Here is a 144,179-nt window from a genome sequence, read left to right as displayed (position 1 = left end):
GAATGAGATGGAGGACATTTAAAACAAAGAGCCAAGCAAAATCCTAGGAGGATTTTTTTTGCAAATATTCCTGGTGCTAAAAAGGAGGTCTCTGTTTAGGGTCAAAAACCATTCGTGAAGTGCCTTGAAAATGTTCTGCTTTCTCTCACATAGGTTTTCACTCTTTCCCTTCCATTCTGTGTTTCTATTGAGCAATATCTCCTATGTAGGATGATACACTAAACTATTCCCTTGCCTTTTCCCATATGCAAACATAATGCAGACTTTATACAATGTGTACTTCTAGCATTGCTTTTTAATTTTTTTTACTGCCGTACTTAAAGTTCCATTTTACTTTGGAACTGCCGTTATCATTGTTCTCTTTTCCCTGAACTTTCTATCTGAAGCGTTTCGCAACTGAGAACTGTCATGTTCCAGGTCTGGGAGTTATGCATAGGTCTTGCCTTGTCCTTTCCAACCTGGCTATCCAATGAGAAACCAAACTCCTTGCAGATTTTTTAACCCATTGCAAGATCAGGCTTCATGGATAGAGAGAAAAAAAAAAATGCCTCTATGAACAACCTGCCACCCACTGACTGAGCTTTGCCGAGTTAAGGCATTTGCTACAAAGTGCTGCCTTCAGAAGGACTGGTTTTAATTAAATGTTTACTTCCTATCTTTGTCTTTTAGATTACTTATCCATGTATTTGTTCTTTTCACAGATCATCTCTGTGTTTCATTTCAGGTTCATACGTTGTCTATTACTCTAATTACCAGTAGTAAAATAAGCAGCTAGAGTTATGTCTTTTTGAGGGATTTTAAAGTCATAGCACATTATCGCATCCTCAGACACAAGAGAAGGTCCTTTCCTAAACTTTGCCTGGGCTGGTTCACTAAAACCTTAATCTTCAGATGTTGTCCCTTAATCCAAAATAATCTTCTGTTGACTTGGAGAAGGAAATAGCAGTTGCATTCCATTATTTTTCCTTTTTTTTTCTTCCAGTTTTTCTGAGAAAATTTATCAATAAAAAACAGCTAAATGAAGACAAACCCTCAAATATATTTCTTCATTCATTAATTTCAGTATAGTCAATTCTTCATTAAGACCCATCACGGGGGGAAAGTTCATAAGAACTTTCAGTCTGTTGGTGTAGTAAATATTTTAAAGAAATAGGCATGTTTCTCTTTATATGTTAATATTCTCAGGTCAAATAGTTTATCCATGACATTTTCATCCTTGTCACAACACTATGTTCTCTACTTTTAAGGGCTGATAAGTGATTTCACTACTGAGAGGTGTCCAAATCTGGAAACAGTTTTTGCACATCATTTGAGAGGATTGAACTCCTTCTGCATTGTCATGCAGAAGTGCTTGAGTTATGCTACGCAGAGCTGGGCTGGTCAGAAGATAACCCTTGATATTATGGTGCATGCTTTGCTGGCAATTGTACAGCAATTTCCATGTTGTCACGGTGCTTCTCACACTTCAGAGTGATTCTGCTGAAAGACTGTTATCTTTGATCTGTCACAACTCTGCCTTCAATGGCATGTATTTTTAGACTCTGTAGAAGTCCACCATTGACAATTTTCTCCTTTTTTTCTGAGTGGAACTTCTCACATGCCATTTACCCTCCTCCATCTCTATAAGCTTTACTGGATTGTTCCTTCTCCACTGAGAGGAATATACTGCTCACGTGCACTCTTTCTCCTGCTCATGTTTGTATTGCCTGGAAAAGACCAATTTTCCCTAACTGCATCATGCTATGCACTATAAATCACATTTGTGTCCCATTTAAAACATAAACCACAACAGACACAGAAGAACAAAAGAAACCATGCCACTCTTTTGACAAAACTCCCACACACTGATAATTAGAAGCACATAAAACCATACACAGGCTAGGAGAGCTTGAGCGGCTGTCATGCCTCATGCTGTCTGTCTCAGCCTCCTCCACTTTCAATTCTGCCACAAAATAGCCTGGAACAGTAAAAAGGGCAGGAGACGATTAACATAAACAATCTGTGAAACAATGGAAATTAAAATAATAGTAAAGATTGCCTGACAAGTGTGCTTCCATGACAAACTGAGAAATCTTAACTTTCATTAAATATCTGAACTTCTCCAAGTGGTATCTGAGACACTATAAAGGGAAAAATTCATTTTAGAAGACATCTTTAATACAAGTTGTTGAAAACCTTTTAAATAACTTACCATATAGGCAATGCAGATCACAGTTCCTGGTTGTGCGTTTGTTTTTATTCTGCAGTTAGACTTACTGGCTCTACAGACTTGAATCATAATCCTGCAAATTTGCGTCTAGAGATGTTGTCACTAGACTTAACAGAACAGGTGGATTAGGAACTGGCTGGATGGCAGAGCTCAAGAGGGTGGTGATCAGTGGTGCAGAGTCTAGTTGGAGGCCTGTAGCTAACGGGGTCCCCCAGGGGTCAGTCCTTGGTCCAGTCCTGTTCAATTTATTCATCAATGACCTGGATGAAGGCACAGAGTGCTCCCTCAGCAAGTTTGCTGATGACGCGAAACTGGGAGGAGTAGCTGATAGCCCAGAGGGCTGCGCTGCCATCCAGAGGGACATGGACACACTGGACAACTGGGCGGTGAAAAACCTCATGCAATTCAACAAGGCCAAGTGCAAGGTCCTGCACCTGGGGAGGAATAACCCCAGACACCAGTACAGGCTGGGGACTGACTTTCTGGAGAGCAGCTCTGCAGAGAAAGACCTGGGTGTCATGGTGGATGATAAGTTGACCATGAGGCAGCAGTATGCCCTCGTGGCCAAGAAGGCCAAGAGGATCCTGGGGTGCATTAAGAAGAGCGTCTCCAGCAGGTCGAGGGAGGTGATCCTGCCCCTCTACTCAGCCCTAGTGAGGCCACATCTGGAGGTGTCCAGTTCTGGGCTCCACAGAGCAAAAGGGATGCGGAGCTGCTGGAGAGAGTCCAGTGCAGGGCCACAAGGATGATCAGGGGCCTGGAACATCTGCCCTATGAGGAGAGGCTGAGGGAGCTGGGCCTGTTCAGCCTGGAGAAGAGAAGGCTGAGAGGGGACCTGATCAGTGTCTATAAGTTCCTCAAGGGAGGGAGTGCAGAGGACGGTGATGGTCTCTTTTCAGTGGTGGCCACGGATAGGACTAGAGGAAATGGCCGGAAACTGAAGCACCAAAAGTTCCACAGGAACTTAAGCAAAAATTTCTTAACAGTGAGGGTGACAGAACACTGGAACAGGCTGCCCAGAGAGGTTGTGGAGTCTCCTTCTCTGGAGATCTTCCAAACCTGCTTGGACGCAGTCCTGTGCCATGTGCTCTAGGTGACCCTGCGTGTGCAGGGGGGTTGGACTAGATGATCTCTAGAGGTCCCTTCCAACCCTAAGCATTCTATGATTCTATGATTCTATGATATACGCCTTGCCCCATTAAGCAGTTTAAACATCTAAGGAATGGACCGAGGATATTGGTAAAGTGTGGGAAGATAAATTATGGCAAGATTTACCTGAAAAAAAATAGATCAAAGGCAAAGCTCAATGGGAAATCCATGGCTCTTTACTGTTAGGGTGACAGAGCCCTGGAACAGGCTGCCCAGAGAGGTTGTGGAGTCTCCTTCTCTGGAGATCTTCCAAACCCACCCAAATGCCACCCTGTGCCACGTGCTCTGGGTGACCCTGCATGTGCAGGGGGGTTGGACTAGATGGTTGGACTAGAGGTCCCTGCCAACCTCAACCGTTCTGTGATTCTGTGGTTGTGATTCCCACAATAAAGTCACACACTAGATGGCAGTACTTATTTCACAACAGGAGTCAATCCAGCTTGCAGAATCAGGCCCTTATCCTCGACACAGTGCACTAAGAGTAGTACATGAAAATGAGGTGAAGAGCCTCACTGACTACAGCAAGGTAATGAAGAATATTTGTTATAATATAAAAAATGATGACCTTTGAGCAGTTTCATTTCTCAACTCATTTTGGTACAATTCTTCTTTTACATTAAATCCAATTTTCTTGTATTAATTTCTACCTTTTATTCAGATAAATAAGATTTGATAGGGTATAACCATCCCTAAAATAAAAGATCATAGAATCATAGAATCATAGAATGCTTAGGGTTGGAAGGGACCTCTAGAGATCATCTAGTCCAACCCCCCTGCATACGCAGGGACACCTAAAGCACGTGGCGCAGGACTGCATCCAAGCGGGTTTTGAAGATCTCCAGAGAAGGAGACTCCACAACCTCTCTGGGCAGCCTGTTCCAGTGCTCTGTCACCCTCAGATGGGTTATTTATTATACTTAATGGGTTATTTATTATATTTATTATAAGATGGGTTATTTATTATACAAAAAACAATTAATTTTCTTCTTTTAGATCTGCTGTAAGTATCTCACATATGGATATTTGGTCCTAATCCCCTATGCTAATATTTTACAGATGTTTTATCCAAAGTGAAGGAGATGCATATGGGGAAGGAACTTATTCAAATAAAATCACATGAGCTTCGTGCTTCCAGACCATCCTGCCATATTGACAGATGCTATCACTTGCTCACTTTGAGCAGTGCCAGCCTTTAGTAGCTCCTAGTTTGCCCAGGACTAAAGTATCTACTGAATACAAATGAATGACTCAGAATCTAGTGATCATATGAGTAATTACTTCCAGGACAGATTTACTCCTCATATATGCTAGTCAGAAGCAATCAACAAGAACAATTACTTAGTTTAAGAGCCTAAATTAGTGCCTGGGTTCAAGTGGTTTGACAGCAAGATGAAAGTTAATTAGCTCTGTTTGCTAAATTTTTAAATGCTAGTGAAAAAGACCTTCTCATCTTGAGGTAATTAAATTGCCTTTTGGCTATTCATGCTGTTCATGACTGCAAGTCTGAAAGGGCTTGTTATGTCCCAAGAAAACAAACCAGCCTTATAAAACCCTGGAATATCCTACTGCCAAGCCACCAGGAAATTCAAACAACTCTTTGTTCAGAAATAAAAATGATAACCAAAAATGAAATAAATAAATAAATAAATAAACCTCATTTGGATATAGAGTTTTAGGAAAGAGAAACCTGGAAATATCTGTTATCCAAAAAAAAAAAAAAAAAATCAAACCTTGGAGTGGAGACTGAGAGCGAAAGGATGAAAATATCCAGTGACTGTGTGTTTATTTTCCTGTGTTATTTTGGTTAACACTCATCCTTATCCTCCACCAAAAAAAAAAAAAAGTGCTAAAATTCAGTTTGTGCATTGATTTTGCAATCTGAAATAATAAGACATTAAGAAATCTTTTTCTCTAAAGTTTTCACTTTTTTAAATGCTTCAAAATGCATGCATATATCTTTAGCTTGCTAAAAATAAGCATGATCGGAAGAGTAAATATTGAGCTGTCTAAAAAAGAAAAAGATATTTATATTTTAACACCAATACTGCTGAAGTCATCATGAATTCTGACACTAACTTCAATAGACTATTAAATATCTTTTCCAATAGTACCTTCTGTTCACACTGTTTTTACTTCCAAAGCTTAGCAAATTGAAGATTTTGAAGAGATGTTATACAGAATGTTGCTCATTATTTTTCAGATTTTTGAAGTATAGATTAAATGGTTGTTTCATCTAATTTTAAAATTTTATTTCCAATAAAACAGAAAAACACGTGAAATCAATATGCCTTTGAGAGACTAATCTGAGTTTTCAAATTATATGTTATCTGATATTGGCTAAAAATTAAACAGAAAATAAAAGTTATACTAAAAATTTTAAATAACTTTCTGATTTAACTTATAAGAAAATGAGGAAATAAGAAAATATATTTATTAAGAACTCTGTGGGGCAGAAGAACAAAACTAAGGAAAGAAAAAGTAGAAACATCTTTGTTCTTTTTTTTCCTTATCTGTTTCAGTTGGAGAAGGGCATGAGAGCTAAAAATCAATTTTTTTTTGTTGAATTTCTTTAATATTGCAAATATTCATCACAATTCCAAACATTTTGGGAAAAAAAAATCAAACTTACCTTGCTTGCTATTATTTCCCCTGAGCCAAGAGTGATATTTTCATTTTATGTATTTAATTATAAGTTTTTTAACACTGGTATCTTATTTTTCTGTGGTTATTTTTGAACTCTGAATTAATTATGAGAATTAAATTACCTTGGTAAATAAGCATTATGGTATCTACTGCAGCTTATGATAATGCTGTTCTCAGACAAAGCATGAATGCACGCAGGAGAGAATTTTCGGTGACAAATCTTGGTAGCTCCATATAAGCCATTGCCAAATTACAATGTTGCTTTCATATTTTTTTTCTACTTTTTCCTTTAAAAAATCCTTGTCATTACGTGGATGCCAGTGAAAGTGGCTGACTTCAAAATCCTTGTAAATGGACAAATTTGCTCAGCTCCTCAAAGAAATAGTTTCACTGGCAACAGAAAACAAATCCTCCCCAATTCATTAGAGTTCTTACATATTTTGAAAAGAGAAAACCATAAATGGTTTTCCGTGGGGAGTGAATTAGAGACTTTACTTGGGCATTAAGAAATAGTCATTTTAAATGGTCTTATAATAATCCCTATGCATAATACCTGATGTGAATTAATTTATTTGTGGATTTTTTTCCAAAATTCCCAACTGGCCTGGATCTTTCCATACTTTACTTAACACAATGAGATTCAGAGTCCTAGCCCAAGAAAAGGTGTCTTGGAAGTTCTGGTCTATCAATCGCACACATTTTTTTTTTACTGAAAAAAGAAAAAAAAAAGCCATCCAAACTACCCGTAAAGCAGATACGTTTAACCATTAAAAGTGTTCACCAAAAGTCCCCATATGTACACAGAGCACACATTTACTATATTCAAGCTAGGAACTGGTCTGAAAATAGTGATGCTATATTGATTTTTTTTGTATAACTTCCATTTAAATTTAATAAGAAACTTAGCTGGGATATTTGGACCTATGCTTTTTTAATAACTATTTTGGAGACAGAAGGAAAGAGGAAGATTTTGCATGTTTTGCTTTAAAATGATGGGAAAGAAAGAGGATTAAAATGCTTAAGGAACTGGAGATCATATACACTTAAAAACCAGAACCACTCATTTTTGGCTCACTGCCAGGAAGAAAAACCTAGTGAGACATCTTGAAGCCTTTAAAATTGTAATTTTCAACTCTGAGGAATTCTTCTTATATTATCCATGTTAAAAAAAAAAAATAAAAAGGAGCATAGGTCCTTTTTCTCTATACATTTCCAAAGCACAGTTAAACTGTATACTGTAGATGTTATTTTTAGTTTGCCTGGTACTGTATTCTAGGTACTTAATGTATGGGTCACAGAGAGTTCAGTAGTAGACATACTCTGTTTTACTGTATGGGTAGAGTGTGTCCTACCAAGACCTTTTACTCACAGAAACAGACACTAGAACTTACCCGGACATCTCAAAGTGCTGGGTTATTTTTAATTTGTAGCACGTCCCTTAGGAAGGCTTTTGCTGTCTCTGTTTTGTTTGCTTTTTTTGTAAGCTGTGAAGCCATGCTGGCTAGGAATTAATTAGCAAAATTTCCCAAGTCATACGTAATTGACCTCTGGAAATGAAGTTAAGAATACTGGTCCAGCAGAGAACCCATACATCAGGACTGCTTCAGTTTAAGTGTTTCTCACCCTTCACAAGCACAAAGACCACATGAGGCGATGGAAAGCCTCTGCACATGTTCCATAGCCCTGCCAAATTATTCAGCTGAAAACTTGGTAATTATATGTAACTATTTTTGGCCGTTTAAGCAAAGGCCTCATGCAAACACTCAAAATTTCATTGTTCACCAGCCTAGATTACCAATGACACATCCTCTTCACCAGAATTTTCATTCTCCTTTGTACTCTCTACTTTGGCAAGGTAAATCATCTTTTGCAATTTCTCTCTTGATCAAAGCTGCAGTAGCCACAACAGAGAAATTAGGATGACTGCATGGTATAACTGCTGCTCCCTGACCCCAGATATGCACCGTGTAGCTGGTATCTCCTGTCCGCCTATGCTCTCTGTGATCTTCGTTCTTCAGCATTAGAATCACTGTGATTAGAGCTCTCCAGCTGCCGCATGGATTATAAAAAGCATTAACAACTGCTCCATTTCAAGTGCCATGTCCTTTGAAAACAGCCCAATCATTCCATCTAGGCAGGATTAAGAGCCAATCACAAGTAAGCCAAGCAAATGGCAGCCAAAACATAAATCATCATTACATGCTGGCAGCTGGCTGCAACTACATGACAACTATTCACAAACAGGATGCTTGGTGCCCTTTTATGTGGATCTTGTGTTCTTTGCACATGTTTGTTCCACATGAATTGTTCCCTTGGAAATACAGGGCAAGACCTAAGGTGCTGAGAGAATAATAAAATACCTCATTGTCTTCTGCTGTCTTTTATTCTTGGACAAAAGACTCTTTTATTCATGGACAAAAGAAGATTTCAGAGCTGATGCGAGGATAGATAAGCAAAATCTGCAATTTGTCCTTCAGACATGACACACAAAACATATATGTACTCAGGCTTTTTCCATTGACATAAAGAAATTCTAAACTGCAAAATTACACTAACTGTGATCTGTCTCCCCAAGACTTCTAGAGAACCACACAGTCTTAATACCTCCTCACGAGTGTTTGCAGGTCTTGAGGTAGATTGCTGCACATCACAGTCCCTTTGGTCTGGAAAACATAAAAAACATCAGTGAGAATCTAGGGTCATATTTATAAAGGTTCCTTTCCTCTCAGAATGAACCCACTAGTGTAATCGGACACATGGAGACCATCTTCCTTTTCAGAAAAATGATTGTATGTTTTAAATGACTCCAAAAAAAAATCCCACTTAGGAATTCAAAAAGATTTAGTGACTTCAGTGGCAGTGTAGGGTTTTTTTTTTTTTACATATTTGTTTTACTGTCTTTTCAGTACTTCTAATTACTTTTCATATAAAAGTCAAGAATACCATTATTTTAGTCACATGCAAACATCAAAATGTTTAATTACACCACAATGAAAAAGCAAATGGAAACTCCACTAGCTTACAAATACATGAATTTTCCCCAATCTTTGGAGGATGATGTGTGAAATGATTCCATGCCAAATAATATTCTTTATGGAATTATCTCAGTTAATCCAAGGCAAAGACCCAGTATCCACTAATTGTGAGGGATATTAGATCAGACCTCAAAAATCAACAGTATAATAGCCAAGTAACTCACCCTTTTTTCTTTACTGTATATTTGGACTTTGCAGCATGGGAATTACTTTTCAAAAGTATAATCATTGCAAACTCTCTCTAAGCAATTCCAGCATTTGCCATTCAGTTGTTCTGATGCTCAGACTTAGAGGTCAGTACCCTATCTGTAATTGTTGTAAATACCAGATGTTTCAGAGACAGGTGTAAGAATTTTCCCATAAGCAGGTGTTGAATAATCATCTGTCATGCTGGTTTTCATCTTGAATTCTAATCTTCAGTAATGGTTTATGCATCAAAACCTGATCTCAATTCCTTTAAAAATGTGTTAGCTTTAGCAGGTGTAACTCTGAAATTCCTTGTGTGAATGTCCAGGATTTTTCAGATCTTCCTGAGTGCTTTTTCTCATTGACTTTCTCTGGGAAAGAGTTGCATAGACCTTCTGGTTATTGTTGAAGTCTAGGAAGGTTCTCCAAAACACAAAAATGTCTTACTGTGCTGCTCCTCTCTATATAATCCTCATCTGGCAAGACCAAGAAATACTTATATTTTCAGCCAGAAAAGACAATGGCAATGAACATAATTTTTCTACTAGTTCATGTATGTTTTTTGAAAACGACAAAGCCTATATGATTCTGTGAGACAGGGGTTGCTTTTTGCATAGGAATGAGCATCCATCTTATCTTCTTTGGATTTCTTCATGTAAACAATAAAGACCTCCCCAATATTCTTGTTTTTTTTTTTTTTAAATGCAGTGTTGGAATATTAATCCACTGATTTCTTGCTGCGCATTTCAGCCATATATTATATCCAACAGACCAAATTAAAAAACCTGAACACTAGACTCACTAATATAGATTGTCAGAATTGTCAGCAGTTTCATATCCTGATAACATATTAAGTAATATGAGAGTTGCTAATTATTCTCAAGATGGAACCTATTAAAAATACCAGAAAGCTAAACCAGAGGAGGGTGCTTTCTATTAAATTCCCAGCAGGAGTGAAAAGTCTATGAATCCAATTAAGTGACCTCATAATTTCTGCTTGAAACCAAGGCCTTGCAGGGCCTCTACAAATATTTTGTCCTGAAATAATTTGTTAGATTAATGTGATTATTTTAACAGAGAATTGCTTGATATTCTGCTAATAGGGATCCTTTTATGCCAGTAAGTTTATTTGCCTTCTTAGAAGGAATAAATCAACTGTAGTACTTTTATATCTGTATAACTGAATACACAGTAGTAACTTTTATGTGTCAGTAAGTGTCAGTAAGACAAAGGCAGAAGTGTCAGTACAACAAAGTAACTTAAAACAAGCGTCCGAGAAAGACTGGCTGAGGGTCACATATCCTTCATAAAACTTCAGAGAAAGATGGTGTCTTTTGGCTTAGGCCAGAGCTTGCAAGAGATATTGCTTGCTCACGAGTATATTTAAACCCACCAAAGCCAAAAGACTTTAAAACACATGCTAAATATTAGACTAAGTTTAAGCACCATTTCTGAAGACAAATGTTTTCCTGAAGCAGGGCCGTAGACAGGCTGAGAATGTCTTTTTGTGGCCCAGTGTCCCATGTTGGTTGCTGTAAGTGTGGCCCTCAGGAACTGGAAATGGATATTCCATACTATGATTCAACTTCCAAGCTTTTTTCAATTTGTCCTTTCCAATTCCAGGAATGGGTGGTCCCAGTTGGCATTTCCCCAGTGTTAAATAAGGTAAAGGTGTGTTGAATAACAAGCCTCAGGAAGACATTACTATTATATTTACTTGTGTGGCTTGTAAAAGTAGTTTTCTTACCAGCAGCAACAGCAGTAGTAAGTAACTGGAATTGCTTTATTTCAGAGGATGATGGCAAAGGCAAAGAAAGCAGCCTTTGCTGTGCAAAGGAGAGGAGTTCTATGAAATAACAGGAAACAGAATAACTTACTCTCAAATAAGAAATGCAGTTTAACAAAAATCCTAATTTTTAAGTCTTTCAGGAATCTTTCTCCTACAGATAATTTCCCCTGCCCCAGAATTTCCCCTGCCCCAAATATGATCTACCAGGATACTGTCTTAGGTCTGCTCTCCAGTACTGCTCCAGCAACAGAGAGGACTAATGCACATTACAGAGAAGGACTAAGTAGCTTCCTTCAATTGTAAGTGCAACTTATCAGCTTTAACCACAGTCCTTTCTGCACCACAGAATGAGCAGCTGCCCTTAGCAATGCTGCTTATATATTTTTCCTATGGTGGAGAAACTACTGAAAAATAGGTTTTAAAGAATCAAAGAATTACAGAATGAATAAGGTTGGAAGGGATTTTTGGAGATCACCTTGTCCAACCCTCTAGAAAGGAAAGTTTTGAAGCCTCCTTCAGCATGAGGTCTCATTTTAGTGTACAAGAATAAAAGTCATCCATAAAGGATGCTTTGGAGGAAAAAAAATGAAGATGTGAATGGAAACTATGGAAAAAGGTATGTCATTTTTCGAGGTAGAAAAAGTCAAGGTAGACACACTGTCCACACCCCTTTGGCTTTTTAATATAATGCCATTATGTGGAAGTAATGTGAAGGTTTCCATTTAATGGTGTCTACTCCCCTTCCTACTGGTACAAGCTTTTGCGATGCTCCCTCTCTAAAATAACATTAATTTATTTTCTGTAACATTCCTGTCATAAGACTGTAGTAAACAACTATTTCCATCTGTTCTGGAAAAAGAATTATTAAGGATTTGCCAGCAGTGGAAGTGAGTGTGGATGCAACCCAACACAAACCCAACCCAGCCCAAGCACTAGTCTTAATATCAATAATTAGAGGGGCAATGGACATAAGAAAGACTACAGAATACAAACTAAGACCCTGAATATAAATGATCCAGAACTGGGGAACAGATGAGCAAAAATATTGTTCCAAATTTAGTGACTTGATCTCATCTCTATGTGGACTGAAACTGGGCCCATGACTGCACTCCCTTGCTAAGTGGGAACAGAGCTGTGCCACAGCTCTGTGTCTGGTTTCAGAATAAGAGAATTCATTGTTGCAGTCTCGATAACTTAAATATTAAATACAGATTGAGCTAGTAAATTCAGGGTCTGAGTTTTGAGCAATACGGGAGGTATATGAATGCAACACTGAGTCAGGCCTCAGGCTCTCTTGCTGTTTAGCCAAAGCTGTAAGTTTGCCTAGTATGCATTTCCAGATTCTATATATAATGGTTCTCTCGCCTCCAAATATTGCTTGTTCTGAAAACTTCGCCCCTGAGCTTGATTCTTTCCGTCTTTTCCTCTAAATTGTTTCTTTTTTCTTTTCTCCTCTTTCTTCCTTTTTCATTTCTTTTCTTTCTTTTTTCCCTGTTCTGCCCTTTGATTTGTTCTTCTCCATATAGTCTCTTTATTGCTCATTCTTTTTTCCTCTTTACTATTTTTCTCTTCTATTACCACTGATTGACTGGCCATAACGGTGTGGGAAATGGCTGGAAATAAATCAGTAATCTGGCAAATGGCATAAAATGAGTGAGCCCTCATTATCTGAAACATGATTAATCCCTACATTTCCTTTCATATTCATGGCAGAACAGGTGGTCAGCATCTTTAGGAATCAGCCAGAGATTCCTTCTCTCTACATCTTATATCTACTGACCTCATAAAGTGTGCTAATAATAAGAGCAAGAATGGCAGGGGGCAGGAAGAACAGCTCTGAGTATAAGTTCAAGCAAGAAATCAGGCTTCGTACCTTGGTCACTGAAACTCTACTTACAGGTACAGGCACTTACAGGTGGAAGAGTCTAGTCAAAGTCATTACAAATGATGATTAGAAATTATAAGAAATGAGCATTTGATTCACTCTTCCACTAAAGTAGATCTAAAGATAGAAAAAGCAAAAGGATTAATTAATTTTTAGGGGTATATTTCAGGAAAAAAAAAAAGTATTGACAAATAACAAAGTGTCTCATTATTTTTTCCTTATGCTTACCTCTGAAAATCCTCTATATTGTTTTGTTTGCCGTAGCACCCACACATACATTTTCCTGTTTACTTGGACCTCTAGTAGACTTGAAATATTAGTTTGGTGGCATCAGTTTCCTTTTTTAACTCTATCTGTGCTCTCAATGGCTGGACATGGGCATGGGTCACACAGCCACAACATGGCACAGGTGCCTATGGCACAGAAAGGTGAGCTGAGCAAACTCTCCCATGCCTATTATAATGAGTCAAGATATGTCACAAATTAACTTTTAGTCACAGCTCAGGCATTTCCCTGTAAAGCCACAGATTCACCCCAGAGTCAGTGCTAAGCCATGCAGGCTCCTCACTCCCGGCTCCATACAAGCATGTCTTTTGCATCAGGACTTCCAAAAAGATCCTCAAAGTCTTCTTTAAAGCAGCCCACCACAGTGGCTGCTATCTGGAAAAGAGTGTCTCAAGGGCCTCTAGATAAACTAGATTGCCGGTGAGATTCTAAAATGCCGCTTTTTACTGAACATCTAAAGCATTGAATCATATGCACTATTTTTCCATTGACAGCTCATATTTAATCTGTTTCCACTATTCATCTGAAAACAACCAAGTCTCGTCTTGCACCAGTTTGCTACTGCATACAGACAACTTTTATTTCTCATTAACACAAAAGCAATTGTATGTGTTTTTCGTATAATGATCGCTAAAGTCACTGTAAGTGATGTGATACAAAATGTCGTTTGCGCTTACCAGATGAAGCTCTAGCAAGCTTAAAATAACAGCGCAGAAGAAGGTTTGGCTGCTAATTTAGACAGAATGTAAGGTCTTTGCGAATGCCTGTACTGGACGTTTCACTGGAAAACTGTAAAAAGTACATTCCACATGGCTTCCAAAAAAATCCCACAACATCTACAAACAGAGAAATTGGGATGCTTTTAGAAATCAACTTCGAAATTCTTCCTTTGTCTGTCTCCCTGGAAGTTGCGTTCCATGATTAGCGCTAGAAAACACAGAAACTAAAATTGCCTGACATAAATAGAAGTACTTTTCTATCATTCCAGAAGGTATTTTATCAAATCATAGCTTGTTCATAGTTTTACAAAAAATACAATGTCCTAGAACATGTCCTTTCACAAACAGAGCAATGGATTTGTGATCAGGAAGGGAGAAATGGTGAACTCGCAGATTAGGTCTTCAGGAAGGCCAGGATGCCTTACCAGCCATAGGACTGACTGGGGTGCACAGTATTGGCACAGAGAGGCACTATTCCTGCAAAATCCTTTGTTTCTGCAAGACAGGCAGTCGTGTGTCATAAGACCAGCTGTATTGGCTCAGCTATGCTAGCTGGAAGAGTGAACTACTCCTGGATACCCAGGTTTTCTTCTGATGGAATCTAGAACACGATTGAAATATAGCTACTTGTATCCTGGGTTGAATCGGTATGGATGCAAGTATACCTGGAGGAATCCTAAAATTTGAAGTACTGCTAAGCATACCATACCAATTATCTCCTTTTGAAGATTTTCTTCTTCTTAGTGGAGGTTTAGATGACGATAAATAATTACTAACTTCAATTTTATGCCTTTCATGAGTCTATATGTAGATTATCTATGTTATCTGCAATATAAAGAGTGAAAGTGAGAAAGAGTTTTTTATACATGGTTATTTACTTCATAAACAATGTGCATAATTCCGGTTATTGTTCATGGTGATTGTGTACATAGTACAGTACCACAAACAAAATATAATTCTTCAGTGGTGAAAAAATGGTGCTGGTATACCACAGCCTATGATTTGCTAAATTCTGGAAATCATACAGCTATTGTAACTCCAGTATGCGTAGAGAAACTTTTTTTCACTGAACAAACAGCTACATTTAACTTCAGTGCAAATTCATAAAATTGCATGTTAAAAAAAAATTACTGCAGTGCTTTTCACAGTACAAAGCAATAGAGAATTTGACTAAATAACTAAAACATGACAACCTCACATATACTGTCTATACTGGAGAACAGTACCTATATTTAGGAAACCATAAAAAGATCAAAATCAGGCTACCTTCATTCTGAAAAGAACATATTCCAGACACAAACACTAACAGAGCCATCAAGTCTTCTAATTCAAATAAACTAGCACCTATTGTATTATATAAATCACTGGTATGAACACGTGTTAAAACTAAATACAGACGAACGCACTACAATAATTTTTTCCAAGTGCAACTCTTGGAATCATATAAGTCACTGTGGTTTCCAAGAAGACAAATGGCCTGGAAAATGAAAAATAAATTAGTTCTGTGACTAATTGGAGTCAGAGAGTGTAGGTCAGACTTGGTTCTGCAGTTGACCCTGGTGACCAGTAAAAGTCCAGCTTGCCTCATAGTACAACTTTCTGTATTTAGGAGTTGTTTACAGTAGAGAAACACTGAAAGTGTGCATTAGAAAACTTCCTCTAACAAATCTAAACCACATGCCAGTTCATAGGTAAGTAATAAACTTATGAGGGGCCATGTTGACAGTTTCAAAGCATTTTGGTAGGACCCTGCAACTTAAGATTGGAAACATTATAATAAACATCTCTGCTTTTAAAATTTTGCTGTTTGTCCTAAGATGCCTGAAAAATGTATCAAATTCAGAAAGGGTTTTGTCTCCCCCAGTCTTTCTTGTAATGCAAGTAAAAATATAATTCAACTTTGAGTGAATTTTGCCTCAGGTATAAACCTCATCCAACTATGTTAAGGTCAAGAGAGTACCACTGGTGAAATACTGCAAAAAGCTATTTCAGAATCAGGCCTCTTATTTTTCACACAGAGAACAATATGATATTAATTTAGTCCATTGGCTTAGACTTGTAATGTCTGAGATTTTCATTGTGTTGTTCAAAGTATTTTGTTGCCTTCAAAAGTGTTAAAGCTGTTTATACAACACATCTGTTTCCTTGCATCATGTAATCATTGAACACAAACTCTGTTTATAAAACACCACACATACAACAGGTTATAAAATTCCTCAGAGCTCTGATGAGCGTGAAACTCTGTAACCAGAGAAAAGTCAGGCTTTTCATGCACACAGCAATATTATTATTTTAATCTGCTTGTAGCCACAATAGAAAAAAAAATTCCAGCAGAAAAGTTTTACTTAATTAATTAGGATCAAATCTTTCACTGCTCCCCCAAACCCCAAGCAAACAGATGTTGTGAGAGATGGACGAGCAGACTTGGAAGGAAGGGAAGCCTCCAACATCATTCAGCAACCTGATTCATAATCTCCAGTAGGAGCAGATGCCGTCCAGACTGTATGACAGAGAGATGGGAAGCTGCACAGCGACTGAGCTGGCATCACTTTTCTTGGTGCAGAAGGATGTGGCGGGCTTACCCAAGCTATCGTATAGGCTGGGGTCTTCTTGGCTTTGGGGGCAGGTCTGTGCTTGTCTTGCCAGCTGTATGTGCAGTTTGGGATTTCTCACTGTTCTTCTAATCTTTTGTCAAGTCCATTTTTTTCCTTCACACCTTGCAAAACCTCTCTGCACTTCCCCACTTTTCCCATTTCAGATTCAAGAGAGAGTAAGATCTTGTCTTTCCTATCAGCCTGCGGAAGGCATGGTCACCTCAGAATGTCCCAAGTTGTGGGTTGTTTAAGAGAATTGTAGAAGCACTTTTTACAAGCTGCCATTACTCCCAAAATTAATCTATAACAGGGTGAATCTGCTGGTCTCACCACCCAAAAATTCTCAAAGCATTGTGGCATTTTGAAATCAATCATATCATGAAAATAGCCTTCCAGAAATTGTCTCCTGAAGTGCTGGAGGCTGGAATGTTTCCATGACTAATATATTCCATGTCTGTTTAATCTATTTTAATTTCATTGATTTCAATTTTCCCTTCCATTGTTGAGCATGCCACTGCCAGTGCTTAACTGAGTGCTTCTGTCCTTGTTTGCCTATAGTTTTTGAATGTCAAAAGCCAAGAAACATTTACTGCCTGGCCACAGGCTAAGGTAGCATTTAACCTCCTCTGTGAATTCTGGTAGTATCCTTATCTATTCAATAACCCACAAGTTCTTAAAAAAAATCAGCATAAAATATTTTTATTTTTTGGACGCTACCATGGGCAGAACACTCCTCCTCTGTAAATTTGTGGCAATACTATCAAATGATAAAAGGCCTATAAATTTTTCTCATACTTCATAAATTAATTTCCTAATTTATCTAAACAAAGATTCTGGGAAATATATGCACTAAGAGTTTTTGTTTGTTCCTTAACAGTAACATGAAAGATGCAGAGGATCATGCAACAGAGTCACAAACCTCATATCTGTGGATCAAAGATAATCCAGTGCTTTTTAGTGAGAAAAGTTTCTTACAAGTCTTTCAAGTTTCCACCAGAAAACCAGGCATTGTTTATTTAGAGAAGCCCATGAAGGACCTACCAAAACCCAGCATATTTGTAGCACAAATATGCATGAAATTAAAGGGCACATTTACCCAGCATGAGTTTTGGAAGAAACAGCATGAATTTGCACCCAAAGAGATGTCAAGACAATTGGTAAATTGACAGGGAAATAGTGTGGGTTAGCCATCTACAAAGAAGCTCCTATTTGCACAGTAGTTAGTCAAAAGACCTCACAAAATGTCGAGTGGTATGGCAGAGATGAAACAGGCAGGAACTGCGCTGCATTCATTGATATACTGCGCTCCATATGATTTGCTTTGCAATTGTTATCTATGGATAAAATCATGAATGGAGAGTCCACAGAGGGAAAAGCAAGTCCCATGTCCAGCTGCAGAGAACAGGAGCCCTGGGGCTGCAGGAAGGGCTGTCCAGCCTGGCTATTCTCAGAACCAAATGCACACATTTGACACACTGCCAGACCCCAAAGTCCTGCCCACGTCCAGGCTTTGAAAATTCCTGCCCTTGCTTCCCGGGGTCCCCTTGGGATGCAGATGGAGGATATTACAGCAGGCAGGAGAGACCTGTCCAGCCAAGAGTTGCAAGGAGACCTCACCCAGAAAATCCACTCTTGGATCAGTTCAGGAAAACACAACAGCTACCCTTCTCTTTTTCTGCACTCGGCACTCAGAAAAGAAAATGCTTATAGCATATTCTTTAATAAATAACTCTGCCTTCACTAGGTCCCAGAAGAAAAAGACCTAATAAGAAAGAAAAACCTTTTTTTTCATTTTCCTAGATCCTGCTTGAGCTTCTATTACAAGACTTGAATTTCTCCCCAGAGAAGTCACCACCACAGTGGTGAAAAATACTGATTTAGAACAGTTCTCTCAGCTTACACTGGTAACTCTACTAGTGTGGATTAATAGATCTCACAGGTAATCTAAAAACCATACTGCTTTGGATAAAATTAAAATAGAATCTTTTGTAATAATAAAAAGGAATAGAATAAATAATGTTTGGTGAGCAAATGAAAAAGGCCTGAGGTGTCTTAATGTACCCACTATAGGTGATGATATTAAAACACTAACTTTAGCTTATGGTTAAGGAAAATAATACTCCTGTCATCAAATATTCTCCACTTACATTTTATTAATGTTATAAAATATTTTTTGACTAGCAGTTGATGAGATGTGAAAGGAAACCCTCTGACAAAATATGCCACATAAAAAGAGTTCAACTTGCACACTATTTTTTCTTTAGTTATTAAAACTAAAATTTCAATTTATGAATATCCCCAGAGGATAGGTTTCCAATATCAATTAACTGTGATAAAAAAGTAACTGAAATACATTGCCAATAAATTGTGCAAAGTTAATATAAGTATGGTAACTTAAAAAGCAGCAAGAAATAATATAATAGAAGGGAAATGAATAAGAATATGCCCGTGGATTTTGTGCCTTTTCTTCTTTGCACTGTGACCTCATCAGAGGTCATAAACTAAATTCTGGACTCATGCCAAAATAAAATTTATATAAGACAACCTGGGAGTTACGGGAGGATATATTTTCTTCTTGGTTAATGTCAGCCTATTGCCATAAGTAGCATAAGTAGTAGTTGGAAGCAGCATTTTCATCTGTGCTAGAATACGACCATAACGCTTATTCGCATCATGAAAAATCTCACACCACAAATCCAATTTGGAATACACGTTGGCCTTGCAGTGTTGGTCAAATGCTCTGCAGAGATGATGGCATTATGTCCTGCCAAAAGATCTCCTCAGGCTTCCAAAGGCTAGAATGCTCTTATTTGCTTGAATTTGATTTGATTTTGTTTCATTAAATTTACGCATATCCCTTAAATAAACATATATATTCCCAAGACACTAAAAGTAAGTATCCTTTAAAAATATTCCTTTATTTGTGATTCTTTAACCTGTCCTAAAAATAGTCTTAACGGCAGTACATAATCAAAAGGTAAGGCCAGTGTTTGGTGATCAGTAAATCCATGTTCTCATTTATTGCCACTAATATGGATATTCCCATGACAAAAGCAGTCAATATGTCAAGGGCTTAGTTCTAGTTATGGTTTCCTGTGTTATGTGAGCTCCTCTCATAAATTCTCTAGACTTTGCTTTCTACTTTGTAACATGGTGGTCATACAAATTTAGTAAAAATTTTTGAGGCACTTGGTATCACTAAAGTCTATTTAGCCCTCAACATGTTCATATTAAAGGTTCACAGTCAACAAAAAAATTAAATTTGCAGTTAACTTTAAGCCTTCTAACCTGACTTGTCCAATAATCTTATGACCCTATATTGAAATTCCACTGAAGCTGATGGTAAGATATATCCATTCAAATGCGAAAACTATTTGCATTTACTCTACTTTGTCTTTGAAAGTTGTCAGTCACATGTGAATGGGCAGATCATGCTGAAAGTTCTGCTGAGACTGTCACCAGAGCTGACCAAAACACAGCAATGATTTTCTGTGAATTTTTTTGTTGAAAGACGTTTCAAAACCTGTCAGTGAGATTCAGTTTTCAGTTAGGATTTGCATCACAGTATCTGCCAGTTAAATGAGTCTTGAGGACTGAGTTAAGTGCCAAGAACAGTGAACATCAGGTCCTCAACACTGGACTGCCCTCACTGACAAGGAGCTAAATTAGGAAATGAAAGGAGAGGCATTTCTGGACTTCATCTTCCTCAGGAGGCCACAGGTTAACATAGTACCTGCCTATACATTTTGTGAAATTAACCTTTTCCCAGTGTTAGGCAGCTTGAGTCAGATCAGGCTTTACTGTAAAAAAAAGGCAGTTCCTCATTTGGATGGATACAAAGGTATCTGAGATTTCAGTGCAAACTTTTCCGCTGTCTGGTTTGGAAAGATATTTCAGCACACATCTGCCAGCCCAGTGTCTGCACCACCACCACAACTGCAGCCACCGCCGCACTCCTCCTGGCCCAAGTAAGACTTACCTAACTTCAGAGAAGTATAAGCACTTCACCAGGAGAGTCTTTTTTATTTCTAAAAACTGTTATCCAATTCAGAAGCACAGATAATGTCTTCAAATATAGATCCAGAACCAAAATCCAGAACCAAGTCACAGAGAAGATCTTAATTCATATCACTGTTATCACAGATGTGTGAGAGGAGCTAGCTCAGCTCTGTCCCTTTGGCTACTGCCACAGTGACAGTTACGGTAACCTCAATTTGTACAGTAACTTACATTGCAACATATAGTACATGTTACTCCTTATTGGAAATCTTTGCTTTGGGCTGAAATCACTTTTGGGATAAGCAGCGACTGTAAAACTGACAAATAGCTAAAAATTGTTTAAAAGGAATTATTTTGATTTGTTCTTTTTATACCCTCCTATAATATTTGCTCATATTAAAACCAATAAACTAGGTCTCATCTCACAGTACATCTTTTAGCTATTTTTTTCTAAAAATAGGTTTTTTTCCTGTATATAATAGGAATGAATATGTACGAAACCCTGGATCCTTTCTAGAGCATGTTAAAATCAGCGCACTCTTTCCAAATATGTTTGCAGGAGGCAGGTATCTCAGATCATAGTGTCTTATTACATCTTGATCAGTATTTCCAAAGAAGAGTGAAGTTTTAACTCACCAATAGGAAGAAAGTTCCATTCACTCACAGAACTCCGACGAATGGGCACAACGTTTTTAAGTTCGTATTACCAACATTCTTCTGATGCTTGGCATAACCTGTCCTGTGTGAAATAGGCACCTGGTTACACAGCTCCTGCATTCAGTAAGGGACTGCACCTTCCCATTTCTATCATGCCTGATGGACATTGTTCAAATTTTTACTGCGTTCTTTCCACAGGAAAAAGGAAGTACTTTATTTATTCTGTGAAACTACCTTTAATATGGAAGCTATTAGTCCAATCCAATTTAGAATTTTGAAATTGAAAAAAAAATAGTAGATGATTTGACAATAAAGATTAATAATTTGAAATTCTGAAAAAAAAAATGAGTTACTTCTCTGCGTACTGAGTATAAAACTTAGGAAAACAGTTCCTGGAAACTCTCATGGCTGTTTATGTGTTTGGTCTAATTCTCCTGATACTGACAGTAAGATTTCCTAACTTAAAGCTACTAACAAAAGAGTTAAAAAAAAAAAATCTATCAAAAGATTGATATTATCCGGGTGTTCAGCTATCCTAGATATACCCTGTCTGCTGTAAATATCATTAGGAGACAGATTAGGGCATGTTATACAAAACTTTAGCAAAACACAAGGATAATGAAAAAAACATTGTTCGACTGAACTAGAATAAATTGCCAAACATGTGACCTCCAGCATGCCGGAGTGTCCATACAACCAGCAGCAGCCTTATAACATCTCATGCAGAGTCAAACACAATATTAGGTTCTTCTATCATAGGCACACTATTAACTGCTACTGTGATGCTATAAAAAAATCTGAATTGGTCACATAAAAATATACCTCACTTACTCCTTGAGGATACAGGGTCCTTAAAAGCTTGGTAAATTTCTTCAAGTTACAGGATGAATGCATTAAGCCTAACTTGCTGTATTACACAATTCTGATATGGAAAATAATAGCAATCAGTGATCTCCAGCAGCAGAAAACTAGTGCACACTCTCTAAAGATCTGGCCCTTGGGATCAAGTTCCCTTGCATCAAGTTTGGTTTATATAACATAACCACTGAGCCCTTTAAAAACAAAACAAAACAGAAAGTACGTCCGTTTTCAGGAACTACTATGAGAAAATGTAACCTCAGGGTTAGAGGCTACAATCATTCACAGGTGGGACTGTCTGGGGCGTTGTAAGTATTCAGAGGAGCATTTACAGAGAGCCAAAAGAAGCCACTGCATAACAGTTCAGGGGTGGCAGGGGGAGAGTTTTAACTAAGCAGTAAAATAGCTGCATCTGTTTGTAGTTATTGAGCTGTTGTGCTTTTTGCTTAGTAGGTCAACACACTGTCGTCTTATTAATTTGTGTCTGGGCCTATCACGCAAGGGCTGTTGCTTCACAGACGGTTTCAATCAGAGCAGGCAAACTAGCAAAATAGGACATCCTGATCAGAATTACTTTCTCAACCTCATTTTGAACTGTTGCTTTTTCAATCAGTCCTGGCATATTTCATTATAAGCTATGGTGGCCACCGACAGCACTAGAAGTAATGGCCACAAACTGAAGTACCAAAAGTTCCACAGGAACTTAAGGAAAAAATTCTTAACAGTGAGGGTGACAGAGCACTGGAACAGACTGCCCAGAGAGGTTGTGGAGTCTCCTTCTCTGGAGATCTTCAAAACCTGCTTGCACGCAGTCCTGTGCCACGTGCTCTAGGTGACCCTGCGTGTGCAGAGGGGTTGGACTAGATGACCTCTAGACGTCCCTTCCAATCTTAAGCATTCTGTGATTCTATTATCGTATGCACCTTTAATGGGACATACTTTTATGTAAGAAAAGTGGGCCTCTGTCACAGAATATAGCAGGATACAAACATGTTTAGAGAAGTCAAAAGTATCATGAGTCAAAACTATCTACTGTGCTTCTGAGAATGCCCTTTTTTATTATTCCATATCAAGAAATTCTATAAGAAATTCTAACAATATATACTTCAGGCCTCTCAGAGGACAAACTGCATGGCAAGCTGACTTTTCAGTACCCTGGACAAACTAGACAAAAAAAAATTAAAAATATATGTGAAGCAACCTCCTTCTCTCCCTGTCCCCCAAAAAAGCCTTTTCCTTTAAGTAAACTCTCTCTCTAAAAAATAAATCAAAAATTTTATTCCATGTTTTTAGTTTTCAAATTTTACAAGGAAATTACAAAACAAGTGTCTTTCCAAAAAGAAACCAAGACATTTCATTTGGAAAATGTTGAAATGAAATATGTAGCTTTTCCAGAAAAAAAGTAGCAATCTTTCATCCAAAATTATTTGCCAATTGTTTCATGAATTCCAAGTAGTTCCGAACAGAATTGATTTTATATGCCTCAGTGAATGAAATATCCATCAAAAAGTATTTTCTCAGCGACATCTTCTAGTTTTCAACATTTTCCTTTAGCTCTTTCAGGCAAAGTATTCTTCACATCTCATCAAGTGCTAGTGGAGATTAACTCCCTCTAAATTTCATCATTTTATATGACAGTTAAGCCAAAATAAAACTTATTTCTGAAAAAAATAGGTTTTCTTTCAAATAAATAAGATTTTTTTAGCAGCGATTTTTTTCAAATCATAAATAACCAGTTTTTAAATCCTAACACAGCAACTGTGCATATGCGTATGTCAGCCTGAAAATGAAACAAGAACATGAAGATGTATGAACATAAATAAATTGGCTTCTAGGTCCAGTTTTGCTGAAGTGTTTCTTTCAGTTGTTAAATAGTTAGCTGAACACTGAATCTTAAAAATATGAATGATGAATAGTAATGATGTGGAAATATGACAAGACATGCTTTGACTTTGTTGTACAATATTACATCACTCAATATGTGATTGTGATGCATTTCACTGAAGGCAATTTATACTATACTATCTGTACTAACGATTAGTCATTAAATGAGTGAATTATTTTTTAGCAATTTATAATGCAATATATTGAATGTTTATGTTTATTTGTGTATTTATGCATATTATGTTTATTTGTAGTGGAAGTAATAACGTCATGTAAATTTAAGATGTGGGAAAAATGTTTAAATACTCGTTTTTTTCTTAAATAGATGAAATTGGATTCAAACAGTTACACCTACATCATGTTCAGTTCCGTATTTTATGCCAGGCCATATAAGTGCTGCGCATCATTCCTCAGTGGCTCAGGAAGCAGCTGTACTGCAGACAAAGGTAACGGGACACTTAAGAAATGCCAAATCTCTCTTTTTCTCATAGTTCATGTCAGCAGGCAATCAAAATACATCAGGACAACTCCAAGGCTGCACTACTGGTGGTGGCTTGCTTGCTTGCTGCTGTGGATACTGTGGTTTCCTAATTGGCAAGTCTCAGTTGTTAGCTACTGTGGTTACATTTAATGATGCTGCCTTGGTTGCTTGCTACTGGGCAGCTTTGGTGCCTTCTCATTTTACTATGAAAAGTTCCTGCCTCTGCTGCACTTTTTCATTGCTGAGTTACTGAAAGGATACTGCTGTAGTCCAAATCTTGGGATTCCTTCTTAGACAAGGAAGGTGCTTTTTCTTGCTTGTTTTCCATGATTTGGAGTTTTCAGGATTCAACCTGACATCAATATCCTTTTGAGGGCTACAGCTGGAGCAGACAAGTTATAGATAAATAGATGGTATTTGAGAGTTTCAAAGGCACATATAAGTTAGGGTTAGTCACCCTGTTTTTCGGGAATTTCCTCAGAAAATGAGCACTGTCTAATTCTCTAAAGCGAAAGGAGTTTCACTATAACTGTTTCTGATTATGGTAACAACCCAGCTTACCAATGCAACCTATTTCATCCAATCTTTCTGAATGTTTGCCTCTTCAGAAAGGAATTTTCAGGCAACTAGTCTGAAACTATTCCACCAATTTGTGTGTTTCTGAGGTAGAAGTATGAAATACTCAAGGATTACAATCCTCAGGAACAGTTATTACATAAACCAATGCTCACTGTCTTCCTGGAGCCACCTTCTTCACAAGTACTTTTCATACAGATTTAGGAAGCTGTTCCTTCTTCGCCATTTTGCAGCAATGCTGCCGAGTAGTCAGTGACCACATCAGAGTGGTGGTCACTGAGCAGGGAGTAGATATGACTTTGTAGTATCATGATATGACTACCTTTGTAGTATCTGAATTTGGAAATGGCATAATTCACTAGGTACTCCTCCCATTTTTAGTTAGCAGACTTTTGCTGAAAGGAGAATGAGGATGGCCAGATCAGAGGCAAGTGCACATATATGTTTTTCAGAAACAGAGCTTTCTAGTATAGTGGTGGTTACACAATGACGTTGTTTCACCACTTACTAGATATTTTCCTTATTTGGTCTTGTTTTAGAAATTTACACCTTACAAAAGCAGCTGCTTCCATGCTCCATTTCACTACAAGTCCTGGAAAAAAAAAAAGAGAAAACCCTAAGTATTGCTCTAAATTTTTCTGGATTCTCGTAGTGGGACTGGAAAATACAGAGGGAAAGAGTGACAAATGAGCAAATAAGTACAAGTTCTACTTCAAAAAACTTCTGAGGGCCAGCATTACTCCTACCTTTTTGGTTTAGAAAGCCTCTGTTTCCCCCCTTAAATAAAAGCTGTATTATTAAATGGAGAAATCAGGTTTAAAAGAAATAGGGAAGAATAAAGATGAGGACTGTTAACTAAGAATCCAATTATTCTTCTTACTCCAGGGTCATATCATATTATAAGTCCTGTCTTCTTCCTAGCTCAGACTGCCATCACGAGATTGCCTTTCAGAGACATGCCACTTGACATCTTTCATTTGGCTTTTTCTGTTCTCTCACGTATCTTCCTACTCATATGACTTCAGATTCTGACAACTGCTTCATGCCACATGTCCTCGCTTTTCTTCCATGAGAATTCAGATTTGCCAAACATCCTTTTTTTCTCCCTCCAAAGTTTTTCTTGGCGCACTTTTCTCAGTGACTGCAGTGCCAGTTAACACCACCACCTCTGTGTCCTCTTGCTCATTATACACTTAACTTTTTCCCTTGTTCCCCTGTGCTTCTCATTTTTTAAATTTAATTTGGGGTTTATGAAATCACTGACACCACATGTCTTAGCACTTTCTTCATACTTTCTGCTGAGAGCAAGAATGATGTTTGTTTGTTTTCACAACATATAACCATGATTAGTACTTTTAAAACTGACTATTTGCCTCTTAATAATAATCTTTTCCAAATGCTTATGTCACTTTTTCTCCAGTTTTAAAATAAGGGACATGATGCTTTAAAAAAGCAAACAAACACACACAAAAAAAACAAGATGGAAAACAGATAGCTGATGTCAGCTTTGCAATAACAGCAGTTTTTCTTTAGAATTTCAGAGAAGTTCACAGGCAAAGTGTATATTTAACTTCTCTCAGTTATTGAGACATTTACTGCAATAATCAAGTACTGTCCAACCACTGCATGTTTTAGTATTCAAAGTTCATATGAAGTAGGTGGAGCGATGATAGACAAAAAGCAGTGGATCTTGGGCGTACTTGCCATCAGTCCCAATGTGTCTCTCTTCACTTCATGTGTCTACTATATAAGATCAGTGTTAGTCCTCTTCCCATAGGAAGAACAGATTTTTTAAATTATTATTTTATATTTTGTAGACTTTTTTTATTTATATGGAAAATGGGAAGTACCTGTGTGAAACTAGTTCATCCTATTCAACATGCACATTGCCAATATATGTGGTCCAACATTTCCAGCAGCTCACTTGAATGACATCTGCAAATGAAAATGGAAGGCACTTAGGCAGAAGTCAACCTGATCACTGTTTACAAATGAAAATAAATCAAAACAAGAAACAAGAGTGAAATTTATAGCTGATACATGGGCTTCATCCTTAAAGTGAAATACCATTTTTGCTTCTCCATGTCAGCCATGAATCCTGTCTTACCTCTCGCCATGAATTGACATGCACTTTTAGCTACTGATGCCAAGATGCTTTGCATCTCTCCCTGACCTTTTCAGTCCTCCTGATGATCAAAACTCCTGTGGTCTTTCCCATCTCTGTTAGCTGCATACAGAACATGGAGTCTAGTAAGTTAAATGTTTAAAGTGATTTCTCCTCTCTAATCTCAAAGAAATATAAAGAAAAGCAGGAGAAAAAAAAAGTGTACACACAGGCTAAGGTGGAGTAATGCTGACTTCCTCCAAGAAACCTGCCCTGAATTCTATGATACAAGGGTTTTCTAGACTATTGCAAAAGGGCATGCAAATCTCAATTCCCATGGACATAAGGGGCTAGGAGAGAATAAGTAGGTACTTAAATATGAAAATGTTTGCATGTATACATGTGCCAGTCTTCAAAAAAAAAAAAAACTATTTTAACTCTTAAGTCACTTACTGCACTGTACTCATATTCTCTTGCATTTGAGTAACAGTGAAGAGCTCTAGTCAGGGAAATGGCTAGTGCAGGGGTAGTTCAGCTCTCCAGACAGTAATCTACTGTCATGATGGCAATGTGCAGCTGGGGCATTCCTCTGCCAGGAGGAATGTAAAGTAAATCCAGTGAGGCTCATGAAGTTATCGAGATGTCACAGACAGCTCTGTAGGTGGCTACTAAATTTTACTGTCTGATGCAACCTCATAGAGGCCCAAACTTGGATCCGGGCTCCTGCTCAGATCTGTATAAATATGCAGAAGGAAAGATCTCTTTCAGCATGGTATTTCTTATACCCTTTTTAAACATGAATTACTAGTGAACATTGGAGACTGGATACTTAGCTGGTTTGATTTTTGCCCTAATCCACTGCAACAGTTCTTGTGTCATGAAGTGCAAGCAAGACAAAAATCTGTTCCAGCAAATCCACAGCTTTTAGCCTTCTGACTTTAAACAGAAGTAGAGCAGAGATATTGTTTTCATTATCTCCAGCAATAAGCTGGCCTTCTGTGTCCAATCTAATGCTGCTATGAAAAGAATTAATTATTTTACCAAGCTCTCAGTTTTTAGGAATGAAGATTACATAATTCCAGCCTGGCCTCCTTAATTAATTTAATACAGGAACATTACTTGCCCGCAGTCTGTCTCCTATTGTCCAGTGCAATGTTCCACAAACTAAGGAGTAATCGTTAAAAATAAAAGCTTATATTTATTATCTAATTACCAAGAAAAAAAAAAATGATCAGTGAAGTCTGGACTAACTCCATATTAAGCTGTATTGGCACCCAAAAGTGAAATAGATATTTATTTAGGCTACCTTGGTACTTCCCTGGTGCCAAAAGGTAAAGCAGAGAGCAGATGGGTGCTGTGTCTCTTCGCTGCAAGCCTCACCAGCTAGAGGAGCTCTGGGTAAAGAAGAGGATGCCCAGACAGCTGACAGTGCCGCTCCATGGGGAGAAACTCCTGTTTGCGTGGCCACAGGGCACAACAGCACTTGGTCAGCTGAGACACAGCTGCGGTGCCACCACGGCGGTACCTGGGCAGTGCTGATGAAAGACGTCACTCGCACTCCCAGCGAATCTGTGCCCAAACCACCAAGACATTTAAATACATGTCAACATCTCTGCTCAGCCGGCGGGAGGCTTTCTGCTGGCAGCAGGATGTGGAAGAGGTCCCTTAGCCACTGGGATTCAACACTCTCCATCACCTCTTGCTAAGGAGCAACGGGCTTAAACTCCCACTGTGAAATGGGTCTGATTCTGCACATAGGGAGCCCCTTTTGCTAATCGCAGGGAGCCTGACATTGGCCTCTTAGCCACCAGCTGCTTGGTAGGCATCCAGGGAAAGAGGCTCCCACCCACTGGGCAGAACCCATAGCGCCACCCTGAAAAACATTCTTTTCTTCAAGCAAGGTTATCAGAAAAACACGGACGTTTCTTGGCAGTTTACTCTCTTGCTTTTCAGATTGCTCAATAAGAAAACATTTCTGATCCTATACAATCTACATTTCAAAAATCTGGAGAAATATGGAAATAATGGCATAAAAACTTTTATGCTACTAAACATCCACAACAAATTTGAAACACATGTATTTTTAAAAGTATTTTTTTCTACAAATTGGACAATATTCAAGTCATTGCTTAATTTTTGCCAAACCAGAAAAAATTCTGCCAAATACAGAGCTTTGATGAATACGCAGGTGATGTCATTTCAGAAAGTCCGGGGACATTTAAGGGGGGAAAGCAATTTATGATTTCACCTCTGAATAAGAACAGTCTGCTGTTTATTCAGACTGAATGCTTGAAAACAATACTAATCATCTGGCCCATAGAAAATGAGATAATTTTATTTATTTCAACAAAAGAACTGTTTATACCTAAACAAGACTGTAACATTTTTTTCCTTTCATATTGACTGCAAAATATGAAAATACCCTTGTAGCAAACCTTCCCTCCCTTCCCAGATGATCCTTCTTGAATCGTTGCAACATTCTGCTCTTTGCTGGCTCTGTAGATCACATCTCCACACATGATCTCCATATTTAGGGGAAATGTTCCCATGTATGCATAGGGAGCAGAATATCAACATATCTTAGACCAGAATTTTGTCCTCAGTAAAATAAAATTAAAAAAAAAAAAAAGTAAGAACAAAACAAAAATCTGCCTGTCTTCCTATTGCCCCAGTGATCAACATTTCCAACTTTCTTCCCTTTTGGTCAGCTTAAAGAGGAATATGTGGACACCAAGTATATCCATCCCTGCACTGCTTTTATATCCGTCCCATTACTTTTATGAACACTGATACATGAGACGTGGTCCCTGCTGCTGGTTCCTGTACAGAGTGGATATAACACAGAGTGGTTACTGGGGATTATGCTGCCAGCTGCTCTCCCAGCCAAGCCATGCCTGATCTCCAGGCATGCCACCTTCCAAGTGAGCAGGGCACAGCGCCTTCTTGTAGAAGCTCTGCCACATGTTTTGGAGTAATTCATATAACCATCCACCTCCTAGCTTTATGTCACTGATAGGGAAATCTAAAGTTATAAGATAGCTGATGACATTGAATGAAATTAGCATTGCCAAATATGAGATCTTGATCATTTCTTCCAACTCATTCAGTGTTTCCTGACATCTTATTCCAAGGACAAAAACCAGGCCTCCTCTTTTCTTTTCACTGACCCCACAAAACTCTGTATTTATGATATCTAATATCTCAGCACTAAGTATCTAAACATGCTGGTGTTCAAGCTTGTCCAGATTTATGTGCCACTAATGTGCTCCACTCTTACTTCACAGCAACTTCACCTTGGCGGACCATTTGCCAGATTTCCCACTCAAATACTTTCAAGGCAGTCCAAAACATAGCCCTAAGATCTGCCTGCCTCTTCCAAGACTCTTAGGAGCATGTCATATGTTGGAAAGCATGTAAATTATCATGTGATTATTATTTGCACATATCCTATATTCTTATCTGCTTCTGTTTATAAAAAAAATGCATTCAAGTATCCCCAGGGGGTCTCTCTGAACAAAGAATATGTATGCTTTCTTCTTTCTGCCTATACTTTTACATTCAGATGTAGGAAAACCATCGTGCTAGGAGGACCTCCGAGGTCAGCAAGGCTTGGCCGCTGAGACTATTGTCAACAGTTATACACATTTGTGTCTTTATATTCTCTAATATGATTATGTAAGAGGATAAAGAAGAAATAAACAAAGAATGACAGTATTCCAGACAAAGCTGATACAATATTGGTAACCAGAAAGTGTTGGAATTTAGCTTTAAGGCGAGCTCAAGAACATACCAGATACTTGACAGAGCAGATACCAAGAGATCACGAAGAATTCTTTCTCACCAGCTTTCTTAGGATGTTTTCTCTAAAAAGGAAAGGGAAATCCTACATAACAGGACTGAAGGTGACCTCGAGAGGTCATTTAATATAGATTAAAAAATCTAGATAGATTAAAAAATCTATTCCTAAAGAAGGATTGGCTATATCTAAATGATACTTAGCCAAGAAGGATGCGAAGTGACCTGTGAGCTCCCAGCAAACATTAATTCTATATATTTTCACCCAAGGCTTTCACCCAAGAGCTCACCTGTTAATGAGCCCAAGGGGTGTATGCATTTCTGAATGCACATCTAAAACTCTGAGTTTCAAAAGCCCACATCTTTGTTTGGTCTAATACGGATTGAATACAATCATCTCCTCAGTCTTACAGCTTCTTTAACAGTTCACACAAGCGTTCCCTGACATTTCGAGATGGTTAAATTTTCCACTTCCTTTGAACCAGAATGAGGATCATGAAAAGACTGGTGATGGAAAAATGGAAGGAAATTTGAGCTTATACTGCAATGTTGCTGATAACCTGCATACTTCTTTGTTTCCTTTTGGGCATCTAGCTGGTTAGCACTGTTCTGCGAAGAAAAGAAGAAATGTAATTTTCATAGGGTCCAGCACCACAGCTGCTGGGATCCCATTTACAAAATCAACCATCCTAAACCATGACATAAAGAGACACTTCTGCCTGAAGAAACATTGGTTACCATCTTGTCATTTTGTGAGACAAAAACAGTAGGTAAAACTGATCAAGAAAATAACCAGCCTGAAACTAACCAAACAATCTCATATTGTATACCAGATACTGCCTCCAGCAGACTGTCAAGAAGAAAAAGGTACACACAGATCCACTTGGCTGAGAAAGTCATGCTGCCAATCTTGAAGATCTTGCAAAGCAGCTTTGACAAGACCAGGTCAAAAAGGCTAGTGAGGACTGTAGAAACAGAAAAAATTCTGCAGAAAGTTTTATCTAAAATGGAAGAATGGTATTAGAGCAACTCAGTCCAATTGCAGGCTTCACACCAGGTAGGCCTCTAAAGGGAAAAGAACTGCTAGCAAACATATGACAGCAGAAGAAGACTGGGATGGCTGTTGGGAAGGCTACGCTAGAGAGTCCTAGAAAACTCTCAGACACAGAAAACAGAAAGGTGCAGCCCAGCGCAGCAGGTATTATTTCTCTTGTAGCAGACAAAGAAAAATGTATTTAAAAATTATAGCCCTTTTTTCCAGTATTAATTACTGTCAATTTTTCCATTTTTTAACATATGCAGATAATCAGTGTTGTGTCTTCTGCTCATTAATTGCTATTCTTGGAGTCTTGGACTTTCACTCTGCAATTTGATCGTGGGATTTATCTGATTCTATCATTGCCCTTCCTTTGATTATGCGATCATCAAACCAGCAAAGAGCTTTCAAAATGGGTTCACATATACTTTCTGTGTAACAACACAGATAGACACACAGTTGCACAGTACTAGATTCCTTTTCCAAGTAAAGTTTCACTCCTAAAATATTTGCAGAAAAAGAGGAGTAAAGTTTTCACCTTCAAATCAAATAAATATTTATAAGAAACATTCATGTATTCTGTCAAACCACATGCCCCTTTCAGTGAAATGCTTCCATGCTCTCATTGTGCCAACCAGGCCTTTTCCCATGTCTCAAGCGATTCTGCTGTTTGGTTCTCATTTAGTTTCTGTCTGAGTTAGGTAAAATGTAGCCTGCTCATTTTTATCCTCATGTCTAGTCCCTGTCTCTAGAGCTCGTTTATGTGCTAGAGGAGAGTATTACAGAGAGCAAAGATTCATCTGTTCTCTTTCTGAAGACCTTCTCTTTCTGAAGGCCAAATGTAGATATTTCTGACCAACATTTTCAACACAAGAAATGGCTTCTGTTTGAAACTTAGTCTTGTTAAAACTGTCACATTGCAACTTTAATGGTGATAGAAATTAAATGTGAACATATGAATAAATAGTACCATTTTCTAGATAACTTGATTAAAAAAAATCACTGCATACGGCTTCTGTTGTAGCAGGAAGAGCAATCATCCTTTACAAGGTCAGCATATTTGCATTTACATGCAGAGAAGCTCAGGGCAGCTTCTAGTTCTAGTGCAGCTACAAATTGTTGCTTTAAAATGTGGCTAAATGTAAAGACGAACTGACAAAGACACAAAAGTCTAGTAAGTAAAGTGTTAATTATTGTGGGGGAAAGATTAAGGGAAGCCCTACCTCTGTGCAACTACTATGTTGCAACATTCACTGGTTTCTAAAGCCAATCATTCTGTAGCCAAGAAAAAATACTTTCCTGATTTGTTAGTTTTGTTGTGTTTGTCTTTCCTACCTCATTTAGAATTCTTGCTTTTAGAAACAAACTTGTAAATATTTACAAAACAAATCATCCTAAACAGCAAAAGAGATTAGAGAAATGCTTTGGTACTAAAACAACGTGTTTCACGCAGCCTGATTGTATAATTCAATTTTATATTGGAGGGAAGATATGTAAATACAAATGGTGAAACATGATCCAGTTTTACAAGGTCATATTTCAAACAACACAAATGAAATCCAAATGAAGTTCTACTTGATATATTTATTGTGGTTAAACTAAACTTAATAAATATATTGGCACCTGGATATATCTAGTAATTTCTGAATAAATGCTGAAACACTCATAAATCAAAACATTTGGGTGCAGACAAAAAGTATACATTTGGCTTTTCGGGGCTTTGGCTACTGAGATTTGTTTTGTTTGATCATTCATAACACCTACTTCTTTTCACATAAACACATGTAAAACTTGTGTTAACTATTAAGAAAATACAGTGCTCCTTTTTGTTTCTTAATGATTTATCAATATTGCAGTAATAACGAAAACCATAAGAAACAAAGCTGCACAACATTTGTAGGTAATTAGGATGTGGCTTATTCCTGCGTAAACCACATTTGCAATTTATTGAAAAGCAATGTGTATTATAAACCAAAATTACTCACATTGTAGGCCATCATAAAAAAACTATCTGTTATAGCAGCATAGCAAAGGTGGGCAGATCAGCTTGCTTATTAAAAAAAGCATTGACATTGAAAGTATATAATTTCTAGAGAGAGCTGAAAGATGAGCAGAAAACATGAAAACATTCTCTTGTGCAAAGTGTTTAGCACAGCTAAGGAGATTAAACATTTTACATAACAAAAATACAATGTTTCTTGTGAAAAATCTCATCAGATGTTATAATAAATAAACCCTTTCCAAGAGGATAATAAAAGGACAGAGGAGCCTAATGAAGCTGTAGCGCACAGAAAATCCAGCTTAGCGTAGCAATGGCTCCCAATCAATGGAAACAGCCAAAACAGGAGGGATGGGCACAGGTGCCTTGCCTGTGCAGAGGACACTCAGCAGCCACCCACCAGACATTGATAAGAATGAAGGTGAGCAGCACAGCAAATTAAGGACAGAAACTTCTTACGTGTGGCACAGGGACCACAACACACTGCTGATCCTGACCTTTTATAGAAATACAGTCTGCTCTTCACTGCTTCTTCTCAGAGAAGAATGTGCCCTGTCTATCTTATTCATCTTAAAAATGACTTGTTTCCCAGAGTTCATGTAACTATAGGTGGAGTAATCGAGTAAATCAAGTAAAACCATGAGGGCTAGTGGCAGTGGATTCAGATGGCCTTGAAAGATTACAAGTCTGCAAGACAAGGGGCAATACTGACACTGCTTAGATTATATATTGAATGAAATGATACCTCATTACCATTTATGAGACCATGCTTTGATCCAGTACAGTTAGCGGCACAACAGGATCGCTTTCATCATGTAAGAAAAATTCAAAATGAAATAAAAATCAAGTTGCTAGTAAAAGCTAATGCCAAACACAATTCCCCCAGAAAGTGTGAACAAACTGGATATAAGAGAATTAGTGGCATTTCAAAAAGAGATTCAATTTTCATTCCTGCCCTGGGGCTTTCCTGGATGAATGGAGAGCAATGTGGGAACATTACATCTAGCCTCTGCCAGTGCCTTCTGATGGGTTTTTACTAAAAAAATTTGGTTGTTTTATGCCAAATCCTAAGCGCTTGAACAAATGATAAAAATGATGAAGTTTAAGTGCTTGAACAAATGATAAAATCACTTCTGTCTTGGGTTTCTTTGATACAAATCCAAGATTTTTCGTTCAGATCAAGTTCTCTCAGAAGTCAGTGGAAGTAAAGGGTTCTCCTTTCTGGAGGGGTGTGTGACTCAGCCCCTGAAGAGGTGACTAACTCCCTGGAAGGTTTTGTCTCTTAGAGGGAAAGTCTGGTAACGAGGCTCCAGCCTTAGCTATGTCCTCATGATAAAAGTCTGTGTCTATTTTCGCAGATGCAACATGGGAGTACTCACATATTTATTATGTTTCATAGAAGTCTTGTGAGAGAATTGGTTTAGGTCACTTTTTAGAACACTCAGTATTTATTAAGTGTGCTCCCACCAGCAGGTATTAATTATTATTTTATTCTGTAAATAATTTCTAGAGTTCTCTTTCCATTGCATTTAAGGTTTTCCTAGGAAAGGAGCCTATTAGTAGTTCCAGAGGTACCTCCCTAAGTTGCCAGTTATTGTTTCCTTCAGCTTCTCCGAGTTGAGAATGGAAGAGCTGCATTAAATGCCCCTATTAATTTTCCAGCATGTGACTCAAAGCAATTCCTCTGTCTTTGATTAGTTACAAGTACATCTGCAAAGTTGAGTTTACAATACACCACATAATCTCACATGCAGATCTTATTCTGTCATCTGGACCATACGTGTTAGTGTCAACAACAGCAATAAACAATACAAGACACAGCACACATAAACATTTCAGAAATCATAAACTTAATCATTGTTCAGAAGTTGGACCAAGCTATGACTAACCTCTTCAGCACTATAAGCCCTTGGCTTACTAACTTTGAAATATGTCCAGAAGAAAGTGTATCCAGACCTGAACCTGGAGATGAAAGAGAATTCATGTGGCATAACAATGATGTGAAGAGCAATAAACAACTTTAAAAGTTGGTCAAGTGTGGAACTGAAGCTGTGTTGAACTACAGACCTTGCTGAATGGCAAGATCCTCTAGCCCTGAGAACACTGTTGCTATTATAGGATAAAATCATTTCTTAATTCATTTTATTAGCTACTTCTTTTCCAGCTCACTGAGGTCTGTTGGATTGGCTATGCTGCCGTGCCTCTAATATTTGGCTTTCCAAATGGCTTCTGGCAAACAGCATCAGTGGGTAAAATAAATCAAGAGTTGAACTGGGATGAGGAGAACACAAAAGGCCTGAAACATCAATGGAAAACATTTGCAGAAAATAAAACCTAGAAAATGTCTGTAAAGCCCATGGATATGTGAGGTTTTCACATACAAGCCCTAGTGTGACTTCGCCTCAATCAGACCACGTCCAGCTCCCAGTTCAGGTGGATTCTCAGTGCTTTCCCAGTCATGCCAATTCCCTCCTATTATATGATTCCCAAACAAAAAAAGATGGGTGTGTTGGGAAAGGGGAAAACACAGCGTGCTGTCCAGTCTGCAAGCAGTGCATCTACTTTCACATTTGAGACATGGCCTTCAGTTATTCTTCGGTTCGTGATAAAAGACAGGAGAAAAGGAGGATTTTTACAATGTTTCATACAATAAAATGAACCAATAAAAAATATTTCCCTCCTTTTTTCCCCCTACGTAGACATTAGGTCATAGATAGCCAGATCCTAATAATATTTCAGGTACAGTCTCTGCGTTAGTGAAAAGGCGCTAATGTGGCATTTTAGACAAAACTCATGCCAAGTAGATATTTCTGCGGCCTTATTTCTCAGTCTGAAGCATGTTCAACAGCAAAGATCTATACCCTATCACCAGCATACATAACAACTGCAAGAACTTGAAATGATTATTTACCAAAACTAGCCGGCAGGAAGGAAACAACTTATATGAAAGAGTGATAGGAAATCTTTTTAGTCTACTAGATAATAATAAGCATCACCACTTCCTCCTTTGAGAATGAAATAATGGTTGTTGACTCAAGGAAGCTAAAAGTTACTGCTGGTAGAGAAAATTCTGCAAGCTTTCCCTTAAAAAAGTAACAAGTAAGAATTGTCTAAAATAACTCGCAGAATAATGTCTTTTTCTGATCTATAGCATATGTCCTAAAATACAGTCCTAAAGTGCAGTGCCCATTCATGCAAAAAAGGAAATATGTCCTTTAATTATTTTGTTATCTCATCCTCTGAACCAGTGAGAGTCAAAACACCCTCCAAAATCCCTTGAACAGGCTGACAGTTTGCACCAGCATCCAAGCACTGGAAGTTCAGGCATGTGTTCTCCAGGTGATTTATTACTGTCTCCTTACTTTGAAAGTTTTAAATAAGAAAGCCAAAATCAAGAGCTGGATTAGCTGTCATATGTTGACTCAGATTTCAGTAACTGTAACTCTGTATCTTTCTAAATGAAATCACTGTATATGGCTGCTCTATTTAAGAAACACCAGCCTCAACAAGACAAGCTGTTTTTGTATAGAGCTGCCAACCACAAATCTGTTCCTTCCACAATCCAATCTGACTGATGTTCTTGTTATGCGCCTGCCTAAACTTTCAGTTAGATATCAGGGTTATCAAAGATTTGCTATTTTAAGGAGGTAAGTAGCAATCTGTGTAAACTGGCAGAAGTTATGAAGTGCTGTCCACAGTGTGCAGGACCTCATGAAGCCTGCGACAACTATTGCTTAAAAGGCATTGTTTAAGAGAAGAAAGACACTGAGAGTGGTGCAGGTTTATTAAATAATAAATGCTGTGTATCCAGTCATCAAACTGATAACTGTGCATTTGCTGCATAGGTAAAAACTGACAATAGTCTGTTTTGCTGGCTTCACATCCTGAGCACAGAGTGACTGCTGTTTTGTGGATTTCTGAAATACTTACTACATTATATTGTTAATATAGAATTTTCCAAGGATATAAGAGTTTTTAGGATCTTTTAATACGTTCTCAGACAAGAAGGTCAAGGAAGATGTAAGGTTCAAATGCAGGTTAAGTGCTTTTGACCTCATCTACCTCCAATGTAAGTCAGAATGGCAAAAGATTCCAAGACAGACAGAGAAAAAAAAAATGCTTTGATTTTGTTAACTGTCCTTCCTTCGAGATCTTGAGTATTTTTTTTAAAAAAAATCTTGAAATAGTTACATCAAATTAGTTTAACTGAGGGTTTCCCTAGGGTATATATATCCAAGATTTCCTGACCTTTTCTTTCCTCACCCAAAACTGCAAGCCTCTAGAATTGGATGCCTGGGAGAATCAGATGGTTGTGATAAAGGTAAGGAACTAAAATACTTTCTCCAAAACTGCTGCCCGTTCTGAGATTAAAGCCAAAAATCACCAACCTATGAAGTCAACTGTAAAAAGCAATCATCACTAATCAATACAAATTCATTGTCCATGTGTTTTCTGAGGTGACATGGCTCAGCACAACTATTTTACTACGAGACTGTAATAAAACATGATAGCTAGCATGTTTCTATGGCAGGCAACTGAGATTATAGGGACTGATTGCTCCAAACAATAAATGTTAGTTGAACAGTTTACTAATTCTATGTAGACTGATTTATGAGATTTTGGTACAATTTAAAATTTGGGTGATTTTTTTTCAGGCTTATCACCCTGAAAAAAAGTCATAGACTGTGTCCAGTACTTTAGGTGTACCTTAAATAAGGAGTGTCGACATGGAATGTTTTACACTTCTGTAACTTTATGGATTGGAAAAGCAATTTTATATATACTTTATATATGCAGCGTAGTTCGGTGGAATGACTATTTATTTATATGTAGCATTTGTTTGAAAGAAAGAGATGACATTCAACATGAGATCCAAATAAATTTATTTTAAAAATCACTACGTAGCTTCTCTGATTACAAACAGTTATTATAATTTTATTACAATATTACTTAGAGCTCCAGTCATGGACTGAGGCCAGTTTTGCTAGGAACTTTTTGGACTTTTAGCAAGTAAGGCAATCTCTTCTTCTGCAATATGAGACAAGAGGGAAGGAAAAAAACAAAGACAATATGAATGAAGACATATGAAGATGCGACACGGTAGCCTTCCTATCATCAAGAGGTCTAAATTTCATCTCTTGTCCAGTTGGTTTTCCTTTTCTTAATACCGTAACAAAGTCAATTTGATAGTAAGAATATGGAAAAAAGATAAAGGAAAAAACTAAGGCATCAATCAGCTGGAATTCTTGAATTAGCCAACTTTGCATTGTACACATCAAACATCTCACACCAAAGAACAAATGATAAATAATATAATTTCCCAAAAAGACTATGTAATATATAGGATTGATGATGGAGTAAAGTTTGAACACAGGGATTTAGGATCATGTTTAAGACAATGTCAATATCATTAAATGTGTGAAGATGTATATAGACTGAAAGTTATATTTGTGTGGAATACATCTGAAATGACAAGACAAATGTGAGAAAATAAAAAGGTAATACAGAAATAATACCATCTCAAACATTTTTGAGGGGAATTTCAGAAAATTGCTTAGCAGTAAAAACATCTAGAAATAAACAGTTCTTTTTAAAACATTTCTGTTTAATATGTATGCATCACAAAGTATTTTAAGTTTCCTACAACTACAGTGAATTGTATGCATATAAGGTGAGTCATGCTGATAGCATCAGAAGTTTTAACACTAATTTCACAGACTTCAATCACGTGTTTATCAGGCGAAAATAGGCTTTACTTTTCAATGATTTGGTTTCATCCCTGAATTAAGTCAAAATTTCAATACAGAATTATGTCCTTATTAGCCTCTTTACTCCTAGGCAGTTCTTAAGTCTCCATATCTGATTATAGAATTGTCTTATCAATTCTATACCTATGGGCACTTATAATTTTGCATCACCACATTGTCTATGTGCTGTAAGATTTATGTAACAAGATGATCTGAATTCTTTGACCAAATATTTTCTTGAAGAAAGTTTACAGTTTTGACAGGACCTTGAAAATATTTACGCATCAAAGTTACTGCTGGTTCTTACCAAATCATTTATCGCTGTCACTGTCAGGTCTCCAGACAACTAACTCGTTACTAAGCTTTACTGGAAAAAAAAAAAAAAACCCTAAAATCAATGCAACTGGCAGAATAAAGGCACATAGGCCTGGTATGAAATTCTATCATGTACATTTTGTGTTGGCTATTCTGTTATCAAAGATTTATTCCTTGTAGCTCAGCAGCTGATGTGGGCAAGGGGATTTCAAGCCACAGGAGATGTATCTGCAACAGCTCATAAGGCTAGATCATTTCCAAACACTTTGATTATGTCAAAAAAAAAATTTTTTGCAATGAGTGTTATGGCATCTACTGCGGTTTGACTCCTTTGTTACATGTTTTTCTTGCACAGTTCTGGACATAGAAGAAAAGCAGATGGCTGCAGAGATCATCAATCACTACAGCTACTTGTTTCATGAACAACATTTCCAGCCTGTACTTATCTAGTTCTGTACAGAAAATACAGGGGCCTAGACTACCGTTAGCTCAGAATATTTACAAAACTGATGTTGTGAATTAATTTTATTAGTTTTTCAGAAAAGGCAATTTGCTAAATGCCTAAATAATTAAAACATAGAACACGTCTACGAAAACTGGCAGCAAAAGTTTTTTTCAATCCTGTGTACAACAGGATTCAACTAGTTCATCTGTTTAAGTGTATAGACAATTTAAGTCATGATCTGATTTAATAAAAAAAGGCATAGAACCACATGACTGCCAATAAACAGAACTCGCTTTTAGTTTTCTGTAGTATGGCAAAAGGGAGACAAAAACTTAGAGTGACTGGCAGGCCAATAAGTATAAGCTCAAGCAAAGCAAAGGTGGGAGAAGGATGTCTGCTAACAGAGCATCTCTCACAAAGATTTCTTTACATTAGTGAAGAACCTCTCCTTCAGAACTGACACAATATTATCCTGAACTATCCCTTCCATTTTAAGTGAGACTGAGGATCCAAACCAATCTTCAAAGTATAAATGAATAGATACTTTTCAACAAGACATTTTATCCATCAAAAATCTGATTCTTCAAAACCAGATCATCACAGAGAAAGTTTCTCATCCAAAAAAATAAAATAACTGTAGGAAAAATTTAAGAACGGCTGAAAAATATTTTAATATAGTTTTTAAACAAAAAAAAATCACTTTGTTCAAAATATGTTTCAAAATTCGGGGCAACTGCGGGCAGAAAAGGAATAAGATTATATCCAGATTGGAAAGAACACCGGCTATCTCTATGCCAGCTTCCTGCTCAAGGCCACACCAGCTCAGAGCTCAGACAAGGTTTCTCAGGGCTTCATTCAGTCTGTCCTTTGAAACTTCCAAGCATGGAGACTGCCTCTGAGCAGCTTGCTCCAACGCTGGACTGTCCCCATGGGAAAAAGATTCCCTTTATATTCGGTTTGAACCTCTCATTTCAACTGACCCCCATCCTCTCCTGTCCTCCCACCACGTGCTCCTGTAGCATGCACTCCTCTGTCTTCCTGATACCCTCCTGCCAGGGGTGGGAAGGTCATTCTGATGCTGCAAAGTTTACTAGATTTCTGAATAAGCCAAAGTCTGCTACTCTCCATCCTCACTCCCTTCAGGATTGGGTTGCTGCAGCCAAGATCGTCTCTGATTTCCATGTCTCCAGTCCTAGCTTTCTCACCACATCTCGCTCTGCATCACTCTTGGTTGAACAATCCCTTCACATCAAGAAGTTCTCCCTGACACCTCACAGAAACTTTCTCAACTCCTTACATCCCACCACTTTGTCCATCCCAAAGACTTCAGGAAGGTTAAAATCCCCTGTAAAAACAAAAACAAACAAACAATCAAACAAACAAAACAGCTCGTGAGATTTTCTCCAACTCTTTAAAGAAGATCTTGATAACTTCCTTACTGTGTTTGGGTGGCAAGTCAAAATCCTGCGGAATGCTTTAAAATGACTTAAATATTCTGACCAATTGCAGTACATTTTCTGACTTATTTGTATGATTTTCAGATTTCATCTTTTTATCCCAATTCAGATCAACAAGTTTATTTTAAAATCTTGAGTAATTTCCTAGGACAAAAAAAAAATCATTTAAACAAAAATCCAACACCAAACGCCTTTGTTTTCTCAATATGTCTTGAAGAACAGATTCCAAAACAGTTCCCTGAAGAGAACTGAAATAAGCCATGGAGAGAGCCAGAGAAGAAAGACTGTGAAATCTATGTTATGTGCTAACAGCAGCCTCATTTTTTCACTCATATGGAAGCTTTTGCTTGGGTTTAATTACCTTTTTTTGCATCCCACTGCTGCTTAATACCAGGTTTACACTCTTTGTAATTTCAGCTGTCTTTTCTTTTGCTAATGGCCAGTGAAACTTCAGGAAATGTCTCCTACATATTCTCCTGCCTGGATCTCTGTTTGCCAATAAGGGGACAAGGCATATCCTATGAGACAACTGAGACAGGAATAGCAAGAAAAATTTGGCCATAGGAGAGGAAACAACCAAACATGCCAGGTTTGTTCTGCTTATTGGACTCTGTTCTGCAGCTGGCAAAACATTAGAAAATAAATGTTGTTTTCTGATATTTTAATTTCCCATTGGAGTTTTCTATGGTAAATTTTGCTTTTGGGTAAAATATGTTTAGAAGGTTTATTCCTTTGTATAGCCAGAATAAAAAGTTATTAGAAAAAAAACTTCACACATGCTGTTGAGAAAGTTTCTTTTCCTTTGTGGTCAGGTGATCTGGGTTGTCCTGTCATCTCCGTGGCAAAGAAGCTTCATCCCTGCTTAGAAGGGCCTTTTACTGGATACATGGACACAAGCCCTAGTACTGAACTTTGCAGAACCAAATCAACCGTCACATACTGATAGGAACATTGATATGAATTGAAACAAAGTCTGTATAAATAATATGAGGCAGATGTTAGCTCACTTACCCAACTAATCCCAGCCATCACGGAAGCATGTGGCAAACACCTGCTACGGGCTGGGCTGGCTGTGTCTTGGATGTGCTCCTAGTCACCAAAGGAAAATTCACGTAGCAATCTGTGCTAAACTCCAAAGGAAAAGAAAAGCATTAAAAGCTTCAGATGACAAGATATTAGTTTCAAATTACATAGAGACCTTTTCTCTTCCAGATGCAGACTTCATGTTTTCTTTTTAAATCCTCACTTAAGCTTCAAGAAGTGTTCAATAATTTCCAAAACCAAAATTCTTTCGTACAGGGAAGCACCACAGGAGCATTTTTCTTCATGACAGGAGTGAATGAAGAAATGAACTCACCCATTTGCAGGAAGAGGAGCAGGAGCCCATTCAACAGCATTATAGAACAGCAGCCAGAAAGAGGAATAAAGCTCTGGATCCCGCAGAGGTGATAAAAACCTCCTTCCTACCTCTCTCATCCTCCATCTGCACAGTAGTACTTAGTCCCTTCTTCCCATTGTACTTTCAGGCTTTTCTGTAGAAAGAGAGCGGTCATTTTTGTGGATTTCTGCTTCACAGATTTATTTTGTCCATTGAGGCCATCCGAGCAGCCGTTACTTCATCAAAATATGGGCGGAGTGAGAGGATTTGGGGATTAACAGCAAACGAATTAAGAGTTAGCAGTGTACACTGCCCAAAATTGAAACAATCATGTCCCTAAATGGAACATTTTGTATAATTGATTATCTACAATTATAGTTGTCTTGGGAGTACAGAGGGAAAAAAAAGAGCAAGACAAAGTGAGTGGCAGAGATAAAATGCTAGATTCTTCAATTTCCAGACATGATAGGAGTTACCTCTGCTAAGAAGCCTGCAACTTCTCTACAGAACTGTCCAAGGGCTGAGTAATAATGTATCCTGAACTTTCATCCATTTTACTGGCAAGTCCTTAAGTTTTTATATTTGGACTTTTTAATACAGTACACTTTGTGTACTCCAATTGATTTTGTAGTCAGATAATTTACTACATTTTTCATTCTAGTCTGTAAAAGAAGAAACAAACTAGTGTGAGTGGAGGAAATTAAATGCATAAAAAGAAGGGTCCGTTCTGCAGATAATAATGCAAACAGTGCAGGGCTTTATTCTCCTCACAAACATAATTTTTTTACACTAGTGAAACTGTATTTGTTTCCATGAACTTATTACAAGTTCAAATTCATAGTAGAGTAGAAATTGGCTAGCAGCTGCTTACTGCTCATCTTTCAGATCTCCAAGTATCTTCTTATATGCTCAAGTTACTAAATGACCTGAAAGTTGAAGCACAAATTAAATTAATGATATATCCAAACAAGAAACAATTTTTCAGTTATGTAACAGGCCATGTAGGAAAAGAACATAGTTAATGTTTTATATAATACAAGCATTAAAAAATGTTCTTTACATTCAAATATATTTTCAGTTCTATTCCAAGACTGTCATTTTTTTAAAATATATATATGTTGGCCTAATACAGTGAATTTAATCATGCAATAGAGATACTTAAGTGCTTTGCAGGATGTTCATCCACTTCTGGTATTTTTACTTTGGTTTGCAAAAAATCTGATCAAGCCTAAGAGAACAGAAGATAGCTGAATGACAGGCTTTTTACCTTTTCAAGTGCTTGCTCAGGAACGCCAGAGTATCTGCAGGTAAGAGTCCAAGTTCAGATATGATGGGGACATTAAACACCTTATCCATTCTTTATTCCGAATTCACAAAAGGTTTGTGGCAGAAGTTGCATTACTTCACTTTTAGATGAGAATCTAGGCAGAGACCACAGAAAAGAAAATGTCAACATGTCACGGAAGGAGTGGTGATGGGGGGTGAGTGACACAATGCACTTCACTCGTGGTAAAGAAATAGGAATAGGTTTTATTGGTAATGACAACAGTTTCACGAGATTCTATGGCAAGGTCACTTATTAGTTACTGCATGGAGGTTCAAGATATACACAGAATTATCAAGGACACCCTCCCGTTGGGTCACGAGGTTCAGACTGGACCCCCTGCTTTCCAAACTCCTTCTGAGAGGAGTCTGGGTGCGGCTGGATCCAGTGCTAGTCCTAGACCTGGTCAATGGTTTATGTCTAAGGGATTTGTGCACAGTTACAAAGTAAGGTTTACAAATTCAGAAAGAGAAAGGCGCGCTATAGTCACTTACCACGAATCTGTAATGGGAAGGATCTCTTAACCCCAAGGAGTATCCTTGAGAGGCGTCCCTGCTCAAGGGGAGATCCTGGCGTGCAGCCCGCTGCCATGCAAGGAGAGCTCAATGGGCTCTTGGGCTGTTCCCGTATTTATGAGATAAGATGACTGACTGATAGTCGTTCTTTCAACTCAGAAATGACTGTTGGCTGGTGTACTCATGGTTAGCCTTATCTCGCCATCAGGACAGGGCCATCAGGACTGTTATTGATGGTTGATGTCTGGGTGGGGGAAGAAATCAGGGAGGCAACTACCTGGATCAGATAATGTGGTAGTTAACACCTGAACAGGGCTACATGTGAGAAGTCAGGATGAGCTGGGGAAGGAGCATATCCTTTCTGACTCTGAGTGAAACCTTGAGCGCACTCACTAATGTCTTCTTCCCTGGTGCAAGGTCTCCTCTTCTACTCTGTCTATCAGGAACAGCCTCAGGAAGGAAGAAAGGAAGGGAAGAAGGGTGGGAGGTAGGAAGGGAGGAAGGGAGGAAGGGAGGAAGGGAGGAAGGGAGGAAGGGAGGAAGGGAGGAAGGGAGGAAGGGAGGAAGGGAGGAAGGGAGGAAGGAAGGAAGGAAGGAAGGAAGGAAGGAAGGAAGGAAGGAAGGAAGGAAGGAAGGAAGGAAGGAAGGAAGGAAGGAAGGAAGGAAGGAAGGAAGGAAGGAAGGAAGGAAGGAAGGAAGGAAGGAAGGAAGGAAGGAAGGAAGGAAGGAAGGAAGGAAGGAAGGAAGGAAGGATTTTCTTGAGAGGACTTAAATTTAAGACTTATAATGATCATACATAAATAGTATCTGTTATAGATACTCTGCCACAAAATGTTTATTTTTCTAATTAGGCAAATTTGGAAAAACATTGATAAGAAGAAGGTATTTAAACAGAAAAATATGAGCACAGTCACAATGTTTTAAATAATAACATACTATGAAGAAAGACAGACTATTCTTTACAAAGAAGGAAAAAGACAAACTTTTAAGAACTCTGTTTAATGGTAAGGTAAAAGTAAAATGAATGCATAAGAAATAGATGAGAAAAAAAAAGCCAGCAATTAGTACACAGTAGCTCATATAGACTGATAAGAAATATTAGAAGCATTTCTAGAATAATATGGATAAATAAGAGTATTGGTGGGATGTTATTTAATATTATGGTTCAAAAATATAGTAATAGTTTAGCTCTTTACCAGATGCAAATAGTAATTAATGAAGAAAAAGAAGAATCAAATGCAGATCCATACTGAATATGTCTTTATTTATTTTGTATTTTCTGTATTTGAATACATTTAGTATCTGAAAGGAAATGGGTTGAGGTACTCATATTAGGTTAGACTGATAGTGGATTTTCTGTTCTACTACTGGTATTATAGGGAAGTAGTAGGAAAAACCTCCATTAGAAATAAAGGTTGAGATGAGGTTGAATTCCTACAAAACCAGCTAATGCTCCAGGGAGAGGCAATACACTACAAGAAATCACTATCAAGTCAAAAAATAATCAGCTTGGCTGTGGCTTAAAAACTAGAAATGGTAAAGGGGCTAAGCACCATACAACAGGTCCTTTAGGGCATAGTTGCTCCAGATTTCTCCCTTGTTTTGTGTTAAAGTATCCATTACTCGCTAAAGAAGCAACACGAGAAACCTCACATTCTTACAACATCTGTCAGTTACAGGATTAGATTAACTGGCCCCTGGCTGCAGGTAATAATATGCACTCATACAACTGTGTTCATAGGCAGAAATACTATTAGCAATTAGGGAAAAAAAAAAAAATTGCAAAATGGGAGTTACAACAAGACGGTAGGAAAAACATGAAAGTGAAAGGTGAAATGTAAATTTCATAGACAGTTATGATGGTCATTGAAAAGGAATGTGTAAATGACTAATTTTTGAAATGGAAATATTATGAAAGTGACAACTGCTATACATTAAAATGAGAGATTACATTTTATGCTTTTTTTGTTTTTATTCAGTGCCTGTATGTAACATTTTTAAATGAGGAACATATGGAAGGATTTAGAATCTATATCTGTGCAAACTTCACTGCTATTCTTTTCTTACTCTGCTGTTATTATCTTTTAAGACTATTATGTTTGCAAGGGGAAAAATCTTTTTGGTATTAACAGAGATAAATAACAGAAGCAAATAATGTAGCTCAAGCTGCATAATCTGCATTTTGTTCTGAGAATTGCTACAGATTAGCAGTACAATATTTTCTTTCCCTTTGGATCAATGGGGAAATATATTTCTTAGGGGAAATACTTACCCCATAGCAACATATGATAACAGCAAGAAGGACTGGAGGATGAGTAGAAGGAATGTTGTTTCAAACACACTGATGTAACTTCTTAACTCTTAAACATCTCAGTCCACATATAATGTAAAGTAGAGATATGCAAGAGGCAAGATTAGCCTGCATATGGTTCTCACCTAGTCTTCAGATGTCTTCAGATGTCCCCACAGCTGAAAACATAACTGACTAGTTTGAGCCAACAAGTTGTCAGCGTCCTCTGCAACTGGGCAGAGAAGAGCACATAATCCACAGCAACTCGTAAAGTGCTTCTGAAGTGAGCTCATTTACAAACACGTATGAGTAGAAACATTTTTCAGTTCTGCAGATTGTGCCTTACACCCCTATAATCTTGACTTCTGGCCATTGCTAAACAAAATGTGTCTGCATTTGGTAATGAAGAAACACATAAACATGATGCCCAGTTTATCTGTTACTTTGCCTTTGGGAATTCCTGGGATAAGTAGATGTATTTGGGCAAAAATAAGATTCTGTTCTAGTCTAGACGATGCTGTAATCCAGGATAAACTTCTCATCATAAATATAAATTGCATTGGTTTCACTTAAATTTTAACTTAAATTGAAGGAAGGAAGGAAGGAAGGAAGGAAGGAAGGAAGGAAGGAAGGAAGGAAGGAAGGAAGGAAGGAAGGAAGGAAGGAAGGAAGGAAGGAAGGAAGGAAGGAAGGAAGGAAGGAAGGAAGGAAGGAAGGAAGGAAGGAAGGAAGGAAGGAAGGAAGGAAGGAAGGAAGGAAGGAAGGAAGGAAGGAAGGAAGGAAGGAAGGAAGGAAGGAAGGAAGGAAGGAAGGAAGGAAGGAAGGAAGGACGTTTAATTCTGAAAGGGCACAGGATTTTGCTGAACTGTTTATTATAAACAAAACTTACTCATCACCAGGAAAAACACGGTTGGTTTGTAAGCGTCTTTCACAAAGCAGGCAGTGGTTTTATTTCCACAACTTAAAAGCATTTTAAAAACGCTTTTAAAATTTGCAACTCTGTTTAGAAATAGCCAGAGCCTACAAAATCTTTTAAGGAATCTTTGCTCCAGAAAAACCTTGTGACAAATCACTTTGAGATGTAATTTTTCTGCTCTGAGGATACAAGCATTCCAATGTACCTGACCTACATTCAGGGTCTCTTACAGTTTCCCAAATCTGAGTCACTAAAAGAAAACAATACAACTCATGATTGATACATTTATCTATTAAGTACAAACAAGTCTCAGTCCTCTTTTCATAGACTTACAGTTCTCTAAAGAATATGGTGAATGGTCATAGATCGGGAATTAAAAAAGAAAAAAAAAAAAAAAAAAAAAAAAAGGATAAATGTGTAAAGAATTTCTCCTCCAGCAGCTTTTAACATAACCCATACATTTGCTACCAAGTTTCGCAAAATTGGAGAGTGTTAATTCTCAATGTTTCAGATCAAACGAGATGCTCTACTTATTGTAAAATCTTTTCCTTGCTGATTCTCAAAACACTCTGGCAAGTTTTGCCCAGATTTACAACCACTTAGTTCTCATAGTGGCACAGTTAGACCCAGAATTTGTTGAATTATTTGAGAAAGCTGTCTGAGAGCCAGCATTTCTCTGAAAGTTCGACAAGGACAGTCAAAAACTTGAAGAGCCTAAATAGCAGTGCCAGGCTGGAAACCTTTGAAATCTCTAACCCAAGTAGTTCATGGGAAGCAGACCGGACAAGGAGGAAGCAATCTTTCTGTAATCATAGGATCTACAAATAATAACCTACAGGCTCCTCTGTTCTAATCGCCTTTCAGTGCAGGAGCATAACCCCTTTTGTATTTCTACTACCATTTTATCCAGTCTGGCTTTTCATGCTCCATGGGACAGAGTTTCTGCTCCTCCCTGAGGGGATTAGTCTGTTGCTAATAGCTGTCATGGCCAGGAAGCTTCCTTTTCTAAATTCTCTCCTACTGTTCTTAGCTAAGTCTCCCATTGCTAAGCCATCATAAATAATTTCTACATATGGCTGAAGCACTCTTCTCTATATACGTTTACGTGTAAGGTTGTCGCGGTTTTTCTCCTTCAAGAATTCAATCATATTTAAAATGCTTACTTCTCCAAGAGGAGTTTCTGGGTTCCATTTACACAACGGAGTTCCTTAATGCTGAGATCCTGCAGCTTGATAGTACCATTTTGCCAGCACTATGACAGAGGGATGGTTACCTTCTTGCTTTTAGACATGATTTGTGCACAGCTGTATTACACTAGCTAATTGTGATGCACTTTTTTTGTATATCTAGAAACTGAGTAATAAGACTAATTGAACCCTGAAATAGAGTTCACTGTGATCTTTGTTAGCTGCTGCTCTAAACCTCAGCCACAGCAGCAGTAGGTAAGTAGCTCTTCATGCCTGTAAACAAAATTTGAGACTCATCTCAGTGGCTCCTTCAAAAGTTTTTTGACATTTAAGTAGCAAAAGGAATGAAAAACTTTACTGGAAAGGTCTAATTAAATTTACACAGCTAGCTAACTCCAGACCAACACCCACCCTAGCTTTCTAACTCTCATTGGACAAACTGTTTCAGGTCTTTCTACACATTGAGTGGTTCACATTTTTTTTAAACCAGAAGCTTTTTTTCCCAATTTCTCCAATTTCTGTTGAAGTAGTTCTGCAGTCTTACTCTGTTTTCAGTTCCTCCCAGGCATTTAAATATCACTCATAAATGTTGATACCAAGCTGATTACTTCCTGTCTTCAGTGACCAATTGAAGGATCAGTTTAGACTGGCAATAATCCTTGATACCAATTAAGTTCATTAAAGATACCTCTTACTAACTTAGCACTTTTCCAGAGGCCATACCCTTTGCTTTTGCTGCTACAGAGAATGTGCATTGTCAGAAGTGCAAGCTTTCCTATCCAGTCATTTTCTAAGAGAAAAAACATGGTCTGAGGGAAAGGATAACATATTTAAAAATCTATTTCATTTTGTATAATCTTAAAAATTTATGATGCAAACATCTGAAAGGCATTCATGAGCTAGAAAATGATCTCTAGGAACGATATAGTGACTTCAGAGGGAAGGAGGCACTAATCTAGAGAACTCAGTTTATGTTAAGTAGGAGGCTACTGCTTACTGCAAGGAAAGACCTCTAAAGAGAAAGCTATACAAATATTAATTCAGGAAGAGAAAGCACTCTTCCTAATCTCCTGAATAGTCAAAGGAAAAGAAAGACTTTAGTACAAAACAAAGACGCTGTGTTTGCATTTCACTTGTCCTTATAAAAGCAGTTCAAACCTGAGTTTTCACCTATTTTGAGAAAAGGGAAACACAGTTATCCAACTGATCTCAGATGACTTATTCTTTAACACTTCAGTTTGTGTTAGAAGCTGGAGGTAGGTCTTGCCATGTCATTGTTTTTTTGGAAGTTAAAGATATATTATTCCTTTTCATATGCTATTATTTCTTTGCTTCCCAGCTATATAGAATGTACTGATAATAAAAACATAAAGGTTATAAAGAGCTCAGATGTTATATAGTTCTAAGGGTAGAGATTTTGGTAGGATTTAAAATCCCTAAATTTTAGGTGCTTAATCCTGACAGTCAGGATCCTCAGCTACTCCTAGAACAAATGATTTAGTGACTTAATCAGTGACCTGTACTCCTGTGCCATGATGTAGAGAAACACACAGCTCCTGCAAACAGAAGATCCAGATCTAGTACTGATAAAACATTTGATATATTTGATTGTTTATTTCTATATTGCAAAGAAATCCAGCTTGCTCCAAGCCTGAAAACAGATTTAATTTGTTCTCACAGACTATGCTAGGGCCTGTCCAGCATAGCAGTCTTTTCTTAAAAGGAGGACTGTGATATGCAGAGAGTGCCAGGAGATTCAGGCAGAGGGAAAATAAAGTCAAAAATTGTGAAATCTCTATTGTTTATACTTAGGAGTACAATCTATAGAAACTTTTTTAAAGCAAATGAAGCCAGCTGTAATTGCCATAGCAGGTCTTCATTTAATGATTCCTGCGAGCTCTGCCTGTCTTCTGTACTGGCATATGATTTTTCGCTCTGAAGCTTATGCTAAGCCTTGACTGTTAACATTTTGGGCCCAGAAGTACTAATCTTGCTAGAGCAGTGACCAGTAAGTTTCTGATCCAAGCTTTCAGGCCGTCTCGAAGTTTGCATGAAAAGAATTCCTGTGTACTAAAATCCAATCAAGTGTGACAGAGGTTTGGTTGATTCTTTCAACTTTATTTTAACAAAGACAGCTGCATAGTTTTGCCTGAGACAATTTAAAAGCTAGCAGAAACCAGAGAAATCTTTTCTAGCGCACACAAGAAAAACATCTCAGATACCACATTTGCAAATGGTCATTTCTTCAGAACCCCAGCTTGTTTCATTTCTTGTTTCTTTGCTCAAGAACACACGGTGGTTACAGGCTCAGGTTTCTCCTGGCTTCATGTCCTAGGATGTACTTCTTTCTGGGTTTAGAAATATGACCTTGGAGCTGGAGAACATCTGTGTAACAGTGGTGGCAGACAGGCAACTAGGGCAAGTCACTTTCTTGCTTTGTGCCTCAATGTCCCCACCTAAAAGGGTAGGGAAGGGTTTTAACTCCGCTTCATAAAACATCTTTTAGCTATTAGGAGTACTGCTATTGGCATTAAAATTGGAGACTTTATAACTGTGGAAAATATTGTCTGTCAGCTGAAGTAAAGAAATCATGTGAAAAGGATTGTTTTAGTTGCCTCATAGTAAAATACATTTTGGAAATCTGTCATCAACACAATGAAGCAATGTGGGGAATTTGATACTGAGGTAAGTAAGAACGAAGCTGGGTAACCAAAATACAATGTGATATTCTGATATACAGCGGTTCTATTAGTGTTTCCACAATCCAGAATTAAGTAAGTAGGCCTTGGTATTAAATCATGTTTGAATTCTAGCTACACATAAGTAATAATGGATTATAGTGTTCTTGGCCAACTCCTCAACTGAAGAAATTTTAACATGCACTGTCCATAATTTTGGCAAAACTGAAAATGACTTAGGCTTCAAATTTTGGTAAATCATGGATGTAAATGGACATCTATTCAATGAAAAATGTATTAATGATATCCAGGATGCAAACTACACAAAAGTATAACATGCAACAGCAAAAATCAAATTTTCTTACAATTTGGAAAGATCTTTGGCTGTAAGTACCAAAAGCAAATTGCAAGCTACAGTAACACCATACTGATAGAGTAAATGATTTCAAACTTCCCTTGCCTTGATGTTTTTGCTTCTGTGCTATATGTGCTTTGTCAGGAAGGAAAAAACTTCACAGAAGCTTTATTCTTGGAAGACAAAGCAACAGATGAAAAAAATCTGTGTTTTTTTAATTTGCGGGTGTTAACAAATGCAGGCAGATATAAGTGACCACCTATACTGGGTGCTGAAATTGGAAACACCGAAGATACTAACTTGAAGCAAGAGCAATAGCACCATTCACATGTGCACAGAGACACCCACCCACAAGAGAGCACTGACATCTTGCACCCATTACTTGTCCTTTGATACAGACATAATCTAGTTAAAATGGAAATATATTAAGAAAGTCAAACAATTAATTGATCCAAGAAAGGTTGTTTCATGCTTTGTGTAAATCAAAGCTAAAAATTCATTTGAGGGACACTGCCGTACTGTAGACTAAACACAGTTTGGCACGAGCACAGGGCTTGGTGTGGGTGTTAAAGTTGTTCTGCACTACACATGGTCAGTAATCCACAGCAGAAATGTTAACTCAATTTGTCAGTATTATCTTTATGTCAACAGTAATGCTTAAATATTTACAATAGGCATAGTACTCTGAGGGTTCGTAACGCAAGATAAATTGGAAAAATGCTAGCAAAATGGATGGTACTAATACAAGCCCTTGGCACTTTGTACTGTTCAATTTTATATACAAGGTTTGCCTGAAAGTTGGATTTTATTAGGCTCTATGGTTTATTTGCTACCCTCAAGCTTTTGCTAAAATGAAGCAGAATTTTGTATAATCATTGTAAAAAAAGAAATGTACTGGTTTAGTAATGTATGAGGACTGGGTTCACAGGAAAGGGGCACAGATTTTTACAGAGATATCCTGCATCAAATTCAGTCCTGATATAAATGAGTACAAGTTTTGCAGACCTTAAATTGAATTGCACCTGCTAATATCTTGGCTCAGTTTGGCCTTCTGTCATCGAAGAAATTATAAATATGCATTATATCTTCTTTTAGATAATATGTTGCACATAAATTGTATCTCCAAATGGTTTACAAGATACATACAACTGCAAATTTTGCAAATAGCTAAAAAGAAGAGATAAATAACAAAATTACTAGAGAAAATATTTTCTGAGCAACTCTGGAAATAAAAAGAAGATATAGCAAAGAGAGACAGCCTTCCTCAGCTATATCCCTTCTTTACTCTCCCTTTTTCAGAGTCATTGTCATATGCTTTTTTAATGAACACTTGGCTGTAATAACCAAATATTTTCTTCAGGCATAAATATTTTTTATATCAACCCTAACCATGATTTTCTTCCTATGTTTAGCCTTCTGAGCCAGCTTTCTGAACTGCCCCTCACCGTTTGTTCCCTATTGTACCTACACCCTGTCATTGCCACAATCACGAAAGGGCTCCCAGTATTTCCTCCATTTATAGTTCACCAGAGAGCAGCATGTGAGGAATGTCACTGCCTGTGACATGCTACTTTAAAACTAAACAAAATTATAACCATGTCTTCCCCAGGAACAGATAGCTTCACTCTCCATTTAGCATGATATACATTATTATTGTTAAGCTCCTTTATAGATTTATTATGTCCTACATGTCTTCATTCCTCCTTATTATTTTTCCTCCACTTCCTGTAACTAGTTTATTGTCTGCCATAAGTCTTGCTACTGCTCATATAAGAATCTGCCATCTCAGTCCCTCCCTGTCTCTACTTTAGAAAATATATTACCTCTGCTTTGCTATAACTCTAAGTTTCTCTCTGCCTCATTGTCTGCTCTTCCAAGTCAGAAAACGTTTGGGTGTTTAATTTTTTAGATATTCTAAATCTCATGGGAAGACATACATGACATGGTGCAACAAAATATTGTAAGGCAAAAAACATTTTCATCCATTCCACTACTTATTCCATGGATGTTATTACTGCATACCAGTTCATTGGGTATAAATCCTATATTTATTGCTCATACAGTTCTTGTTCTTCTCCCAGTATCTTCAGCTTTGATTGCTTGCTGATCATCGCTTGAATTAACAATCTCCACTAATAATAATTAAAAGAACAATTAAGAGATTTCAAAAACAAGATGCCCAAAACCAAACTTACTGCTCTTTTGGAACTGACTGCCTTAAAAGTGATCACCAAAGAGCAACTCCGTGTCAAACTCACAACAAAATTTCTCTCTCTGCTCCAAGAGGATACCATTTCTAGACACCAAAACCTGAAATGACAGAAGAAAACATGCCTCAAAGCACCCATACTGCACTATAGCATCAGGCAAGACTTTTTATGTCATCACTTTGCAAGATCTCAACCTATTTCTGCACACATTTGCTCTTTTTCCTTCCTCTTCTTGTTCTCTCCTTCCCACAAAAATCTGTAGTGGTTTACTTAAAACTATTCAGTTTCAAGCCAATACATTTACATCCCCAAAGACTCACATACTTTTAAATAGATCTGATCCTAGTGAGAAAAGGGTGAATACGATCCAGCCCTTTGCTACTTACACACAAACATATCCCATCTATAGAACACCGCTCACTGTCCTTTAATTAGGGAAGCCAACTGGGATTTGAGCATTCCTTTGAAGGAAGCACAGAAGCAATGTTTAGAAAATGTATGAAATCCCATCTTGTCTTTGAGCTGTCACTCAGGCTTTGAGTCTTTTGCCCCATATTGTATTAGCCATTCTTATGCTGGACCAGTGATATCCGATTCCTGTTTCTGTAATTTCCATCTTTTGTTCACAAGTCTATTCTCTTCACAATAACACTATTCAGATAAGGTATGTCTTTGAGTTGTCAGCTACTACTTTTTTTTTCCTCCATGTAAAGATACCATTAGTGCTGTGGATTGTGTGATAGAAATGTACAAAGCAAGAACCCATTGCTGAAATATTGCAGCTCACTTTTCAGTACTGCATGAGATAGCATTAGCAGGGAGTTTTTATAGTTTACCTTGCAAATGATGGAAACCACTCTTTGTTAAACAAAAGAATGGAGGGAGCTCAGCAAAAGATGTATTTATAGTACATTGCATTTGCATTATGATGTCCTGGAACAGGAGGAAAAATGTAAAAGAGGATTATTCCTAGATAAGGCACCTTGCAAATATAATGTACGCATGTTGTGACACTTTGCCCATATTATCATCATTCAGTTCCAAATGGTATGCTTTCAAGGTTTAAAAAGTAAAAGATCAGAGTAATGACCTTGAACTGCACAGCAAAAGGCACAGTGTATCTTTATTGTGTCTCCTCTTAGCACAGGAATTGTATCTTTTTAGGTACACATTGCCCAGAAAAATGGAATTGGGGATCTAAGCACTGCTGCTAAGTAAGTAATAAATCTATAAAAAATCCCACTGTGTTTGAAAGTATTTTAATAACAATAAGAGGCTGATGCTTGGTGCTTTGGATCTCAGGTAGAAATATATTGTGCATTATATACCAAAGCCCTAAATCCTAAACTCCTGGTTCCTTGCCAGTGACATGCTTTCAGCAGACCACTTAAATCTATAGATGTGTCACCTTATCTACTTGTAACATGGGAATGCTACCATTTATATCAGAAAGAGCTGATTTGGAGGTGAAATTTCATTTAACAGTACTTGGAGACTCTTGGATTTAAAAGGTTTCATCCATGCCCAACTTCAGTGCTCGAACTACTTATCAATAACAAAATGTTTTCTTCAGTGAGGTTTCACAGGCTTATATTGTTGGATAAATTTACAATTACACAAGCAAGTGGTATAACTAATCAGGTAAACTCAAGCTTTTCTAAAAATTTCTAATAATTTCATAGTAATTAGTAATATTGAACAGTGACTTTAAAATTTGCTGGTAGTCATAAACACAGCCCAGAAATCTTCATCTGTAAATCTGGTTAGTTTATAGCACCAACTTCTGCGTAATAACCAGACATTTTCCTAAAATCTATCACATTTTAAATTTTAAAGAAATAAAGAAAAGTAAGTTTTTATAAAAAAATAGACCTGTATATTTTGTAAAAAATTGACGTGCATATATCAAGAGTTTGCTTACCTTAAATCCATTTTTTTTCATTTTTTACAGTGACAAAACCCTAGGCACAACTAATTGCAAGGACAAGCTATATCTGTCATTTGGGCCACTTGCTGTACTCAGCTGAATTTCTGAGCAGCACCAGTGATGTCTCTCGGATATTCTAAAGTCTATACATCAAAATACACATCTATACATCTAAATTCTAAATATCTTAATTCTAAATATCTTAATTGGTACTTCCAAAGTCCAAGAAAAATTTATCTGTGAGGCACTTTTTACGCACTTCAACACAGTGTTCGCTGAATATAGTTAGAGGTGTTAAGTTTAGCAGCATTAAGAACAAAAACTGAGCTGTGTTTAAGTGCATTGCTAAACTGGGAATAATCACCATTTGCACTTGCTAATGTGGAAGTCTCATGCAATCAGAGCTGAAAACAATAAGCATAAATATGAACAACAACAACCAAAATATTTCTTTGGCTTTACTAAATCATTTCTCTTGGCCCTCTTGAGTACTTCTGATCTCAACAGTCAGCACTACCAAGATACCAAACAGAGGAAGTATATTTGCTAGTCGTGGCACCTACTCCCTGGCAGCCTCCAACAGCAGCTGTTGGCTGCAGTTTTAGCTTTATCTAAGGATATGTCACATATTTAGGCTGTTATGTGATCTGTCTTTGCTGCTTTCCTCTCCTAAAAGCTTTCTCCATTCTCTGAACTTCTACACTTTTTTCATGTTTGTGAATTAGGTGCCATATGAGTTTCTCATGAAATAGCTACATAGGCTGTTTTACAGTAACAGAGTGGGAGCCAGGGCTCTCAGCACATCTGTGCACGTTCCGACTCTAAGTAGGCAGGAGGCTCAGTGCAGAAAAACTGATTACTGCACAGGCACATCTATGTATTGAGACTATCATTTCAGTGAAAGAAGATCGGATATGCAAGAGCAGTCTCTTGCCTGCTCTTTCAAACCATATTCCTGCTTGCCACTCAAGTAGGAAGCTTGTTACAGGAAACAACTATTATGTCTTCAGTAGCTGCTCGCAAAACAGCACAGGGTTTTACTGACAAAAACTGGTCCCTCAGCTTCAGTGCTTCTCATTACCTGACATTTCGGAATCAGAAACAAAGTCATTCAATGGACTCAGAAGCAGGTCTTAAATGATTCTGAACACTAGAATACAAGTTTGCACTGCACTATTCATTTTTGAAAAGGATTTGTCTTTCTCATTCACTTGACTTTTTGGTAAACTTTTTGAATTCATTTGCATAGGTAAATTCTATATCTTCAGATTGTTCATCCTGGCAAATAATATGAACAGTCGGGTAATTTAGTCTTCCAGTCTAACCTTTGGGCTGCTCCAGAACTTCAGTGTAAACACAGCCTTGAAAATAAATCCTAAAGATTGCCGTAAAGGTAAAGGGGTCATGCAGGGCATGTGGGTCTGGTCCAAACGTTCTTTGCCATTCTATTTAACTTCATTACATCTAGGAAAAGGCCTTCAAGTGTCACTGGCTTTACAAAAAATTAAGTAAGGGACTTCTGAGTTTTACTGTGTCCAGACAGGATTTTATTCTTTTCTAACAGAACGATCATTGAATCAACTCGATTCTATCCTTATATCTATATAGAAATTGTCTGCACTTTACAGGAATCATGATGGAAAGAGGGAAATAGACCCAGTAATGGAATATGTACAATTCAGTATCTTGTCTTTACCAAAAACAATGTTCTCTGTGGTTGAAAGAGGACTTACTTGATATTCACTGAATTGAGCTACTGGTATAGTTCGTCATATGCTTCTGCATTTCTGAGATTTGTACTTTTTATTTTTCCTGAGACTTGAGTTGTAACCAATTAGTTACCAAGCATATATCGTGCTTGGAAATACAGAAAATACCTCCTCAAAAATATGTGGGTCTTCTTCCCTCATCTATTGAGTTTCTTGGAAAGAAACTCAATAATATTAATCACACATTTTTTGCCTATACTTTTAAAGAATTTTCCCTATAAAATCCTATTTTTCAAACACGTACAGATTCAGATCAATTGCCTGGAAAATTCTTCACATTACTACCCAATTACTAACTACAATCAATTGGAGGCCTATTTTAACTCTTAAGATACATGATTTATAACAGAGTTTCAGGTAGTTTAGTGTAGGACGAGACAGAATACTAACCTCATGCCCAGATGGGAAGGGAGCATACTGAATCAAACAACAGACTGTGGAGTTTTGTATTTATCAAACAGAAAGAAGCTGCCAAGAGACAGTAGTTCAGTATCTCTTGGACACCCTAAACATCCTCCACACAGTAATTCATTTGCTTTGTTTTGCATGGAATCCTGAAGATAAGGGAAGGAAAATGGAGTTCTACTCCTAGAATCTGATATGACCTGTGTAAGAAAAGAAGTAGACATTTTTAATTATTTCCAGTATCAGCCAGACACAGAGAATGTGTAGGGCTTTTTGTCTTTTCTCACAGAGCTGATGATAAAAGCAGCAATCAGGTAAGTGCTGAAGACATGGTGTTACAGTCATGCGCCTGACCCAGTGAATGCACTTCAGTGAATATGGAAAAAAAAGAAAAAAAAAAGATTTTTGCAAGAAAAGATAGAAGAACACAGAAAGCCTCTGACAAGGCCTCTGGCACTCCTGATGGGACAAATGCTTTCATACAAGTCAGAAATACTTTGGAAGAGGACACTAGCATTCTGCAGCATGGAGTTATCTACAAAGAGAAATAAGTAGAGCCCAAACCAGTCAAAATCCAGTATTCAGGAGGAGAAGACAATAAGTATCAGGGATCTCTGTAAGCAGAAAACCTATGCACTTTTCAGGTGGTGGTCTGATCATGTTCTTTCCCTTCTTGCCTTAAACATTCCAGGAAGCCTAGTGGTCAGGATTATGCAGAGAAATGACTGAACTGTCTGAAGTATTTATTTCACTGTAATGATCACCCATGTTTTTTTTATGAGTTGTTAACCAGGAGCAAGTCAAATTTTCCAGTTAAATTTGCTCTCTGGAAGTTCTCAAGCCACATCATAATTATATCTGTGCAGTTTCCACTACCAAATTTTGTGAGGTGCCAATATCCACGCCATGGCTTTGTGGCATCCTCCACAGATTTTCTCTGCACATGCAGATTTCACATAACCTCAAGTTTCCAAGTCATTCCCAGTAGTTTATTTGTTAAAACATAATACTAATGGCATTTCTTTTCTACTTTTAATTCCGCATGTTTACAGTCATGTTTTGTCCATTCCCTTCTGCAAGAAGTTGTTCAAAACAGGGATGGTACAAGGTCAGAAAGAGAGTATGGGTGTCAACAGAGTCTGCTACTGGAAAGAAAATGAAGTTATTGAATCATACTCTTCCTTTCTTTGTTCTCCTAGGTATCATCCCAAATTACACCAAGCACTAGAACGACAGATCTTTTGCCATGTCACTTTACTTCTCTGCACTCTATGGAAACACAGTCTAGAAGCAAAGCAGGGCACAAGACCCCAGGATTATGCACTGAGGAACCAGTGCATAAAAATATAATGTACTTAGAAATAATGATCAAATATCTCCTATTTCTAAGAAGAAAAGAAATAACATGATGAGGCTATGCTGCCTTTTGTTCTTTTTCCATAAAAAGATTTTATGTGGATTTTTTTTAAAAAAAGGAGTATGTGAGTAAAACCCTCCATGTGGTTAGACAGGAAAGTCCAGAAGAATTAATCACATTTGATGAACCCTAAATAATTCCACTTGCAGTTGCAGGATGTCTAGGAGAGACACACAAGTAATTGTAGCATCAGAGCAGATGAAACCACAACACCCCACATTCACTCAAGGATTTAAGAGCTCAAAGCTGACAAGATGAAGACTTATTGGCCTGGGGAGTCCCTTGAGACCGCTGAGTTACTGACTGTGTCTCAATTTCTAATACAGAAATTCCAGGAGACATCCTTGAGAGTTTCTGTGACAGAAAGGGCAATTTTGTGTGATAATCTGATATCAAGATCTTTCTGCCTTTGTTCTCCTCCTTCTGTATTTTCTGATACACTTTTCACTCTTCAGCACTCCTACATATTTAAATTTATTCTAAACTACACTGAAAATGGAAGGGTTATTACATATTTTACAGCAAAGTGAGTACAGTTATTTCATACTTGTGGCTTTTATAAAACATTTCCTTCAGTGCAGAGTCACATGAATTATGCAGCAATAAAACAATGGAAAAAGTGTTTTCTGGAGGAAATAAAGTGATCATTACTGCTGAAATCAGTATCATTTTCAGTTAGTAAGCACAGCATGGAAAGATAGTGTGAACAAACTTTTAGGTCAAATCTCAGTCCTGCTGAACAAAAGATGAAATCTCTTTCTCTTCTCAGTGGAGCCATGTCTGGCCATTTGTATCAAAAGCATTTAAGACTTCGATTAGCCAATACTCAAGGCCATATAGGATTGTGTAATACATTTTCTGTTCTACTTTTGTTCATGATATTAAATCTAATCTTATACACTTTACTTAAAAAGAAACTAGTGCTTTCTATTTTCTGAATATAAAAATTTAGAAATGTCATAACAAAGTTCAATATATGAACACAAATGTATAAAATTTGTCACTCAGGGAGGAGCTGTGCATATTTCCTAATTGTTTATTGTTTAATTGTTTATCCCAAAAGCAGTATGTAATTGTGTTTATGTGGCAAATTGTAGACACTGCATAGCAAAAGGGCCATGGTAATTCTGTCATGAAGACCAACTATTCTTTGAACTCTTTTTCTTCTTTAATAAAATTGTCTTGATAATGACATTTGCTTGTAATCTCAGTGCCCCAAGCCGTTAGGCAGTCTTCTCCTAATTCAAAAGCAAAAGGAAAGGTTTGTTTCACGGTTCTGCACATCACTGTTTCAATGAATTCAATACTTCATTGAAAACAGCAAAATATGAGCAGTAGATTTCATGGCAATGTCAAAAAAAAGATCAATTTGACCAAAGCAGAAGGAACTTTCAAATTGACTTGAAACAGAAGAAATTTGCACACCAGGAGAAGCCTGGTGTGAAAGTGATAACTATTTATGAGAAATATAAAGTGATTATTTATTAGAAATATAAAGGAGCATGAACACATATGTACAAACCACTATGGCAGACACTGGTTTATTATGCAATGACAAAGACAGAAGACACCAAAAATACCATGCATCATAGCATATAATGCTTTTTTTGGCTTCAGGGTTCTGTGAAAAGCTAGTCATGCTTACGCAATCAGGTTTTAGGTACTCATTAGATAAACCAGATGGATTCAGATCACCTGAATTTAAAATCTGAACAAGGAATTTGAAGACCTGGCTAGAATACTGTCATTGCAGTTTACAATGATGCTTGCAGGGATGGATGAAGTTCCAGAAATGGGAAATATGATGTCTACCCTTAAAATAGGAAACTAAAGGAACTACAGATTTGACAGCCTAACTACTCCTCAGAAAAAAACACTGTATACATCATGGAGGAAATGGTTTATAAGTATCTGGAAAAAAAACAAAGAGATAAGCAAAAGCCAAGACTAGTCAAGACAAGTCATCTAATTTTCTTCTACAAAGATTTTCCAGATAGAGAAAAAGCAGAGAAATTGTCTGTCTTGACCTGAGTAAGTTTGTTGACACTGCTTCCAATCGTGTTCTGGGAAGGTCACATATTCCACTGGACCAACATAGTCCAGTTTTCAAAATGTTATGCCCAATCAAATAAATCTTAATAGGCCTGACCTGGTTATAGATCACCATATGGTCAGTCTTAATCTGAAAGGAAAAAAAAAAAGACTAAAATGTAAGATAACTAGTAAGAAAAACATACACAGGCAGCTGATATCAAAAAGTTAAGAATCAGTACAGAATGCTCTTCTGGGACTTGTGAAGGAGCTTACCATAGCTTCTGTGGCTGATACTATAATTCATGGCTTCGTTGTTGACCTGAGGAGCTTTTCAAATTTACCGTTACCACCAAGCTTGAGGGATGAGATAGAATTACATATTATCTTGTGAATTTGGAGAAATGGTATACAAAAATACAATATAACAGAAGACAGATTGATAGTAATCTAAAGGAGGGATTCTCCACCTACAAAAATACAGGAAAGAAAGCAACGAGTAGCAGAACACACATTGCTATGCTGCTAAGAAAAGATAAATTTTCATTTAAGGCCTTTAAACAGTAATTTAAATACATGTAGAAAGACTGCAAAAAAACACAGATTAGTCTTTTCACTGTGGTGAGGCCTCAGCAAGAAGACTGGGTTGATCACCTATGGAAAAACATGGACCAGCTGAAGGAAAATCCAAAGATCTACACCGACTTAGAAGAAGTGGTTGAAAGCCCCTAGGAATACTTAGCTTAGATGATAAGAAAAAATTCAGGGAAAACAGAATAACCATCACTTGGTGTCAAGACTATGCTCAGGTCAGTAGGAAAACGAATGCCACAAAGGTACTTGGGTAGGCATTAGGATGAACCATCTGCTGGTAACCACTGTCAATTATTTGCTTTGAGAGGTGTGGTACAGCATCACTGATAGGGAAATGGAAAGGAACTAAGAGAGAAATAAAATGTTCTAGCAAGGATTTATCACCTTTCCTTGGAATTTTGACACTGGATAAAATAATAAAAGGCAGTAAAAAAAAAAAAAAAAAAAAAAGGCCATAGGTCTGTCACAGAAGAGATCAAACCAGGGAAGACCCATAGCAAGAACTGATGAGAGCAAAATTGTAAGATGTTATGAGCAATGCCAGACGGACATGGCAGACAGTTATAATTGTTCTGTAGCCCTTGGCAGACAACTAACAGCAACAAATAGAGGTTACAAGATATAAACTGAGGAGCTGTTGTAGCACTGGTTATAGCTATTATTATTTTATCTAACCTATGCAGAAACTAACAAGAAGCATGCTAAAACATCATGTGGGGTAGAAAGTTTGAAAAGGTTATATAGCTTATTTTTTCCATCATTTTTCCTACAAAGACACTCAGAATTTGTTTGCATGGAAAGCACATTGAGCAAAGGGTGCTGTTCCACTCCACAGCTAAGCACAAATTTAACTGCTGTAAAAACAAGTAGCTGGTCTAACCTCTTGTAGAACAGCCTCTTGTGTTTTTGTAATAGCCAGTATGGTAAGACCTTTCTAGAAATTATTATAATGACCTAGTAGCCTACTATTTCCAGGGGAAGAGGATTCGTAGGAAAGGAAGAAGGCAGTTAAGCATAGGATAAACAGATGTCAAATAAATATTTTATTATTCCTTTTCTGCTTGTTTTATTTTGACTACTCTAGTTTAATGCACCTTCATTTGAGAGCGTGTGAGAAGGTGTATCATAATAAATGTACGTTCATAGATGCCTGAAAATGCCCAGAGGCTGCCAGAAAGGTTGAAGCTCTTTTTACAAAGGCTCTATGTTTAAAAGTCCCTTACACTTGCTATGATTACAATAAGGTGAAGCAAAAGCCTGGAACTGTGGGACAAATAAATCCCTGGTCTCAATAGCCAGCAAATGTCTACTGTCGAGGATCTGAAATGATTCAGGCAGAAAGAAAAATTTGTTTTGTTTTGTTTTTTGAAAGGGATAATGTACTGATAACATTATGTATCATGAGAAAGACACGCTCTTGGGGGAATCGAGCAATCAAGACTCTTTGAAAGAGGTGACGGAACATTAAGAAAAAATAAAGAAATGAGGAATGAGAAATTACAATGAAGCATCTCCAAGAGTGAAGCCGCTGATGACACTAAAAATCTTGCATCCAATCAAACAGCCATTTGGAACAGGACTTCATGAAATCCTATGTATCTCAGTGCTACACACTGCAATACTCTTGAGACCTAGATGTTCTATTTGTAAAACAGAAGTCTTCATGTCTTTATCCATTTTAGCAGTGGTTTGAAAACTGTTACGATACTTTGCTTTGATTTGGCTTTGTATCCTGCATTGGAAATAGGAACACAAAATCTACAGCCATTACATGTCTTTCCTTTGTCTGTGTCTGCCTTTGTTTTCAGGTTGGAAAAACATGGGCCTAGTTTTGCAGAGCTGAGCTAGAAGTCAATAAGAGCAGGAGCAGACCCTACAAGCCCCAGAACACCAGCCACAGTTACATCACAAACTAAATGCACCACTTGGATTATCTGCTGTTTAAAATAGACGTCTTTAGTATGTTATCTATGTGAATAAAAGCATAAACATTTCAGCTATCAACTCATCAGAACCGCTTGAGCAAGCATAAAATATCTTCTTGGCACCAGGTAGTCACTCCATCCTCTTAACGCAATTTCTCTCTCAAACTTACTCTTCAGCCACATGCTAATGGGTTCATCTTAAGATAGCAAAGCAATGCGTGTTTTTAATATCAGACTTCCTCACATTGGTGAGAGCTACAGATTTTTTGCTGACAAGAGAGTTTTAGGACTACAAGAATGGTACATGTTTGTTTAGGGAAAAAAATGAGGTGTGCAAGAATCCTGAACCACAAATGATACCACATGGAAAACTAAATTGAACCCAGAAAGTGTCACAGACCACTTCAGTAAAGCAAATGTAAATGAAGCAAAGTGAAGAATAAAATAAAAGTCCATTTCTCTCCAAAATGTTTTTAAATAGCCTTGCAGTTTGGTCTGTATTTCCATGTCTGTTTTCTGATTTTATTTTTTGTTTTTCATCTTTGTTACTGAGCAGGAGTACCTGGAACAGGTCCTTTGAGTCCCCTTTTTGGCCTTTTTTTTAATTTCTAAATGAATTCTTAGATATTGTTATTTTTTTAGAGGACCACCAGAGTTTCTAAAGCCAGAAGATCAACACTGCTTGACTAGTCACAGTCCATGAGGCAAAGGCTGAAATATTTTTACATGGAGATAACCATTAATTTCCATGTGGTGTGATTTGGAGCATGAGCCACTTCCTGCTTGAAAATGTCTGTTATGGCAGGTTCGCCCTACGGAAACGAGGTGTCTTCCCTTTTCATCCGGAGAAAAATCAGCATGGCTTCCCTCTGCTCCATCCCTCTACCAGAAAGCCTTCATCCATTAATCTTCCCAGCTCCCTTTACAGAGCAGTGCATGAATTTCTGTCCGCTTTTCCTAACACCAACACCCACCCCCAGCTACACTCCCATATTCACACACCCTTCTTCCCTTAAATAGGAAACCAAAAATTAGAGACAAGCAGGGAGAGAAGATTGCACACTAAATCTTTGTTGAAGACAGCAGGGGAGCTTAATGAGCACTTTGGCTGAGAGCCCCATGCTGGCTTGAGCTGGCGCTTCTTGTGAAGAGAGCATCAGTGCACTTTTATTTTCAGCTCAGTCAGCACCTAGCTAGTGAAGGACTTCAATCACTCCAGGCCCTACTTTCATGCTGTAAGGGACCATTGACTTCCTCTTTATTCCTGCAGGTGACATACCACAGAAGATCAGGGAGAAATACAAGAGAAATCCACTCCTATTCTAGGTTACTTTGGTGAAATAATTCCTTTTGGATTTGTATCAAATTCCATTTAATACCATCCATTTCTGTGGCCTCTTTTTTCCCCCCTGCTACAGAAGTCCTCTCCACTCTCCTACTGACAAGTCGGCTTTTTCTGATGTTCCTAAGTGTCTGCACGGACTTGGTATCAGATAAGCACTGAGATGAGTGACTGGGTTAGCTGATAAAATTGCTAATTAAAGCCCTGTTTTCAGCACTCCTGAAAGATTAACTGGGCCAAAACTTAGAGCACAGGGGAAGTTTTACTTTTAACAATGTACACTGTTTACTAAACAAAAGACTCTAACAATTTCAAAGAAAGTCATGCCAAGAACCTTGCAAAAACATTTTTCTCCTCAGAGAATTATACAAATGGTGCAATTCACTTTAAAGCTTTGTAGGTTTAACTCTGAAAGTCTCTTGTAAATACTGAGGCTAATTCACTGAAAACTCTGTAGCACTGAAAGTGCATGATTCTGTAATCTCAGACACTCACTTCCAATTACAAATTCCTAACATTTAAAAGTGGCCAAAAATCAAAATTCCTGGAAAATTAGTGGTGACTTTGAGGAAATCATTTTTATCTTTGACAGTATAAGGTTAGATGTCCAGTTACTGGTAGGACTATACACAAGAGATAATGAAATAATACAGGGATCCTAAGTGCAGCCAGTGGGAATGGCACGGTGCTGAGAAGGCTGAGCCTATCTGCAAGGCACAGCAAGGCTTCTGGCATTGGCATAAAGGCCAAACAGTTCATCATTATGTGTTGAATAAAATATTACAGAGTCTAACTAGCATAAGCAGAAATGCTGTTTAAAAGTGTTCTCAGATTCTCCAAGTGTGTACACACCTGCTTTATTACTTGCTTGTAATACTCCCAGATGGTAAATGATGAAGACCTGTTCTGAAATAGTGCGATGAGCTGAATGAACTGTACACTCTGCCTGATAATGAGCACAGAAATTTCTCAGCATGCTTTTGATTTAAATGCTGCAAGAGTGCATATTTACTGTGAGGGCAACAGAACAGATGGTAAGCACTTAGCTGACTGATATTTACAGGTTGCATATGCAGCACATAAGGATTTTTGTCTTGTTTTGTTTTGCATTGAGGTAATGATTCTAAACTGCATCTTGGTTGCTTACCTCTTTTTGGAGAGGTAAACTGAATGGAAAATGGAAGATGATTACCACTGAAGGACTGAAGTATTACACTTGCACCTTGACTAGTTGGTGTTTGGTATATTCAAATTTCGTAAGGTAAATCAGGCCAAGCAGGTTATGGTGAGAACACTCACAATCTATGTGAAATTTGTGATGGAAAAAGTCTCAACACAGGTCCTGATCTGATCCAAAAGTTAAGTATAACCTGAAAAAAAGGTTGGCACAGAAGTCTGAACCAACCTCACCACCACTGTTGAGCTGCAAAAGTCCTCAGCTCTGGAACAATCTCAAGTTTTGTGGCACGGTGCTCTGTTGCTATCAACACTCAAAAGACATGAAAAACCAAGGTCACCATCTACATCATTATATTTTTGTATAATGACACCACTGCTGGTGTTAACTCTGATTTTTAATTATATTTTGGATCAGGCAATTTTTTTTCCCCTTTAGTTATCCTGCATAATTTATTGAACAACTTGTTCCATATCTTAGAACCCCCTTGAGAGATCTTTAGACTGCAGCTATGGTGACAAGTCTTGGTGATGACATCATTTCAGAAGAGTATGCAGAGATCATATCTCACTTAATTCTTCTAAGTCAATGAGCACTAGACCATCAAGACTCTCTTCATGCTATAAAACTATTTTGCAACATAGATATCTAAGACTCATTAAAAGACCTGGCTTAACTAAAAGGAAATTTTGGAGCAGCATCACAGAATAACAGCATCACAAATGCATTGTTCACTGGGCTGCCAACACAAGGTCTGCTTTGTCCAGATGGGACTCCAGTGTGAGACCCCCTTTCATTCACTTTCACATTCACAGCCACAACTACAGTTTTCCATAACTTGGTCTGAATTCTATCTGAGAGCCTAGCAATTACTGAGGAAACCGTTTATTTTTCGTTTTCTCCATTCCCTCTCTCTGAATATTGTTCAACTTCCTCCCTCCTACCTCCAGCAACTCTACAAATACCTAGAGCAGTCCGCCTTTGGCTACAAATCTTCAAAAACTGTCCTTACACCATGGCTTCTACTGAAGCCAGTAGCAGTAGCAACTCGAAGAACCTCAAGTGTCATAATTCTTCCCTTACATCAGTAATACATAGCAAAATGCAGTTTGCTTGATACGGGATCCTGTAAGGGCTAGTGCTGCATGACCCCAGTGCTTTTGCTTTCTGTTGAGATTACAGAAGCCCTACAATGCTAATGTTACGTGGATTATGAAGATTCATATTACAAAGTAGATCAGAAAGGACATATTGGCTAGCATAGTGAAACTGAGTTGGCCTCATCTTTTGCCTTCTCTATGCTATGCAGGTTCCCAGGTGATATCCAGCAGAAAAAATGTTAGGGAATGCATAAGAACAGGAACATGAAGCTTAACAAAGTTGCAGCAGAAATTACAGAAAACTCATTGCAGCTCTAGCCCTACCTCTCCACTACAGCCTTATTCTGTTCCCAGGTCAGTCCTGAAAACTGAAAGGCAGCTTCAGACTTCATTAGATTACGCAACAATCTGAAAAGTTCCTCAGTAGAAGTTTAATGAGGAAACATTTCTTCCAGTTCTACTGACATGGGTCTGATCTAGCAAAGCCCTAATTCATTAAGTGAAGCCTAGATTAAGTCAATATGGGAATTTACTTTGATAAGAATAACTCAGGTGAATAACAGTTTGGAAGGAAAAGTAGGTAAGAATATGTATTCTGCAAGTCGCAGTTATCTATGATGTCTAGATGGTAGTCCCTCAAGTCTATCTAAGAATGACTTTGGAAGATTTTGCCACTCGTTCACTGAATAAACCCTTACTGCTTCAGAAAGCTTCATCCTCAGTTTTGGGTCTGTAGATTTAAAGGAATATTTTAATATATTTCCCTTCTCAAATATATTTCTTTATGATCTTTATTTTCCAAGTGTTTTCCTTCTCCTCATCTATGTTTTCTCATCTATTCCACACCTTTTCTTCTTTCAGGCTTACATTTTCTTTCCTTCCTCAGAATGGTGTTTTCCAAAGCATACTGAAAGGACTAGCAAGAATGGGCAAATTCACTGACTTCTTTCCACCTACAGATAAATCAAAAATGACCAGGATGGAGTTGTGTAAATGGCAGAAAATAAATGTGTAAGAATTGGAGACAATTTATTCTGAGACAGATTTTGAAATGGAATAAATCGGAAAAAAATATGCTTTTTTTCTCTCCACACATATTTATTTGACACCTTATTGATTCTAAAACATTGCAGAACTTTTTGAGAATGAGCAGTAGCAGAGATGTAGAGGAAGGATTAGTCTAGGAAACCTTTGCCCTATCAGGAGCATATTGGCATAGATATTTGCGTTCTAGCTTGTATCTAGCTTGTGACCTAAATGCCTTTAGATAAAAGCTACATGCAGGATTTTCCCTTACCCTTTGCCTTTAATCTAGCTGTAGCTTCTATGTACAACAGTAGGAATTGTAGCAAACAATGTATTGCACTGGTTTTGGTAGAGTCATTAAGTTAAAAAATCCTGCTGAAATCAGAACAGCAGGCTTGCCAAGGGGAGTGCTTTGGAACAGGAAAGCAAATCTTGGCAACATATGAAAAAGAAGCTGACACAAAGCACTGTATCTTTGAAGTCTTACATGCAGGTTTGTTGGGTACATTGCAGGAGGAACAACTCTTTTTGCAACTGTAATTCCTGTTTATGCAGCTATTGGGCTATCATTTTTTGCAACGTTCTGCCATCCTCCACCTCTCTGCCCCTGTCAATATGCAGCTGCCTTCAGCCCTGTGTATAGCTGGGACCAAAACATAAACATGCCTTCTTCCAGTAATATGCACTACACCATATACTACCAAAGAGGGCTACCACTATTTTTATGGTGGGTTTTGACAACTGTGTATAAATTGGTAACTAAAATAATGTGCTATTTAAATAAATAAGCTTTTTTCTTTACCATGTTTCGTCTCTCCCCTGAATATCTGGTCAACTTCTAACATTCTTTTTTTTTTTTCTGCCTGTGAGAAAACTGCTCTAAGAAAAGTGAGAAAAACCTAAATTCTCTGCTCTCCTTTCTGCTTCTGCCAAAGGAGCTGTCTCTAAAAACCAGCCTTCACTACCTGCTAAAGCATCTTCCTTGCTTTCTGTCTCCATCAGATCTGTTTCACAGAGGCCTTCCCGGGTAGGATACCAGCACTACCTCCTTTCTCCTATACAGCTCTTCCATGCTTTGAGACTGTCACTTGCTCAATTTTCCCATCTCCTCTCTGGTTAACTAAGATTATACACTTCAGCTCAGACTGGAACAATAATCTTACAAGAGATTCTATAAGATCAGGTGCTGAGCCAACTGGACATGCTTTCTAATGAAGTAATCCAGTTGTGCTTGCTAGTGAAAAATTGGGTCCAATACTGTATATCATAGAATTGTGTCTATGAATCCCTCTGCTATCCACATACCCCACACAATACAGACTGTATATATAGCAAAAAGAACTTCACTTCCCTAGATAGCTCTGCTTTCAGTGAGCTTTCTTCAGGCATGTGTTTATAAAACAGCAAAATGCACTCCTGGACCAAACCCCCGCCTCCCTCAGACACTCTGACAAAGAGATGCCTTGTCGTGGCAGGGTGGCTTTGGCCCAGTGCCTGGAAAGAACACATTAGCCACTTGTCTTCTAACAATAAGTAAATGGCTAGACTTCAGGCAGAGCCTCCGGTGGCTGCAGAGCCACCAAAGGTCCCATGCACCAAGAAGGTCCTTTGAGTCTTGTTTATACTGACAGCTGCTATTAACATATCTTTGCTAATGGTAACAAGTCTGACACTGTCTAGCTCTCCATATAAGTCAATGGAGTTGCAGAAGTTATAAATCATGAAATAATATTTCTTGTAAATAAGCCCAAAGTATTTAAAATAATCCTAAATAAGACAGTCTGATTATTTCTCAAAATAGCAGTACAGAGAATGGATTGCCTGGAAAGCTGGATTTCAGTTAATCCAGATGTGTGCAATGCAATCATTTTTGTTTTCTTACAGCTATTAAAAAGTTATCCATCTTAGCTTTCACCATGGAAAATTACCAAACTCGGGGGCTAGTCATGAATGACACTAGAATCAATTTAATAGAGACAAAAATAAGTCTGAGACAAAACTGATTTAGAGACAAGAATGATTTATGATGCTCTTTCCCCAGTATCGGCTGTTCTTTCCACTGCAGTCAGTTTAATCTAAAATATCCGTAATGAGGCATGCAGCTAAAAGAAGACTCCACAGACTGTTCGGAAATATGGTGAGAAAAAAAATCCTCAATGGCCAGGATACAAAAATATGCATACCTCCTCAAATATGAAACAATTATGTACTTATTTTTTCTACCAGACATTACCAACATTACTAGAGCCTTTCCGTCATCAACTGAGTAGAAAAAAAAGCAGTGTTTTCTGTGTACTGATGCACCGCAGTGCCTGAGGAACTCCTATGTTTCTTCTAACAGACAGCACTCTCCATAAAGCCAGAAAATAAAATACGGCAAAATGTTGTATGTATTTTTCCCCACTGGAGTCACATAGTTCTCTCAAATGTGTGAAAGCACAGCAGTAAGTAACATATAAACCAATACCACCATGGAAACGTGCTCACCCTTTACCCTCTCCATCATTTGCATTGACCCCTTCTAGATTTCCAGGCTTGTCCCCTTCATCTCATTTTAGGAAAGATTCATTTTAAAATTGTGGTAGTGGTTTAAATATTGCAGTAGTAGTTTAAAATTCTTCTGCAAAATGGCATGCTTGGATCAACACAGTCATTTACTCTCATTGTGGGGCAGAGTTACAAGTCAAAACTAAAAACATTTTGAACATGATCAGAATTAGCATTGGACATACTTCTTTGTTGAATACAGACCAAAACATGGGAGAGATAACAGAAAAGGAAAATGGACAAGCTAAATCCTTGGCCTCTTTGCTCAGACAGCCAACAAGGCCCTCAGCTAAAGCCAAACATAGTAGCAGCATTTTTCTGTAATGCAAACTCATCCTCTGCATAATCTAGATCAAGACAATCTTAAGAGAGATTTTCAGTGCATAATGAACATTTTGAAGGAAAAGAAGTCAAACAACAAGATGAAAAAAGTCAACAAAGGAAAGAATTATGGTGCAGTCACTGCAATTAAGAACATGAGCTCTGGAGAACATCAGAGCTCATCAGCCCCGTCAGTGACAAGGAAAGCAGCACGATGGTGCGAAGTGTCTTAGCAGTTGACTTGCACAGTTTTCAAATACATTTGGTAGTTGTTATTGTATGACTGTTATCTTTTACACTGTGGAAAAGGTAAAACAGGTGAGTTATATAGGCAAAGCTTATCCTAGAACAGTGCGTTATACTTGAAATGACATGACCTTGTTTTTCTTCCTTTAACATACAGGACAACATAAACCTATGTACTGGAATACATCCACAATACTTCAGGAATGAATACACCTTTGTGAAATGCCATTTTAATGTAACTTTTTCTCTGACCTTTGGTTTGCAGTATTCCAGTTGAACAGCTGAACTTGTTTGGAAAGTCAGTTCAGTGTCAACAAAATCACTCTTAGCTGAAGATTGACAAAACTTCTGATGGATTTTGGAGAATTTAGACAGAATTAACTACGAGACAGCCATTAAGATACATTGGTATCTGACAAGTCTTCTTTACTGGAAAAAGAGTTTCTTACCAGTAAGGTCATTGGCTTTGACAAATCCTGTAAAGAAGCCAGTGGAGGGTGGGGAATATGCAAACTAAACTGCTCCTAGTTGAAGTATGTGAACAAAAGAATGACACAGACTATGATAAAAATTGATTGTGTGAGTAAAAAGGCCAAACCACTACCACATGCCTGATGAAAAGTCAGGAAAGATGCTATCCAAACCAGGACTCCCAGGAGAGATGAGATCACACTAAGCGGGGGAGGAGGGTACATACAGGATGTTGTTTTGCAACTGTCTAGTGTTATCCAGAGTAAAAGTGATTGTGGCTTGGCTAAGTGTGAGTTCCTCGCCTTCCTGCTACTTTATCCCTAAAGAATAGAAACAAGAGCTCCACCACCAGGTAGTCCTTCCGGAAACACATCTGAGCAGCATGGTGCTGGAACACCTATGGTAAGCTGAGTCTCTGAAAGGTCCAAGCTCTTTGTGTGGGCTTGGAGGTACCCTAGGTGGGACATGACTGCCCAAAAAATGTAGTATTGCCTCAGATTCCTGAGGCCCAGGCCCCCAGGCCTAGGAACTAGGAGTTCAAACTGATTTCACTGTGGAAGATTTACTCCTACAGGGACGAAAGGGATTCACTGTAGCATTCTGCCTCCAGGCTAGGTCTTCATTCAAAAGGAACATATAGGCTAACATTTATGACATCCTATTTAAAATTCAGGGGCATTTTTTTAATAAATTTACATTTTATGGTTCTAATTTTACCTTTTTAAATTTCAAGTCATCTATAGTTCACCATTATTTTCAGTTTCTTTATCAGTGCTGAATTCTGTTTTGCAAGGGCTCAGTTTTATCAATTTCTAACTTTTCTGGCAGTAAATTAATTCATCCTGCTCTTAGAGGCCCTTCTCCTTCCTTTATAAACCTCTCGTCTGTAGTGCACTACCCACTCTGCTGGAAATGCTGTTATCTTAATGTCAGAGTATTCGTTTGCCAGTATTGCTTTTCTTATCTTTTGCACTCTAAGCTTCACTATGTAATCATTCCATTTCTCCTCTGCATTTAATGTTTAATTCTATGACTATATCTCCTCCTTATTCTGCATTGATTTTCCTGATTCTTGGTTTCACGGGGCCTACTAGTTTAAGTTTTGCCGAGTAAACTTCCCTGGAGGTTTGCACTGAGCTTAGCTTCCATTTACATTGATATCAGTGATAGCTCTACTTCATAACAGGTCTTCATGCTGCTCGGAATATAACAAACAGCATTTATAGCTGATCGTGCAAATCCTCTTTGTACCAGTTATTCCATCATTCTGTTTCTTCTATTTATCCCTTCCAATTTTTTATCCCCTTTTGTCATCTTTTCCTATGCAGTACTAAACTTTCCTCTGGCACAATTCAATACTCTTCAATTTCTTATTTGTTGTCCCAAAATTGCTTAATTACAAGTCTAATTTAATTTTTAAAAACAAAGGATTCTTATTAAGGGTTCTAAATGACAGTATTGGACATTTTCTCACTTCAGTTAGAAAACCAAATCATAGAAGTGAGACGATTATCTGAAATAAATTACACATCATCTGTTTCATAAGCAAACCCACAACTTTGCCTTATAAGATGGAAATAAACCTATGAAACGTCTTTATTCCCTTATTTTCTAAGTTGCTAGTACACAGCTCTGGTAACATAATGTAGACTGCTGTAGGGCTTGTAATTAGGGCTCTGAAGTGCATTGACTTAGAGACAGTTAAACTGCAGAATTTGGGATTTCTGTCCTTGTGTTCTCTAGCAAGTACACATTACAAAAAAAAAAACTTGTGAATAATATTTCTTGATTCTTTTCTTTCCAAGTTACATACACCTCCCTTACTTTCAGTTTGTAAAGCTGTTCATTTGTCTGTGCTTGAGTACTCGTTTTTTCTTTGTGGCTTGTTCTGTTCTTTTAAATTACAACATAGGGAGACTTACGCTATTTTAGTTTATGAACTGAGCTGCAACAATAAAGTGTTTGAAAAAAAGTAGTTTTGGGCAGCGTGTCTTACTCTGTTTCATAATTTACTAAGTTAATTTATGAATATTATGCAAATTAAGCCAAACTACTAAACACTTTCTGTTATAACAACTTGAAGTGTTTGGGATAATCAGGGCTCTGAAAAAGCTCTCCCATTTTCACATACTCCTTCTAAAAAACAGCTTTTTACCGTCATCACATGATACCCACCATTGATTAAAAGGATCTTCAAAGATCATTAGGTAGGTCTACTCCAGTGTTTGCCTGGAAAGTCTCTGACACCCTGCACACATCTCCTACTGCAATCCCAGTATCTGTTGACCTAGGGACCAGCCAGAGACTAAGGACAAGAACAAAACTGTGCAGAGCCCCATGTTCAGCTCTTGTCATTCCATGCTGACTGGAAATAAAATGTCACTTGGATGAGGTGTCAAATTCACTGAGGGGGGTGGAGTATCAGGCTGTTTGTTATGCAGCTGAATTCCTAAGAGCATGAACAAATGGACCAAATGTTCTTCTAGAAAGACAGATCTCAAAGCAAAACGTTGAGACACACAGAGTGCATATAAGGGCTGTCTGCACTGAAGAATGCAGTACCTTACATATCAGTAGGGCCACACCATGCGGTTTCACCACTTTGTGAAACAGCACAAAGGGAACACAGAAATATTAACTAATCCATATACATTTTCCTAGTTGCATCTAGGTGCTTTGCATGCAGCAAGAATCCAAAGACTGCAGTTCTACAATAGAAAATATACATAGAAATCATCATGATTATGATTATTCAGCCAACTGAAGTCAATTTTATAGCACAAATATAATCCATTTGATTTACAACCCATGTTATTTGCCAGACAGCACTTCTACAATAGACAAGAACAAGGAGCAAATATTTGATGAGCATTTATGTGCAAAATGGCGTGCAAGAAAAACAGACTGCAAATCTTGGACTTACACACTTGTACAGTAGGCAAAGATTTTCCAGACATTCAAGTCAAAGAACGCTGCAACTTCCTTGGACAATTAACAGATATCTCCAAGCTAGAGGAGTGGCTGAGAGAACTGTTTTCCGTAATAGGAATCTGGAGCAAGCTTCAAAATCCATCTTTAGCCATGAGCCATATTTTTAGATTTTTGGTTCCTACCAAGATCACAGGGCACAGCTGAGCAGCTGCTTGTAGAACTTTCCCTTTCACAGGGGAACTCACAAAAAGAAAAGCAGCATTGCTGGAAACAAACCCCAGCTTCCCAGGATAACGCCCATCTCCCACATCATGACATTCCCAAAGAAAAGCATTTAAAATTTTGACGGAAAGGAGAGCTATATTTTTATCCTGAAAAGGAAGAAATATAGCTAAATGGACTATATAATTTTCTTTCAACTCAGGTTCTAGTAGGATTTCTTATTTAAATTAAAGGAAAGATCAACAGTCTTATGACCAGAAAACTGGCATAGTTTTTAATTCATTGCTTATGGATTAAAATAATAAGATTTTCTGTGAGACCTCTCAGTTCCTCTTCATGTAAGACAAAAAATATACAAACAATTAAAACCAGAGATCTTAAAGGAAAGACAGATGATTATCCAATAGGGCATGAAATGAAACTATCTTTACTAAATGACTTGATTTTTAAGAAGAACAAAGGTTACAAAGATCTTTTATATGCCTGAATAATGTATTGCTGTTCTGCATCAGCTGTTTTAAAGGCTACAGAGACAAGTTTTTCACGCTGTTGGCGGTATAGAAAATCAATGGTATAAACTTCACTCAAAGAGACCTAATCAAAGGCAGTGCTTTAAGAGCACACAGCTCATGGACTACTCTGATTTTTGCCCCAGCTGCCCAAGGCCTCAGTGCAGCTGTGGCAGCTACCAGGAATAGATACAGTATCCCAGCATCCCTTGTTTTCACCATCTTGCACTTGCTGAAGACTTGTTGATTCATCCTATTCTGAAATAATTCCTTAGTAGGAAGTGAATCCAGTTGTTCTTCTGCTTTCAAGTTGCTTTATGACAGAAAGCAGGAGAGCGACTCATAATTGAGAGCAAATGATTCCCACAGATGTAACCAGTAGTGTGAGCAAAGACAGAAGGCTGCTGTTCTCAGTGACATTGTTTTTTTACTAATCTATATCACTTCCTATGAACACTGACAGGTTTCCTCCTAAAAGACTGGTGTTCTTTTATACTACATGGCCTCTACGATTTACCCAGGCTCCTGTACATTTCTAATACTTTGCTTGATAACAAGAAAGTTTGCAAACAAAAACTCTTCCTGAACTTTACAACAGACTCTGTGCACTTTTCTTTCATCTCTGTGTGTTTCTAAAAAAGAAAATAAATAAATGAGCAGGTCAAAGAAAACCATCAGAGCATAATATGACCATTAGTGTATCAACTACGGTGTGTGTGTTTATGAACCTGTCACTCAGAGATTAGAACAGGCATGTTTCTCTCATCAAAGGCTTCAAAGTCAAGCCTGAGTATTCAGATGACTTTCCCAACATGAGATTCTCCTACTCTGAAAACAAACATGTCATTCATGTCTATGCTGGAGAACCCTCTCATATAATACCACATGAAGTATAATTAGTTACATTATTGAATCCAACTGCTCCAGCATCAAACTCTCTGGTAGGTCTCAGTGTGGGTGACTTACTGGCTTTTAATTTGCTGACAAAAGACACTAAGGCAACATTTCCCTATGCCCTTGGGATGTTCCAAGTTAATTTACAGTTCCAGTGAACTGTAATCTACTGCAGCTTGATGGCTTAGAGCATTAACTGGAGAGTTGTATTAATAGGTCAGGCATTGGGCTACTATATGACTTTTGGCAAGTTGCTTAACATTTCAGGCTATCTATCTTCTAAAATTAATATCATTATATTTACAACACTTACAAGAGCTTTATGAAACTTAATTTACATTTATAAGCATCCTGGCTTGAATAATAGGCCCTACTGAATATAGAATATTATCACATCTATTATTACTGCTTCTATTTGATGTAAAATCACCATTTATGGCTATTCCTAATAGCCACTGCTGGGAACAAATTTAGACCCTTTTATATATCTATATCTATATCTATATCTATATATATCTCAACAGTTCTGATCAACAGGGGAGTTTCCAGATGACTAAAAGCTTGCCAACGTGACACCCATCTACAAAAGAAGGATCTGATGGAGGATGCAGGCCTGTCAGCCTGACTTCAGAATCAGGGAAAATTAGGGAGCAGATAATCCTGGGGGCGAGGATACAGCATGTACATGACAACCGGGGATCAGGACCACAACATGGGTTCATGAAAAGCAGGTCCTGCCTCACCAACCTGAGCTCCTTCTATGACCAGGCAACCCACCTAGTGGATGAGGGAAAGGCTGTGGATGTGCCTACTTAGACTTCAGTAGGGCCTTTGACACAGTCTTCCACTGCCTTCTCCTGAAGAGGTGGCAGCTCATGACTTAGACAGGTGGACTCTCTGTTGGGTGAAGAACTAGCTGGATGGCCAGGCCCAGAAAGTGGTAGTGAATGGAATTAAATCCAACTGGTGATAAGTCATGAGTGGTCTTCCCCAGGGGTCGGTGTTGAGGCCCGTCCTCTTTAATATCTTTATTGTTGATCTCAACAAGAGGATTGAGTGTACCCTCAGCAAATTTGCAGATGACACCAAGATGGGAGGAAGAGTAGGTCTGCTTGAGGGTAGGAAAGCTCTATAGAGGGATCTGGACAGGCTGGATAGATGGGCTGAGACCAGCTGTATGGTGTTCAACAAGGCCAAGTGCCAGGTGCAGCCCTTCGGTCACAACAACCCCATGCAATGCTACGTGCCTGGGGCAGAATGACTGCAGAGCTGTGTGGCAGAAAAGGACCTGGGAGTGCTGGTTGACAGCTGGCTCAGCATGAGCCAGCAGTGGGCCCAGGTGGCCGAGAAGGTCAACAGCATCCTGGCTTGTATCAGAAACAGCGTAGCCAGCAGGACCAGGGATCATTCCCCCGTACTCGACGTTGGTCAGGTTGCACCTCAAATACTATGTTCAGTTTTGGGCCCCTCGCTACAAGACAGACATGGGGGTGCTGGAGCGTGTTCAGAGAAGGGCAACGAAGCTGGTGAAGGGGCTGTAGCAAGGACCTTATAAGGAGCAGCTGAGGGAGCTGGGGTTATTTAGTCTGGAGGAGGCTCAAGGGAGACCTTATCACTCTCTACAACTACCTGAAAGGAGGTTGTAGTGAGTGGGGGTTGTTCTCTTCTCCAGAATAACTACCCCTAAAACAAGAGGAAATGGCCTCAAGTTGCACCAGGGGAGGTTTCGGTTAGACATCAGGGAAAATTTCTACACAGAAAGAGTGGTGAAGCATTCGAACAGGCTGCCCAAGGAAGTGGTGGAGTCACCATCCCTGGCAGTGTTCAAGAAACAGGTATATGAGGCACCTGGGGACATGGTTTAGCATGCAGGGTGTTCAAGGGCTTACAGTTGGACTTGATGATTTTGAAGGCCTTTTCCAACAATAATGATTCTATGATTCTATGATTATCATATTGGCTGAAGATAGACTGCCGCATATCACTAAAAATACCAGCATGATAAACCTTCCTGGTTACAGGCCAAAATGGTCAATTCCTTATCTAAAAATTCAGAAACTTTTCTGTCTTCCACAGTTAAGTAAGGACATTGCAATGACCTTTCTCATTTACAATGGAAATTCTTTTTTTTTTTCCCTTCAAAAACATGTTCTCTACCTTAGTAGAACAGTTCCCACTTTGAATCCCGTTTTGCACTTTGTTGTTTGGCATCCTGCACAAATTTAAAGGATGAAATCATTGGAGGTATGACATGTAGGAAAAATTTTATGGGCTGATTTGTTCATGAGGCAGTGTAGGATGCTAGGATGGTATAGTAACTAAAATAAGGTTATAGCATTTACAGGTAAATGGCTTCCCCCCTTAGGAATTTTTGCATGTTCGAAAGATAGAGACTGAAATCGGAAGGGCTTTGACTTAAGTGGGACTTTTCAGGGATTGAAAGCAATGACGCAGCACAAAGTTCCTTTTCCTTTTTTACCTTTGCTCTCCGTTATTAGCCAGACACAACACCTTTCACACACAGCTACCTCACAATCACAAACAAGGATAGAGTGGCTTGTTGTATTATGAAGAAATGCTAATTGTCAAACCACAACTCCAGAAGCAGTTGGATACATAGGTAACCTGTGTTTAAAAGGTGATTTTTCAGTGAATTCTCAAAGTGCAAGTGATGAGCTGATTTGAAACCTTCCACTATGGCTACCGATTGTACCAGTCACTGCAGATGGACAGAGTCCTGAGCCCCTACATGTGCCTCTAGAGAATTGGAGCCTGGAGACTGCTGCAAGTCTTCTGGAGAGCTTGCTGGGAATTTACAGGATGGTTCTTTTTGGTGCCTCACAAGCATATCGCACCCTTGGGCAAACAGAACAGGAACTCAGAACCTTCTGGCTCCTACTGGCTAACAAAATCCTTGGGATTTTTTTCAGCAACATTTTATTAAATAACCTACATCCCTTGCCTGGAGAATAAAACTGTAGGCACCAAACTTGGCCTAATACTAATTACTAATAACATAACTCATATAACTAATGATTAGTTATATTAATAATCTATGAATGCTAAGAAGTTTTAAATTATATGCAATTGGTAATAAATAAAAATAGCTACCACATTGTTGATATATGTTAAACACAACTGAAGACTTTTTGCACCTGGCAGGTGTCTGTACAAACCCATGCTGGCAAAGACTGTCTGTTGCATTACCCAGAACCCTTTAGTGATGCTGCAAACCAGTGGAAGACACAGGAAGGGTTGCACCTTGCATTATTTGCACTTTTTCATACATGACTGGAATTGCTGAGAAGGAAAGGAAACCCTGAAATCTGCAGTTGTTGGCATTTATCAGCCCTGAGTAATCCAAACAAAACTGTATCGCTGTTCTCATCTGCTCACACACACTGTTTTTAGCTCCTGGGATCTTATCGTGAATATTCCAGTACACTATATTTTTCCATTTTCTGTTTTTAAACAGGAGGATCCTCTGCTTACCTTAAGCACTCTTCTTGTATCAACACCCTAGAGCACCCAAAGAATCAAAGCATCCTTCCTTTCTGCAAAACTTCAGACAGGATCTCCCTCTACAGGCCTCCAAGAGCACTTTCTCCTCTCCTTGAGCACAAAAATGAGATCCCAGAAAAGTGTCCTGAAGGTTGGTGGCCTAGGTACCAAGAGAAGTTTTCCTCTCTACGCTGAGTTTTTGAGATGGACATGCACCAGGTATAAAAGCACAAAATCAAAAGGCAAAGCATGACACATTTTATGCCTTGCTTAGGCAAGACTCAGAAGCCACCCTGGTGATTTTCGAAGTCTGTTGGTTAAACATGTGGAACCACTGCATGAGGTCTTGCACAAACATTCAGTCTCTCAAGCACAGCGTACTATGTCTCTCTCAGTGAAGCCCAGGCAGCCTCCTTCCCTGGACAGCATTAATGGAAAGTAAGATGCCATCCGGGAGGTCTCCGCGGTCAGCAAAGGCTGCATGCACGCTTCAGTCCTCTGAGCTGAAGGGCAGCTCAGTGGGTTTGGACAGGCTGTGGCAGTTGATATTTACAGCTTGGGCTGTGTGAAGAAAAAAACTGTGGGTTAAATACCAAAGAATTCTCTGTCGAACCCTCAACTGTCAATGATAGAGATCGCAATGCTGCCATGTGGCTGAGCAAATGTTCTGCTTATTATGAGTGTACATATACACAAATGCATGCATGTGATGCTCTGGAAGAATCCTCAACGGGGATTTTATTTCCTTGGGGAAATACCAATGAACTCACAGGTGCATCCCAAGTCTCCCTCTTCCAGAAGTTTCAGCCTTTTTAGTACCAAAATCAGCTTTGCCTGTGCTACCTGTCTTCGCCACATGTTCCCACACTATAAGGGTCTAGGATCTCCCCGTTTATGATGATAAAAATGAACGGTGTCAAGGCCACGTGGTCTTCACAGGGAAAATGTGTAGAGACACACAGCTCTGAGGCAACTTGGAATCCTTTTTTTGCTAACTGCCATGATGGTGGTCACAATGAAAACAGAGGCCTGCTGCAGCTTCAATACAAAGTATTTGCTATCCAGTTCTTCTCTTTTTATAGTTATGAAGGCTTCTCACCAGTAGTTTTGAACATCAGAGAATTGCAGTGTTTAGAAAAGAATTAAGCGTGCTAGGAGCCTTGAAAGGAATTTGGAACATATTGTTTACTGGATGTTAGCAGCTACTTGAAATTGAACTTTTTCTGTGTGTATACATTACCATCCTCCAATCCCACAGGAATTATACACAAATATCCAGCTCTACTGATGGAAAACATGACAGCGTGCACTTGGCAAAGATTTTTCATTCAGAACTGACTCCCCTGCCAGGAGGTTTACAGGCTCGTGCAGCGTTGTTCACATGGCACCTACCCTTCTGCAAACCATCAGCGTTGCTGAAAAAGCTGCCTGATTACATCACCCCTTTTAATTTTCTTATGAATTAGTAAAAGCTTCCTTGTGGTGAGAAAAAGGTTAGACTCTTTGTCTCAATCATGCTAAATATTCTCACAGAGCTTCCCATCCTAATTCTAACAGTTTATTGGCAAAATTCGTAACACATTTAATGTGACCAAGAACCGGCCTAAACCACTGATTTTCAGTTTTTTTCTATTTGTGGATTTTCAATATCTCCACAGGAGAGGCAAGTCTCCTATATTGCAAACACAAGCTTAGCAAAGCCTCAGTTTCCGTAACTGCGTTTCACAGAATTCTGGGTAAAAAGCATAACCCATAAACAGCCCACAGTACCACATTTCTTAGCTTGTGCGGTGTTGGTCCCTGTGAAAGCAGTAACCTATACCTCTGCAGAAGTGCTCTCCGTCAGGTAGGTATTCATGAAGTCTGTCACACAGTAAAGGACAGACTTCTTCCCTGCAAAGTGACAGGACAAGGAGAAATTGGTACAAATTAAAACACAGGCAGTTCCATTTCCATGTGAGGAAGAACTTCTTTCCTGTAAGGGTGACAGAGCCCTGGAACAGGCTGCCCAGAGAGGTTGTGGAGTCTCCTTCTCTGGAGATCTTCCAAACCCACCTGGATGCCACCCTGTGCCACGTGCTCTGGGTGTCCCTGCTGGAGCAGGGGGGTTGGACTAGATGATCTCTAGAGGTTCCTTCCAACCTCAACCATCCTGTGATTCTGTGAAAGCTGAAGACATTTGTCCATACTGCCACACTCTCAGAGAATATCACAGTCCTTATGTCCACTGGATTATATGGTGTACTCCATTTTAACACTGGAGAAAAGAAAAAGGAAATACATTTCCAAAATATTCAGGAGCATAAATGCAACAGAAACAGAACCACACCAGAAATTTTCACTTCACCATGAAGATAAATCCGCTTCACAAAGCAGGATGCACAGGAAGGTGCTTATTTACACTAAATACCCTACAGATCCCTGAGGAACCCCTCCGAGGGACTGTGGCTGTGGGTGATGCACACCAGGACAGGGGCACTCTGAGGGACCATGGACAACCCACGCTGGTATAGGGACTACAACCACAGGTGACCCATGCTGGGACAAGGACACCCTGACGGGACTGTGGGTGACCCACAGGGTGGGGAAGGGACATTCCCAAGGGACTGCAACTGTAAGTGAGCCATGCACAGGGCGGGCAGCAGGAAAACCTGAAGCAAGAAACACTGTCAGAGAAAAGGACTAAGGAGCAAAGAGCAGCAAGGAAAGAAGCAGGAAGAAACAAGGCGGAGCAAGGAAGAAAGTAATAAGTGAAAGAGTAGCTGAGAGAGGTTACGTGTAGGACCCCAACCCTCCTGTGTCATGCACTGCCTCACCAGAGGAGGCGGGATGAAACAAGTCTAACCTGTGATGAAGAAAGGAAGCTGGGCTGAAAGGGGATCAAACATGTTTGGCTGAAGTGTTTGCTTGTTCCTGCATAGAAACTTCTGTGATCAGAAGTTGGTGTTAACTGGGAATAAACTATGTAGAAATCCCTGAGCAGAGATGTGTTGCCTGTGACAGATGCTTAGGCTTTCTTGCCCATGTGGTGCTTCCACAGGGTGACTGAGGCCAACAAAGATCTGACTCCTCCATGGGAAAGCTTCTGTCTGTCCTCAGTGAAAAAAATGATCAGAAATCACACTACCTGGGTCCCCTCAGCCACTAGTTTCCTTTAACATAAAATGTCATAAAGAGCTTATTAATAGGCCAAACCTAAAGGTACAGGAGTTTTTCAAAATATTCATTATTAAATGTCAGAGCAAGAGGGAATAAAAGTTACATTTGGTAATAAAGGATTGCAGCCCAATAGAAGAAAAAAAATGAGTATGGATATTAAACACAGAGTTAAGTGATTGCCGTGTTACAGGTGAGGCTTTTAAATTCTATTTTTCTTTCACTACAGTCAGTAGTAAAACATGCTTTTACTTCAACAGGGTCTGAACAGAGCCATTAAGTTGTTAGGCCATATGTTCTTTCTTCATGCAGTTTTCTTCATGCTGCAGGTATTTGTTTCTGTTTTGTGTTTGTATTTACATTTTCTTGGCCCTTTTAGTGCCCTAAGGAGCCATTTATAAGTGGTCATAACATAGTAGCCCACAAAATTATAGCCCTATAAATTATTCCCTTGGGCATTAAAAGAGCCTGGGAAAATACAAACACAGACAGACTCAAAATTTTTATTTAACAAAATTTAGGCAATACTGGTGGTGAAAAAATATTATCATTTAAAAACGTGTCATATAATAAGACATAATTTTTGTTTGGTAACAATGCAATAAATACAAGAAAGCACTAGGACTTCCATAATATAATTCTATATCCAAATCGATGTTTTTTTGTTTTTGACAGGAAAAAAAAAAAGAATCTTATTTAAAAACAGTGAATATTGCTAAATGACAGTGTACTTGCTTATTGCATCATTTACAAAATGAAACATTTAAAAGCCAGGAAATGAATAAAGGACATCTGAAATCTTGTATTTGCCACATAATAAAAGGATATTACACTCGTTCACACACTCTTTCAAAGCTTTTTTTTTTTTTTTTTCTCCTGAGACAGGGACATGATATTTTTAATCAATTGGAAATTGGGACAGAAAGCGAGAGATCCTGAAAGATACTTTGCAGATACAATGGGCACACCTGATGGCCATTAACTTCTATGCCAGAGTCACTGTTGAACATAAGGCTACATTTACAGTCTACAGGAGCGCAAGCAAGAAGGCGATAAACACACTTATGTTCCCTGTCTGAGCTCCACACGCAGGTTACTGGAAGCAGCTCGGAGACACACTGTTGGACATCAGTTCTAGAGAGTTTCAGACTCCACACACATTTTTGCCTCATAATTTTGGGACCACATACTAAAAGTCTCATAACCAGCTTGCATGATGTCTACCGTGTGTTGCTGGGGTGATACAAAGGTAGCAGAAGTCCAAGCATCTCTCCAGGCATTCAATGAGCCCCAAAATCTCACAAATCTAAGTTAGAAATGTGGTCGCATTCCCTTGCTCAAACTAGGAAACGAGAAACTGCCTGGAAAACTGAGTGCTACATCAGGAAAGCTACAACGCCAACTATACTTGGCTTACAAGTTGCCTACTGGTTTGACCACAACCTCTCCTCCTAAATTTCCTAGCATGCCTTTTTGTTCTAAGCTTGTGATATTTGGCAAGATTCCCAAAGAAGGTGGTATGGCCATAAATACTCTCCATTTTAAATTCTAGTCAAGTGATATTAGTTTCTTGACTAAAAAGGGAGATTTCGACTGAAAATGTAATCGTGGAACGCTTTGAACACTTGCAAGAAGACAAATGTCTCCATGTTAATCCTAGAAACAATAACAACAAGAAAATGCCTTTGTCAGTTGTTTCCAAATGTTTTTTGACCTCTTAGTCCTACGGATTATGAATTTCAGATGGATATGCTGGATGCCAGATATATTAACTCAAATAACGGGTGCCCTGGGGACTCACCTCTCTGGGAGACTGAATTCATCAATAGAATGCACTGACTTTGGCACACATTAATACGACTTCAAGCCTAGGGGAAAGAACCTTAGAATTTACCTTAAATATATTTATGACTGCTTTCAGGGTTATATGTTATTATTTTGACTACATTGTTGCCATCATAGGGTTTGAGAAATGTCTGGGTCCCTCTCTCCATTGAAAGATGAAAAAAAATCACACGTTTTTCCCTGAGATGAGATATTGGAGACACAATGAATCTGCTGAAAAGACAAATGTTTAAGGGAATATTTTGTAGGCTAATATATTGGGGTACCCTAAGACTCAGCCATCTGCCAAGAAACTGCTCCAACTCACACCAGTGGTGAAATAAAGCCCAGAAGAGCAAGGAAAAGATCTATCATATTTTCTCCAAGAGAAGAATTTGCACAGAGCAGTGGAGAGACAGACTGCTGAAGAGCAGATCTCCCCTGAACTCTGCTAAAGCAATGTGTATACATTTACAGGGGCATACAGAACTTCTTTTTAACAAGCTTTTCCAGTGAGTACTAATAAGCTGCCTTTGCCAACAGAAAACTCATCCTTCTAGATGCTTTGGCCATATTCACAACTAGGGAATAACACAGGGCCAAGACTGTTCTCTGGCCTTAATGCACAATGGCCAAATACAGAGGATGCTACACCTGCCCCTCCCCATCTGCTCACAAAAAGAGGGTGGCAGCACCCAAACCACCTACTGGGAACATCCCCGGGTTGTGCTGGTCTCTGAGAGGGGCCAGGTCCTGCCTATGAAAGCACCGGTTGAGTTGGGCCACAGCCAGGGCCTGCCTGAACAGTTTCACAGTGTCCTGACCCTCTTTAATATACTAGTTAAAGCCACTTAGTGCAAATTTGGACCAAGTGAAGGTAAATCAGGCATATTTAAGACCTATTTAAGACCTTCGTGCTTATGAAAGCAGTATTGTCCTCCTACGCCTATGACGCAAGACCACAGAAACAGATCGGCTCTAAAACCCCCTTTTTGACTCTGCAGAGAGATTCTACCCATATCATTCTGTTTTTAACAGCAAGGGAAATATACCATTTTTAAATCTAAGCTTTTACATCCACAGAAGTGAAGTGCATCATAAATTCTACATCATGAATATATATAAAACATAGATTGCGCTCAATTGGCAAACATAATTTTTAATATATTTTTTTAAAAAGTCAGTGATTTTAACAGATATGAACTATCAAAATTTGAGCAGTGAGTTAATTTTTATAAGTGAATGCTCAGTAAAATTCATAGAAATAAGATTTACTGCAGTCTGTAGATTGAATGTTTTAAACAACTGTTTTCATTTCAGAAGTTCCATAAATAAACTAAATTACAATTGTCTGAAAATTCAAAAACAGATGTTAATAATTTTAAACACAGCACTGAAAGTTAAGAACTAAGATAGACAGAGCAAGCGATACATTTAAATTAGAACATTGACTGCACAATTTCTCAGAACAGGCTTCCATTGATCATCTTTAAAATAAAGTTAACAGAATATCTAAATTACTGTGTTATTGTATGTCATGCATCAACAACTACTTTTCACTACGCAAAATAAGAACTTGAAGACAATCCTTTCCCTGAGGAGACTTTAATGAAGATGCTGAATATTCTCATGCTACACAGACTCACAGGGGGAACTAGATCACGCCAGCAGAAGGAGAAAGCATTTCTGTTTAACTGAAAGAATGCATATGTCAAAATGCATATCTACCTCCAGAGAATAGACTTCAGTTAGGAGTTATAACCACAAGGAGACAATAGTATGAATTTAAAGTTAACTTGACCTGTCTGAATTCCAGCAGGATTTTCATTGGCAGCATGAGCGCGTGCCTCAGTTCCACATCCATCCTCAGCCTGGCTGGCTCGTCAGGCTAGGACAGCTGAGGCAATCCCTAGCTCAGAGATCATGCAGGAGGGATGTGACCAGGCCTGTCTCTGCCTACCTTTGCTTCAAGCAGCCTGTGAGACCCTCTGTGTGCTTACATATGGCCTTCCACTCCTGCACCTTGTACGCCTTGGGCCTGCCAACCTCTGACACTTTACCTGAAGAAAAAATTACATGGCATTCAAAGGATATTTAATGAAATATTCTTAAACCTATGGTGAGGTAAAATTTGCAACATGAATGAATTTACTGCCTGCCCCTCCTAATTACTGCCCAATAACTATCTCTGAGCTAAAGACTTTGGTTTTTGTCTCCTATTGTACTACATTCAACCCTAACATGGGTTTAATATTTTCCCTTAGATGCAGGATGATTCTTGCAAGTTGTTCCATTTCAGTACAAAATAAACTATTTTTTATGGCATTCTTCAGAACTGCCTTGAAGGGTAGAATCTGCAAAAGCCTATTTTGTGCTGCAGTACAAACAGAAACTTCCCAGAGATCACATCCACACCTTCTCTGTCAATACTTCAGTTTTCAACAGTATCACCATCCATGATGATAATAAAATGCACAGGGTTCTTTGCAGACTATAAAATATTCCATAAGAGAAGATATAGCCCACAGACCTCTCACTCTATTTGGTTCTGGTTTCTGTCTACCTGACATTCTGTATTTGCACACACTCTCTTTAATATATTGTTTAAATATACAGTAAGGTTGCTGCTTTTGTAACTGTATAAATGTATGACACTATAGTAGATAATCTCAGCCCAGTCCATTATTTAGTTGCATATGCTGCATTAGCATAGGTTTTCCATCTTCCTTTTTATAGTGTTCTTATGATTCATTAAAGAAAGTACAAAAGAAATGTCTGTTTTTGAAGGCGACATTTTAAGCAGTGTTTGGAGACTTTGACAGACTATGTAGTTCATTGAAAACAGTAAAATTTTATGCAGAAGATACTTTTATTTCTAATGCTCCGGTTAGTTTTTAAGGGTTTTGGATTTCTTCCCTTTTCAGGAAGTATTCTTTCCAAAATCATCCTTTATTAGAGCAGTAACTCTTTAAAAAGTATAGACAGACAAAGAAGCAAGCAAAGTTTCTATTTTAAAATCTTCCAAGGAATAAATGAAAGGCAAATCAGCATCTATCATCATGCCTATATCTGCATTCATTCCTTACAAATACTTTTATTGATCTCTGTGTCATTTCTCCTGAAAGAACTACTTACAGGAGTTGGGAACCCTCTTATGTAACATGCCATACCACAGAAAACATGTAGGGGAGAGCTGCATCATTATGTAACACGCAGTCTATGAATCACAGCTTCCTTACAATGGTCAGTGCTTCGCAGCAGTTTGTTTTAGTCTCCACTGTAGTATCTCTGCTGGTTACTAAATATTCTGGAACAGTTCATATTGACTCCAGGGACAGCTGTTGAGGAGAAAATTCCTTATTTCAAGCCAAATATGGAGTTCATGGCTTAGCTCAGGAATTGGATGGTGCCCAAGAATTTCTTAGGGTTTTTTTCCCCCTGTTTGCTCTGAATTGTCCAACATCCCCCCCTACCTCCTCCTCCCCTCCAAAAACCCCTCTGCAATAATAAAATTTAAAGCATATCCGGAGCACTTATTGTATACTGAAATCTACTTAAAGGAACAGTGTAAGGATATCTTAGGCTTCCATTTTGGATTCAATAAAAACTTTTTAAAACTAAAGTTAAAGTTAATACAAGATGTAATGGGATTCTTAGACTGTTTCACTGAAAGCAGCAGTTAATGTTTTAAGAGGCCCTCAGTGTTGCAGCATTTCAAAGAACTATCTCATTCTAAAAGGCTAAAATATACAACTGAATAGATTAAGTATAGTACACTATCCTACTTTATTACCTAAATAGAGAAAAGCAATAAACAACAACAAGAAAATATTTTTGGAATCTTCTCTTTTTCTTCTCTTTATATTAATACAAATGGGCAATAAATATTTCCCTATAAAGAAAATATATGCTTTTTCCTAACAGTTAAGAATACACTAGTATATCTTCCATAGTCCACTAGCCAAAGGTCTATCTGTCTTTCCTATGACTAATCATAACAAATAAGTCAAGAGTATCAAAACATAAGAGATACTGACAAAATCCTCATCTGAACAAGAAAAGGAATTATGTTTACAAAACAACTCCTATTTGTTACAAGAAATATCTCAATTTGAACTTGCTGCATAAAGCCTGCGTTATGTGTTTGATATCCATCTATTTTTAGCTCATTCTTAAAACATAATGCATCAAGTTGCAAGTGTTACAAGACATTTAGAAAACGCTGCTTGTGAAGACAAGGGTATTCTCTTCACAGGTAACACCTGTAAACACCTTCTGCAAATGACATTTCATATGTTACAAGTCTTTTGTGAATGATACTTTATATCAGTTCTAGTGCAGGAGGGACTTGCTAGCAGGAAAAAAAAGATTTTCAATAAAATGAGGTAACGCCAAGAATCAAAGCAAATCTGTAACTGATAACCTCCAAGGCATGGGTGACTCAAAGCAAATAAAGCTTAATCCTAGTGATATGTAAAATATTTTAAAGATTTGCAATTGGAAATACCTGAACAGTTATGAGTTTTAAGAAATGCTTCTTGGGTTTTATTGAGAATTCTTGGTGGAGCAGTGTACCTGTCTGATGTGGATCCAGCAATAACAGCTGTCTTGCGCTCCCTTGTCACAGTCCAGGGAGCCTCCTGAAGCAAGGGGTGTGCAGGAGGCCTGGGGCACTTCACAGTCATGTGCTGTAGCTTCAGAAACTGCCTCTGGCACCTCTTGCAACTATCCAAGCTGGCATGAATGCTCTGTTCCTTTGACAGGAAATGAACATTGATCCTTTAGGCAACTAGCAGTGATAAACAAACCTCCTGCTGGGTTCTCCACACAGCCAGGTCTCAAAGCAGAGTGATTGCAGAGCTAGGCCCAAGTGCAAGGCACTCATGAACAACATATGGATATGCATATCTATGAGCAGCTTTCTCCGCTGTACGACACACTGAGTTACCTCAAGCAAATGTCTTCTTCTTAGATCTCCAGGAAGGATCTTCTCAGCTCACTCTTTGATGCATTTACACTTAAAGGCACCCGTCAAACTAGGAAATACTTCTCGGGGTTTGTTTCACACAGAGTTGTTTTTACAGGCACTTTTCTCAGCAGCAGTTTGGGGTATCTCCAGACACAGCCAGCCAAAGCACCAAATGCAACCACAAAACTGCACTCACCCAAGGAGAGGAATCAGTTCTGTCACCTGGACCAAAATTATTCCATATCCCTGCTTCCACATTTTTGCTGTTAAATAGTCAAGATTAATCGGAAATAGAAAAAATAAAAAGTGTAACATGGAAAAAGTCATGCAAGTTTATGGTCTAAAGAACTCTCAAGAAATGCTTTTTAACTCTGTGAGAAGGCAGGTCCATCCTCAGAGCTTACAGCCTCTACTTTCAGAGCAGAAGATAAACATTTTGTTTGCCCACATTGTCTGTCGATCCAGTTTTAAAGCATCTGTAAGAGTATATCCTGAGCAATCCAGTGCTCTCACTGAGTCACAAGTTTTAAGCATCTTGAGAGAATTCCCAGTGAACTGGAATCCAAGGGGAATAAGGCATCATGCAGCCCAGGCTCAAGGTCCTCATAAGAAGATAGAAGATCCTCACAAGAAGATAGGTGTTCACCTCCTTCAATTTTTATATATATAAAAATACAGTCTGTTATGATGTTAGGGAAGAGGATGCTACTTTGAATGCACCCCTGCCTTCACATTTTCCTGGTGACCTTGGCTATGCCACGAAACTGAGAGATAATCCTTGTTGGAAGGAAGTGGGGACTTTGGAAGAAAGTAACATGTTACTTAAAGAGTTATTTTTTTGGTATGCAGTGCTACAATGCTAGTAGACTTGATTTTTTATGCCTAACACGCTCTCAGTTTTGTAAAACGAGGAGCCAAAAGACAGGAAACATATAGCCGAGGCTGATACATTCCACATATCAGACAGTTCCCTCTTCAGATCAAGTCCAAGTTCCTAGTTCCTTTTCTGGTTTGCACTTCAAATGCTGACATGGTGAAACTTTATTTTTTCTGTGGAAAGTTGCAGTGCTCCTGTTTCGCAGCATACTTTTCATTACACGTACAGGTTATCACCTATTAGTGCTTTGGCTTGTATAAGCATAAGGCCATAATAAAAAGGTCACAGCTTGCACATGAGAGAAAAAGAAAACATGCAAGTGTTACTGCAGTTTTTCTAAAGTGGAATCCTGGAAAAATTCATGTAAACTGTGCATAGCTGTAATGTGAAAGAGGACATTTGTTTCTTCAGAAGGAATTACTATGGTGCAAGAATTGTCTTGGCAGATAAGTAGAACAGATTTGCCCAGTGTGTAAACAACTTTGTTTTTTTCTGTAAAACTTAAAGTGAATAAGTAACTTTTTGAAAAAAAAAAAAAAAAAAAAAACTTCATCTCTGCACCTTCTATATGATGTACACACCTGTCCCTTTAAAGGAAAAGGCATATTTTTAATTCTACCTTTTGACCTCAGTGGTTTTGTTTGGTTTACTGATCAGCAGAAGTTTCAAATGTCAAACCAAAAAGTATTGCTCATGAAAAGAAATCCGTTGGCAAAGGTAACTCCTCTACTGAGGTCACATTCTAGAGCTCAAAGTGTGGGAAAATAGATAGTTCCCCCCCGCCTCAGTTTCCCAAGAGATTAGTCATATAAACATTTTTTAATTACAGAAAAGAGTACACATGACTTTGCCTATTGCAATGCATTCGCTCGAGTGTTCATTACGCAGTTTTGCTAGATGGAATGCCTGCCCTTCGCAAATTCCGTGCTGACTGAGGCACGAGCGAAGCCTCTCCCCGTGACTGCAGCCATCCTGGCAGAAATTCCTCTGGAGCTCAAACCATGGGAGGTCTGTGCTCTTGGAGACACAGCATCCCAACCAAGTCCATGCTGCTGGGCTGCGGACGATCTGTGTGCAGCAATTCGATGGTCACATTAACAACCTACGGCTCAGAAACCCTCATACAAAACCTGTGGAGGAGGAGAGCTTAATTTACATTAAATTAAGCTTAATTTATCAATATGGATCATTTTTGGACTGAGATTCCAGATGCAGGCTTTTTTCCGTTTTAATGGTGAGAGTATCAGGACATAGAACCAAGGGGTCTCCTTCGTTTTAACATGTGACACAAATATACCTACTGCCACAGTAAGTCCTTTTGCTGCTTGCAAGAACTTAGCATAAAGAGAGTCAGGTCTTACTGACTACTTTCTTTGGATAAAAACACTTATCTACACTATTTCACCTGCATTTTTTCTCTGTACTTAATTTGTGATTTGTCAGAGGCAGGACTACTTTTTTGTTTTTAAAGAAAATTTGCCACAAAACTTTTAATTTTCAAAGTGAGAATTAAAGAAGCCATGATAATTCAATAGAGATGTCAGTAGAGAAAAATAAAAGATTTGCATTTATAGCATGAGGGGCTTATAATATACAAGCAAACAAGTTGTCAAAAGAATGAACAAAACAAGTTCATCTTTCAAATATTTTTCCATGGATTTTAAAATTCAGCAGGTTGGAAGTATGTAGTCCTTTCATGATTTGCAAGTAGGTCCATCATATACTTTAAAAAAAAAAGTATCACGCTGAAGAACACTAATGCATGCATTATTCATTTTGCCTGAGCTTGTTTGAAATGTCTGAGTGAAGAGGAACTCTAACAGGTACTGTTTCATTTCACCACTTACAGAGCCTGCAACCCAACTGCAGTAAAATTTATAGCATTGGGCTCTTATATGATTAATATTTTACTGTCCTAAGGATCTGCTCCTCTTACGGTGCCATTACATAGGTTTCTGCTGGACACCAATCTTTGTGAATTCACATATCATGAGTTTAAACCTGAAAATGTTTCCTTAAAATGTGTCTTTAATACTATATATCAGGTAGTGGGAGACACCCTATTCAATTGTCTAAGGGATCTTTTGAAGTCTACAGTTCTATCTGAGAAATCAAACTAAAATTAATTTGTTCATATCTGCTTTTCTGAAATTTAGAGCTAGATAAGCCCTCACCTGAAGGGACCCTAGGAAACCTAGGCAATGCATAAATATACTTCAGTGAGGTCCCCCTCAGTACTCTATCAATCAGGCATAGCAGAGGAGAGGTGGGAATATAATAGCTCACTAATTCTAGCATCTGCCTTTTGCTAATCCCCTTGGAATTCTTCCTCTGGGAGAATTCTGGCAAGTAGAAAGTGACTCCACAAAACTAGAAAAAAAAAAAAAACACCCACTACTTGCAAGAGCCCTTCTGTTCATAGAGGACAGAAGGTAAATACGGAAACTAGATGTGAAGCCATTGTCTACTCACAGCAGTCCTCTGCCCTCCTCCTCGAATACATAACAGAAAACCTATGGAATATGAGTCATAAAAGAAAATGATGAACTTCAAATATAGCTTCTTCTGAAAACAGATATGGACATCTGGCATATGAAAGCTTACCTTGCTGAACAGCCTGTAGTTGAAACCACCTCCTTTTCTTCTCCAGAATCTATAGAGACCATTTAAAGTATCAAGGTAACTCTATTAGAAAAAAATAATTTTGTTGAAGCAGCATACAACTACACATTAAACATGAAATTTTGATTTCTTTGTATTTTTTTTTAATTTATCATATGTATGTGATTACAAAAGCTCCATGCATATTCTTAATTAAAATATTCAGTGCCAGAAAGCAGCTACATTTCACAAGACAAACAGCTTTGGTTCTTGTAATCCGTAACACAGTCCTTTAGGGTATCATTTACCAAATTTGACCAATATGTTTAAGTATTAAAACAAAATTAGCAAAAGTTTCTATTATACAGTGCTTGAATTGTATGTAATTAAGAGTAAACAAGCTCAGCTGTCCCTGCTGATATCTAATATGGTTTTATAATAGCCAGACAGAGGCTGGCTTTGCTGTTGGGAAATAAACACTACAAGCAGTAAGGAAAAATGCGGACCAAAAATTTTAGAGTTAGAGCTTTAACAAAGCTGAAAAGATAAAACATTTATAAAAGATGTGATCAAAAAGCAGACATGAAATACTTTGATTTACTGAAAGAGCCTTGAAAATGGATCATTATTTAATGAAAGCTTGAAGAGTTGGTAACCATCAGCCACCTGAAATCCTACCATGAAGCGACTCTTATTTGGGTTTAATACCAGACGGTATCAGCTGATGAAAGCACAAACTAGAAGGAAAAGACCATTTCAATTTTAAATAGCACATTAACCACATATTACTTCAAAAACTAAAAGGTTTTCCAGGGCACTAAATAAATCTTTAAGATTTCAATTTACCAGAGATAGGTGAACCTTACCAAACTTTATATATGTAAACTTACTAAAATATATTGCTGCAGCCTGCAAAGACAGTAACACCTAAGTGTTTATGCTTCAGGCCGATGACACACAGAAACAAAGCTGTTCATAGATTCTGCTTTTGGATTGGATCTAGACTTCAAAAATTGTTACTCTGCAAAAGCAAATGCATGTAAGTTTGAAAGATACAAGCTTTCAATTATTTTTGTTTTTTAAAGAGTTATTTTAACTGGATTTTATTTTTTTTTGTTTCCTAAACAACAGGGGCGGGGTGCATTCACATTTTTTGTGAGAATGTCATAGAGCTTAGGAACAAGAACAACTCAGGACAAACGGGAAAGCCCCACTCATGCTAAAGTCATTGGAACTCTCTTCACCAAGGCCAAGATGTCAGTGTACGTCCAAATATCAGTAATTTTTAAAAGCTGACAACTGGACAAGAAACATTCAGTAGATTAGGACATCTTGACACTACTGGAAATGTATGTTATTAACACTGTAAGGACGACAATTACATTACAAAGGTCATTAATTAGGTGATGCGTAGCTAGAGAGGACATCATCAGTACCTATGCAAGATTAATTCATGCAATATGCCTTTATTCTTTGTCATTACAAAAGAATTCTTTTTTCATCTCACCAAGTTTAGTCTGGCTGTGAACCTTTCTCATTTTAATCTAAATGGTGGGCTGAGGTTCCAGATCATGAACACCTACTATTTCACAGGTTATATGTAATTTATACTATTTAAAATTGTATTTTACACATTTTGTTATAAATATGCATTGTATTATATTTAGAACTTACATATATGCACTGTGTTTTCTATATTTACAAAAGGGGTGAAAATTTATCCAGGAAGAAAAAAGTGATGAGCCGGTCTGTTCTGGCAGAAGGTTACACACATGTGCATCGACCCAGAAAACAGACAGACTTAGCGCAGTTCTTCGCAGCTTCGTCCAGAGAGTCTTCGTCCGTTGCTTCTCTCAGACATTTGATAATGTTCTTGTCAGATACTGCCTTGGGACTGACATAACAGACAAGCTGCAGATAATGCAGGTATAATTCAACCTGCACAACCCATGATTAGAGCAAGCGTAACTACACGTATCAATCCAGAGGGCACTTAAAATATCACAAGTGTTGATGTTGCCCATACATTTCTGCAAGATGTGAAGTTATTTAGCTCTTCCTTGGTGATTGGTCACCACTTTAAGAAGAAAACACTTCCTTTTGATTTATTCCTTTTTTTTTTGTCTGAATCTTTTATTCTTCAGCCTTTGATACAACTTTCCCTATGCATCCATTTTCATCTCTAAGGCAAGATTACAGATGCAGAGGATCAGGAGAACTGCAGTGAAAGCAACCACATTTCTACTGAGCCAAATTCATGCAGCAAGCCAATGCTAATGCTGAGGGAAGGGATGAAAATCAGCAGTAGCAGAAATAAGACCATCCTGATGGCTCCCATTATATGAAGAGCCAAAGCCCTAACCCCACTCGAGAAGTGTCACAGGGCTAGATAGGCAGAAGTTAGCTACAGGCATCTTCAACTGACATCACTGACACTGACGTCACTTCAAAATAACCTCTGTTTTCAGACAAACACAAAACAGAGAAGGAAAAATTGTGATGCTTATGCTCATCTAGATGCTATTTCCATATCCTCAACAGATGCTTAAAGCATTTTCTCTGTTTTCAGACTATTAACTTCTTATTTATTTATGTGGAACAAGTGACATCCAGTGGCTGGTATGGTCAATTACTATCCAGTTCTCATGCATTCAGTTTTTGAGTCAGGTGCTCCAGCATGTGGTTTTCTCCCTTCCTTTCTCTACTCCCTGCTCATGTCAAGTATTAGTAGCAAGTCAACCAGCACTTCTGTCTGAAAAGTCCTTCAAGACGGGCTCAGAAATATCACATGTAAGAATGCCAAGGATTAGAGAGGTGGATAGCCAGGAATCTCAATTAAATGAGATCTGGATGTTCAGTTTCACAATGGCATTTGAAAACAAAGCCCTGTGTTGAAACTTGTTTTAAACCTTAAAAGAGAAAACAAAACAAACAACAACAACAAAACCCCTAAAACTTAGCTTTGTAAGTGTATTCCAACTAATTTACCTGCCTAGGATATATACCAAAGTGCAACACACATGTGCTTTTTGATGAGATGATAACAGCTAAATTGACTGGGAGTATTTAGGAGTTGTTTCTGGAAAGCAAACAAACAAACAAAACCACATACACACACAGAAAATGACACTGCTAGGAACGGGAAAGGGAGCACTGGGAAAGGGAATAGAAGCAGCTAACATATTCTTCTTAGAGAATATTTTTATAAATATCTGACCTCCAAAGGCATGCTTATAATTATTCACAACATTCAAAAGCATTTCTATAAACTCAGAAATCAAGTACTTCTGCATTAACTGGTTTTGCAGAAATAATCCTACCTACAGAGTTAGAAAATCATCTCCACGTCTTTACTTTGAAAGGAAAATTGATGCAGAGCATTTCTCAGTACTAGCAGATGAACAGAATTGACACCGGAAAGAGGGAATTGGGCAGATCTCTAATCTGGACACTCTGGAATGATTCCAATAAATGGGGAGATCTCCCACAACATTCTTAAAAATAAAATATGGTCATAGTAACTTGGAATCATAAATCTTCTCTTTTTACAACTGATATCAGAACTTACTGAACACAGCACAGAAAAGTAGCTAAGATCCCATAATGGGGCAGCCACTGACCGTTTGTATTATGTTAGTTCTTGTAGCTTTCTTATTGCATGCTTTGAGAGATCAGGCATTTATATTATACTATTTATATACATGCTTATATATATACACACTTATACTACTTATACTATTTTGTTATCAATTAGTAAGATTTAACTGCAGTCCAGTTAATAGAAAAACGTTTAAAAGTAGGTATATGTGGAACATTTTTAAAATAAATTTTAAATAAGCATTAGTCAAATGAAATACCCTAGGGTCTCAAAATAATCATCACATCCTAAAAAATAGAAGACTCAAATTCTTTTCTCTTTCTCTGTCTCTTTTTCTCTATCTTGAAACAGTCTCTATACCTCTTCACCATGCCTGCACATTAATACTACTCCATACCCACAGAAAATGTTGTAAGGCAGCAGTTTGCCTGAAACATCAAAGAACAAGTTCTGTAGGAAGAAATAACATATAGAATGTGAATTAAAGAAATAAAAATGAACATAAGGAAATATAAAGAAATAACATATAGAACATATAGAAATCCCAAACAATATAGCTGAGAGAAGAACTAGACTGAGCTTTCAGGCTGATGTACCCTTTGAGTTTGAGATTGCGGCCATTTCTGACTAGGAAAACAGGAGGCCTGAGAAACACATGTTCTTTTCTTAGCTACATCAACTGCCTAGTAAAAGATGTCACTTCTTCCTTTCATTCCTATTCTGTTAGTACAGCAACAGGCCACCAAACAAATAGCAACTGCCCATTCCCCAAGCAGCAGAGATCCTTTTCAGAAGCCTGTGCCATAGCTAAGGCCATAGGCATGTTCTGCACAGGAATTATCGCCTAGCAGAAACAGGAACATATACTAAACTAGTTCTGACATTTCTGGAACAAAGTTTCAAAAATAAATAAATAAAAGGAAAAAGAAAAGAGAAAAAATCCTCTAAATGTGCAACCATTTATGTTGCATATGATTTTTATGGATATTTGAGCAAAGATGTTTGTAGGAATAAACACCCACTGCCACTAGCTTTTCTCAGCTGGTATTTATGAACACAAACACGCGTGTATGCAGAGCCTTATACCCTCCATCAGAACTCAACAGCATTTATTCCTATGTTTTACTAATAAATGGAAGGAAAACTTTAGCATTAAAAAATACTGTTATTTTGTGACAACTCAGACTACACATCCTGAATACTTACCTAATGCCTGGGTGTCAAAGACCCCTACTCCCCTCATAAAGAAAGTTACTTCCTTTACAGGGCAGCCATAGGGCAGGTGAGAAATCTCAGGATACTGAGCTTTCCCTGGGACACAAAGACCCAAATCACATCGCTCAATAAAAATGTTTGAGGATTGCTTTTAAGCCATCTATTTTGGCTCATACAAGACTTCTTCACACAAAAGGATGATCCAGGAATACAATAATTGCTTACTTATTTGTAATCTATTAGAAAATATGAATTTCACATTTTTAAAGGCTATTGATTTATAAAAACCTATGTCTACATTTATTAAATTCCTCTGCTTTGTAAATAGTGAAAAAATACTAGTAATTCCTAGTTGTTAAAAATCTACACTGAAAATTGCAGATAGAGCATCAAGTGCAGATAGGATGAAGTATCTTGCTCTGTATTTTTACAACATTCTCATATATAAAGAACAAGTTTCAAAGACAAAAAAATACTGCTTTAGATGTCCTACTGCTGTTTGTCTCTGTTTCCTTTGTATTTTCTTTGTATTTGATCACAGACTAATGCCTGCAAACCATGATAATTTTTTCATGTTTCCATTCCTGTTAATCATAGCCACCTCCTCCAACAAAATGCAGGCAATTAAGAAAATATCTGAGAACAATTTTCACCCACAAAATGAACCCAATAAAAGTTATACTGCAAGTTCATCAGACTAATTCCAAAATAAGTTAGAGCTATCCTTAAGTGCAAAACAGATGTTCTTTGAATTAAACAGACAAAAGGATGACTGATGACCTGGACGAAGGGCGAAGGTGCACCCTCAGCAAGTTTGCTGATGATACAAAATTGGGAGCAGTAGCTGATGCACAACAGGCAGTGCCACCATCCAGAGGGACCTGAAGAAGCTGGAGACACGGGAAGAGAGGAACCTCATCAAGTTCAACAAGGGGACATGCGGAATTCTGCACCAAGGGAGGAATAACCCCAGGCACCAGTACACACTGAGGGCTGACCGGCTGGAGAGCAGCTCTGGAGGACGTGGGAGTTCTGGTGAACAAGTCGACCATGAGCCAGCAATGGGTCCTGGTGGCAAAGAAAGCCAATGGTGTCCTGGGGCACATTGGGGACTGTTGCCAGCAGGTCAAGCAAGGTGAGCAAGGTGACCCTGCCTCTCTACTCAGCCCTGGTGAGGCCACTTCTGGAGCGCTGCGTCCAGTGCTGGGCTCCTCAGTACAAGAGGGATGTGGAACCACTCGGAAGGGTCAGCATAGAGCTACAAAGATGGTAAGGGGCTGGAACAACTCTTCTCATGAGGAAAGGCTGAGAGGTGCAACTCTTCAGCGTGCAGAAGACTGAGGAAGGATCTTATCGATGTGTGCAAGTACCTGAAGGAAGTGCGTAGAGAAGATGGGGACAGAATATTTACAGATGTGCCCAGTGACAGGACAAGAGGCAACAGGCACAGCCGGTAACACAGGAAGTTCCGCTTGAACACAAGGAAAAACTTTGAGGGTGATGCAGCACTGGAACGGGCTGCCGAGGAGGCTGTGGAGCCTCCTTCACCGGAGATGCGCACACATAGCTTGGACACAACCCGGGGTAACATGCTGTAGGTGATCCTGCGTGGGCAGTGGGGTTGGATCTGCCGCGGTCTTTTCCAAACTCAGCCACTCTGATTCTATAAAGGGAGTTAATATTACCTCTATTTGGAAACAGAAAATGAATTTACGCTTAATGTTTTGGCATTTCCTACAAGGTATATAGGTATTCAGGTATGGTAAACTTTATGCCAAACTGATTCAAATCTGAGCTATTTTCCTGTCTTGGCCTAATATTTTATGAGGTAAGTCTGCATGCTTTCTTTGAGTAAAAGAGCACTGATTTTGGGAACAATTCTAACACAACACCTTCTCAAAGACAATTTTATACATATTAGAACTTACTTCTGAATTAAACTAGTAGGCTAGAATACATATGCAACTATCTCCAGCCAGAAGCAGTCTCATTCACGTCAGAACCTGACACAGGTTTATGGAAAACTAAATGGTAGACTACAGCCTAAAAACCCCCCACAAAACCAGCATGAAAAATGTTTTCATGAGATGAGAGACTACATGTGTTCAGTTCCTGGACTATTTTTTTTAATCAAATGAGAATTTTAAAAGCAATTATTTAGAGAATGTATACACAGAAAGAACATACTGTTAAGTTTAATTTTTAAATAAAATAAATAGTAATTGCTGACTGTATGCCAATGTATATTTTCTCAGAAAGATGAGTATCACACTTATTAAAATACTTAGATGCAGTTGTTCAGGCCAAAGCCACAAAGTGGGTCCCTGGACAAAATGAAAGAGAATCAATTGCTGTAAAAATTAAACTCACCCCTATTAATTTTCTCATTTCTCATGTCATAAATAAAGGGTACAAAACTTCAATGCCACTGTCTCAGTCAGAGAGGTATACTACAATTCAGAGACCAACTCAGTACATCTGCAGTGTAAAGTTTTTGTCCCCTCCCCCCCTTTTTTTTTTTTTTAAACTCCAACATTACATTATTTGTTATACTGAGCTGTTTGAACTGTATTTTTGTTTTCACTGGCACCTCAGCTTCATCACAGCATTATTCTGCTCAACCTTTTAATAAAATCCATTTTAAAAAATTCTGCTTTTATCTGAGAAAATGCAAGAGGGGTCTAATAGGAGAACTCAAGGCAATAAATTTGAGTCCATTTCCAAATCAAAACCCAAGTTTCACATTCGTATCAACTCCCATGCATTGTATGCTCACTTTACTCAGATCTTTAACAAGTACAGAGAATTTGCAGCTACCTTAGAGAGCCGATCAGCAGTTTTATGTTAGAAACAAATTAGAAACTAGAAAAAGCAGTAGAGCAATATTTTAGAAACTACTGTAATGGTCAGCCTATAACAGAAAAAGGTTGAAAAGTATAATTGCTACTAGTTGCACAGGGACCAAAACTAATCTATAGATCAACCCAGATCATTTCAACCTTTTATAGCTAAATAAGGGATAATGATCTCTGAGGAACCACTATATCCAGCATGTCTTCTAAAAGCATTGAAACAGAAAGATGGGAAGCTACTTCTCTTTTGGTAGCACAGGACAATAAGGTGGGGCTACTGTATGGTTTTCTGTAAGATCAAATCCATAAAAAAAACATATAGGTTACTGCCTTGAGTCCCACAGAAATTAGCAAAACCTAAGGTTCAAATGAAATTGCTATCTACTCTTGCTCCACTACTTGAAAAAAAAAATTTCTAACGTCTGCAGACGAGATTCAGCAGCTGCCTGAGTAACTTTAACAAAGCTTGTTCACAGTTCTAGTGGACCAGGTATACCCAGTGGTCAGTAATATCTTTGAGTGAAAAAAACAGCTTCAGTGACATCAGGAAAGTATCTTCTACAGGTGCACAAACCCTCTCTGCAAAATGAAACTGAGCTTAAATATGAAGTTATAGATCCTTCAGAAGAATGAAGTGTTAGAAATGAGGCCTAAGAGGCAATACATAAACTACCCAGTAACTGTCATTGAGCACTTGGAGGTACCAGGGTACAAAGTAGAGCTATAATGTTTGCTCTCTCACAGCTCAAAATACTGGAGGACAAACATTCTGGTGTTGTAGGACTATTCCCTAATACAAGTCTTTGAAAATGAAGCAAGAACAGGATAAAAGAGATCCAGCTGAATTCAATATTATACATCACCTTTTCCTTAGGAAGAGGAGGAAATTCTGAAGGAATGCTGAGAACAGTAGCAAAAAAGAGAAATTTCTAAACAAAGTTCCAAAACTTCACAGTATGAAAATCACAGCAATACTTAGTATATTAAACTATTTAGACTAAACTCATCTGGTTTTAAAACTCAGATACAAGAAACACTTCACATACACATATAACACTTCGCTAACCCAGTCTTGATTAGATACCTCTGGGGACATAATGTTGACAGAAAAAAGGATTGTTGATGTGTTCATAAATTAAGAGCCCATTTCCTGTGTTGTGTCCACACATTAACAAATATGCCATAAACCACATGAAAAATATAAGTTCATTGTACCATAGTCTATGACAATGAGCTTCTGAGAATGCAAAAATCAGAGAACCAAATGATTCTTCCTATCCACATCTGTAATATTTTACTAAGGAGTGGGTAACTAGTTATTATTGCATGAGACATTTAACAGCTGCTTGAGCTCTTTATGTTCACTAGCTGCTAGTTCCCATTCTGCCAGGGATTTTTTAAATTATGGGCTATACTGACCATATAACACACTGATTCAATTTCATGCTGTGCTAAAGTTCAACCACAATCTTCTTTTAGAAGACACTTCTTACAGTGTGTGAAGCACCCTCAGCCCTTTTGTCCTTCAGTTCTTTTAATAGAGAGAGGTTTGGGTAACAATCAATTTTCAGGGTTTTGTCAGCAAAGGAGGAACAGGTCAACACACATACAAGGCCTTTTTCTGCCTGATCGGATTGCAAAACATCAGAGATTCATCCAATTCATGAAAATGTGCAGCCATCCAACACACTTAACAGAAGTGCACCACATATAATTTTAGTTTCAAAGCCTATATCCAGAAAAGTCTGATCTTTGCCACAATGCTATTTTACTTCTCCATATGAAATTTGTGAAAGATTATCTTTTCTAACCTTCTAATCCTTGGAACTGTTTTGAGGAAGGGGGTTGAACCCCATTATCTCTAGAGTACTTCCAACCTAAGTTGGTCTGCGATCACTTCAATAGTGCAACACTTTCTATTAAAACAAAGATCCAAGGCACCTCGAGGACACAGCCATGCACAGAAGACTGTGGAAGTTCTACCAGCTGAACAGAGTTGAGCACCCTCCTTCCTCCCCACTTATTCTTGCTGCACAGCTCTGCCATCATCACAGCGTATTTTCTTCATCTTGAGGCAGGATCAGAAAGAAAAATAAGTATAGCAGTAAAAATTCCTTTTAGTTATATCTTGCAGTCACAAGATCAAAACACAAAAGGACATTGAAACTCCCAGAATCTCTGGCTACTCATCTACCCAGGGAAAAAAAAAAAAAAAAACAGGAAAGAAAAGAGACTAATCGATACAGAAAAAGTAACCAATCTTTTATTAGCACTTCAGCGATCACCCGGCGTTCCACTGTATAGCACAGTTTTGAAGATAACACTGGTACCTCTGATTCATTACACAGCTTTATGCTTTGTTTCAAAAAAAGAAAGGAAAATAGATCCTCTCCCACACCTTTTTAAGGAAGAATAGTTGTCTTAAGTTGATTACATATAAGCAGAGATACATTGCATACTGCAGTTAGATACTTAAGAGTTTGGCAGAACAAAAGTGTTCCAGGATACTAAATCCCTTCAGATGTGGGTTTTCTTTTTTTTTTTTTTTTTGCTTGACTAGGAGAAGAGGGAGAAATGGATTATTTTCTAGTCCATTCCCCTCCGATTTTTGGCAGATCTAAAAGAAAGTAGAATAAAATGAAATCAGGAGGCCACAACACTCAAACATAGCTGCCACAATGTTTTAAATTAAAATTTAATTACAAGTATTTTCATGCAGTGTACAACATACAATTGCTTATGTGCTTATTCTTATTTTCCAATTATAGATTTCTGAAGTGTAACTTTTTTTCCATACATTGTTACATTTAACACATTATCTGTTTAAAGTCTTGGCTTTAAGCAGTCTTCAAATAAAAACAGAGGTAGCTAAGTGGAAAACGTTTCTCACATGTTATATTTTTAAAAGATCTCAATAAATTCTGTAAAAAAAAAATATCAAAATCATAGAATCATCATAGAATGCTTAAGGTTGGAAGGGACCAACCCCCCTGCACACGCAGGGTAGCAAAATGATTTTCTTTCAAGACTTACTTCATAGTAGTTTGTCTTCCCCAGATATTAATGCTTTCTAACACAAGAATAGCTATTTGTATTTAGCCTTTGTCACCATGGACAGTTGCTACATCATTATGCAAACATGATAAATTCATTTAATTAGGCAAATATTTGAGTTCCACTCAAGCACACTTAGCACAGTAAAAACAAAACAGCAGTCCATGTCATAATTTGATTTACTTCTTCGCTGTACTGATTATGGGAATTTAAACAGCACTTTTAATTAGATTAGAAAGAAGTCAAATAATCAGAACACTGAGTTTTCAGCTTGGTGTATTTTTGTGCCATCCAAACAATAGCTTATTTATTTCAAAAAATTCTAATGAACTCCAGCATCTTAAATATGTTAAAAAGTGCCTTTTCCAGCACCATCATAATGTTGATTAAGAAAGCATCACCAAAATCTAAATTAGCAAATATAGTTAAAAGTCAAAGTGAACAAAACCAAAATACTATAGTCCAAATTCTGTGAACAGATGCAGGATGTCCGCCTGTGCAGAACTGGACTGTATTCTTCTCAGAACACTTAAAGAGGCAACAAGTGGGAAAAAAATAGGAAATTTAGCAGCTGCTGAATATAGTTAAGCAGTACAGGTGTACATTTACTTGTCAGGATTAAAGATCACTTGGTAGGTCCCTGAAATTCCCTGTTTCATTTTACAAAATGCAAGCAGACACTGAAAAAAGTGGAACTGTTTCATAGAAAAGTAACTTCCTTCAAATATCCCCAGAAGCTATAAAAGGAAGTCTGAGTTTTATATACAGACTTAATATTTTGTTGAGACTCTCAAATCATATAAGCATGCTTACAACTTTTGCATTTTGTTGAAAGCTATTTTTGTTCATATGGGCCAAGGAACAGCTTTGATAAGCTGGAATACCATTTTAGCACAGGAATTTTTAGTGACTACTCATGACAGAACCATAAAGAGCTAGAGGGAGGAAGCCAACAGCCACTTAAAAAAGACAATGAGTATTTGCTTCCTGCTTCCAACAGCTCATTCCTAAACTTAGAAAGGACATTTTTATACTTCAGTACATTGCCTTGTGGAAAGATGTAGTTTGCAGGGATAGTGTCCCCAAGGTTTCGCAAAAGGATATGCCCCTAACTGAACTACATCTCCTACGAGTCAATGCTGTCTCCAAATGCAAACTGCAGTATGATATTACTATTTTTGTAACTCCTGATTTCCGTGACCTCTGTGACAAAAGCATAGCCACAACCGTGAGCAAGTTGAGTGTAAATTGGTATTTAGCTTTGATACGAATCCCTGACTTTGGCCTGCAAGGCGTCACAAGTCTTCTTTGCATCTCCCAGCAACATGGCAGTATTGGGTTTGTAGAAGATTGGATTGTCCACAGCTGCATAACCAACTCCCAGAGACCTCTTCATTACAATGACCTGCGTGTAAAGAGTTGGCAAAGTTATCCCAGCTCAGATGTGGTGGGCATGAAACCACCCTCAACAAACAAAGAGAGAGAACAGAATCATGATCAAGACAGGGAGTTCGTACATAAGAAAAGTTTTAATACACTAAAAAAAAAAAAAAAAAAAAAAACAATTGAAATCCAGGCCAGCTTCACAAATACACTTCTGTGCGATGTGCTCTCCACAGTCTGTTCAGCTGATGTGTTACATCTAGGCTTTTATGTTACTCCACAGAGTCAAACCAAAACGGGCACTGAGGATTAAAATAAAGAAAGGGTTCCCCCTTTCCTCCCTCTCCCCTTTTTTAAACAATTTTAAGAACTCGATCCTAAGACAGCAACACACTTGACATAAGTGTTCATATCAATGCTTGGAGCGGTGCTCTCCAGTTCTATCCCATATTACTGTCATTAATTCATACATAGGATTTGAGAAGCACTAAAATAAGTTTCAACCAGTTTTAGCTAAAGTATCAAATGAGTTAACAATCATACTTTCAGAAGAGAAATTGGAAAGCTGTATTGATGTTAAGCACATTTATTTCTCAAATTGCAATAAATTGATATAATAGAATAAATAAAACTGATGTGCCCTTGATGCTGTGTACTTGAATGGTTCAGGATAATGAAGCTGAACTTACAAAAAATCCCACACCCTAAAAAACTGGCTGCTCAACTCAGCCTTTCATGTATCAGATTCAAGAATGATATTTATTTTTGTATTTTTATCTCAGTGATAAAGTTGCCAGAAAAAAATCCTACGAAGTATATCTTTGTACTGAAATGTTTTAAGAGTTATAGATGTAAGCAGAATATCATTTGTTCTAATCTCTTGTGAGAAGAAATACATTAGTGGCCTTACTGACTTCAGTCACCATTAGTCTCATTAAAACAGACTGATGATTACAAAATTATGAAGTAAACTGCAGCACACTTGCACAATACACCCATTTTATTGGTCACATTGCAAAAGAACTTTTCATGGTAACAGAAAGAGTAAGGGCATCTTCTTAAGAGAAACTTTATCTATAAACTATGTTTTTAAAAGCATGTTACCTATGCACGTAATGCACCTCTGTTAAGCTCACCTGTTTGGACTTCCACACCTCAAGAACTGGCATTCCAGCTATGATTGAGTTTGGATCTTCCTGAGCTGCTGAATTAACTGTATCATTCGCACCAATTACAAGTACCAGGTCAGTTTCTGCATCAAAAGAGGAAGGAAAAAAAAAAAAAAAAGGAGACTGAGAAAAAATTATCATCTACTTATTCAGCCCTGAGGCTGAGGTACATCCATCTGAATTAAATCTGGACCAAGCAAGGAACTCCTTGTAATAAGCACTCTACAAACTTTTATTGAGACTTTTTCCAATTATCTTATAGCCTAATTGGCAAAGTACTTGTAAGAGAAGCCAAGGATGCTACAGTAGAAGCTTCAGCCAACTCCAAGCATCTAGGACCTATTCTAAGGGCTTATTTGATCACACAAAGCTAAACCCTTTAACATTTTAAAATACAATTTTATATACACATAGTAACAGCACTTTCCAATTATTTGGGCCTGGCTCATCCCTTTAAATATCTTTAACAAAGCTTTTGACAGCAGCTTTCTGATTTTTATAGAATGGAGGCGAGGGGGGGGGAGATCTTCTACCTAAAGTTACACTCCCAAAACATTCACAAAATGGACAGCACCTGACATTAAAAAAAAAAAAAAAAAAAAGTAATTTTCTTGTATGGAGCACTAAGACAAAACAGAGATGGCATTTCACATTTATTTATCAGCTACCAGAAACCAAAAGCTATTCTTTTCACTCTGGAGGAAACATACTGCCTGGCTCTTTTTCATTCATCTCCCTTCAATACTCCTGCATTTAATACTTCCCTTTCACTTGAACTGTCTGTACTTTCTCTCCGCTTTTGTTTTCTGTCTTTGAGTCAGGCTATTCCTTTTATTTCACCTTGCTCTCAGCTATCATTTGAGAGATCACTCGGACCTCTCCAGTTCACTTCAGGTCACCCATCCGCACCCATGTGCTCCACTGGCACCACAACGGGCACAAAGCAAAACTGCCCGCCCTGACGGAGATTCCTGTTTTGACAGTCCTTGTATCGCGTAAATAAGAACCAAATAAAAATTTACAAGAACAAACCCAGTCTTCCAGAAACTTAAAGCCCACATGCTAACCTGGGAAGTCCTCATTGATCTCATCCATTTCCAGAACGATATCATAGGGGACACCAGCTTCTGCCAGGAGAACATTCAGTTGACCAGGCATACGACCAGCCACGGGGTGAATACCAAACCTAACAGGAAAGAAAGGGCAGCCCTGTTAACCACTTTGTTTTAGGCAGTAAACAAATGGCCCTCTGCAGCCCACAAGGTTGCAAAGCTTTGAAAGCTCGTGCACATGTAAGATTTAATCCTTATTTTACTTTAAATCATACAAATAATATTGTGAGTACTTTTCCAATGCTGTAGGGAACTGAATGGGAAGGAATGGAAACAAAGTCGATGGATTCTTCACCTGGGCAGCAGCTGTTCCTTTCCTGGAAAGTTAAAGAGCGACTGACAACAGATATGCAAAAGAATACGCTCAGTTGCTAGTGAAGCTAAACATGTTAAGAGAACATTTTAAATACTTCCAGCATAAGACAATGGTTAGTAAGTCGCTGCACCTGCAAGGAAAGTGGCTTTAGAGTCTGTTGTAATAAAAACGTCAGAGACATTTCTAGTGACAACACAGGAGGAGTTAATGGCCAGAAGTGCCTGTTCTATCCCACAGCAGCTCAAGTTTTTCCACCCACATACCAGCAGACTTAGCAAGTTAATCTCAGTTACTCTCAAAAGCAACAAGGCTCCAACCACCAGACAGGGCATGTCACACAGGAAGCATCTGTGTCCATCTTTCAAGTAGTACCGTATTTAAAAACATGACTAGCACTGCTGATTCTTTATGATTAAGCCTGCTTGCCATGAAACCATGTCTCACATCACGCTTTGCGGGTCCTCTTGCAACCCTGACAACCTGCAGCACCGCAGAGTAAACGAACGGGCCACAGTCAAACACTTTCCCATGGAATGGTCAAAATGTTGAGCAGCCTTCCTCAAAGCAAAGGGCTCCTCCCAGACCTCCTGGCAAATGAGGCTGCTGCACTGGGCAGGTCTGGGGCCTGCCAGGCCACGGCTCCCGAGTGCTCCAAGCCCCGGGAGCCTTCGCAGCACGCGTGGCCTCGAGCCCAGGACGGTGCTTTGCTCAATCAGGGCAACGCGGCACGTTCGTCCCCTGACTGATTGACCTGGGCGGTGAAAGAAGGCTGTGGCGGACAGAAATGAAGTTTTATTTGTTTAAGCATAGCTGAATTTTAGAAACAGTCTCAAAACTGGTCAAAGCCAACCTGCACATAGCACACTGCTTGAGAGCTACTAAAACTTCAGACAGCTGCAATCTGGGGAGGCAAGGTGCACATGAAAGTGCACATCTAGTTCTGGAAGGATAATAACCCAGCAAAGCTCAGAACGGAGGCACTAATTTTTTTCACAACTCCCAAAGACTTATTTTGGTTGCAGGCAAATCTGTTTCTTGTAGGCAGACTGCTTCATCTATTCTGCTACGTTCCCAAACAAACTAGGCTGAGCATTTACTGGCACCAATGGCACTGGAGCATTTCCTGGGCATTTACTATTTTACCCAGTTTTGAAGCCATCACTAAATAGAATACTGACTCTCATACACACACAAGAAGCGCCTCAGATTCAACTATGTACAGTGTTCATGTAAGTCTTCAATAAGGAAGCCTACTCATTTCAAAGTAAGCAGAAAGACCAATGAGAAAACTGTAAATTCTTGCATTTCTGAACAGAAATCTCAGAGCAGAAATCCAAGCAAGTCAGAAGCCCAATAACAGGACTTCAGACAGACTCTGTTGAGAAGGAAGAGGCAGATAAATCAACCTGCCATAACAAAGAGATTGCTAGAAATTCTGTTTTCAACAGATCACCACTGGGATGGATCCCTGAGGGTCCACAAGTCCCAGTCAAATCAATGCAGCACACTTGTGGATTTAACTCTGTTCAAATGCATCCTTAAAAGGGCAATGCAGCGCTCCATGAGGAAGGCAGCGTTCAGACAACGCAAAGATGAACCAATTGGAACTTGGAAACAAAATTAAGGACGTACAATTAATCCACATCTAGATATACTGTGATTATAAGTCAAAGAGCAGGATAAACAGCTACCTTTCAAGGAATGCTTTAAAGGAACAAAGAAGAGATTATTATACTTAGCTCTTAAATATTTGGGATCCTAATAACAGCTAGAATCAGAAAAAGGAGAGCAAAACACACATGACAAAATATTAACAGCTTACATTTCCCACCAGACACCCGGTTGTTTAAGCTATCTGTGTGGACTGCAGCTAGTTCTAATCCCCACCAACTACAATCACTGACATGCCAGGAGGAGAACTCTTATTCTGAAGGATACTCGAGAAAATCATCACTCCTCTGGCAGTGAAAACAGTTTTTCCAGCAAAATTCTCTTTTGTTCCTAATAAAATTATTTGAGCTTCTTTGTGACCAAAGCTGCTTTGGCAATACACAAGACAAAGCATTTGTAAGGTTCCCATTAAGTACCATACACATACACAATCTTATTTTAAGCGCTGGAAAAGCAAAACTTTAAGCTGCCAGGAGAAATCACCACTGCTGGCAAGAGGCATAGAAAACAAGGAAAGAATGGGACAAAGAATCTTGGTTCAGGAAGAGCTATGGCACAGAAGATCAGCAATCAGAGACTTCTGACAGATCCTGCTTGAAACCACCCACTGTGTATTCACAGAGTTTGAGAAAGCTGCTCACACAAAAGCTTTCTTAATAAAGAAAAAAAAAACCCACACAAAAGCATGCACTCACTGGAATCACTGAAATGACTTCCAGAAATGTGCTTCTGAGAACCCTTTTACCAAGGATGACAGTAGCCTGCCTGTATCTCTTCAAACTAGACAGGCCAGTGTACCAACAATTTTTGCTAAGCATGTGTGCCCAGGGAGGCTGTGAAGTCTCCTTCTCTGGAGATCTTCCAAACCCGCCTGGATGCCACGTGCTCTGGGTGTCCCTGATGGAGCAGGGGAGTTGGACGAGACGATCTCTAGAGATCCCTTCCAACCTCAGCCATTCTGTGACTCTGTGATAGGTGCACCTCTAACTTTGTCATCATTTCAAAGTAGGATTTACACACACCCCTGCAGTGAAATCACCCATTCCCACTGGGAGCAGAATTTAGGCAAGCAGGCACCAGTAGCAGGAGGCTCCTGCAGATACCTTCCTCCCAAGCAAAGAGAACACGACTCAGAATCTCCCCCCAGAACATTTCAAACATGCCACATCTAGACGAGGTACGGTATTCAGCAATTGCTGTACTGCCTCAAAAATAAGAAAAAGGCAAAACAAAAAGAGGGTCACATTTCACACAAACAATAAGCTTCCAGAAGCTAAAATCCTTGATGACTAACAGCAGGTCTAACCAGAGCTGATATTCTGCTCCAGACCCACAACAGCAGGAGTTTCTCAAAACTGCTTTCTTCATAGCAGGAATATTCCATCATGTATGCTCTCCCAGATGTTTAAAATGAACTTCTACATTCATATTTAAAAATTTAAAACATGAATGATTTTTAAAAGGAGGCATGTGTTATAGGAAAAATGTTTAAAGTGAAGATTTGCTAAGTAAGCTTTCTTTGATATGCTTTTAGTATCAGTGTTGCAAGAGCTCCTCGATTAAAGCACAAGCATCATACTTCTGATCTTCTATTTGGATTACATTGCTAGGGATAAAGCACGAGCAGACTGGAAATAGGATTGAAAATGGATGTGGCTGACTTCTCTGGACCCTGGCTTGGACTGCATGATGTGGGCCTTACTTGTCACCTTCTTGCTGCTAACAGACTTCATGCTTAAAAAACATGACTAAAAGGGAGTGACATAGAGCCTTTTGACTCAGCATCTTTCAGATACATTTTTGCTTCAGAAAAAAAGGCGAATTGAGAAATTAGTTTAAACTCTTCCAGTAATACAGTCAAAACAACATTTTCCTTTAAATTTAGACTGGAGATCTAGAAGTCTTGGCATATGTTTAGCTTATCTAGTATTGCCCTTCTAACACAGAAAGCATTTAAATTGCAGTGCGAATAAAATTAATATTGGTAGTACAAAAAAGACGATTACTGCATTAAACGGTTGAAGAATCTCAGGAAGGAAATTACTTTTTCTACAGTTAGAATCAGTGTCCTTATTTGTTATAAGCAGCTAGATAATATTCTTGTAATAAATATTGAATGTTAACACATATCTAAACTAATGTAGAAGTGTTTCAAGATCACTTAATCCATGCAAAGAGAGTATTCCTGCCATCATGCTAAAGCTGGACTGAGAGATATAAGCAGCATCTTACTGGTGCCTAGTTTAGCTGCTCAACGTTTAACAAGTTACATGTACAGAGAAAAACTGAGACTGATTTCTCTCTTAGCAGGTGGCTCTGCTTTGATCACGTGATCACTTTATTTGTGCCTTCGCACAGGTGACAACACAGTACACACAGTACGGACAACAAGGTATACTCAAGGTAACAAAACAAACAAACAAGTGGGAAGTGCAGTATTTAGATGTCCCACAGCTTGAAGCCAGCCACATTACAGAATCATTTGCAGGGCAGGACTGAGTTGAGCAACCAGAGTTCAAGAATAGCATTTCTGTAGTGCCGTCTATGGGATCCTGGGGTGCATTAAGAAGAGCGTCTCCAGCAGGTCGAGGGAGGTGATCCTGCCCATCTACTCAGCCCTGGTGAGGCCACATCTGGAGTACTGTGTCCAGTTCTGGGCTCCACAGCACAAGAGGGATGTGGAGCTGCTGGAGAGAGTCCAGCGCAGGGCCACAAGGATGATCAGGGGCCTGGAACATCTGCCCTATGAGGAGAGGCTGAGGGAGCTGGGCCTGTTCAGCCTGGAGAAGAGAAGGCTGAGAGGGGACCTGACCAGTGTCGATAAGTACCTCAAGGGAGGGAGTGAGGCGGATGGTGCTGGTCTCTCTTCAGTGGTGGCCACCACCACTAGAAACTAGAAGTCAGAAACTGAAAAATCAAAAGTTCCACAGGAACTTAAGGAAAAATTTCTTAACAGTGAGGGTGACAGAGCACTGGAACAGGCTGCCCAGAGAGGTTGTGGAGTCTCCTTCTCTGGAGATCTTCAAAACCCGCTTGGACGCAGTCCTGTGCCACGTGCTCTAGGTGACCCTGCGTATGCAGGGGGGTTGGACTAGATGAGCTCTAGAGGTCCCTTCCAACCTTAAGTATTCTGCAATTCTATAGCATAATAGAGAGTACAATATTGCTGTACACATTATGGATCACTACATAGGCTACTAGCCTTAAAGCACACAGCTAGAACCTTTTACCAACTAGTTTGAACGGCTCTTCAGAAAGAAGAGCATTTCCCTCAGCCATGAGAATGAGAAGCATCATACCTTAATCATCAGTTTTATGTCGAATTCCTGGATCTACTATAAGAGCCTTTTAAGAGCCTTTCCAGCCTGGAATGCAATTTCATTATCATGAGTATTATGAAGGAACTTCAAAAATAGTGATACAAAAAGCTTTAGGAAAGTGATGCTGTGGAAGAAGCCAAGATGTTAATTTGGTGTGGACATGAACAATGTTATTTACGCACATGCATATGAGGATGTATAAAATTAAGCTGTTTTATAGAGAAGAAGAATTTCACAACTAGGGGCTTAGGAAAAACACAGCATGTTGCTGAGGGCCTTTGGCAAAATGAGAATCTTCAAGAATTTACTAAGCTTTAGTTAGTTACAGAACAAGTCTTCTCTCCAAGGCCAATAAATTCTGGAGACTACAAGCTTTAGCCTACAAAAAAGATTCGTTGTTTTACCTGTCTGTAAGAAGAAAAAGCTATACTGCTTTTTATAAAGCTCAGCAAAATACATTTTTTAAAAACATAATCCCACTAATGTATTAAAGATGTGATCTACTGCAAGAGCATCTCCAGTTAGTCATGTTAGCTATGCAATTTAATAACTAAAACAATCTGAAGTTTGCCCAAACCCTTCTGCATCTCTAAATTTAAGTCCCAGTCATGAAAGGTTATACATCACATTTTATAATCTGTGTTCTTCCCTAAGAATGTTATGGCTATAGGCAAAGTAAATGAAAACAAGAGTGTTTCTGGATCAATGGTGAGCCATGAAGCAAAGAGAGACCATATGACAGATGCAATTTTTCTTGGCACACCCGGGCATTACAAACCGATGACAATGGCACGTCCGCGCTGGCCCCCTTCCACGGCGGATGTGCGAGAGCGTCGCTGCATCTGGCGGGCGGGCGCGCAAGGGTCCCTACCCAAAGCACAGGACAGCAGCTGCACTCAATGAACACGAGCTCCACGGGGTGATGAAAGGCCTGAATTACCACAGACTGTAAATACAGATTTATTTCATTAAAATACTAGGTAACCACTGCAGCGATCCCTTCCTGAAGTGGACTCATTTCAAATATGAACCAGTTATTTCAAGGATTCATTCACGTTTCTCCTCTGCAAAGTGAACATGAAAGGCAAAACCAATTATCCCTTACAGCAGCAGGATTAATGAAAACGCAGCTAGCCCACACAGGAGCTCTGAAAGGAAAGGCAATCGCACACACAACACCATGCTCACATTACCCAAGAAAGGTTCCTGTCCTGGAACAACTAGCAGGTCTACAACATTTAAATGTCATTTGGACACACGCAGCTTTTATACCAAACATGGGGAAAATGAGCTAAGGTGAGTCATTTCAGGAAGCTAATTATCAGCACACAGACTCATTCTCATGCATGCAAATACAAATGCAAACACATAAGCAACTTTATGTATAAATTGTATGCATAAACTTATACATAGTTGTATACGTTTATGCATAACATTATGCAAATAAAATTGCAACATTCTGAGTTAACTACAATTGTTGCTAAGCCCTTCAACAACTCTGCTGTTATCCATCACAATACATGGTGTAAAAACTGCAAAGAATTACATTCATCTTTGCTATGAGGTTGGAAAAATACCAAAGAAAAAAAAGGCAAGTAAACAGTAACTGCTAAAGTATTGATTCCAAAGGAAAGTCACCGTGTAGTTGAAATGAACACAAAGAAATTGGAGAATGAGCTTGACAAATCATCATCTGTCCAAATGTATTTTTTCAGATGAAAATAGAGCCTTGATTAATTTTAAAATATTAAATTAGCTTAATTAGAAAAGTTTCCCAAACATTTAGAAAGGGAGAAATGACATTAGCCCTTCAATACTTTTAATATTTGCAAGCTTTATGAAAAATAGAAGACGACTTTGACACCAATATTGGTACTTAGTTTTCTCTACTTTCTGTAACAGCGCTCTAGCTGAATAAATCTAAAAGACTGGCCACATGCACTCCAATAATCCTTTCATGCAATGCAGAAACAGATGATACCCAGAGTACCTTCCAACCTTATCCATCCCATGACCCTATAAACATTCAGAATACGCTAATGACATAATTTTTTCTCTTTAGACTTTACCATCTTCAGTGGTTCCTTTCAAGACACATGAGAATGCAGAGAAACAAAAATGCAGAAAGCTTAGAAGTGTGAGAGAGGACCACAGCTCCGATGCTTGGAAAAAATCAAGTCGGATCAGGAGGACTATCCTATAGAAGCTAAAGTCCTGCTGAGAATATAAAATAAGCAGATTGACCTATGAGTACTTTTAAAGAATGTCTGATACTAGAGATCTGTTAAGAAACAGACTGTGTACAAACTCTTATGCCAAACTTAGCAGCTTCTGAGCATCTGCAAGAGGCTTATTAGTAAACATGGACTGTCCTCGGCTATCCCATAGTGCAGAAGGACTTAGAGGACAAGAGAAGTTCAAAGGTAAGGTGGACTGGATTTTTAATCTGTGCAGATGGACAGCTATCAAGTATTTCTATGCAATTCTCAATTTTCTCAACATTTGCTTCCAATATACCAGGTCGAACTGATCATTACTGCCCGTACCTTTTACTACCACCACTGTGGAGGAGTAAGCCCTGTTGCCGTAATTCATCCCAGTTATTCCAAGTAAACTATCCCAGGAAAGAAGCGAATTCTTGGCACCAAGGCTGTTACCTGATCTGCTTTTCCATGTCATACTGGCCTGACCTTGACAAACGCTTTCTCCATGTGGCAGGGGGCCATCCTTCTGCCTAGGATTCAGGACTACTCCCATCACACCCTGCCAACTGGTCTCCCAGTCTCAGTTTTATAAGCAGAGGAGTCAACTCCCTTAGGAAATTATGACCTTTCTTTAGCCTAGAAAGCAATTCCCCTTAACGGGTATTTCTCTAGAAGGCAATTCAAAGCACTGAGCTAGCCCTGCTCTGCCTTACCCTCCCTTTCCACTGACTGACTACAAGCATAGAGAAAGATTGCTTTCCCTGCACCAAAGTTAGCTTTTGTGATTACTCCTCACAGCAACATTTGTCCACAAAACAGTTGCTTTCACAGAGATCTCTAAACTCCACTTGCAACAAAAGCAGCTGTCTGCTTTCTCAAAATGAGCACCACTAAACTAAACCACTAGCACCACTAGACTAAAAGAAACCACTGAAAGACCTCACCACTAGTTTTGTAGCAAAGCACCACTATTTCTAAAAACAGACCGTATCAAGCAAAGGAGTTAAGATTGTGTACAATAAAAAATAACAAACTTAAAGCCATTCTGTTAGAGTGAACTTCATTATGACACCAAACAAAAGAGGAAATAAAATTATTCTCTACCTTCTAGGTCTCAAAGAAAATAAATCTAGCAAAACACATAAATAGATCTTTCTCTCTGAAATTAGTAAGAGGCTAAAGCATGAAATTTCTAGCTATTCCAAGACAGACTATGACATTCCTCCAACTGATATTTCTTAGAGAGAGATCAGCATAAAAATGACTGTTTACATAAAAATTAGACCCAAAACACACAGTTGTAGAGGGTTTTAATGCAAGTCAGAAAAAAACTACACAACAAGACTCCTCAACAAGAAAAGTACTTACCTGACATTTTTCCCTTGTTCTCTCAACATTTTCACTAGATCTGCTATGGGGTACTGAGCTTTTGCTGCACACAGACCATAACCTGAAAAAGTGTATTAAAATTTTCCTGGTTCAATACAGACAGAATAGTTACAAGAAATACATTTACCTTTCATACAAACAGAATTTCTCATCAAAAAAAAAAAAAAGCTTCTATGTTCTCATGGGAGTTTCATCTTGACCACTGTAATCCATCTAATCTTTTTGGTTTCTTAACCAGTAACAGAACTGCTTACAGACCAGTCGAACTACACAAATGCCTTATTTTGGCTTCACAAAAGCATGAATTCATTACACTCAGAACAAGATATTTTGGATAGATACATCCAAAAGAAAAATGACACAGAGGCTGCTATCAGGTCACTTCAAGATCATACAAGTGAACAACGTTGATTACAACGTTGGTTGCTTCTCCCTCCCCATTTCAATGCCAAAATAGAATTTAGTGCAGTAATTGAGCTATATAAAGTAGCAGTAAAGTAACTGAAGTTACTGAAGTAACAAAGTCTTAAAACTCTTCATCACCTCACTTCTCTTAAGAAGAACTGTTGCTATTGAACCATATGAAGTGTATGGTGAACTCAGCATTATGGAAAACTTAGTTTATTGTTTAAGCTCTGTTTCCACTTCCCCCTTGGAAAAAAAAACAGTATTTATTGGATACTAATTAGGATTTAGATGTTTCTCAGCAGGTTTTCTAATAACACAATGCAAAGTTAGGCAAGTAAATTGTGCAAGAAGCACAAAATAAACAACCTTCTCTTGTAGTATCTGAAGGGACAGATAATTTCTTATTCGTAACGCTGGCACTATGGTAGCACTTGGAAACTCACACAATAACAGCTGTACACAAAACTAACTACACATAATTTGCAAAGAAACCGCCTTTGTCCTGAAGAATTTAAAATCTAAATAAATAGGACAAAGCCTGTGAAGAGACACAGAAAAAAAATAAAGTGACATACACATGTCTGCAGAGGAATGGTGACTGAACTAAGAAAAACAGGCCTCCCACAATCCCTTTTGTGCTGCACAACATCTTTTATGCTGCTATCTTACAGCTGCAAAATGTACCATAGCTTCGTTGAAATGATACTTCCTCTGAATATCATACAGTAGGAACCATGAGTGTCTTACCAGGGGTAATAATAATGCTGTTGGCTTCCTTTATCATTTCAACTGCATTATCCAAATTGATTTCTGTATGGGTTCCAGTAATTTCCATGGGCTTCCCGCCAGCTGTGGATGTAGTGCCATAGCCTCCTAGAATCACATTTGCAAGAGAGCGGTTCATAGCCTGAAAGACAATAGAGTTTGAAAAATTGAAGAACAAGAAAGATGTCCACAAAGCAAATTTCTAGAAATACTAAAGCCTTTCTGACAATAGTATTATTTTGTCTGATAGTTTTGCTTACTTTAACTCAAAGCTTCTTAAATAGAGTCTTTAGAACAGAAACTTAGATTAAAATGATGGTAGCCAAACATCAAGTCCTAACAACATCTGTTACACTTGTATTAAGAAATAATCATCTTCCCAGAAAAAGGGAAAGGAATAAAATAAATAAATAAAAAGCCCCCACACAAAACATGACCAACTTCAGCAAACACTGGTGACTTTTGGATCTGAAAGGGAAGAACATACACACTTGATGACACGGGTGCTTTCCCTGAGCAATTCAGCATGTAAGCCTAGAACTGCTCTATGACAGCATGGAAACTACAGAGCTCTCAGGTAGAACATAAACATCAAGCCAGAAAATACCACAGCAAAGCTTGACAGCCACATAAAACAAAACATTGCTTTGATTTAGCATTTTGTTAAATGAACTCAGGGGTCAATATCTTATTGGAGAACAGTGTGGGAAACAAGATCTTAAAATAGGAGTTTCAGGAAAAGGGAACATCCTCATAATTCAGTAGATGTAACTAGGGAAAACCCACCGACTAAATCTTCTCCCTGGCCATTTCCTTGTGAGTAGGGTCCTAGAGTCAGGTCTGGCAATATTTAGAAGTAGGCAAGTTTTGTGACTATAGTCTGCAAAACTTTAGAAGCACAAAAGGAACAGGAATTTAAGTAGTTCTAATTTTATTTTTTTTCTAGTTTTAATTAGTTCTCTAAATAAACATGTGCCCATCTGCTGTGCCAGATTAGTTAAGAATGGATATGGATTTGCACACATACTAGCAAGAAAAATACAAATCAGAAGCAGGCTTTTTTGTGTATTGACATGTCTTATTATGAATCTCCAAAAACTTTTCCTATAGCCTGAAGAGATGTGTTATTCTGTGAAATTCTGCATCTAGCAAATAAGCAGCACCACCACTAAGATGTTAGAGAACTTCTGTTTACCCTGGTGTTTTATTTCCTGCAAGGAAAGAGCACAACATGGCCCAAACGCAGGCCCTCTGGAATCACCAGCTTCCCACCGACTGCAGGGAAAGTGCTTTAATATGCATCACATTAAATCTTCACAGAGGAATACAGGCTAGCAGAAATACTATTACAGAAGTTAAATGTCAGGTAAGACAGTCTGGATAGAAAAAAAAGCTCTCCTGAGATACTGCACACTCACTAGGGTGCTTTTTCAACTCTCTTCTAAACTCAAAAAAGCAAACAAAAAAAAGTAAAACTCCTTAGATATCAACGAGACCAATGCAAGAAAAGGATTCAGATATTATTACACACCTGCGAATCCATGTAGAGCAGGCATGAGGATGGAAGCATCCTTGCCTGGCCATGTGCTGAGAACCAAGGGAAGAGGAGACTGGCAAGCAGGAGTGACACAGAAGCCTTCAGGACAAGTTGGGAACTTTTTAAGCAATAACTAAGGCAACCAAGGTTTTCCCAGTATAGGGACAGTGTGGTAAATCTTCTGTAGCCTCTACCATCTTGTTTACAACTACAGACTAGAAACACAGATGGACAAATTCCCAACTTCTTCATTCCCTGATAACTGAGCAAAAAGCCCTTTCTACAGTGCACACACGGCTGACACTGCCCTGCAGCTTCCTGGTCAGGGAAAACCAAACCACTGAGATCATCAAGGCTTCTCACACCAAACCATGGCCACGTGAACAGCACAGCTCATAACGAGTGATGAGGAGCACCCACTCTGTAGGACTGTAACAACTTGTCCCTTCTCCTGCTCTGCCTTCATTACTTTCTATCTTGAAGTCTTGTGCTTAAATCAACCTACTAATACCCACAGAAGAGGGGGAATAGATACGAGTGCAAAAATTAAGAGATTATACAAGTCTATTTTGCAGATTATTTTGTTAACTCATGTAAAAGCTTTAAGAATAGGTACTGGATTATTAAAATACAGTTTTATCAATAAAAGCTTATAAAAAACATTGTGAAAGGAATGTTTATATTGACACACTGGAGCAGTTCTTCTCCTGAAATGCAGCTGGACAAGTACAAAGATGCTGCAGCCCAGTGGAAACTGAGTAAAAAAAAAGAATAATTCTGTGAGTTAAAGTTATTCTGCTTACTATGCAGAAACACAAATTGATTTCAGCTACACTGTGTGACTGACTATAATGGTCTAAGTCGAGCCGTAGCAGCATAAGGTCAGAATTTTAACTCAAAAAATGAACTTAAGTTTGAGAAATACCTAGAAGTCCACACCTCTGCCATAATGTAACTATTTGGTAAATTACAAGCCCAGGCTTTGAAATTACCTAACCTCCTCCAAACAAAAGGAAAAGAAGAAGAAAAAAAGAAATAAGAAAAAAAGAAAATTGAGGCTAAAGAGCAAGTATCCTACTGGTAAATGCACACATTGCCTTTTTAAACAAGCCTTTTTCCAGTTTCTTTCAAGAATTTGATGTATATATTAAAGTAAATACATTTTATATCTACATTGTCCCATTTACTTTCTAGTGACATGGATTAAATTGCCAATTATTGACAACAAAAGAAATGGAGAAGCATCCCATACGCCGCAATCCAATTTTCTTTTGAGAAGGACATACAAAACACGCCGGCAAGAACAAGACTCAAACTTCTCCCAAGCGTGGGTTCAAACAGACAATCCACAGTGCAGTTGTAGCAAACTACTTTAAGCTTTTCTGAAATTTTTCAAGAGACACAATAATGACTATGTAGAACATTTTCTATGTGATACTAATTTTAACAGCAGAGATAGTAAAGGAAAATAGCCATGTCTGATCATAGGAAAATATCAGGATAACAGGGTAGTGACACCGATCAAAAAGAATGCAGGAGCACAAGAAGTAAACAGAATTACATAGCAGTGGAGTTATAAGCAGTTTTTAAGTCATTACCCTCTCCCTCTTGGAGGATAAAAGGGAAACATCCACAGAAAAGAAAGACTTCTCTGCAAGTGCTTCAGAAAAACAGCCTATTACAGTACTGAAACGTGTGACAACACAGTGTTCAAGTTTGCTCTGACATAGAAATCAACAGCAGCAACACATTAATGCAAGCCTGCTGCCACCCCGTGGTACTTCAAAGAAACTGTTCCCTGAACAAAGTTCAGTTCACTTCGCTACACTCATAGATTTCATAGGATCTCACTATTGAAAATAATTGCTGCTGCTAAAGCAGTAAAGTCTTAAACTTACAATTGCAGAGTGACAGTCAGCTGAGCACATGTAATCAGACCTGTCTGGGTTTAGATTCACAGGGAATGATCGAGCCAGCGTAAAGGCCTTCCTCAATTTCATTGCCTTTTGAAGTATCTCTCCAAAGGCAAACAGCTCTGACTCGCATGCCGTCCAACCATTTCAACCCAGAACTTTCTAGTCTCTGGAACACCCAGTAGCCTAGTGTTCTGACTGCTTATCTTAGCAAGCATTTTGAGTAAGGCTTTTTACTTTTTGACAAAACAAGCAGAAGCTTCATTTAATTCTTACCACACACATGATGTAAGAGAGGATGGCCCCAGAAGAACCAATGAGTGCACCAACAATGGTCAGCAAGTTGTTGTTCAGCAGGAAGCCCTCGGCACACAAAGCCCATCCGGAGTAACTGTTCAGGACAGTAATAACTACAGGCATGTCAGCACCTCCAATAGCTGCTGTTAAGGTGACACCCTGGAAAGTAAAACACACACTTCAATATAAGCTATAAACACAGAGAAGATGGTCTCTCTGCAGCATTAAAACAATGTGGTTGTAAAACAGCAAGGCTAAGCATTTTCTACATAACAGATCAAGTTGTATCTTGAGCACCGGATTTTGGGATTCCCAGTAAGAGGGGACAGGAAAGCATTCCACTATCCTACTCACAAAAAAAATCCCACCAACTCTGTGGAACTGTGCACACTAGGAAGTTATTCATACTGAAAAAAAATCCCAAGACTCAGCTTATAGTATTATAATATTCAAGGTAAATGTTTCGACAGCTGGAGTAAGTCTGGAAGGAAAGCATAGGGATAAATTTATTTTAGCATTACAATCCGTACATTCAACGCTCTTAAAATAGTTTTAAGGAAGAACTTTCCAAAAGATCTTTTAAACCTCATTTTGCCATATCAAAGGTACCATTAAGTCATAGCTGCAAAAAGTAATTACCTAAATACATGTCTGTTCTTTGGAACAGTTCTATTTTACAGCTAGATTTAGGAAAGTCAGTTGCTGCTTGTCAGTAAAGTTAACAGAGAAGCACTGTGATGGAACTCAAGATAGTAAGACACAATCTTTAAGGGAAGGGAGATTTGGAAAGCTGAGGAACAAACTCTATAGTCTGTTTCAGTTTCCCCAACTCACCATTATGGCTGAGAGTGCTGATACAGAACCCAAACAAGTAATTCCCGTGGTGTAACTGGGGTCGATCATGTAGGGAATCATCCCGCCGACGCTGGCGGCCAGCAACCCTGCGTTCAAGGCATGTCGACCAGGCAAGAGCAGTGGTGCAGAATTCAGGATACCTGCAATCAAATGCAATAAATCTCTTGCTTCATTCCCTAATGTCTTTGAAATGATTCACAATAACCAATCATAAAGATTTGTTTTCATCCCAAGTCTTAAAAAAAAAAAAAAAAAACCACAACCCACAGCCACACTTACATTTTGGCCCCAAATGTTTGCATGAAGTGCAAAACAGCACTACACAAACTCTAGTTAGAGTTATCCTACTATTAAAAAAAACGCAAACAGAAATAAGAAAGCATGGTCAAAACAAGTGAGTAAGTCACTATAATTATGACATACATGTGAGCCTGTTAAGAGAACTTATAAAAAAATCTTCTCAGAAGCTGTAGTACAATCTGGAAACATCTTAAACTCCCTTTGTTATTAAGGGCGGAATGCTTTAGATTTGAAGAAGCAACCTGGAGAGCAGTTTTATTCTGAACACTGCATTTTTGCCAGACAGGGGACAGGTGGGAAGGGTCTTCAAATGAAGGCACTAAGACATTTCATAGGGATACCAATAAGGAATCTAGAATCCAAAAAGTTATTTGACATTGTCTGCATTTTAGCTGTAACACGCTTAGTACTGGGAAGGCTAAGATCAGAGTTGGAAGCTATGTATATAACATATTTCTTCATATCCTGCTCAGAACGTACAAAAAATAGATCTTAGCATTACACAGTTTTGAACGATTGAAGGCTTGCATCAACACCAACCTGAGTCTTGTTTCTAGATAAGATGAACTTAAAAAGTTCACATGATTTGATAACTAATAACAGTAACATGACCAAACACTGAATACAAACCATCCATAAAATTAGTTCACAAAGCAGAAAAAGAATTAAAAAGAGAAAACAGTCACAAGAATTAAACATAACATTTTACCAGCTGCAAAATACAAGGTTTCTTTCCAATTATATAACAGTTTAAAGGCAGAGCTAAGACATAGAAAGAAAAAAAAATAATAATACTTAGTTCTGCATGGGAAGTCTCACCTTGCAGTTTTCCATAAGCAACAAGAGAGCCACTGAAAGTGACTCCGCCAATGTATGTCCCAAGGTATGCTACAATCTTGGTGAGGTTGGCAGCTGGATCCGTAGCAAAGTGAGGATACTCAATCATGAATTCTGCCACACAGGTGAGAACAGCAGCCAAACCCACCAAACTGTGGAAAGCAGCAACTAGCTGAGGCAAATCTGAAATCTGGATGCGTTTAGCAATTGTCAAGCCTATCGAAAAGACGAAGGCAGAGAGGAAGGGTTATAACACAGTTAATCTGTGCAATCCAACCGATGCATTTTCAACATGCAGTCAGTACATGTATGCTCATAGCTCCTCTACCGCTACAGCACTTAACTGGAAGACATCTATTTTGCACAAGGAGAATATCAGGCAAGTTAGAAAGAAGATTAAAGTATACAACGTAATAAAATATTTTCTATGAAGACAGCATATTATGAAAAAGAATTTGACAATATTCAGTCAGCAACTGAACTTAAACATAGGCTTGAGCAGACTAACCTGTGCACACACAGTTTTCCTAACCATTACAGAGAAACTTTGCATTCTTGATTTCCTGTTAGCCTCCCCTTTCTTCATTGAACACATTAATAAAAGCCCTAGGACTATAATTCTTTGATTTACTTGCAAAAATAGCATAAGCAAGTCAAACATAATTAGTCATTTCACCTGGATCCTCAAACGTTCTATGTATACACAAAGCCTGCATAAATGCACATACAGTGCATGTTAAAAGACATATTTATATCATAATACACATACCTACTGTACCACCAAGTGCCATGGCTCCTGACATCTGAGCCAACAACTCGGGTGATGGCTGGAGGCCTCCAAGAGTTGCTGCTAAACCTCCAGCAACACCAATCATGCCCAAAGCATTGCCCAGACGAGCAGTTCCTTGGGTAGACAGACCAGCCAGGGCACCGACACAGCACAAGCCTGAGGCCAGATACATCATCTTTAAAATAAGAAAAATAAGTATATATGAAGTAGAGGCATACAGTGTATAATATACAATATCAAAACCTTTTCCACTATTACACAAAAAAGGTGGATTTCTCCTGAATGTCTATAACTTGCTAAGTTTTTTGTTCTTAATGAAGTAGAAGTCAAACTGAGAAATTGTCATAATAGATGTGATTTTGGCCAATTAAAGTGTGATATCTAATAAAAAAATTTCCTTTTGGTCTCACAACCTTAGTTTGGCCAAACTGTGAAAACTGAATTTGGGTCTAACCAACTTTTCTCTAAGTTCAGAAGCAGATTTTCCTTTAGTCCAATTAACACTGACAAAATTCAACTGTCCTAACGGTTGTAAGAAGAATTTTGAAATTTACTTATGATGCATCTGAACTCCTCCTTCCAAAAAGGACAAACTTAAATTAGCTGAGCTGTGTATGATATATCTAAATTATGAAAAAGTGCTTGTAAAGTAAGATATTACAAACCCCCAGGAAAAAGCTGTGCTTGGCTTCACTTCCTCCCAAACACAGGAAGTAACACATCTTCATTTTGCTACCTACTGAAGGAAATGCAAGTGCATCATTAGAGATACACTAAGGGTATCCACTGTGTTGAAAACCTATCCCATCCAATACTGCACATCTCCCTTAACTACCCCTTCTAGTAGTACTTTTAAAAACATTTAAGTTAAAAACTGTTTTTTAACTCATTTTAATATTTGAGGTGTAATTTAGAAATTGTCCAATGAATAGCACAGTACCAGTCACTTGAGAAAAAAAAAATCTAAAAGCTTTTAAAATGTGCTGATTCAGCATTTAGGGCACAATTGCAAGTTTAAACAATATCAGACTAGTCCTGTGGGAGTAAGTAGCTAATAAAGAGACCACAAGTAATTTGCTATTTAATCAGCTCAAGAGCCCAAGCACTTCAGAAGCACGTTGTGCTGAAAACAGCTAGCTCAGAGCCAAAAAGAAGTTAGGCACCAAATGCTTACCTGTTCAATATTGTAGCCTCCACCGAGAGCAGCTGCATAGCCTCCCACAAACACACCACCAGGTAGCAGGTACAAGTAGTTGTACTCAGGGGGATCTGTGGGACGCTTGAACATATCCAGCATTCTCTGAGTAACTAGAAACCCACCTGGCAGGAAAAAAAATAATAAAAAAAAATCTGAAACTAAACACAAGCCAACTATGAAAAAAATATTTGGTTAAATCATATTTCCAAATGGTTAAACCATGTTACCACATGGAGAGAAGTTAACAACTGACAACAAAGCCTTGGCAAAGCTAGTAAGTTGGATATTCACCAGGAAATAAATGTAAGATTATGGTGAGAATGTGCTTTTTTATTATTATTTTTATCTTTTTCCCCTTAGCTGTTAGGAGGAGTTAGCTCAAAGGAGGAGTTTGAGAGCTCAAAGTATTGGCTGTAACTCTGTGCTCTAAAACGGAAGGAACTCTTCAGATAGTCTTTCAGATAGCTACTATGAAATAGTTTTTCCTTTATTCATGTATTCTATTTCCAGGACAGTTATTTCTCAAATTTATACACTCAAGGAACTAAAAGAAATAAATGAATTACACAAGTACTTTAAGTTACCTTCTGAGGAAACACACGCTCATACCTGCAATATTGACAGATGATATAAAGGCCGAAAGCACTGCCAGAGTTTGAGGAGTATTTTCAGGCATATAGTGTCCTCCCATCAAAACAAGCCCACCAACTGCAGTTAGTCCTATTTAAAAGAGGAAAGGAATTACTGAACCTAAACAGATTCACTATTGTAGCAAGCTTCTTCTCAACAGTCAAACAGATATTAGTTAAGTTTTGTACTCTACTCTACGTGTGAGTATCTAAACAAAGCCATGAGCATCTTTTTTTCCCCAATAATACAAACATATTTCAAAGAAAAAAAAATGTGAACACAGTTTTAAGGGCTATCTCTAAAAAGGGTGGGGGAGTAAAAGAGCTGAAAACAATGTTTTCAGCTTCAGGCAACTAGAACCCAGAACTGGTCAACTTCAATTTCATTATTCAAATTGCAAAAGACCATCCCAGTCCAATAGAGATTGTACAGTAGAAAAGACCAATTCATGTCGATCAGACCAACTTCTCAAGCAGTTTTTTTGTTTTTGAAAAGGAGTGAGAGTTACAATTCTGACAAGCCACTGCTAGGAGTTCCCCTGGAAATTCTCACACTGTTTGAGAAAAGACCAAGAAAAGAAGAAAGAGAAATTATTTTATGGGCAGCATTTTGCAGACTGGAAGAAAAATGTATTGTGTGCTGTATGAAATGGGAGATTGCAGCACTCCAAGTAAAACAAACTTTAAACCAGATACTTTAACAGCAGAAAAAAATCACTTAAAAGTTCACACATATGCAGCACCATGTTCACCTTTATTTTGAAAAATACACTCTGGAGAGTGTGCTTCAGATATGGTTGCTATTTATGAAAGTAAACTCAGAGGTGCAAAGTGGTGCTAGGCTTTTTAGAATTTTAAATGTATACTGTTTTACCTAAACTTCAAGTAAAAGGAGTTGTGCCTAGCTCACACAGCAAACAACCAATTCTGAGGCAGCTGCTTACCTGAGATAGCATTAGTCACTGACATGAGTGGAGAGTGAAGAGCAGGAGTCACACCCCAGACTGTATGGTACCCCACGATTCCAGCGAGGCCAAACGTGGTCACCATCTGTGTGAAGGCAGCATTTGGAGCTACAATGCCCAGTCCTAACATGGTAGCCAAACCTAGAAGAAAAATGAAATAAAGCTTTTCAGTGACATCTGAATGGTTTCTTATGTTTAAGTGCTGCACAACACTAGTCCAATATTGAGCTAAATGCCAAACTTTTGTGCACAGACTGCTTCCAAGATCAGATGGATTGTCTTTGTCCAGGAGAGGATCTAAAGGTGCTAGTGTTTCTTTTAAAATAGAAAATACATTATTATGTAGTCACTTTATTACACATGCATATGAAAAAGGAAGCAAAACTTTCTTTCCTACCCCTACCTCCTGTCACTCTCCTGTTCTACTGCAAAACCATAGAAGATTCACAATCATGGTAAGATAGTGCTGCAAGACTTTAACATAATGAATACTCAATTTATTAACACAAAAATCCTGATGTATGCAGACCATTAAAGAAGAACTGCCTATATTTACCTATGAAGACATTCCTGTGCCCAATACTTATGTAAGATTGTGGGCATTTAACTCTCACAATTCATAACAGTTTAAGAAAGCAATGTCATTAATTAGATTCTGCTGCAAAGTATGTATGCAGTCCATTGCAGGAGTCCCGAATTTTACTGAGGTTTAATTAAAAAAAGATAGAAACATACCCATACATTTCAAGCACTGCTTGAAATTATAAACATGTTTGGTAAAGTTTCTATTGTTTTATTCTACTCAAAAGCAGTTATTGCAGGGCATTGATTTTGTACTAGGATATATAAAGCCAACCAACTGCTCTTTCACATAGTTACTAAATTGAATGAATGTGTAGTCACTTAAAATATTAGCCCAATAAAAATCACTCTACAGTGATTCTCCAGCTGTGCAAGTTGCTTACCTGTTGTATAAACAGATGCACTAGTCATAGTTTTTCTAAAAGGTGTAATAGTAGCTGCTTTTTCTGCTTCCAGCTCTGCTACAGTCTTCTGCTTCACAGGGGCTCCTTGAGGAATGTTATTTGGTGGAGGTGCTGGGAAAATTACCTTGCCATCCTGACAAGAGATATTTACAGTTATCTATAACATAATAGATGCTTCAAGAAAATAAGAGTCCACTCTTCTTTATCCTGTAGTTCAGATGAGCCTCAACATCTCAGAGCTATGACAAAGGAATGGCTCCTCTTTCCACATACATCATAGTTTGCAAGTCTGGATGAGTTGTACAGCCTGACCAAATGAACCAGATCGATTCACACATTTTTCTGACAAGATTTCACAACAATATCCCAGAACACCTGCGAATACAGTACATGACCTGAGGCCAGCAATACAATCCTAACCACCTCTCTAAACCTGAGTGTACTAAGCTCACTAAACAGACCTACTTGACGAGTTTATTATCACATGTGAGAGAAAGCTCTATGTCAAGAGGAAAACAAACAAACAACCCCCTGCCTCCCCTCCCCACCCCACACAACCTACTTGGTTCAATTTAGGCATTATTTTCCTGAAGTTACTCTTAGAAGAATAAAAATGTATTTATTAAAACAACATTAAAGGTAGAATGTTTTTCAGTCCTCCAGCAGGTATTTCAAAAATATGTTAAATAACTTTTTTTAATCACATGAATACAATCTGCAAATTCAAGTAAAATGCTTTTCCTTTTTTAAAAGGCATATTAGGAATTTGTTTAATCATGATACAAAATTTAGAGAAGCAAAAAGGTTTCCCTTTACAAAAAAGGTATAGAACACTATTCAAATCAATACATATGTGACTGTATATGCTGTCTCTCCAAGAAGGTCCCTGCAAAGCATGCAAGCATGCAACCTCTTTGAATATCGCACTGAGAAACACCAGGTTGCACCACAAATTAGGAGGATACCACTAATTGACTTACCTTCATCACTACAGTTCCCCTTATAACATGATCCAGAGTGCCATAATCAAAATCATCTTTTGGATCAAAGTAGAAATTCTCTTTGTCAGGACTAATAGCCTTTAGGAGTTTGATGATATTATTGGAATACAGAGTACTGGCCTGGGTAGCCATTCTGCTAGGCAGGTCTGTGTAGCCAATGTGTGTAACACCCTATAAGAATCCAAGCAAAGCAGTAAACATTCATTGAATCTCTTAAAACACATTATCAGAAGTATGTACTGGAAGAGATATTACATCCAAACAGTTCAGTTTATTTTTCTGAATTTGTTTCTAGATTTGGTTAAAGCTGTAACTGCAGCTTCACCATTAGTAGCTGAGGGCAGGGCAGGGTTTTATCAATGGCTTTGAAAATTTAGCATGACCTAACCAAACATCTTAAATGCAACAAGCCTGAAAAGACAGGAAGTGGTACTGGTGTAAGAGTTTGCCCTCTTCAAGTATTACCTTTCTATTAAAAATTAGCTTCTTAAAGCAGTCAGATAACAGACTATCTGGCCCATTCCCTGGCATCAACCCTACACTATACCCAGGAGTATTCCTCCTCTGCCTAAAATGTCTCCATGTAAATTCTCCACATAAGTATCTGGTTATTTCTGTTCTGCATATTCTGCCTGCGGGTTCAGCTTTTAAGTAGCGACATCAAACCCTAGAAAACCACAAAGCTAAACACAATGCTTGACTCACAATATACATGCAGTATCTTGTTTACATTAATGATACCAAAGGTAATGTGATGTTAACCAGCACATCCTACAGACTGCCCTAGAGCAGGATAAAAACAGCAGCATGGCTACACATCCTCAGAGAACCTTGGAACTTTGACCTCATCAACCAGATCGTTATAACTGGTAACAGGTTTCACCTACCCCCCCACCACAAAAAAAAGTGCTTTTTTTCACATGTAGCTCCTTCAGTCAAGGGCAAGTCTGCTTAATTTCATGAACTAATTCATGCTACTTCTAGTTTGTACAACAAGAGTTTTTGATACTCTAGGCCAGATATATTAACGTTGAAAACAGCTGGAGAAGCTGGGTATGGACAGCACCCTCTCAAAGCTGAAATCATATTGACCTAGTGCCAGAGACTTTGCACCGAATAAACAGCAACACAGTCTGCACTTGCTGCAGACACCAGCTGTGGGACGTGAGGAGCACATTAAAGATGCTGCTGCTGCTGCTTCTTTACATAGGCCAGATATCAGACCACACTCTCAGCTCAGCAGAGACACTTTCACCGACTTCAAAGTCTAGGGTATAACACTTCCTTACATTACCAACCTACCTAACCCTATACAAAGGAATTTGTTTCTTCAACATCCTTCAAATTATATATAATCAAACGTTGACAAAATCAAAAGGATTTAAATCCACATGGCATAAGCAGCTACTCATTTTACAAAATACAATCTTCAAAGTAGGAAACTGAAGTCACATAAACTGGGAATGATCTGCAGTGCAAAATGCTCACCTTATGAACATACAATTCTCCAGGCTTCGTAGTTTCAATGTTTCCTCCTGCTTCTGCAGCTAAATCCACAACAACTGAACCCTCCTTCATTGATTCAATCATATCTTTTCTAAACAAGACAGGAGCTTTTTTACCTGACAAGACATGACATGGTAAATTAAACACAAAATACACCTCTAATCCATAAAGCCCAGGAAACAAGTTTTCTCCTCGTATTTCCATAAACCTCTCACCTACTTCAGAAGCTACAACTGTACTTTACAGGTACGTTTTTTGTTAAAGATGAAAGGTCACGGAGGCCTTGCTTAAACAAGCAGAGAGAAGAGATACTGGAACATCTTGCACCCATGCACATATGCAAAGTGTTCATGGGCAACCTACCAAAGATCCTAGAAAGTCCAATTTCATCCTTAGTAAACAGGCAACTTCAAAACTTGCAATTCAAGTCAAAGCCAAACAACAAAAATGTCACATTACAGGTTAAGACTGCTGTGCAATATAAAGCATGGAGCCTTAAGTTCCATATGACCATGTTTCACTTAACAAGATGCAGCCCTACTGCAACCAGACTTGCTTCAGTGCAGATCCCGGATGTCACGAACAACAGCAATACAATAAATATGCAAAAAAAATATGTATTTTTTGTTTTACTGTCTACTTCTTGTTTAATAAAAAAATATGAAGATATTAAGTCAAAGATGTTAGTTTGCAGCAACATAGCATAAAATGGGTAAATATTTACTATGTTCTTAAAACAATTCAAGGATTTTAATATATATAGCTAAACTAATATTTTAGGGTTTTTTTTTCTTTTTTTTTTTAGTGTAGGGTAGACTCCATTGCACCAAGCAAGTCTGAGGAACCTTCAACTTTCTTCAGGCTCCAGGTTTAAGGAAGAATCAGCAGATGAGGAAGAAACGGAATAAATAGCATAAGCACTCACAGAAAGCCCAGAAAAAAAAAATTGGACATTCCAGAAGATCCTTTCCGACAAGACAATCTTTAGGTACAGAACAAAATGAACTAACAATTATTTCCCTGCAGATTAAAGCTTTTTTCTTCTCCTTTTCTAGTTAAATCATGGTTGCAAAACAGAAAAAAAAATCTCCTTAAAACCAGGCATTTATCAGGGAAGGGGAAAGTACATGCTTACAAAGAGGCAATGTTGAAGGTATTCCTTTGTTTTCACTGCAGGAACATCCCCAGAACATACGTTTACATAAGAACTAGCACGTTGCATGTAAAACATACCTGTAATAGGTGATGCAGTGTTGATGGTATCAATGTCTTGGCACTGTTTAGCAAAGAGTTTCATTTCAAAAAAAACAGCATATTTGCATGTAAAACATACCTGAAATAACTGCTGTAGTGATGATATCGTCAGCATCCTGGCACTTTTTAGCAAAGAGTTTCATTTCACAAAACTAGCATTTACATGTAAAACATACCTGGAATAAGTGCTGTAGTGATGATGATATCAACATCCTGGCATTGTTTAGCAAAGAGTTTCATTTCAGCTTCAATAAATTCTTTAGACATTTCTTTAGCATAACCACCTTGTCCCTCTCCTGATTCCTTTAAGTCTACTTCCAAAGGCTCTGCACCAAGAGACTTGAACTGTTCCAGAGCTGCAGCTCTAGGGAAAGAGAGTTAGATTAAAATAAAATACACACATGGAACTACTGAGAAAAGGAAAAAAAAAAACTCTCAATTTTTTAGCAGCAGCTCATTATATTTCGAGTGTACTATACTTAATAATAGTCGTCTTCAGACAAGAGATACAAAGCTCATTCTAGAACCAAGGAGACCAAGATAAAAGTTTTTTATTTGCTAAGTAGAACAGAAAGAGCATTTGCATCACTAATTTCAGGTTCTTTACAAGCACATTTTGTTTAGGAATTAGGGCAGCCTACTGCTTCCTCTAGATTCAAATGAAGTTACTCTGAGAAAAAGCCAAAGCTGGAAGCTTAACCGTTAAGTCTGCTAACCCATTTCTCTTGTCTTCACTAGACGGCTAAAACCTTAACTTAAATGCCCTGAATGAGGTGGGGTGAGGCGAGGCTGGGAAACACACTCCATAGCCTGTGCCCCCATCTTTAATCTGTGACATGGTAATATAAGTAAGTGCTTTTCCACAGGGAATGCAACAGAGCTTTTGAGGCCTCTGGATACTATGGAGGTCAGAATAATCAAGATCTCAGATGACAAAATCCTTTGAAAAAACTAGTTTCACTTCAGGTTATGCCACAGAATAAAATGATAGACTAAATTCCAAGGGTGAGGTCAATACTCACCACATGCAGGTGTTTACTACAAACATCCTAATACATCCAAATGAAGTACATTATAGTACTTTATATCTGAAAAGTTCTAAACAGCTTTTGATCATGCTTTTAAGTAAAATGATTCTTTCCAGGTTGTTTTATGAAGCTATGAACCTGGATCAAAAATTGTAAATGACAGCACAGATTATTTTTCTGCTATTTTGCCTTGTGTCCTCAGAAGAGCACGGACAAAATTCTGGACAAAAGGCCTATCTTTCTCATTTTTATAAAGCAAGACTTTTTTGATTCATATACCTCTGATTTAATAACATAGACTCTTTGGAAGGTCTAGTTGATGATGGGAAAAAAATGGAAGAATAATGCAGAAATAAAAGCAGCAGGCAGGAGTTGCAACTCAATGCAGCTTTTGCAGCAATACAAACAGCTACACTATGACCAACCTTAAATTCACTCTGTAGAGCCATGACTGTTTTCACACACCCACCTGGTGTCAAACCCACGAACCACTGCACCCATCGACTTGGCTGCTCCTGCTGAAGCCAGGCCAGCTACTCCTCCTCCAATGATCAAGACCTACAACGATACCATTAAAGTGCTCGGACCATAAATCAAAAACAAGAGTTGGCTAGAAAGTAGCCAGGCTGACTGCATTCACACAGGAGAAATACGGGCATTTGAGTAAGTTACTTTAGGAACCAAAAACCTAATGTGAATTTGATAAACTGCCCATGTAAGTGAGAACTTTTAAACTGTTACTTTTAGCTTCACCTTTATATGGCTAATTTGAGAGGAAAAGCAGGATTCCCCGCTTAGTTTATATTAATTTTCTGGGTTTTTGTTTGTTGTTTTTTGTTTGTTTTTAAAAGTCCTCACTTTCATTTCTCTTCATCCCAAACTATCTACAAATCTAGCCAGGCAATCCCTCCCATCATAGTCCTTAACACAACAGAGCTCTTAACACCTCCAACCTTTCTTTACTGCTTTTTACTGCTATTTACTTTATCCTTCCTTACCCATTCATGCATTGTTAGCCTGATGTTTAAAAATAAGCAAACAAAACCCAAATTATTCTACTCTTTCCCAAAAAAAAAGGCTAAAAGTAGTGAGCAAAAATTACTAATCCCTAATGTGGAAAAACTTCTAAGACAAACTGTCGTTAGGTGCACTCAGGAAATGACCTCTTCTTTTACTAGAATACTTGATTTATTGTACATACCTTGGCTGGAGGAACTTTACCAGCAGCTGTGATCTGACCCGTGAAAAAACGACCAAAATGATTTGCTGCCAACACAACAGCCTTGTAGCTGCCACGTAAGGAAGATAAGAACACATTTCAGTATTTTCCCTAATAGGGACAACCTAATGCCATCCATTGACAGCAATCCAAAGAACACAATGTAGGCCAAAGAACATATATGATGAAACAAGTTTAATACTTTCCTCTGGAGCACAAATTTATTACTCTGCCCCTGCTGATATTCAGAGCTACATCTTTTTTATGATGGAATAGATTTTTCAGAGAGACTGCGTAGACAGCAATATGCTGGATGTCCATAATACTCACATTAGGTTATTTAACCTAACAAAAAAGTTTGTCGTCTTTGAGGCTGCCTTCAAAGACTACATCCCCCGGGCTTGTTAGAGAGGGAATCATATACAAAAAACTATAAACCCCCCAGTAATTTTGCAGTAAGCATTTAGGTAGGCAAACAACTTCAAAATAAGATACTCTCATCCTAGCTTTGCAGAACTGTATGGCATAGAACAAGTTGCTCAAACTTTCTACCTCTGTTGTACCAGCTGCTTTTGCAGTCATGCTAGAATGGGTGCCTGGACACATCAGCACAAGTATCTGAAAAGGCTGATTATTATGGACTTGCATCTTTTCTCAAGAGTGCACATTTTCTTCTATTTTTATCAACACTGACATTGTTCAACAGTTCCATTCTATTCTTTCTGATCTCTAGCAGAGATTTATCTAGGTCTGGAGTCCTAAAACTAGTGCTTATTAGGAATATAGCTTGCAGATTTGTGATACGTCCACAAAATAGTTCAGTCTCCTGCTAGGACAAGCCTTAGTATACCCTATGGGCATACGTCACCTACATATGAAATCCAAAAAAAAAAAAAACAAACCAAAACCAGTAATTTAAAAACTATCAGGTTGTCAATAAGAACCTAAAGTCTATAGCACCCTGCACAAAGCGTGAAGATATTTGAGAGTATTCGGTCTTTCTATCGGCACCTGCCATGACCATTGCATTAACACTGAGCACTCTTCTTAGTTAACATCAACTTCCAACAAGATTAGATGCAAGTGACAGTCCATGTTCAAGCTGCCTTAAAGACAGCTCTGATCTACTCCAGAATAAAGAGGTACTAGACAAACCAGTCCAGGAACTGAAAGAATGCAGGTATTTATCTTTTTTTAAAACAGTTCTGATTTGAGGAGGTTAAAGTTGTTGGGCACCTCCTACAAGTTAATCCTGCTTCAAAAAGATGTGTGAAAATAAAGACACAGAACAGTCTTAAATATACCTAGTACCAAAATATGATAAAACAAGTAAAATCATACCCAGCAATGTTGGCCATGGAGCTAAGTGCATCATATCCCTGAGCAATGGTGACTCGTGGAACCTGGTCCATGGCCAAGACAGTAGCTTTTTTTTCTGCAAGTTTCTTCAGGAGGTCTGGATTTTGAGCTGGATAGATAAAACTAATCAGGGTAGCAGCTGTCTTAAAAAGGTCTGCTTCATGTACCCCTAGTTCAGGGTTATGTATCGGAGCCCTCACCTGGAGAAAGAGGGAAGTTTCCAAAACAGTCAGAAGTAGTAAATCAGGACATGCCCCACTTTCTTTTTCTTCAACTTGTGTTCTCAATCACAAAGCATATGAGAAAGTATGAAAGCTGTTTGCACAATTAAATTCAGTAATTTTTCAGCTATAGTTCACAGATCACTGTTGGCTCAAGAAAGAGTTAACTTTAGGAAAAAAAAAAAAAAGCAATAGAAATTATATTAATAAAGCAATTACTTTGACAACTACATCTGAAGCCAGTACTTCCTTGGTCCCCTGGATCTTTGCTCCTACTTCTCTGTAATGGTCATCAGAAAATTTGGAAGCTTCTCCAGCACCGGATTCCACCACAACATTGAAGCCTTGTTTAACCAAAGCTTGAACTCCGGCCGGTGACAAAGCCACCCTCTTCTCATTCTGAAATATCTCCTTTGGGACACCTACAGTCAGCTGCTTGTAAGGAATTCCTATAAGAGTAACAGAAGGACAGCATTAGTTGCATCAAGAAACTTAAGGTTTTCAGAATTGACCCTAATGGCATTCTTCAGTGCTGCACACAGACATTCAAGCCAGTCACATTTAGTATTTTTTCCCTTCTCAGGAAAGAGGAAGCAGAAACACGTTTTCCACCAGTGTATTTTACATTTCCTTAAATTATACCATCTTTCCAGACATTCCTATTTCCTCAGATACCAACAGATCACTGCAGCCACCACAAAAGCACTAACAGGTATCTGATGTAGTTCACACCCATCTCAACTTAATCAGTTACAGTATTCTTGGATATATTCTAAACAGGAATAAACAAGCTTAACTTCCTCTATTTGTTTCAGTTTTTCTCTGAAAAAGCAAATGAGTTGAGCAGCTTATTTGCATTTTAACTGAACATTAGTTTTGAATGTCTATTAAAAAAAACAATCACACAGCAGTTGTTTCAGTTCACTATCACTGAGTATAAGTTATGTACCACAAAAAAACGATGAAGTGCTTGGACCACCACTATAGAAATTAAAACTGTAATTTAGGAGTATTTGAATAACTGGATGTCTGATAACAAGTTCACTCAATCACACTTCAAAATTAACTACCAAAGTATATCAAAGTAAAAAATTGAAGTAAAACAATTCCCTCTTTTAAAGTATTCATGTTCTACTAAATAGTGCCAGGAAACTTACAGAAGCTGCGATATATCAGTTTTAGCTTAAGGCACCATATTACGGACCTCTGATTTTATCTACAATTTGAGGACCTTGAGATATTTCCAGCTAAACTTCTTCAATCCAATCAAGTGTTCCAACTTATTTCTTATGCATACATGATCTCAGGCAAGATAATCATATATCAAGTTACCATATTCCTTCAATTACACAAAACCACATGGAGTCCAACATGCGAGTCCCATTCTGCAACAGCTTTCACAGATATCTCTCCAAAACTTAAATTTTGCACTGTGACATTTACAGCACATTTACTGCACTGCTATGAACAGAACTTAAGCGGCCCGATAAGCCACTCATATTAAAGACCAAGCTAAAAAAAGAAAAAAAGAATTGATGATTAAGAGCTTGTTTTACATAACCTATTTTTTTAACTTGGCATAAACAACTCTGACAAATACGTATTTTATTATTTTTAAAATGGTACCAGATAGTATGTTGCATGTTTTAAAAAGGTCTGTTTTCCTGCATGCTCCCCCCACTCTTTTTTTTAAGGATAGACACAAGTATTTGTACCTTTACCATGAGAAATTTGAGGAAGGGAATTATTTTGACATTTTTAAATCCAAAGTTCTTACAGCTATGAAATGGAACTGGGACTAGCAGGTGCTTAAAGTTGAAGATCTTAAGGTGTTTTAGAATAACAATTCTCACAGCATACCATACCATTTGTAACATTCTGAAAATATAATGCATAGTTGCTAATAATTTGGATTTTAAAAAAGACTACTCACACTCAATCTCACGATCCATTAAAGACTAAACATATCCAACAAGAAGCTCACTAAGCAGAGAAGTACATTGCTTATTATTTCTACTCTTCCTTTCATATCTTTCTCTGTAAAATTAAACTAATAATCTAATGATCTAATAATAACAAGTAATTCTGAGACAGAAGTTTCTGTATTCATTTAAGAACATGTTACATTCCTTAGATTACTAGGTAAAACCAAATCCAAAAAGTATATATTAAAGGAACAGAATATGTATCTGAAACAGAAGAGCTACAGAAGTAGCAATGGGCTTTGTAAAGATTTGCTTCATCAGCAACACAGCACATTCAAACACCACAGGGTGGCTTAAGGCATCACTACTGCAGCACCATCAGCCACCCAAAAGCTATGGTGGCTGCTGACATCCCTCACAGAAATACTTCCGTCTTCAGGACATGGCTTCCTTGTAGAGCACTGAAGAGTTGAGGGGAAGTTTGCTGCTGACTTTCATCAAAATAATTCAGTGGAAATAAGGCTTTCCAAAGGCAGAAAGGACATCTAACAGACTTTCCTTTCTAGAATAACAAATATGAATCATGATTTGGGAAATGTGGTAGCTCCAGGACAGAAAGCTTTCCAAAAAGCTCTGAAAAAACATTAGAATTAAGTACTACCTTCTCTTTCTCCTTTTCCAAGTTTTACAGTGCATGGAGGCAGAGGAAGGAAGGAAGGGGTTACAACACATAGACACTAGGAGGATAACTGCAAATTTAGAGGTGTACAAACAACTCATATGAGTTAAGAGCTAAACTCATACGAGTTAAAAGCTCTAAGTTTTCTGTTCGTAAAATGTAAGGTCCCAAACTGCTGCTTCCATTTTCTTTTTTTGTCCATTTGCTTTTGCATGCAAGACTAAACCAGAAGAGCAAATAGGGATGGGATAAAAGATGCATTACATGCCAAACATGTTCCCTCATTTTCTTCATTTATACTGCTGGTGTGGCTTGCAATAAAAATATGTAAAGCTTTTCCAGAATGAAAGCATTTGCAACTTCTTTAGTAAGCAGAATGGCCATGACCAATAAGGAGGGCTATGCCCACCTCCAGTTTTGGAAGATAAAAAACAAAAACACTTAAAAAAATCTCATTCTTCTCACACAGTCTTATCCCTCTATGCTACTACTCACTTCCTAGCAACCAAAATGTAAGTGAACAGTGAAGCAAACAGACTTCAGTTTGCCTGTCTTTAGCTAGAGCAGACACGGTTCATTCATTGAGATGCACAAAGCTTTTTTGACCTCAAGAATCAGTGTGAAAAGAAATTCACTACTACTGCTACTACTACTACTAAATTTCATAAGCCTTAGAATCTTGACATCAAGCACGCATATAGTTCAAAAAGAAAAAATAAGAACACTGTATTTTTAAATAAGCCACTCCTATGGCTATGCTTTCTTCTTCCTCATCATAATCTCCACTGTTCAATGAGGAGATATCAAACCTTGCTCATAAATCTATTTATAACCCTTTCTTCTCCATTATTTTATTTCTATCTGCATTGTTTAACTTCTATCTACTGATAGAATTGAATGTTTAAACAGCCTCCTAAGGAAAAATACAACTTTCTCCCTAGTTAATCTGATTTGAGGAGGAAGAAACAGTATCAACAAGTGTTAGAGGCTGACCTGAAGGAACCTGGGGGAAGTTTCAACTATATGCTACATTTTCTGAGACGAAGAAAATGGGATACAAAATTTCCCCAACTACTAACATATTCTCAAATCAGTTTTAAATGAACCGTCTCACCTGTTCTGAAGTAAGACGAGGATGTATTCTGAAGAACAGCAATATGATGTAGGCAAGAAAAAGAAATGGTATAGAAGATTAAACACACACACACACGCCGTATCTCTCTTCTCACAGAAGTAGGGAGAAACAAAAGAAATCAAACTACAGAAAAATATTCGTGTTTTATAAACTGTTTACATCTCATCTATAGAATTAACAGTAAAACATTATCAGTTTAAAAGTCCTGAAAGATTTATTTTTTCCCCACTCAAATGAAATCTTTTTAACAGGAAGGGCATGAAAAAAAAAAAAGAAACCTACAATAGAGAGGGGTAAAAGACATCACGCCATAGGATACAAACTAACTGGAGCACATTGGAAAAGCCAGAATCATTTACTACACAAGTTGCTATTACCAGGGCTTGGGAAAGTTTTGCATTTATCACGGAAGCATCTGGTACTGGCCACTGATTGAGACATGACACTGGAATATTGTTTATTCCTGCATAGAAATTCCTGTTTCTGAGAAACAAAAAAAAAAGACAACAAAACGAACAGCGATAGAAAAGTAACAAAACAAATAGTGAGAGAAAGTATGCATCCTCCTACTTTACTTTTCAAGGGACTCTAAATTTCTTCCTTGCTACTCAGGCAGCTGGGTATAAAGTACATTCATGTGTGTATGTGTATATGTACATGTTTAGTTGTGCTCTTGTTCATCAGTGACTTGGACAAGGGCACAGAGTGCACCCTCAGCAAGTTTGCAGATGACACCAAACTGGGAGCAGTGGCCAACACTCCCGAGGGCTGTGCTGCCATTCAGAGAGACCTAGACAGGATGGAGAGTTGGGCAGAAAGGAACCTCATGAGGCTCAACAAGGACAAGTGCAGGGTCCTGCACCTGGGGGGGAATAACCCCAGGCACCAGGACAGATTAGGGGTTGACCTGCTGGAAGGCAGCTTCACAGAGAGGGATTTGGGAGTCCTGGTTGACAACAGGTTAATCATGAGCCGGCAATGTGCCCTCATGGCCAAGAAGGCCAATGGGATCCTGGCCTGCATCAGGAGGAGCGTCACCAGCAGGTGGAGGGAGGGGATCCTGCCCCTCTACTCAGCTCTGGTGAGGCCGCACCTGGAGTATTGGGTGCAGTTCTGGGCTCCCCAGTAAAAGAAGGACATTGAGTTCCTAGAGAGGGTCCAAAGGAGAGCCACGAAGATGATTATGGGATTGGAGCATTTGTCATATGAGGAAAGACTAAGCGAGCTGGGCCTGTTTAGTCTGGAGAAGAGAAGATTGAGGGGGGATCTGATCAACATATACAAGTACCTTAGGGGTGAGTGTAGGGAGGATGGGGCCAAACTCTTCTCCATAGTGGCCACTGTCAGGATGAGGGGTAACAGGTGCAAGTTGAAACACAGGAAGTTCCACCTCCATATGAGGAAGAACTTCTTTACTGTGAGGGTGACAGAGCCCTGGAACAGGCTGCCCAGAGAGGTTGTGGAGTCTCCTTCTCTGGAGATCTTCCAAACCTGCCTGGATGCCACCCTGTGCCACGTGCTCTGGGTGTCCCTGCTGGAGCAGGAGGGTTGGACTAGATGATCTCTAGAGGTCCCTTCCAACCTCAACCATTCTCTGATTACACACACATTTCTGTGTATAACATACACTGTACTCTGTGAAAGCTAATTGCGAGAATGCAAGTAATAACTATAGGCTTGAGAAGAATTACAGAAACATTAACTTCTTTAGGAAGCTTATATTCTTCTGGATAACATTACAATGATTTTACCAAGTGCCGTTATATTCAAACATTAATTTCTAAAAGAAATAAGATGTAGTCTTTTATATACAGTTGAACTTTGATTCAGAAATTCTTAAAAGGGTGTATGTGCGCAGCAGCACTACTAAAGTGTCATTCAATTACTGTTTTTATCCTTGATTTGCCCTCTGCTAAATGACAAATCTCATGCTACCAAAGTGAAACAAAAGGACAGTTTAATTATCAACCAAGAGACTTAATCAGATTTTATAACTCTCAACATTAAATAACTGTCTTGCATGAATACAAATACCGCTTTTTCTCAATAAAGTTCTCATGGAAGCATTTTGGAAAACATATTCACCAAGCCCATGTTAATCCCATGTAGCAAAGCTTTTCTAAGCTATAGAATCTGACCTTGTATTCCATATTTTGACAACCAGACAGTTCTTTTCACTAACAGTGCTACTTTTGTAGGTCTTCAAAAGACCTAACGCATCACCTGCTGTGCAAGTGTGGGACAACTGACCACCACTGTACAATCATACAGCCAGACTAATTCTTCACATACGCCTTAATCTGTCTCAAACCCAGAAGACCCAAACCATCAGTGCTGAGGCCTCTTCATTCCTTCAGGGGTCCTGACTCATGCAAAATAAGGGGCAAAAACAGCATTAAAGTACTTTTGCATGTTCTTCAGTCCTCTAACTTGTCAAGATAGAGACCTTCCCCCTCCCCATTAGCTTTATTATGATATTACCAGTATTAAAAACACCAACACACCCCATAAGTGAAGATGCAGCTCAAAGCTGGAAGACAGCACAACATTAAAAAGTTTCCTGAACAAATCCAGTAACTCTGGACAGGATAGTTAGTCTGTATACAGCCACGCGGCTGGCAGATGCTCTTTTTTCAAGGGATGCCTTTCTCATATGTACACCACAATCAGGCTAGCAAATCTCTTGGGGAACTGGGGCCTTTTGCCAAGGAAAGCATTTGTTTAATTTCTTTCTCCAAGGAAGACACTTGTCTGCAGGAGCTCCAATCATCTGCCTGTGAGGACTATTTGGACTTCCAAGTATTCTCAGTGAACACGAACTTCTTCTGCAAAAGTCCTAGAAAAATAGTGTAAGACTGTATTACAAGTAACTGATTGACTAAATCAGCTATCGACATGATTTAAGAGGGTTCTTTTTAATCTTCTCCATAAAGAGGTACCTGCCTCCCTTCCCTCTCAAAGAAAACAAAAACAAACAAACTACTTAAGGAGTTGATTTAAAACTTTTGTGGCATAAAATGGAACACATATATACGTGTTTATGATGGTGCAGTCAGCTTACCTGGTTTCAGAGGCGCTTGAGACCACAGTACCTGCTTGGTGCGGAACATTCGGGAAGCGGGCACCCGGGAGGAAGGCACCGTGGGCGGCAGCAGGCTGCCGAGGGCGGGAGCGGAGCAGCCGCCGAGGGCGACGCGCAGGAGGCTCCTCATGGTGCCCGGCCTCGCAGCGCTCTCCTCGCCGCTCTCGGGGTCCTCTCGTAGCCTCCTGTGCACGTGAGAAACACACCAGGGTTTGCGGTGATGCTGGGACGAAGGCAGGTACACTCAGCAGCTTAAGTCCAGCTGACACCGGCCCAGAGGTAGTCAACTCTCCCCCGCTTCTGTTTTCAGCTAGAAAACAAAGTCCGCTTTTCCACACCAAGCCTGGGTAAATACAAAATTGCAACTAGCAAGCTCACAAGAGAGATAACATTGCAAACTGATTTACACGCTGATATTTCTGCCACTTAGGACAGCATTTGCCTTGACATAAGTGCAAATATTTACTTTAAAAAAAAAAAAAACGGAAAACAAAAAGTTTGCAAAGCGTGCTACAATGCTAGAGC

General features: G+C 38.3%; 1 protein-coding gene across 1 annotated transcript; it reads right to left on the bottom strand.

Annotated features, from left to right (window-relative positions):
- Window positions 1-106,013: 106,013 nt before the first annotated feature.
- On the bottom strand, window positions 106,014-143,816 carry NNT (nicotinamide nucleotide transhydrogenase). The gene is made up of 21 exons (XM_088540313.1): window positions 143,634-143,816; window positions 137,053-137,282; window positions 136,595-136,812; window positions 135,236-135,323; window positions 134,504-134,592; window positions 133,183-133,370; window positions 131,735-131,868; window positions 130,226-130,417; window positions 129,225-129,378; window positions 128,239-128,400; window positions 127,275-127,385; window positions 126,642-126,787; window positions 125,447-125,642; window positions 124,660-124,893; window positions 123,520-123,680; window positions 122,665-122,844; window positions 118,921-119,080; window positions 117,745-117,826; window positions 108,821-108,939; window positions 107,721-107,836; window positions 106,014-106,606 (listed from the first exon to the last, which is right to left on the bottom strand). Exons 1-21 carry the CDS (start codon window positions 143,782-143,784, stop codon window positions 106,457-106,459), a joined length of 3,261 nt encoding a protein of 1,086 aa, XP_088396439.1. The 5' UTR covers window positions 143,785-143,816; the 3' UTR covers window positions 106,014-106,456.
- Between the last annotated feature and the right edge of the window lie 363 nt (window positions 143,817-144,179).

This window comes from Tinamus guttatus, unplaced genomic scaffold (assembly GCF_059628265.1).
Source record: "Tinamus guttatus ecotype Peru unplaced genomic scaffold, ASM5962826v1 Tinamus_guttatus_pri_ptg000059l, whole genome shotgun sequence".
Classification (NCBI taxonomy): domain Eukaryota; kingdom Metazoa; phylum Chordata; class Aves; order Tinamiformes; family Tinamidae; genus Tinamus; species Tinamus guttatus.
Note: the sequence above shows the minus strand (reverse complement) of the source record. Positions and strands in the feature narration are given on the sequence as shown.

What these genes read in the sequence shown, in the direction of transcription:
- NNT (XM_088540313.1), bottom strand. Translation starts at nt 143,784, where the DNA reads ATGAGGAGCCTCCTGCGCGTCGCCCTCGGCGGCTGCTCCGCTCCCGCC. An exon ending in GTTCGTGGGTTTGACACCAG is followed by an intron (nt 133,371 to 134,503) that starts GTGGGTGTGTGA and finishes CTCTTTCCCTAG; the next exon opens with AGCTGCAGCTCTGGAACAGT. An exon ending in AGGTGTGGAAGTCCAAACAG is followed by an intron (nt 106,607 to 107,720) that starts GTGAGCTTAACA and finishes CTTTACACGCAG; the next exon opens with GTCATTGTAATGAAGAGGTC.